The sequence below is a fragment of the Mesoplodon mirus genome (assembly GCF_964341445.2).
Source record: "Mesoplodon mirus genome assembly, chromosome: 9".
Lineage (NCBI taxonomy): Eukaryota > Metazoa > Chordata > Mammalia > Artiodactyla > Ziphiidae > Mesoplodon > Mesoplodon mirus.
The window spans coordinates 29,155,153-29,297,523 of NC_138985.1; the positions used below are offsets into that span (position 1 = coordinate 29,155,153).

A 142,371-nucleotide genomic window follows, 5' to 3' on the forward strand; every position below is an offset into this window, starting at 1 on the left:
ACCTCTCCCAAACCCCTGCTGCGCCATTGCTTCACCGTGACCTCCGGTGGCCCCGTCCAGAGTTAGCCACCTCTCAGGGTCCTCCTCTGCAATGTCTGGGCTGATAGGGTTTCAGTAAGTGAATGCTGGGGGCCTTCCCCCCTCCTTCCATCATCCACCTGCAGAGCATCAGCCAGGGCCAGGCCATCACCGGGGTGACGCTGGGAATGGGGGCAGGAGTGGGGGCCCAGCTCACGCCTCGGGGGTGACACTTCCTGTGTGACCACTGCACGGTGGGGGTTTGAACCAAAATGTCCCTAATGCCCCATCCAGCACTGGCCAAAAAGCCTAGGATCCCTCCCAGGAGGAACCAGGACAGAGGTGCTAGAAGGCCTGGCCCGAGCTCCCTGGAGAAGCCCTGACTCACTCTCGGGTCCAGGCACCTCTCTCGCGAGGGCCTCCATCTCCAGGGGACAGGCTCGGGCCTGCCCTGCAGGAGGATGGCTGCGTCAGGCCCACTGGCTCTCTGTTCACAGCTGGCGTGACTCTTGTTCCACCAGGCTGGCCCCTCTCGGCACCACCAAGTCCGAGTCAGTCGCCAGACTCTCCCAGGGTGGGCTGGAGTGCATGACCCCAGCCCCGCCCTCCCCATGCCAGCAGCAGCAGGTGCCAGAGCCTGCAGAGTGGGGCTAGGACAGCAGAGTGGCATCCAGCTCAGGGCTCCGGGTTAAGAGGGGAGGATCTAGGACCCCCAGCTGGCACCCGACGGTCCTTTCTTCCCTCTGAAGGCAAGCCGGTGACCCAACCTTCAGTTGTAAAGAATAAAACCAAGGACATAAGATAGACCAGATAAAACCATGCTCGTGTGGACTGGCTGAGGGGTGAGCTGAGTCTGAGACTACAGAATATATTAATTTTTCCTTGCCCCTGAAGTGACAGCGACCTGAAGGAGAGGCCTCGGGATTCCTAACCACGTCCACGGGGGCATCAGGGAGCTGAGAGAGAGCATGCCAACCTGGGGTCCAGGACAGGTATGCCCAGCAGCGGCCAGGCTGCAACCACCCGACTCCCAGACCAGGGGGGACCAGTCCCACGTGTGCACCGCTGTGGAGGGCAGGAGCTCTGCTCTAGAGGCTGCCCTCCGACCCAGAAGAAGAGAGTGCTTACCAAGGACTGGCGACTCTGAGTCCACACACCACTCTTTATTCACGGAAACAAGTCGTCCACCCTGGGCTGAGCCTGCTGCCAGCTGGCCGTCTGGGGAGCAGAATGGAGAGGGGGTTGGGTCTGTTCCCCAGACCGTGTTCTGGGTGGTCAGGTCTTTGTAAGGCAGCTGCCACCTCCTGGACACACTGGCACATCGACTACTCCTGACTCTTCTCCCTCCCGCACACTTTGGAGGCAAACTGTTGAGAGATGGTGCCTCTCCCTCCTGGCAGATTATTTCTGCCCTGGAAGTTTGGAGTTTGCTTGGTAATTCCACTGTTGAGCCCTTTGCACATTCTTCACTCATTCAAGAAATGCTTATCAAGAAATGCTCATCAGGTCCTGCCCACTGAGCATGGCCCCTGGAATGGGGGAACGGGCAGGGGGCCCTGGAGAGGCTGCCATGTGACTGAGGAAGGGGATGTGTCACACACCTGTTATGTCCGGAGCGGGTGCAGGCAGACTCATGAGCCCAGCGTTCCGGGACCCGTGCAGGTAAATGGGGCACTGAGGACCCTCGGGCTGAAGCCTTCTGACTCCTGTTTGGAAATGCACGCAAGCTCTAGAGATACAATCTCTTCTCCTGACCAAAAGCTTTTTAGATTTCTGAAACCTGTGTGAAGTCTCGCCAGGATGCAGGCTGGATGAGAAACACCTCTGGGAGATATTTAGGAATTTGCCATTTTGGCGTTTGCTGTGTACGCGGGCCTCAGGGCTAGAATTTGGGTAATGACCACACAATGAGAACTGTCTTGGCAACGAACGTCACACACAGACCCACAAGTGCTTAAATACAGATTTATTGCAAACCAACACCGGAGACAGGGTGATTTCGCAGGTGTGCACCCCACTTCCTTGGACCTCAGCTGACGGAGCTCAGTGGCCAAACTGCTGCTGCCGGGTCTGAAGAGAGAAAACAGGCAGAGTGCACAGGCTCCAGGGCCCAGGCCGGCGGCGAGGGGCAGAGGTCTCCCACAAGACGGCGCGGGTGACCAAGCACTCCCTCCCCTGAAGCCTGGCACTCCCAGATGCCTGCAAGCCGCTGTTACAGCGGGTGGGGTGGGGAGAAACGCAACACTGGAAATCAAATAGGGCAAAGGGAAGACAACTGACCACCGAGTCCACAGCTCCCAAAGTCTCCCAAATAGCTGAGGTGCAGGCACCACACCCCACCTGGTCACGGCAGAAGACCCCACGGGGGTGGTGGAGGGGAGGAGGAGACAGGGGCGTGTTGAGAATGGTTCTCTCACAAACACGTGCCAGTGAGACCTTTCACTATGTGGGACAGGTGTACAAATCCTGAGGGCGCTAAAGAGGGGCCTCCAGCAGCTCCATGACCAGCCTCGGTGACAAGTGCAAACAGCAGGGCCCTGTGCCCCCGTGGTGGCGCTTCCCCCAGCCACCTAGTGTCCACGCCTCCTGTGATGGCATCAGAGCAAGCAAACGCTTCCCAGGGACCCAGGGATGTGTCTACAGGGCGCTGTGAGCCAGAAACCTGCCCCCATAGACTGTGATGAAGCAGCTCCCACCTCTGCAGTTGAAGGGGGAAGTCTCCAGAAAGAACGCCCCCCGGACAGGGCTCCTTCCTCCCCCAGCCCAGAGAACAGAGCTCACGAGGGCAGGTTCCAGGGTGCAGAGACCTGCAGGGTCACCGCCCAGAAGGGCAGCCCCACAGTCCTGGCGAAGGGCACAGGCTCTGGGTCCTGGGACAGCGGTGAGAGCAGAGCCACAGCTCTGTGCGGTGCAGTGTGGCCTCAGCCAGGAAAGGACCAAGGGCTGCACCGAGCAGCTGACACACCACGGGGCCTCCTGAGGGTGCCTGGCCCAGCTCACTCTGACAAGAACCGGATCCCCCGAGAGAAAAGTGCTAGGCCGGGTGGCAGCAGAGCAGCCCGGTCAGGAGAGGGACAGATCCTGCCGTGCCTGCACCTGAGCCACGAGACACTTCCTTCCAGCGTCCAGATCCGGCGGCAGGACCCCAGTTTCTGCAGCTCCTCAACGAGGCTGAGGCAGGCGGTGAACGCGTACAAGCAGGCGGGCAAGACCACACGTGAACACACCCAGCAAGAGGGCGAGGCTGCGCTCTCCCCAAACTGGCCAGGAGCTCGGCCCTCAGGCTGCACAACCCTGCCCACGCTTCAACAGCCGCGCGAGCAGCACCCACGCCCGCCCCAAGCGTGAGAACAGCAAGCAGAGAGCACAAGAGCAGCAAGCGGAGGGAGGGAGTGGCTAACGGGCCAGGAGGGGCCGGAGCTGCGCCTGCCGGGACACCCCCTGCTCTCTAACACCCGCCCGCACAGGCCACACAGCCCCCGCCCCGCTCTAGAACAGTCTGGAGATGCAGGGCCAGCATGGAGGCCGGGTTCCCCCTTGAAAAGAAGGATGGCAAGGGTGAACCAGGCAAGCGAGTCCCCGGCAGAAGGGAGCCGTGGGCCACGGCTGAGGCCCCACCTCCCCGCCGGCGAGGGCTTCGTTTCCTTCGGTCATTAAAACTGCACAGCCCCCGGGGAGATGTTGAACATGGCCGGGTCGAATCGCTGGCCTCGGAAGGGCGAGCCTTCAGCATCCCACCCCTTCTTCAGCATCTCATGGACTTTCTACAAACAGAAAATAGAGAGGTTACTGTAGTCACCAGGCCCACACGTCCTAGAGCAGGACTCCGCTCTGCGTCCTCCGGAAGAGGACCTGCCCGGGGTGGCAGCAGACCCTCCGCAAGACTGCATCCCCACGTGCAGATTCCACCCCCATCCTGGCCCCAGCGAAGCACTGGCCGTCCTCCTGGCTCCGATGCTGTCCCTTCTCACCAGAAGTACCTGTCCGAACTCCAAATGGCCTGAGGTGCAAAGAGGGGTTCTCTGCTCCCCTTTCCCAGGGAGAAGGCTGGTGGCCTCGAGGCCTGTACCCTCAGATAGTCTGGGAGTGACCCAGGCTGTGACTCAGAGAGACCTCAGGAAGTCTGGCTGTGGACCCACCCATCACCGACCCCTGCAGCCCCTGGGGGGCAGAGGTCAAAGCTGCTGGATCACGTATCCCAGCACACAGGCAGTAGCAAGCCAAGCACTGTGGCCTGGGCCAGGGCACGGCGGGAGGCTGCACCCATGAGGGAGGTCCCTCGCCGTGCTGTAGGCCCTCCTTCCCCGCGGGTCCCCGGGTCTGCCCTCGGTGCTTCCCTGAGAATGCATCAGGCTGGGAACCCTCTCCCCTTCCTTCTGACCAGGAGAAACAAAGAAACTCACTGCCACGGGGCCAGAAAGCCCTGCCCACCTCTGGCCTCTAGGCTGACAGACTGCGCTGAGGGGAAAGCTCCCGGTATCTGGCAAGGCTGCAGGACTCTCCTCCTGACAGGGGCCTTCTTTTCCCTGTTATTAAACCTACGTGGTGCAGCAGCAAACACATCAAAGATGGGTAGTACATCTCAGGGATTAATCCATATTACTCCCAAGTCGGTACAGATGACACACGCCAGGGACCCTGGGAAGAGCACTGGAGGAGCGGGCAGTGCTGCCCGCAGGCCGCCCCCCGGGGAGAAGGGACCAGAGAGGCCGGCCCCGCCCACCAGCCTGACTCCGGGGCTTCCTGGCAGTCCTGCTGGGCCAGGCCTCCTCCTCCGTGCCATCCCTCTTCCTCTAGCTCTCGCCCACCTACCCCTCTGAAGGCCCCCCCTCCCGGTCTCTCAACTCACTCTGTGCCCCTCATCTGAGCACCTCGTCTGCCGAGTGAGCCCTGACCCACTGATGTGCCCGTGCACCGGCCTCGTCACAGGCAGTCTGACGGGCCCTCACGCTCCAGCTCCAGGGGTCCTCGGCCCGCTGCCCGCGCTGGTCCTGCCCCAGGCCCCTCATGGCCACCACCTGCTTTCTTAAGCCGCCCCTCCTCCCCGTAGCCCCCATCTGAAGCCACCAGCCAGTCCTGCTGACTCTCCAGCCCCGATTTCCTTCTTCTCCTGGGGACGCTTTCCTCCGAGGACTCCAGAGACTGTCCGTGGCTTCAGCACCGTGAAGTCCAGCTCCCTCCCCGCCAGGCCACGCCAGCTCTGCTGGCCCCTCGCGCCTCCAAAGCTCTGCTCTCCATCCAGACCCTGCTCCCCACACTGCGCTCCCCTCAAGGCCCGTGTACTGAGGACAGTCCACGTGGAAGCCTGGGAGGTTCCCGAATGTCTGCTAAGCCCAGATGAGTCCCACACGGCAGTGCTGGTGTTCCCACCTCTACTCCCATGGCCCCGAGGTGTCAGTCCTCTACTATCTCCAGCGAGGGACGGCAAGCTGGAGGCCCCTGCCTGTCCAGGAGCACGTCAGCTGGGCAAGGGGTCACCCCCGAGTCCTGCCGCCTGCACCACCAGCCATGGGCTCCTGTGTGTCTGCTGAAGGTCTCCGCAGGGCACTGCACTCAGCCGGGCACTCACGCCCCTTCACGGTCAGCACACTGCCTGGCACACGGCAAGCCCTTCCAGAATCCCTTTTGACTCAAACCATAGAGTTCTTTCCATTAGACTGCAGGGTCTCCCAGGCTCTTCTTCAGATCCTTCTTGATCGGCCGGCCCCATCCCTGAGCTCATCAACAGGGACTCGGCTTCCTACTTGGGTCTCACAACCAGGTGCCTGCCCACTTCGGGGCAGCGACACCCACATTTTCGATGGCTGCACAGGGTCCCCTCCCGTCGGGCCGGCGTTCAGTGCTCTTTCACCTGGTGGCCACAGGCACATGCAGCGTAACTGGATAAAACTGCCGCCTAAACGTGCACAGAGGTGGGTTGCACTCCACATCCTGTGCCCTGCGAGCTCAGCCATTACAGCCAGGGGCCAGTTTCCGTAGACAAGACCAGCAGATGTCTGTGATCCAATGGTCAACTGTAGCCCCGGCCTCTAGCCCCAAAAGCCCAGGTGGGTCAGGGAGCTAGACCAAGAGGTGATTCAGAGACTCAGGGAGGGGTGACAGACAAGCCTGGAACCAGCTCAGGGTTCAAACCTCAGCCCTGCTGCCAGACCAGCTGTGGGACCTCGAACACGTGCTGTGACCTCTAAACCTCGACCCCCCTCTCAGGGGTGCTGCAATGGGGGACCATGACCCAGCCAACCCGACCCAACCTGCGTGCAGTAAGCACTCACTAAGCACTCCCCTCCATGGCTCCTTGGCCCTCGAAGGAGCAAGGCGGGCCGTTTGCATGCAGGGTCCAAATGAGACGGAAAGGAAGGACCACAGGCACGCGGGCAGTGGGTGGGGGCGCTCGACGGCCCTAGGCCTAGACCACTCACAGGAGCCACAAAGTGAGGCCCCTGGGAGATAAGACAGGACGCCTGAGAATCTGAATGGCACTGGGGGTGGGGTGGAGGGCAGGCCTCGTGTCTGACACATGAGCAGCCTTGGAGATGGACCGTGGTGCCATGGCTCAAACTCCCGGTGCTGCTCACGTGGGACACTGGGAACTAAAAATAACCTGAGAAAAGCAACCCTCTCTTCTGCACAGAGCCACTCTTGGGAGTATTAAAGCAGAAGGAAGACAGTACACGTCTAACTAATCCTCCTCGCTGCCACCACAGGCTCAGGCACGAGCCTCCTCTTCGGTCACTAACTTCCTCCCATCCCTCCACAGCCGCCGGCCACGCCCACTTCTCACACCTCTGACGTTCGAAAGTGACTTGGAAGGACTTTCCTCCCATTGGCCCTTTGTGGTCAAACCCGCACCGGCCCCGAGGCAGGGCTGGGCCCGACTGTCCCTCCTGTGCTGAGGGTCTTGGAGGGGCTGAGGGGAGGGAGCCGTCTGCACGGCCCCAGCGTGTCAGCTAGCAACACGCGATACCTCCGGGACCCCGCGGACAGACAGCTTTTGGCTCTGCCGGCTGGGCGCCCGCGTCAGGAGCCCGCAGCAGCGCACGCCGCCCCCCCGCTCTGCCCCGCAGGGCCCGTACCAGCTCGTGGCTCTGCGGCTTGCCCTGCAGCTTCTGCTGGTAGTCGAAGGCGAGCCTGTCCAGGACCGCGTGCTCCTCCTCGTCCACCGTGGCCATGGAGCGCTCCTTGTTGATCTGGTCGATGTCGATTTGCTCCTCCCCCTCCAGGATGGCGCTCCACCAGTACTCGCCCACCTTGTTCAGGCTCACCTGGCACACGAGGGCAGAGGCACAGTCAGTGTCGGGCAGGTGGCACCGGGGACCCAGCGGGGCTGTCCGGACCCCGGGCACTGAGTATTCCACTCTCCACCACCATGACTGGGCGGTACCTGTGGTCCCTGTCCCCCAGGTCCTCTCAGAAGACACTGACCCCCGTAGGCATCAGCACCCGCACCGCTCAGCCACCAGAACCCCAGCCCGCTCTGACCAGAGGGGGTCGTTTCCGAGCACTCCGAGCTGCCCCATCCGCCGGTGCCTGGACCCCGTCACAGTCTCCCGAGCTGCCGAGGGAAGCCTGAGCCCAAACAGGAGCTTCTGTCAACATCCACCTGCCCGGGCCCCGCTAGCTCATCCCCCTCCCTCCTGCTGACCTTCCCCACCTCCAAGTACAGCACCCAGGCTCCTGCCTGCTGGGGGGACCTGGAACCTGGGGGACCAAGCACTCAGCCTGACAATGACTACCCACCAGCCAGACGCCCAGGCGCCTTGTCCCACTCTCCTCTCTGGCCAGGCGGCTGCAAGAGCGGCTCCCCAGCCCTGCGACCGCTACATGTGACTCACCTGCCACTCAGCCTCATGGTGCAGCCCAGTGAGGGACGGGGGGAGTCGGGGGGACACAAGAACTCAGAGGTGGGGACTGCAGAATAGCAGGGCTTTGCCTGAAGCTGATGCCAAGTACACGCATCCCGGGGACCACACAGGGAGGGCCCAGGCCACCTCCTCCCCGTGGTCCCTGGCCGGCTCATCGGGAAATTCTTTACTGACTGGCCAAGAACTGACAGGAGGGCTGCCCACGCTCCCTCACTCTGTCCATTCTCAGACGGGACGTAACCCCCACTCATGCCCAGAGGGGCAGGGAGGTGACACAGAGATGACGGAGCCAGCAGTGAGAGCAGCGCTTCCTCACAGGAGCACCATGAGGAGAGGCTTACTGGCCAGTGGGCAATCCTGACAAAGTGGACTGCGAGCTGGCCCACAGGCGACATCTGTGAAGACACTGCATGCCCACAGGTCCTAAGAAGTCGGCCCCATGGCTCACGGGCTGCGGGGAGTGGTGCTGCCAGCTCCAGCCCTGCTGCCCGAGTCCACTGAGAGCCCCTGCGGAGCCCGGGTCCAACAGGGTCACAGCAGAGCTAAGTCCCGGCCCTGAGAGCGGCTGAGGTGTGGGCAGTGATGGGGGCGGGTCACACAGTGGAGACAACCTCCAGGAAACCACAAGCACAGCATGAATGTCAGCATCTCAGCACATTACAAAAGCAAGTCGCCCCACTTCTGACCATCCTGCGTGGACGCGGGCGTGAAGATGGCAGGGGTGAGATGGCAGGGGTTCTGAGCACCCCCTGCCCACCTGATCAGATGAATGACCTCTACCCTGCCAATGCCACTGTTTACATTCAGGGTGAAGCTTCTGTTTCCAGATGCTCTGTCTAGCCAGCTTCTGGCCAACTGTACTCTCCTGTTTGCACGCGTGGACCTGACCTGGCCCTCAGAGCCCCCAGTGCCGAGCACTGAGCCCCGTCTTTACAGAGCTGCAGATCACTGCGCCAGGGCAACAGAAACCTTCCAAGGGGGAAATACATGCTCTTCTTACCATTCCAGGAGAGACTTCTGAGGAAGTCGGCCCTCTGTATCCACAGGTTCTGCATTCCACTGAAGTCAACCAACTCCAGATCAAAAATATTTGGAAAAAAAAATTTCTAGAAAGTTCCAAAATGCAAGACTTGAACTGGTCACACTTCAGCAACTGTTTACATAGTATTTACATTGATTAGGTATATGATGTGAAGTAAACAGGAGGATGTGCGCAGGTTGCATGCAAACACTACACCATTTATATAAGGGACTAGAGCATCCTTGGACGTTGGTATCCTTGGTGGGGGAGAGGTGGGGGGAGGGCTGGGTTCTGGAACCAATCCCCTGAGGATACTGAGAGACGACTGTAAATCTCCAGAGACAACAGACCCTTTAGATTCATTTTACTTGTATCTTCGTTAGTCGTCATCATGGCCAAAATCTAACATGTATCGTTAGCACTCACAACCTCTGTAAAATACCCACTATTACCTCTACCTAGAAGTCAGCGCCTCACCTGGATCACCCAGCGCTACAGGCAGGACAGAGCCATGCTCAGGCCAACAGCCCGTGACAGCACTGTGGGGTCAGCCCAATCCCCACCCCGGGGCTCTGCTGCTGCTCCTGTGCATACGAACCACACACAGGGTGTCCTAGCCAGGTCCACACACACATCTAGGCCCGACACAGCTCGGGGGCACAAGGGGACTGACCCTGAAACCAAGGAGCCTGGTGGGCCTCTGTGTCCACAGAACAAGTCCGCCCGGGCACTCTGCAGACCCAATAAACATCAACATGAGCCCAGCACCGCAGTAAAAACAATTGAAGGTGAAATTCACATTAACATAAAGTTAGCCATTTTAAGGTGAACAGTTCAATGCGTTTAGCGCATTCACAAGAGTCTGAGCTATTACCACCTCTTATCTAGTTCCAGAACACTCTCATCCCCGCAGAAGGAGAACCCGTGCCCCTGAGCAGTCGCTCCCCACTCTGCCCCTCCCCCAGCCCTGGCAACACATCATTTCTTTGCCTGTTCTGGACCTTTCCCGAAAACGGACCCCCAGGCTCTGTGTCCTGTGCCTGGCTTCTCTCACTCAGCACAGTGTCCTCACGGTCCCTTCATATGCTACTGGGTCAGAACGTCATTCCTGTTTCAGGTGGAATAACACAGAGTGCAGCATCAAGAGGACACGGGTGAGACGTTCTTAGATTCAGGTCTAAAAGTAACATCTTTGATAAAGCAGTCTGATGGCTTAACATTGGGTTTTGATTTTTTATTTTAACATTGTTACTTTTTAAAAAAATCAGGTTTGTGGAGGCGTAAGCTGGCACACAGTAAAATTCACTGTCTTGAGGGTGCATCCTATGAGTTTTGACAAATGCAGCCACGGAGCCACCACTATCAAGCCACACCCCAAAGCTCACGGTCCCCTTTCGACGGCGATCCCCTCAGCCTGACACTTGCTTTGCCATTTTGTTGGTCTGTGTCTGTTGGTCTGCTCTTCTCTTAGCGCAGTGGCCTGGTGTTCAGCCATGCTATGCGCGCATGGGGGTCACCCCCTGACACAGGCCGACACACCTGTGGGTGGACAGGTGGGTGTTTCCAGGGTTCGGCGGTCACCTACCAGACTGCCTGCAGGGCTTTGTGGTCTCCTTTCCCCTTCGTAGGTATCCAGCAGTGGGATTGCTAGGTCCTATGGTAAGTGCACATGTAACTTTATAAAAACTGTCAAACTGTTTTCCAAACCACCTGCACGGTTTGGCCTTCCCATCCGCAGTGCAGGGGAGCCCCAGGGGCTCCACACTGTCGCCAGTCCCTGTTCCTGTCGATTCTTTCCAGGAGCCAATCAAATAAGCGTGAAGTGACATGTCGCCGTGGTTTTAATTGGTATTGCCTTAATGACTAACGACATTGAGCATCTTTTCATGGGCTTATTTCCCATCTCATTTCTTAAAACATTTTATTTAGAATAATTTCAAACTTATAAGTTATTAGAATTATTCAAATACAAGAATACCGTTTCCTCAAGTCACCCACTGTTAACATGCTACGCCTTTTCTTTATCACGTGTATGTGTGTCTGCATATATGTTCTCACTCTGTGTGTAAGTTTATAATACGGGGTAAATTACACGGTATTTTTTCGGAATCATCTTGGCCCTTTACCCCTAATACTTTGGTGAGTGTCTCCTTCCTGAAGGTATGGAAGTTCTTTACTATAGTAACTTCAGCTCACCTTCCCTCCTGCACAGGATCCAGTCCAGGGTCCTGACTACATCTTAGTGGGCCTGTCCCCTTTCATCTGGAACATTCCACCGCCTTTGTCTTTTGTTGTTAAGGACCATCCTTCCTTTGGGGTTTGTTTGGTGCTTCCTCCTGATTAAGCTCAGGGACGTGCCCCCGCAGAACCTGCACAGGTGATGCTGCAGCCCTCCTGGGATGTCCCCCCTGCAGGCACAGATGTCACGTGCCGCATTCCTGGGGTTCCTCCCTGACTCCATCTGCCCCGCGATATGGCAGGGACACGACACTTCCAGCCCCAACAGGTGCTGTGCAGGGGCCAGCAGGGGCCTTCTCCTCCAATGATGGAGCCACTTACCCCTCTGTCGCCAGCACCGGCTCCTGGACACGTAGTATCTCAATGGCTCACTCGTTCCCATCCCTGATCACACAGCGCTCAGAGTGCCCCATCTCGGCTGGTCACGGGTGGTTGCTGTGACCTGATAACACACCCTCGTTCCTTGGCTTTCCTCCAGGTTCCTTTTAGCAATCGGTCCCAGACCTAGAATCAGTTTCTCAGGGGAACCCCCAGAGTGCTGGTTGAACAGTTTTCCCAAAATGTCCTCAGAGAAACTTCCAACTCCACGTGGCTCAGCTCACCTCAGCACCCCAATCTGTGTGATGATGATGACTCACCCACACTCATCTCCCTCCCCTCCTTTGTCACAGAACGCTGCTTCTATTCAGAGAGGGAGGCAGTGCGCCCCGCGAGGAGGACAGCTCCTTGCAGCTGCCCGTACGTGGGATCAAGCTTGGGCCAAGGAGATGCAGGTGAAAGCTGTGGGATGGGGCTTCAGAAGGGCGCCTTGAAACAAGGACAGAGGACAGGGAGAGGCAGCGGGGGCCTGCTCAGCTCCAGGCGCTTATGCGGGGAGGACGCGGCCCCGGCCAGACCGCTAGCCTCTCAGGGCTCTGCCAGAGGCGGCACTGCGGTGGGCAACCTCCTGGTTTTAATGTCGTCAACAAGTGTTTTAAGCTTAAACATTAAAGCACTGTAGGGCCAGACAGAACCCGGCCGTGGTGGGCTGTGGCTGCGAGGCAGGTGACCACGCAGGGCCAAGCTGCGTCTCCACTCTCCTCCCTCACGGGACGAGGGGACGTGTGCTCTGTCCACCAGGAGCGTGGTCTTCCGGTTCTGCCTGACATGTCCCTTCTATTCACGGGCAACTTCTCCAGAATGTGCAGACTCAGGCTACCTGCTTCTCAGCACCCGGTGGAGATCCAGGGGTTGGTGATGATGCCAAAAATGTGACCACCTTGAGAAACACGACGGGTCCCAGGAGACGAGCATTGAAGGCCAAGAACTCGCATTTCAGTCCCTGGACTAATTTCCAGGCTTCGGGCTCTTGCCAAAATACTAACGTAATTTAACCTGTATTTTAAGCTGAACGATGGCCCCTCAGAGCCAGGCAGGGGGCCCGTGGCCACCAGTGACAAAACAAAAGTGGTGAACCACTTCACAGAGAAACACACATCCCCACTCGAAAACAGCCCAGTGCCAGGGCACACAGGGATCTGCTGATGTCACAGAAATCCGACATCCTTCTTCGGGGAGCCCACGGCAATGGCCGAGGACTACACTCAGCCTGTAACTCTACTTTTGAGAACTGTAATCTAAATATATAATCTAAATACGGGGGACGCAGCTTATATAAAAACACTCATAGGTTCAAGCACCAGACACACTCAGTAGCGCGAGCTTTAAGGCAAGCAGACAAAGATCTGTGAACACGCGGCAGCTACTGCACCAGCTTTAAATGACTCGAGTGTGGATCATGTCAGCGTGTGGACTGGCGTCGCCTCACTAATGGCTACAAATGCAGAGACCGCGGAGTCTCGACGGCTCGAGGCCATGGCCTGCAGGTGCCCACGGCAGGGCCATCAGCCCCACCTGCAGGGAGAAACCAGGACAGTGAGCTGAGGCGGGTTCTGGGACAGAACGAGGCACAGGGGGAGGCCCTGATTTCACGTCTCAGGAACCAAGAAAGGAGCTTTGCCTCAGAATCAAGAAGCCTCATTTAACATTCTCGAGTGTGGGAGGGAGGGAGGCAAGAGCTGTCATCCGGGTTTAGCTGCCACCCCTGCCTGCTCTGAAAGCCTGCCCGGGCGTGTCTGATGTGGATCCGGCTCAGGCAAGGAGGGAGTGGTGGCTGGGAATCAAGGGGCATGTCTGCACTGGCCTGCTTGGGAGGTCAGGACTCGGACCACAGACTCTGGTAAGGTGACAGGCACCCCCGGGGTGACCCCTCCTGTCCCAAGTGGCCCCCACAGAGATCATGCCACATAAGGCCTGTGCTAGTGTCCTGGGGCAGCCGCAACAAAGCGCCACACACTGCGGGCTTCAAACAAGACACTTATTCTCTCCATCTGGAGGCTGGAAGGCCAACATCAAGGTGTCGCAGGGCTGCACTCCCTCCAGAGCTTCCAGGGGACCTTGCCTCGTCTTCACTTCACTCTGTCTGTTTCTTTTCCTCTCGTAAGGACACCTGTCCCTGGATTTAGGGCCCACCTGGATAATCCAGGATGATCTCATCATCGCAAGGTCCTTCACCTTCTCACATCTGCAAAGACCCTGTCTCCAAATAAGGACCTATTTGCAGGTTCTGGGATCTGGCGAGGACATCTGGGGGCCCTTTTCGGCCCACTCAGCCTTTAGGAGGTGGGCCCTTGACTATTTTCCTTAATCGCCCCAGTGCCCAGCACAGGGTCTGGCACTTAGTGATAAGCAACCAACAAACGTCTGGGGATCGACCAACCAAGGCTCTGAGCCTCACCTGAAGATTGAGGAACGGAGGTCCAGTGAGGCTAAAGGCGGCCAGTGAGTGGGGCTGAGGCACAAAGCAGGCCTGGCCACCTGGGCAGCCACGCTCTCCCCCTCCAGAGGCTCGAGGGAATGGCACTTGTTCTGGTCAGTAAAGGCCCCAGGGTCTTCACGCATCAAAGCCATGTGCTTACTGAGCTACAATATCATCTCAGATACGTGCTCCTCAATGTTACCAGTAAATAAATAATTACACTGAGAACACACCAATCTTTCAGCTCCATAAGCAGCAATGTCTCCATTAAGACACTGGCATCGGCTGTACCCGAGGACCGTGGTCAGGAGGAAGGTGGAGACAGGCAGGATCCCCGCATCTCGTGAGAAGGTGCACGCCAGGTGTGCAGGGGGCTGGGCTGGCAGGGAAGCTCCGGAAGAGGATGTGATGCTCTAAATTAAGTCCTCTTCTTTTTCTACAAGTGGTGGAGCAGCATTAGAAATGCGATGCCATCCACGGATGATGAAAGCCACTTGAAGGAACCTCGGGGAAGAACCAGCCCAGCACCTGCAATTCTGAGAGAGGTGTCTACATGGACCTCGCAGGGTTACACAGGAGCAGGACAGCCAGAAGCCATGCTCACGGGCAGTGACAGGTGCACCGCAGCCCATTCTGCTTCTTTATAACTCCTCGAGCAGCAGGTGCTTGGCAAAAGCAAACTGGAAAACTAAAAGGCAGCCAGGGCACAAGCCTCCCCCTGGACCAGAGGAGGGCCTGGGACGACCACAGGGCCTGGGCGCATGACCGGACGTCACGGTCGTCTCATCAAGGTCAGCAGAGAAGGCGACGCACCAGTCTCCCTGCTGGCCCGGGGCTGCTGGTCACAAGCTACGCTGCGCTGCTGCCAGCTCTCCTCCCCGCGCCTACTCGCTCCTGGGTGCCTTTCAGCTGAAAGTTAGAGAAGGAGGGAAACGGGAGGCTTCTGGGTCTGGGGTCCAGCTCCACCCTGAGCAAGCTCTTCACCCTCTCTGAGCGCCAGCATCCTGATTTGTAAAACAGGCTTGCAGAGATGAAACAGCACCACCAGGCACCTCCCAGAGCCAGGGCCAAAGTGTACCCAATAGATGGAGGCCATAATTACAAGGAGTTAATGCCCTGGCCACGAGCCATGTCCGTATTCAGACGCAAGTTGTACAAAACACGCAAAAAAGGTGACACGGCTCTGGAACAGGCATGAAGAAGTCAACATCACCTCTGGCAACGAAAATCCCAAGAGTGAGGTACCTGGTTAACAACCACATTTCCGCAGAAGCCACGTCAAGTGCAGGGAATCCTCAGTACCCTGATTACAACCCCGACAGACCAGTGGGTAAACAGTGGCTGTGGACCTTCAGGGTCCAGCAATGGGGTCAGTCTTTCCATCCTAGGCGGGGACTCGAAGACAACAGGGCTGAAGACAACAGAAGAACCCCTCAGAGGGAGCAAAGCACAACCAGCTGTCTGCCGGGACGAGCTCTACGTGCACAGCTCTGGGTGGTCCATCAACCCCACACAGGAGGAGTGAGGCCCAGCATCCGTGGACAATGGGGCACCCAGGATCACGGGTCCACGCTCCCCGTGACCACTTGAGCCATCACAGCGGCGCCGGGAGAGGGTGGGCTGCCTGCCGCGGGCTCCCGCTGGCTGCCTGCGTGACCTCGGGAGGCGGGGGGATAATGAGACCCTGGCTTCCTACTTCCCACAATCGTGGGAGGTGCCCATGAGACCATGCCCATGAAGGTATTCTGCAAATGGAACTGGTAGTTAAGAGCATGGACCGTAGTCTGGGGAGCGGCACTGGGGGTGGAGAGGCACGGGGGTGAACAGACGAGCGACTGAACCCCAGGGTGATAAGGGGGAAATCATCATGACTGTTGCACACTAGTGGCGAGAAGCAGAAACCTCGGAAGGCCAGGGGAGGTGCAACAGAGCAAGGTTTAAGCAAGACTCAGGCAGACTTGGCCGGCGCTCTGCCACCGGGTGTTCCTGTCACACAGAGGGGCCTGTGTGTGCTCGGGGGTCCCGGGCATGCCGAGACCTCCAGCCCCCCAGCAGTGATGGAATCCTCTCCACTCCAACGGGTTTGTGTGTCTGCGAGCTGCGAGCAGCCAGAACAGAGCGCCGCGGGCCTTGTCAGTCAGGACCAAGCAGGCAGGCCCATGGGCACCTATTCCCACAGAGAAGTGGATCATGACGAAATGGCACACTTTGCACATATAAAGAACATGCCTATATAAAATTCTGAGGTATTTTGTGCCCAAAGACTTAATATTTTTCTTTTCATCTTTACCCCTTTCACCACGCCCTGGTTAAGCATCCCAGCAGGAAGGAAGAGGAAAGGAACGAACCCAAATATATAGTCTCCCTTCACTGCATGAAGCCTCCCTGGGTGCTGCCCACTGACCAGGTGCAAGGCTCTGACGAGAGAGGATGGAGCCACCAAAGAATCTAGTAACTGGAACACGTACCCCTTCGTTTGGATCCTGCACCCTTGGCTAGCTTAGCCAGTTGAGACCCACTTTGTCAAATAAGGCTGTCTGTTTGAATTTATTAACTCTGCATCCTCCAGACTGGCATTCATGAAAGCGATCTGCCTTTTAATTTTTAACTTCTTTGGTTTTGCCTTAGATGTAACTGAATCCCTGGAGAGCAGAAGCCTCTGGAACTGAGGGGACATGTCCGGTGTGAGCACAGCCGCGCTCTGGGGATGATGCCCCGCCAGGACCTCCTGCATGGTCACTGCATGCGGTCTGTGCATGGGCAGGAGGACACGAAGCAGTGAGAAACACTGCATTCCAGTGCCCCTCAGTTTCTTGTTGACACGGGCCCCACCTCAAGGAAGCGAGCAGTGGGACGCCGAGAGGCCAAGGCTGTAGATGCAGCAGTGACAGTCAGCTGAGGCCCACAAAGGTGCCCTTCGAGCTGCTTGGAAAACACCGAGGAAACTCCCCAGCTGGCAGAAATCAACACCCTCACAGCATTACTGCCCACACTTACCAAAACGCACTTCCCGGGTTCAAGGCTCCAGAGGGAGCTCTCGGTGTTGATCTTGTGGGTGAACTTTCCTTCCATGAGGACGCGCTCCCCGTTTTCCTCCAGCACGGCCACCCGGATGGAGCTGCTGCTGAGGGCCACAGAGACCTGGAACAGAGCAGAGGAGAATCATCTCGCGCTGGGAAGGTGGTGACCGACGTGCTCCAAGGTGGGAGGGGACGGAGGTTTCCAAGGCGCCTGACCACACACTGCAGGAGAACAAAATGCAAAACCAGCCCGAGGGTCATCAGGCTCTCTGAATGACGAAAACCATACCAACCACTGCACACGTGAAGCAGCCTCCGCATCATCATCTCCTTCAAGGAAACGCACTAGAAGATGTCTCAATATGCACAATGGTAACGTGGGGGGCTTTGTGGGAACCGCTGGTTTCCCGCCGCAAACTCTACTCCGGTTAGGGGAGGCCAACTCCCTGGTCAGAGGGCAAGCGGGGCCGGCAGCAGGGGGTGTGCTCCCCCGACGCCCACCCTGCTGTCTGGTGTGGACAGCAGCCCTGCCCTGGAGGACACGCCCGGCGGGGCAGAGCAGCCACGAGCCCGGCTCTGCTGCCTGCCAGGAGCTGCTGTGCCATCTGTGGCCACAGCTCAGCTTTCACCCAGGAGGGTGAGGCCAGGTGCTCTGGTTTTCTATTTGTCTTTGTTCTCCCACCTCCTCATCCGCTGGAAACGCCCTCCCCCTGCTCTCTCCGTCTGTCTCCACAAAGTGCTAGAGCTGCCGCACTGGGAGATTTACTTCATGCGTGTACCCCGGCCAGCAGGACCCCAAGCACGTGGACCCCAGGACGTTCAGCAGATCAGTAAATGGAGAGGAAAGAAAGCAGAACTCCGGGTTTGTTTTCCCCCCACTTCTTCTAAATTCTAAATTTTGTGTTTTATAACGTAAAAATCTTTTATACTAGTATTTGCATAATGTCCGCATTAGGCCTTTCTCACGGGTGGGTGGTGTCAGTCAAGGCGTCAAAACAGTCTGGAGATGGCCCTCCCATGTCACTTGCAAAGTGCTTATTAAATGCACTTGAAAAGAAACCCTCGGTGTCACAGAATTTTCAAACTGGAGTCTACACCTGTCAGTGGAATCTGATACTATAACCTACCCGTATTTTAAATAACCATAAATAAGCGATGGAGGGGCTCCCCTGGTGGCTCAGTGGTTGAGAGTCCGCCTGTGGATGCAGGGGACATGGGTTTGTGCCCCGGTCCGGGAGGATCCCACATGCCGCAGAGCGGCTGTGCCCATAAGCCATGGCCACTGAGCCTGCGCGTCCGGAGCCTGTGCTCCGCAACGGGAGAGGCCACAACGGTGAGAGGCCCGCGTACCGCAAATAAATAAATAAATAAATAAATAAATAAATAAATAAATAAATAAATAAATAAATAAATAAATAAATAAGCGATGGAAAGGAGAGAGATGCCTGCACACACCGTGTCCCCATGCAGGCCCCAGGGGGGTCCTGTGAGCCCCAGCTCCAATTGCACCCAATTTCTGAGAGAATGTACCACTTAACTCGGTTCTGCTAAGGCACGGGCACAACTCAGTTCACTCCCAGCTGCCCAACAGCGGCCCAGCGCACTCCGAGACAGATGCAGACAACCGCTGGCCAAATCGGCTGTCCCTGACCACGAACTCGGATGTGCGGTGAACACCTGACAGAGCGGACCAAGGCTCCACCAGTCCTGGCCTCCCAGGAGCAAGCTCACTTTAACAAATAAAATCCTCCAGCCAACTTTATGTAACAGGATAATTTCCAAACCTGGGTGAGCTCGTTCGTCTCTTATACAAAGGGGATGTACCCAAGCACCGAGGGGAAACCAGACCAGAGATGCTTCCAGGAGCTCCAGTTCAAGACGTCACTCTGGGAACAGGCGGCCATCTCCTGAGCTCCATGACCCACACAGATGACAGGAACAAAGCACGCAGAGAAAAACCCCAGACAACACAGGAAAGAAGGGAGAGGCCAGGACAGAGAAACTTTCAACAACTCTATGGAGAGGAAGGAGAGGCGTGTGGCGACAGACAGCACAGAGCAGGGACAAGCTCAGCCAAGTGGCGCTTCCAGCTGGCAGTTAGCAGGTATGGAGCATGGAGGCAGAGCGGCTGAGTCAGTCCACGGCCAGCTGTGCCAGCGGAAGCCCCGTCAGAAGGGAGAAGAACCCACTGTGTGCCATGGAGCTACAGGGAGCCCTGCTCCAGAAAAACGGGCCGGCAGTCTAAGGGAACTGGGTGGACACCCAGCCCAACACACTGCAAGGCAAAGCCAGCCAGTCAATTCCTCAGCTGTGAGCAGCGATGGGAGCGGCAGACCTCAGACACGTAAAGGAGAAAACCATCAACATCATCCCACACTCCACAGAATGGGGAAGATTTTTTTTTTCTGTTTTGCCACATCACGCAGCATGCGGGATCCGACCAGGGATGGAACCCGTGCCCCCTGCAGTGGAAGTGTGGAATCCTAACCACTGGACCGCCAGGGAATTCCCAATATATTTTTAAAATAAAAAAACTAGCAGGGAACTAAGGATTGCATTCTATGAGAAAAAGCAGCAGCACAAAAAGACAGACTTAGGTTTAAAAAAAAAAAAGTAAAGATTACAGAGCTAATTAGGAAAAAAGGGAATTCTAAAATATTTCCAATTTATACCCTCGAAGAGATCTGAGAAGATAAGGTATCTATAGAACCAGAATAAAACATGAAAACAGAACTAGACAAAACAAACACTTAGAAAAAAACAGAGTGAAAATAAGATTTTCAACAGAAAGGCTGGAAGATAAAGTCAAAGAAATCAAGGTAGAGCCAGAAACCAATCCAGGCAATCAGTTTGGCATTACAGAAACTGTGACCGCAACAAGACAATTTTCCAGAGCTTAAGAAAAACATGGCTTCAGTTTAAAAGGACCCACCGAGGGCTGAACAGAACGAATGAAAGATGACTTACACAAACTCATGACATTTCATACCACTGAGTATTTAAAATAAGGTCTTAAAAGTTCCAAATAGGAGGGAAAAAGTTTACTCACAAAGAACCGGAATGGAAGACATTTCTAGAATAAGTAACAGCGGATGTAAGAAAACAGGAGAATAATGCCTTCAATCTTGTTAGGGGAGATTTTTTTTTTTTTTTTTGGCCCCACTACACGTCTTGCAGGATCTCAGTTCCCTGACCAGGGATCGAACCCAGGCCACAGCAGTGAAAGCCCAGGCTCCTAACCACTAGGCCAGCAGGGAACTCCCAGGAGAGTATTTTTTAAAGTTAGAATTCTATACAAACTCAAACCACAAAATAAGCGGAAGTTTAAAATAACGGCATTTTAAGACATTCAAGAACACTGCATTTATTACCACACATCATTTCGAGAAAGTTACTTGAGTCTATACCACAACAAAATGAGGATGAAAACAGAGGAAGATCCTGGATGAGGAGGGGGATCAAAATCCACTTATAAAATGAGTAAGTTCTGGGGATCTAATGTACAGCATGGTGACTGTAATTAACAATACTAAACGGTACATTTGAAAGTTGCTAAGAGAGTAGAACTTAGAAGTTTTCATCACAAGAAAAAATTTATAACTATGTGAGGTGATGAAGGTTAATTAAACTTACTGTGGTGATCATTTTGCTAAACATACACATCCCAAATAACTGTACACCTGAAATTAATACAACATTATATGTCAAATATACCTCAATAAAACTAGGGGAAAAAAAGAGGAAGATCCAACAAGGATCTAAAACACAGTGAATTTAACCTAGAAGTGCAGTGAAAAGAAGTTCCAGGATGCAAGCTATACAACCGAACTAGAAAATAATCAGTCCGGATGGGAGTCAGAGGTGAGAGGGTCTGCAGGAAGTGATTTCTAGACAATACACAGTACCAGTGAGAGTCTGAGTAATTCTGAGATTATGATGAAAGTGTACTATTTTTTGACAAGAAAAAAAGAAAGACAGCCAGAAACTCCAGAAAAACAAAAAACTATATAAGAAACTACTGATCCAAAGGGATGTAATGAAAATGGAGTAAGGACCTGCAAAACAGCTTGACGGGAGGAGCAGCAGGGACCAGAGCCCTGAGTGTAAGGGGTGGTGGGCTCAGGGCACTTGCACCCTCAGCGTCCCGACAGCCTGAGCCAGATGACACGGGAAATCCTAGGTCCCCTGAGACTTTCCTGGGCAGCCACCTTGGCTGGAGGCACGGCGGCAAACACCAGAGACCAGAGCCGCCCTAGTGGGGCTGACAGAGGGAACGGGGCGGGGGGTGGCACATCATCTGTGCTGAAGGTGGGGCCGCGAGGCTTTTTATTCATAGTTGACAACTTGACAACATATGCATAGAAAACATCTGCCCAAAGATCCCAGGAACTAGTACTGTGATTTCTGAGGTTGGGGTGGGGGCTGGTATAGGATGAAAGGGCAGAGGCAGGAAAGAAACCTCTCCTTGTACATTTTATTCTTTTGAACGGGTACATGTCCTATGCATTCAAACAAAAGCAATTTTTTAACAGATAAATGCAGCCTATTAGCCTTTTCTGCTATGGAAGTTTCCTATAAAAAAGAGTCTTCCTACATTTTTTCTAAACGCCTTCTAAGAAGGGAACGCCGTGTAATAGAGCTTTTAAGCACAAATTCCTACAGCTGAATCAAGCTCTGGAGCACAGCGTCACTGTACAAGACATGCCCAGGGGCCTTGGTGCTGTCCTGGAAGGTTCCCATGGTGAGGCGAGAGATGGCAGGCAGCATGGCCGTGAGCCCACCATCCAGCAGCAAGGACCTCATCCGCCAGTAAAGACCATGCACAATCTCCGAGAGGAAAGAGAATACCAAGAAGGAAAGTAATTCACTTGTCACTCAATGTCATGCAGTCATGACTGTGTGCAACAATATCATGACATTTTCCACGCAAAAGACAACTAACTGATCAGACAGGGTGGAGGTGGGAGCCGGGTCCTGCGCTCCGCTCCACCACCGTCTCACCGGACAGTGTGGCGCCTTAGCGGTTTATGTCTCCAGGAGAGCTCTCTCATCTTCAAAATGAGAGTCAGACTAAAACTCTCCGGAGTTCAATTTTCCTGCATTAAAATCCTATGATTCAATGAAATGCCAGGTTTATAACCAGCCCCAGCTGACATTAGCGATCACACATACATCGTCCTGATGGCAAAGTTCCTTCTCCCTACCCCATGGCTACACTGAGGAAAGAATGGGGAACTCGGCTGCTTTTCCCGTGCAGAGCGGATGGAACAAAGAACGCGATGAAGCAAAGACCTAACTACATTTCACTAATGAATGAAACCAAAGCTTCATTTTGAGAAGTTTTCCGTTAGATGCACCAGCAAAATGATAAAAACAACAAAGACTTATAAAAAACCAGTTGCATGTAAAATAAGAACGCTTGAACTTAAAGCATTCCGCACATGCATTTATCTGTCCCCCACTACCCTTGAGAGGCAAATACGTTTTCCACAGGGAAAAAATCCACAAGGAGTAAAGGAGGGGCAATGTTCTGAGGCCTCAAGCACCAAGCTTCAGCTGAAGAAGAGGGGGCCCAGGACCCCCTGCACTGACCCTCAGTGCTCCCACATCTACCCAGTACCCCCAACACCCCTGGCCCCTCACACACAGAGCTAACTACAAACCCAGAACAACTGCGACTTCATCAGCTGAGCCGCTACAATCACAGCTACCATCATGATGCTATCTGATAGGTGCCACAGACAAAAACCAAAAATAAACACTGCTGACAGGTAGCTGTGACAGGTACCGCAGGGAAGAGCTGGAAAGGAGCCAGCCCAGAAAGAAAGTGGCAACTCAGAAAAAAACCCTTAGGCCAGCAAAAGCCGAGAGATACAAAATAAACTTATCCCTAGGTTTAAAGTGAGGCATGCCTAAAACTCTTTAGATCACCAAGAACTAGAGAGACCATGCATTTTTCAAAGGTTGCAGTATAAAAGCGACCTGGATTCTGAAAGTTGCTAACAGAGTAAATCTTAGGAGTTCTCATCGCACATACGCAGTTCTGTAATATGGTGAGCATGGTAACCAGACTTACTGTGGTGGTCATTTCGCAGCACACACAGATAACAAACCATTATATTGTACACCTGAAACTAACGTGACATTGTATGCCAATTATACATCAATTTTTTAATGACATGGGGAAAAATACTATTGAAGGAGAAAAAAAATTCAACCACGTAGGAGACTAGTGTAAATTAAGTCAGCAGGTGTCACAAAGTGCCAACAATGGATAAATAAATGCCTTACGGGGAACACGACTCTTCCAATCCCGGCGTCACAAACACTCAGGCTCATCCACACCCCCCGAGTGGTGGGAGCACTGGCTCCAGAGCAAGCCAGCCTGGAGAGACCCTCACCGTCTCTGCGTTTCCCCCTGTGTGCACCGCAACGCCTCGAAGGGCTGCTGGGAAGAAGGGCCTGAGGGGTGCCCGGCTGCACAGAGCTGGTTGAGCCAACAGCCTGTTTATGCTCCGCATGGCACCTGCCACACCCTGGAACTGTACTGGCGCACCTGCTGTCATCAACTGAGCCCCACGCAGGTCAGCTCCAGAGCAGCAATCTTGTTCGAGTCTTGGGGACCATCATGTGGTCAGTAAATGTCTAATGCAGAAATGAGCAAAACCCAGGGTTATCCTTAGTGAAAGCGAAGCCGTCTCCTCCCAGAGGCCACAACAAGTGGATTTAGGAGGCACAGATATGACTGGGGCATGACGGTCTGTCCCTTAGCGCAATGAGACGAAGGACAGGCCCCTCACAACACACTGCTATGGCAGAGCAGCGTTGTGAGACTGACACCCCAATGACCAGTGTGCACATCTGAGATGCTGTTTTCAATGGGAAGGTTTCCCGGATGGCTGTGGGAACTTCAGCAAGAGATGTCAGGTAACCTGTGTCTCTTAAGTCAAAGAAAGAGAAAATAACTAGTTGTTTGTTTTTTTTTTCTCTGGCTGCACAGCACAGCTTACGGGATCTTAGTTTCCCGACCAGGGATTGAACCCTCATCGTCGGCAGTGAAAGCACAGGGTCCTAACCACTGAACCACCAGGGAAGTCCCCAAAATAACTAGTTTTAGGCTGGGCCTAACACAAGTCCTTCCAGAGAAAGCTCCAGAAGTTCATGGAGAAGTTAGAAGACAGACACTAGACCAGGAAGCTGTAACATTTTTAGCCAAGTAGTGAAGTATAGTAACCAATGCTTTCCATAATTTATTTGCCTACACACAAAGCAATCCTACCAAAAAAACAAAATGAAAATCAACACCTGACCCACTAAAACTCTAAAGGATGCTGAACAAACTATTCTAACAAGGAAGGTCAGCCTGCACCCACTATGACCCACCACAATCAGAGGGAACATGGTCATCAAAAGTAGGACTCTTGGGCTTCCCTGGTGGCACAGTGGTTGAGAGTCCGCCTGCCGATGCAGGGAACACGGGTTCGTGCCCTGGTCCGGGAGGATCCCACATGCCGCGGAGTGGCTGGGGCCCGTGAGCCATGGCCGCTGAGCCTGCGCGTCCGGAGCCTGTGCTCCGCAACGGGAGAGGCCACAACAGTGAGAGGCCCGCGTACCACAAAAAAAAAAAAAAAAAAAAGTAGGACTCTGTAGGGATGACCCCTAGTTACCTGGTCTGACCTGGATCCTAAAGTCCATTCACGGGTCACTGAGCCCTGGTGAGATCTCCTGGGATGGGGTGGGAAAGGGAGAAAGGGAGGAACGAGCAGACAATGCTGCTGCAGCCACAATCTCCATGACACCCTGACGCACACCCACGTGGAGCCGTGAAGGCTCAGGGGCTCCTGTCCTGCTCCTGTCTTCTGTGCTGCAGAATGAACTGCCTTCGTCTGACACTGGAGGAAAGTAGCAGTATTCTAGAGGCTTCCCCGGGCCCCACCCAGACTCCTGCACAGGGAAGGCCTGTTTTAGGTAGAGCCTAGGGAACCAGGGAGGAGAGCAGCAGGGGCCTCAGGATGGGGGTGGGGTGGAGGTGAGGCCTGGAGGGGCTCACTCACTGCCCAGAGCCTGGATCCACACACGTATCCAGACCAGCAGCAGCCACTTTACAGGGCATCGTTTCTCAAAAATGTATATGAAACTCAACTTCTGTTTTACATGCTCTGGGATCTTCTCTTTTAAAGAAGCCAGCAGTTATTTCGCTTTATAAAGTGAGGAGTGGGACATGGAAAACAGCATGAGCTTTAGAAGTAAACACACCTGAATCAAACCATGGCTTTACCACTGCACCCACTCAGCCATTCACTCCTTCAAAAACATTCGGACAGTGCTCACTGTCCCCGGCATAGCAAGAGTGAGGGAGACACATGGTGACTTTTCCATGTCAACCTGGATAACCAAGTAACTTCTCTCGGCCTCAATTTCTCATCTATAAAACATAAAAGCTACTACTTACTTTGCAGGTTGTAGTTTCTCATTATGACTGAAATAAGGAAACAGTTTCTGGCATATATCGGAATTTTTTATATTATGGATTATAGTAACAATGTCCCATTTCATGTGAGAGTTTTTCCTTTAAAGTGATGCCTACCTATTTCCAACAAGCTACAATCATGTTATTCTCAACGTCCCCAAGTAAACATCTCTCTCCCGCTAAAAGATTAAATTTCTACTCACTCAACGTCATTAAGATGGAGAAATCAACTCAAGTTGTAAATGTTACAACTCCAAAGAGCACAGGACTGGAAGTCCACCTGTCACTACAGAACCTGTAGTTCTTTGCTTTGCCTCTTGGGACTCCACTTTCTCCATCTGTGAAATGGGTATAACAACAATTGCCTTGCCTACTCTGTAGTGCTTTTGCAGAGACTAAAGGCAATAAACGATATGAAAATACTGTCATTAAAAAACAACAACAAAGCTCACATTCTATTCACATAGGGGGCTGAGCTGGGTCTCATACTTGACGTGGTTAAAGAGGATGTGGTGGTGGCAGGCTTGTGACTGCAGAAAAGAAGCGGTTTTGTGTTGGTGGCTAAGCGGGGAGATCAGCTCCAGTGCAGCCCACAGCCTGAAGCCTATGCCCCAAGGAAAGAAGCTGAGCAGAGAAGCTGGGAAGAACCCCCGAGGTTACCTGCTTGCCCTTCACCACGTGCTTGGGCACCGGCACCTTGAGCTCCAGGTCAGTGTAGTCCTGGGACCAAGCGTAGTTCTCACGCACAGCACCATTGTAGCTGTCGGGGTTTCTCTGGAACTGCTCCTGCCTCCTGAGAAAGAACAAGAAGTAAGATGACAGCCCAGGCCCACACACAGGGCAGGAAGGCCACAGGGGAACCCAGGTACATACTGTCTCTAGGTTGTGAGAATTTTCACCTAATCTCACTTGATTTTGCATCTAAAACTCTCCCTCTCTCTGGGCGATTTCCTTTCTGACCCCCCAGCTCGGGCTTCCTGGGAGGTCACAGGAACAAAGGGAAAAGCCAAGGAGAAGACCCTGAGTGCAGCACCCTTAAGGTTAGGAAAAGTATCTGCCACCACAGACCACGGCACAGCCTGGTGCTCCTGGTCTTCACGAAGCTTAGAAACCAGGCCAGGGGCTTCCCTGGTGGCGCAGTGGTTGAGAGTCCGCCTGCCAATGCAGGGGACACGGGTTCGTGCCCCGGTCCGGGAAGATCCCACATGCCGCGGAGCAGCTGGGCCCGTGAGCCATGGCCGCTGAGCTTGCGCGTCCGGAGCCTGTGCTCCGCAACTGGAGAGGCCACAACAGTGAGAGGTCCGCGTACCGCAAAAAAAAAAAAAAGAAAAGAAACCAGGCCAGACCACAAACCAAAGAGCCTCATTAATAAAATCCTGGGGGGACTTCCCTGGTGGCGCAGTGGTTAAGAATCTGCCTGCCAATGCAGGGGACACGTGTTCGAGCCCTGGTCCGGGAAGATCCCACATGCCACGGAGCAACTAAGCCCATGTGCCACAACTACTGAGCCCACACACCACAACTACTGAAGTCTGCACGCCCTGGAGCCTGAGTGCCGCAACTACTGAGCCCGTGTGCTGCAACTACTGAAGACCGCGTGCCTGGAGCCCATACTCCGCAACAAGAGAAGCCACCGCAGTGAGAAGCCCGCGTACCGCAACAAAGAGTAGCCCCCACTCGCCGCAACTAGAGAAAGCCCGCGTGCAGCAACGAAGACCCAACACAGCCAAAAACAAAAAAAATCCTGGGGCTTGTGGGTGCCTGGTTTCTCATAAACTACTTGGCAGGACATAGCTCTTAAAAAAAAAAAAAAAAAGGCAAAACAAGTTCAGCCTACAGCTGCTCAACTTCAATCCTAATCCAACACCAGCCTCCATTTTCTCCCGGTAAATAAATGAAAGCCAAGGCAATGTACTAAACTGCAGGCTTTCCTAAGATGCGAGCAATGTGCTTATGAGACAGCCTAGAAAAAACCCAGTCAGCCAAATCCTCCTGTACACGCATTACCAACCCAGCGCAGATGCAAACAGGCATGGCCAAGAAGCTGATGGTAAAAATAAAATACAATAAAATACTTGCCACAGAATTTAACAGTGTTAATAACAGTATGAACACCATACAAAAGTAAGTGTAGAGTCCATTATAGTGAGTTTTAGATCTAAATTAGAGACAGAAGCTTAGTCAGGGAGGAGGCAACACCTATAAGGAAGGACATCCCAAAATACAGATTAATCCGGCCACCTCCTGCCCTCGGAGAGCCCGGCAGACGCACCTGGAGGGAGAGGCCGAAGGACGAGACTCCACTCACTGTGAGCGTCTGCACGTGTGCAGATGGAAACACCCAAAAAAGGGTCAAGAACGCGTGTACCCCATCAGCCCCACACCTCTGGTCAGGAGGGGTTGGGAGCGGTGGTTAGTGAGGACGTGCTTTTTTGGGCAAAAGTTTTAAGCCAAGAACATGTTTACCTCCTGTGGGTATGCTGTACACACCTTGTATCTGAGGCTGGGCGTCCAGGCTCTCTGGGCTGGTAAACTGGTGGCTGCTACAGGCTGAACCATGTCCCCCAAAATTAATACGCTGAAGTCCTAACTCTCAGCACCTCATTTGGAGACAGGGTCTACACAGAGGTAATCCAGTTAGAATGAGGTCATCAGGGTGGGCCCTGATCCAATGGGACTGTGTCCTTAAAGGGAGAGAGATCCGGACTCGAAGACACACGCACAGAGGGACAACGTGTAGAGACTCAGGGAAAAGACAGCCAGCCACATGGTGACGGCAATGCAGCTGCAAGTCAAGGGACGCTGAGGACTGTCAGCCACCCCAGAAGCTGGAAGAGGCAAGGAAAGGTTCTACCCAGAGTCCTAAAGGGAGTGCAGCCCTGCAACACCCTGATCCTGGACTTAGGACTGCACAACTGCGGGAAGATTTATTTCTGCTGATCTAAGCCACCCAGTTTGTGGTACTTTTTGCAGCAGTTTAGGTCAGGGGCAGGGCTGGGCACTGACCAATCAGAACAGATGCCAGCCCCAAACTACCCGCTCACGCGGCCAGGGAGGGATGGAGGGCCCCTGTGGGAACCTAGAGCCACAGAGAAAGCAGGGTGGGGCAAAGGAGACAGGAACGGTCAAAGCCTGGTCACTGGGTGGTCAGAGTAAGCTTGATGTGGATGCCACCAAATGCAAGCGTCTGCAAAGGGGGTTCAGTGATGAGAGGAAAGCTTTCAATATACTATAGAACTGACAAAGGACATGCAGCTTTTGTGCATGGTACAGGTTCAGCCTTCTAAGAAAACACACACACAAAGACGTGTGTGTATGTATAAAAGGAAGTCCATTAAGCCTCTGTGGTTGTCTCTGTGTAGCAGGATCACAAGCAGTTTGATTTTCTTTTCTGTATCTTTAGGTATTGTCCTAATTCCCTACAACATGCAGACGCTTTACCACCAGGAGAAAGAGAGCTCTCTTTAAGAACACACTGACAGGAGACGGTGATCTGCCCTGTGGCCCCCACTCCTGGGAGCTCTCCAGTGGCCATGCCAGCCTGCTTGCCTGCTGAGCACCTGAAACAGGTCCGGGGGACAGGGTGGCCCAAGACCCACGTGTCCCTGACCCACAGGCTTCCTCCCAGCTCTAGCACCTACCGCAGCTGTAAAGCTCACATCTGACAAACACTTGAACGTGCACAGAATACCGCCAATGAGCACCAAGTAACAGGAGGGGTGGGAGGAGGCCTGACCCTCCCCGTATCTTCTCTGCATGGCCTTTTGAATCGTGTGTGTACGTTACCTGTGTGAAATAATCAAGGTTATGAAAACACGGAAATAAAATACCCACACACAAAATAAAAGCCCATGTGGCCTGGCACTGGCAGAGGTTAGGAAATAAACCTAAGGACCCCTCAAAGTGGGGGGACAGCTACTTCCCATGACATACGGCTAAGCCCTTATCGGCTGCCATCCACGTGGGCCCTCCGACCAGGACGGGCAGCAGACGAGCAGAGGACGGGAGATGCTACAAGGTCACACCTCCTCAAGGGGCCACCCTCCACCCCACGGGTGGCTGTGCTCAGGGAACCCCCTCTCCCAGAGCAGGAGGGGCGCTGCTCAGGCGGCATCGCAGGGGGGCGGCTCAGCAGGCGCTTGCCCCCCTCCCCCAAGACCTGTAGCCTCTTCCCAGCGGAGCCAGGAGAGTCACTCCCAGCACAGATCAGCAAGCTGCTGGGCGTTTTTAACTCTCGAAATCCACCTTCTCTTTAAATACAGTTGATTACTTCCAGCCAACAGTGTGCAACAGTAAGTCTCCTGTCATGTGCAGGTGCTCTGGGCCCCCGCCCTCACCCTGTCCCCCGACCAGCCTGCGGCCACACCCCTGCAGCTGCTGGCCAGTGCTGGGGGTGGGGAAGGGGGCGGGAGGAGGAGCGTGAGTCAGCAGCCAGGGCACCATGGCAGGTGGCGCTGTCCACAGGCCTCACTGCAGCCCCCACGCCTGAGGAGCCACAGCACCGGATTACAGGGTTGCGACCCTGTTAAAGGAAATGCCAGGCCCTGTGTCTCCAAGGGACCGGCTCTGCTGGGCAGACGCCTACAGCCAGCAGCATCACCTGCACAGGTGGGGGATGTGGAGCTCAGGCCACCCCCACTCTCCCCCTCCACGCCCCTGCGCTGAGGCGGCGTGGGAATTAGAACAGCCAGTGGCAGGTAGGAGTTGTCGCGGGTAAAAGGGGTCACAGCCCGCAGATAAAGGCTTTTGTGCAGCAGGCTGGAGCCCATAAAGGGAATGGGTTATAATTCGGGGAGCAGCCGGGGCTGCTCTCAGGCCCCTTCCCAGGCTCCCGGGGTTGGGGGTGGCTCCCCCTACGTGAAGACAGGTGCTGGGCAGTGCTCACCAGGTTCCCAGAGCCAGAAAGAGCTGCTTTCACCCTGGAACATCCTGCCTCCACACACTCACACTCGCCCCTCATGACCTAAGGCAAAGGCCACCTCTCCACTGTCCTCAGTGGTGCCCAGGTGTGACAGTTCTGGCCACACCTCCCTACCCACCTGTAGATGCCACTGCCCCTGAACCCAGTGGGAGAGGCCAGGGCTTATGCGTGCACGAGCACACGTGGCGTGCATGGGTACGTGTGCATGAGCACATCATGCGACCACGTGTGCTGTAAGCATGTGCGTGGTGTGTACGTGTGTGGTGTGCGCATGTTATAAGCATGTTTGTGGCGTGTGTGCGTGTACGGGGTATATTAGGTAGTCACCAGACAGCAGCTCATCCTCTCACCAGCTCCATCTCTCATCGACTTCCTTCTCTTGTCACTGATCCCACCATATCCCACATGTGGATGGGAGCCACAGCCACTGGAAACACAGTGATTTTTCCTCTGGATTTCTGCATTTTCCAACCGATTCAAAGTGAGCATTGTTAGAACACTTGCCCACCTCGGAGCCCCAACTCCCTGCTTCGGAAGCCCAGCACCAACCGTGCCCTCCTGGAAACAGGTCCACGGGCAGCATTCTCAGCACTGCAGTGTGACTGTCGGGGCCTGGATCCTTAGCCATTGTGACTGTCTGGGATGGCCACGCTACACCACGTCACACTCCACCTCCGCAGCTTAGAAAGGAAAGGGTCAGATGGCAGCGTCGGTCCACATGACCCGCCCAGAGGGCGCTCTGCACCAGGCGGCCCACCGTCCTCCCCAGCCTCCTGCCCAGTCTCCTCTGGGGCCCCCCACCTGCAGGATCCTTTTTAGTACCTGCCTCTTCTCAGCTCCTCAGGCAACCGGAGCCAACACCGCCGGGCCCCAGGCGCGGGGCTCAGAGCCTCTACACCAGGCCCAGCAGTCACTGAAAACCCCGTATCCACAGCACTCAAGGCCCGAGGCCGACCCCATGTCACTGGGTGCCAGCCATGAAACCTCAAGCAGGTCATGGCACTCTGGTCCCTGGTCCCCAACCATAAAACCAGAACACTGACAGCTCTGTCCCAAAGAGTGGCCAAGAAGAGTAAGCGAGACAAACGTGTAAAACAGCCAAAACGGGAAGATGTTCAGGGTCACCGCCCTCCACGTGCTGGATCACTGCCCTCTTCAGTGCCTTCCCACCCAGTTAGAAAGTCTGCCTACAGACGCAAGACTCAACAAGTGACCTTTATGAATAGAGATTTCTTGACCTTCTGGGGCATTCAGGGAGGGAAGTTATGCATTTTGCCTAATAAGCTTACAGTTTTACCCTTGAGTTTCTTTTTTAAAATCTAGCATCAATAAGTTGATCTACACTGATCTCACCAGTTTAGCATCTGCCACCAATCGGTCTCCCCAGATAGTAGGGGCCTTGCCTCACCAACAGGACCAGAGCCCCTGTGGAGAGGCGGCTAGTCTCCAGTCGGCCTAAGCTAAGTAGTTCCCTGAGAGCAAAGATGCCACTCAAGGTGAGAAGGGTCCCATGAGAGGCACACATGAGACCCTCCAGAGGGCTCCTGCTGGTCAAAGATGGGACAATTTGAGCATCAGAAAGAATAACGTGAAATAGTTAAAGATCCATGAGCTCATAAAACCCCAGTGGTCACCTCTGGTGAGCAGAGTATAGCTCAGTCTGAAAATTAATTTAAAAAAAAAAAAAAGGTTCTACAGGAACTGGAATTTCAGAAAAGCCAAGTCCCTCTATAAGGATTCCAGAAAGGCCAAGCTCTATAAGATAATAAATGAAGGTATAACAGAATGAGAAAATCACCACTGTGTAAAGTACAATGGAAACGTGAGGCTGGGCAGCATCCCTTGACAGACGCTGAGCGCTAGGTGAGCGGCGGATGGGAGTCTGCCCACGGAAGGATCAGAAAATCACCTATGTCCGCAACAGCCAGATACCAGGCACCTCCTGAGAGAGCCTCACCTTTGCTGTAGTCCTGCACCAACGCTGGGCCTTAAATCCACCCCACCTCACAGGTCTAATCACCAGACTATAGGGAGAACAAGGAACAGAGAACACGTTCATCAAAACCATGTACATAGGGGCTTCCTTGGTGGTGCAGTGGTTAAGAATCCGCCTGCCAATGCAGGGGACACGGGTTTGATCCCTGGTCCGGGAAGATCCCACATGCCGCGGAGCAACTGAGGCCGTGTGCCACAACTCCTGAGCCCACGTGCCACAACTACTGAAGCCCATGTGCCCTAGAGCCCACGTATCACAGCTACTGAGCCTGCATGCTGCAACTACTGAAGCCCGTGCGCCTAGAGCCCGTGCTCCGCAACAAAAGAAGCCACTGCAATGAGAAGCCTGCGCACCACAAGGAAGAGTAGCCGCCGCTCGCTGCAACTAGAGAAAGGCCGCGTGCAGCAACGAAGACCCAACGCAGCCAGAAAAACAAGAACACCAAAAAATTATAAAACCAGCCAAGTCCAGAATTTGGAAAATTACAATAGACAATACTCTAAGTTTCTTTACAAATAAATGGCATAAAATGAAAAAAGACAAGGGAAATGATTCTGAATTAAGAGACTTAGAAGATGTAGCAGCCAAATGTAATGTTTGGACCTGCTGGAATACTATTTTGAAAAAACCAACTGAAAAAAGACATTTTGAGACAATCAGGAAAGAGTGAACACAGACTGGACATTAGATGATTATAAGGAACCATAAATTTGTAAGTTATAATTACATTAAGCCCTTATTTTTTTACTGAAGTATACATATGGGTGAAGTCTGTGATTTCTGGGATTTGCCATATCAAAAAAAAAAGTCTGGGATTAGGGAGAGAAATGAAACACGAATCATGACATGCTGCTAACAAGGAAGGGGGGAACCTCGTGGACATTCGTTATGCTACGCTTTCCTTTTTGTGTCACAAAACCTGAAGGATTTGTCTTGGCTATGCACCCAGGAGTGGGCCTGCTGGGTCAAGGGTGTAAAAGTAAGCATCCCACCCTTAAGAGGCAGTGAGAACTCATTTCTGCCCCAATTCACATGCACCAGTGGTGTGCATGGGGTCCCGCCAACCCACGGGGTCATGTTCAACCCTGGCACACTTTCTAAAGTTTTATCAAGTGAAAATATATAAAAAATAGTATTTCCGTATGGTCTTGATTCACATTTCCCTGCGTATTAATGTTAACTGGCCATATATGCGACTCATTTCTGCGAAATTCATGCCATGGCTTTTGTTTGTGCTTTCCCTGGTTTGAAGAAGTTCTCTATAAACTTTTGATAAGAATTCTTCGTTGGTTTCATAGTTCACAAACACCTTCTCCCAGTTTATTAACTTGTCTTCCTACTTCCTTCCAGATGTTTGATTAACTCAAGCTCCATCATACCATCAAAAGATCTTCACAGCTCCTCACCTCCCCAAGGTCTGAAGGGTGTCGTCGCGCCTATTTTCTAACAGGAATACTCTAATTTTTTAATCTTTACTTTTTGCAGTTGCTCCCTTTGCATTCAACATGGTTTCCTTGTGTAGTCTTTTCTTCTCTTGACCAGTTGTACCAGGAGCTCGTCTAAATATAAAGGGAAAGTCCAGCTGAGGAACACAGAGGGCCCAGCTCAGGACAGGGCTGGCCCATGGTCACTGCGTGCACCAGTCCAGCTCCTCCGGGATGCCTTCCATTCTTTAGCACCCACTCATGGCCAAGACACTGTCAGGAAGGCTCAGTTTAATAAAAAAAAATTCTTACAAAAAGTATACTTTGAAAATGTGCTTTTAACATTGTAAAATTAATTCTGTAGCACAGTTAAAAATATGAGACGATTCTATATTTACCTAAAATAAATGAGGCAAGGTGCTTGGAGTCTCATGATACGCCCATGAATCATCTGACAGGTGTTAATGCAAATTTAGGGAACGTCTTTGACAATCTGTATCAGATGGTCAGCCAACAAAAACATAATCAATATTTACTATGAACTCTTCTAATTAACTAAAGATATAGGTTGGTTATAGTGAGACTTTTTCTTAAATCGTGTTAATTACTTCAACAAGGGAAGGAGGCATTCCAATTTTTTACAAGTATATAAGTATGAAATATACATTTTAAAACAAAAACTAGATAATCTACTCCATAAATATGCTGAATTCTTAGTCTTTAACTCAATTTTCTATTCCTAGTCATCCAAAATCAGGACAGTTATGACCAGCTTTACTATTTCAAGTCCCAACCGACTTCCCAATTGAGGAATACAAGCATACCTCAGAGATATGGTGGGTTTTGTCCCAGACCACCACACCACCACAATAAAGTGAGTCACATGAATTTTCTGGTTTCCTAATGCATGTAGAAGTTATATGTACTCTACACTAGACCATATAACTATTCTGTAGTCTGTTAAGTGTGCAACAGCATTATGTCTGAAAAGACAATGTACATACCTTAATTAAAAATATTTTATTGTTAAAAGATGCTGACCATCATCTGAGCCTTCGGTGAGTCATAATCTTTGTGCTGGTGGAGGGTCTTGCCTTGGTGTTGGTGGCTGCTGACTGATCAGGGTGGTGGATGCTGAAGGCTGGGGTGGCTGTGGCCATTTCTTAAAACAAGACAACAATGAAGTCCGCCACATCGACTGACTCTTCCTTTCACGAATGATTTCTCTAGCAGGCAATGCTGTTCGACAGCATTTTACCCACAGGAGAACTTCTTTCAAAATTGGAGTCAATCCTCTCAAACCCTGCTGCTAAGTTTATGTAATATTTAAATCCTCTGCTGTCATTTCAGCAACCTTCACAGCATCTTCACCCGTAGATTCCATCTCAAGAAATCACTTTGCTCAGCCATAAGAAGCAACTCCTCATCCGTTAAAAGTTTTATATTTATAACAAATATAATAATAATGAAAAGGTTTTAAATATTGGGAGAAGTACCAAAATGTGACACTGAGACCTGAAGTGAGCAGACGCTGCTGGGAAAATGGTGCTCCAAGGCCTGCTTGACAGAGGGCTGCTGCAGACCTCCAACTTGTAGGAAACACAGTATCTGCGAAGCACAGTAAAGCAAAGCACAATAAAGTGAGGTACAGCCTGCAATTAGACCAGAGGGAAACAACACCCAAACCTCAGAAGGGGTGAACCCAGCAACACAGCCACCTGTCAGAAACGCCTGCATCAGAAGCTGCCCGTGGAGACAGCGTAACAAGGGGCAAGAGGTCCAGTGAGGGGATGAAACGGAATCCAAAATACATGCATGCATGAGAACCGAGCACTGCCACACGCTCACCACAGATGCAGACTAGAAGCCACACCTGGCTGCAACATCAACAAGCCTCAGCACTCAGCCGCTGCCTGCACTAGCACTGACTATTCATGACAGCAACTTCCCCAAAGAGCCCTCAACTCTTCCATGAATGTAAACCCAACCTCCAGTTTACACCCAGCCTCTGAATCCACCCTCAAAACCATAGCCTTACAGTTTCCACCAATCCTGACTGTCCTCACCCAGTCCTAATCAAGACTCTCACCCCACGTTCTCACTTTGAAAGACCCACCTTATATCAAACTTCTAATTCTCAACAAGTTCTGGCCTTACCACCCCCCTCCGAGAGGCTGTCAGAGCTTTGGAGGTGGTGCCGTCGTCCCTCCCGAGGTGAGCAGTCCTCAGCTGTCTCACCAACAGATGACACGGTGGTCTCTGGGGTTGCCGTACGCAGGCATGCAACGTGCACATGCGATGTGCATGTCAGGACACAGCAGGGTGCCTCTGAACCCATAGGGTCTGCTCTTTCTGAGGATGACATCCCATAATAAGTGAAGTTCATCAAGTCCTGCTTCAGGTGGACCAAGTTGTGATGAATGAAAAGTACCACACTGGAGGAGAGAGACCGGTGTTACTTTTATTGAAAGTAAAAACCAAAAAATAGGAAAGAAGGAAACTTGCGAGGGCTGAGGAGGGCTTCCCTGGGCCCAGGTGAAGAGGCGGTGAAAGTGTCAGGGTTGAGGGGCAAGCCTCAGGCCATACAGTCAGCTGGCCACCTCTGTCTTGGTGACAAAATGAACTGGTTAATGACACCACCACTATCACTGTCAAAGAATTTACAGCCCAATCCGGGAAAGTCTGTGCCCAGCCCAAGATGAAAGGTGCAAAGTGTTACCTGCCAGTGCCAGGCTGCCCAGTACCTGCGAGCACTGAGGGACTTCGGGGGGCGGGGGGAGAGCAGGGAGAACGTGGACACCCCGAGACGGGGAGCAAGGGGAGGCGTGGCAAGGGGACACGGGAATCAGGGGAGTCCCGAGGACCTTGGCAGGTCAGGGCCTGAGGTGGCAAAAGGCAATTCTACCCACAAGTCTTGAGCCATGAAGAAATGACCTTGATACCGAGTACTGAGAAGGCTGGTTTTTTTCAAAGGTGAGCCAGCTAATGTAAGTTCTGTTTTGTTCTACCCTCAAGGTGTTTTACTGAGACGTTGTCTGAAATACTACAGGTCACAGGATGGCAAATGACAGCCCAGCACCTGTTTGGTAAATAAAGTTTTATTGGAATGCATGCTGTAGTAATCCATTTACAAAGCATCTCCAGCTGCTTCTGGCTCTAGAATGCATGGCCTGCAAAGCCTGAAATATTTACCAGATGGCCCTTCAAATTAGCTTACGTAGTTTTGGAATTTGGGGGCTGGTTTTGGTGTGTTTGTTTAGTTAGTTTTGGCTTTTTGTTTTGGTATTTTTGAAAAGCCACGTTAAGTTAAAAAAAAAAACTTTTAAAAGGCATCAATTTTAATCAATAACAAAACATCTGAAATGGAAGCGACTCCTATCACTAGGACATGTGGTCAGGTCACTTGGGATGGGGCCTCCTCCACTCCCAGGGGCTCCATCCTGGGAAGGGGCAGCGTGGAACAGCAGACGCACAAGGGATTCAGGATGATTAGCTACGACCGCTCACACCCTCTCTGGGCTGCAGGTTCTGCATCTCCTTTTCACCTCCCAGGATTCTTAGGTGAGAATCATGTGGAAGTGCATGCACACAGTGCACCTGGTAACAGACATGCTCTGTGTGATTTTTATCTAGTGTTTCCCTCCCATAAACCACCACCCGCAACTCCTCAAGGAAGAAACCAAATGCCCTTTCATCCTGGAAGCTGTCTGCTGTCCTCTTCTCTCAACATCTTCCTGACCGTCCCACCGACTGGACGACCTCACCCACAGAGCGAGGTGGGCATGCCTGCATCTCTCCAGTCCATACCATAAAGAGAGGAGGATGAGGCCCAGAAAAAAGAGAGGTAGGGGAATTAAAATAGAGACCAAAAAGGATGCCAAAAATCACCAAGATAGTACTGAAGAAGGAGAAAAACAAGGGGGGAGAACAGCCCCTGCTGATGTCAAGTGTGATCCTGGCACTCGGAGCAAATGGCCAGCAGGGAGAACACCCAGCCCTGAACCAGCCCCTCCCACGGAGACCGAGGTGGCACACGGGTAGGAAAGAATGGCTGCCTGACAAAGGGCAAAAAACTAAACCTAAATGTGAAAAACACACTTGTCTTTAAAAATTTTATAGGGAAATATTTTTATTAAATCCAAGTAGAGAAGTATTAACAAGACACCTTATAGCATAGAAAAGACCGATCATTTAAATCTAAACTAAATGTGGGCTTCCCTGGTGGCGCAGTGGTTAAGAACTCGCCTGCCAATGCAGGGGACACGGGTTCGAGCCCTGGTCCGGGAAGATCCCACATGCCGTGGAGCAACTAAGCCCGTATGCCACAACTACTGAGGCTGCACTCTAGGGCCCATGCACAACAATACTGAGCCCGCAAGCCACAACTACTGAAGCCCGTGCGCCTAGAGCCCTTGCTCCACAACAAGAGAAGTCATCGCAATGAGAAGCCCACGCACCGCAATGAAGAGTAGCCCCCGCTTGCTGCAACTAGAGAAAGCCCGCACGCAACAAGGAAGACCCAACGCAGTCAAAAATAAAATAAATTGGGCTTCCCTGGTGGCGCAGCGGTTGAGAGTCTGCCTGCCGATGCAGGGGACACGGGTTCGTGCCCCGGTCCGGGAAGATCCCACATGCCGCGGAGCGGCTGGGCCCGTGAGCCATGGCCACTGAGCCTGTGCGTCCAGAGCCTGTGCTGCGCAACGAGAGAGGCCACAACAGTGAGAGGCCTGCGTACTGCAAAATAAATAAATAAATAAATTAATTAATTAATTAAATTAATTAATTAAAAAATATAAATTAAATGTAAAACTTCTGTATGAGAAGGCCCCATGAGTACACAAAGTTAAAATATAAGCCACAGGGACTTCCCTGGTGGTGCAGCAGTTAAGAATCCGCCTGCCAATGCAGGGGACACGGGTTCGAGCCCTGGTCAGGGAAGATCCCACATGTTGCGGAGCAACTAAGCCCGTGTGCCACAACTACTGAGCCTGCGCTCTAGAGCCCGTGAGCCACAACTACTGAGCTCGCATGCCACAACTACTGAAGCCTGTGCGCCTAGAGCCCGTGTTCCACAACAAAGAGAAGCCACCGCAATGAGAAGCCCACGCACCGCAACGAAGAGTGGCCCCCACTTGCCGCAGCTAGAGAAAGCCCACATGCAGCAACGAGGACCCAATGCAGCCAAAAATAAATAAATAAATGAATTGAAAAAAAGGTAGGCCACAGAGAGGAGGAAGATCTGTGACACATAACCAACAAAGAACTGGAACATATAAACAATTTCTACAAATCAGTAACAGAAATAGGAAAGTCGGCAAGGGCTATAAAGAGGACATTCAGAGAGGAGGAACCCAAACTGCCACTGAGCATAGGGCTGCATGGTCTCCCGAGTAACTGCAATCATGACCAAAATGATGGACTCACCCATTGAACTGACAAAAAGGAAAGGAAACCACTGAGGTAATCAGAGAGCAGGGCAGGAGGAACGTAACTTTCCATACACCACTGGAGGGTGCACACCCTAGAATAGCACTTCTCAGAGCACGGGGCATAAAATCTACATGTGGAACAGAACACAAAATGGAACAGACAATGGGAAGCTGTACTGCAGAGAAAGAGCCAGCACAGCTTCATGGCGCTGCCCCCATGTTGGTACCGGGCATCTGAGGGCACAGCCAAGACAGTGTGCAAGTCGCTGCCTGAGAGAACCTATCACACACACAGGAGAGGAACTGCATCATGGTCAGGAGAGGTCAGGGAGTCGAGAGAGGGTCACAGGGCCAGGAGGGAGGAGGCTCCTGGGGTAGAAAGGGGGGTCACAGAGTGAGGAGGACACCACATCAGAGATTATCTAGTAACCAGTGGGGGTGAACAAACAAATGACAGCAGGTTCAATCGGCGGCCCGGTGTATGAGGCTGAATAACTGGAAACAGAGCTTAAAGATGAAGGGTAGCGACTGAGTGGTGCTAGCGCTGGGGGAAGGACACACCCATCATCACAAGAGAGAGAAGAATCTGGGGGCTCACAGTCAACCAATCAATCACAGAAGTAGGAACACCTCCTCCAGCACACATCCAAGCTGGGACACAGAATTCACCTATTAGAAGGATTTGCTAATTGCATCACAGGTGCAGGTGACAGGCGCCATGCTCTGGTTCTCAGAGAAAGGTACAAAGATTTTAATATATTTCCAGAAAGAGAGATATAAAAATAAGGAGACAAGCATGGACACTGACAGGGTCCAGAGGCAGGGGCGCCCAGCAGCAATGAGCTCATCCACTGCCACGTATGGTTTCTAAACACTGTCCTCAAACAAAGCAATCAGGCTCCTTGGAGAATGGGTGGAAGAGAAAATACGAGGTGAGCCTGGAGCACCTGGCAGTGCCAGGAAGTAAGGAAGTGCTCAAAAAACCACAGGATGCAGAATGTCAAAAGGACAAAGAAGCCAACTGGAGAGCTCCCAATGGGCAGAGCTGGAACTGATATGAGCGGCTAAATATATAAAACAGCACTGGATTATAATGCAGAGAATAGGGACTTCCCTGGTGGTCCAGTGGGTAAGACTCCACGCTCCCAACACAGGGGGCCCGGGTTCGATCCCTGGTCGAGGAACTAGATCCGACATGCATGCCGCAACTAAGAGTTGCTCAGAAAGGTCACAGACCCGCAACTCCGGTCAAGGGAGCCACTCGGAGGCTTGACAGGTAGGAGGAGGGTGCCTATGACCCCGGTGAGCAAGGGAGGCGCACAGCTCCAAGCCAGCTCTGCCACTGACTTGCCGTATGACCCTGAGCGGATGCCTCAAGCTTCTCACCTGTAAAATGGGGACGCATTAGTACCCACCTCAGAGATGTGAGGATTAAATGGGTCGAGATATATATAAAGCACTCAGAGCAGAGCCTGGCCCAGAGCAGGTGTCCCAATCATCAGCATCTTTACTCACCTGGATCATCAGTCCTGTAAACACTGCCACTGTTTTGTCAAAGAGAAGAAGCGGTCGTGCCAGGCAAGACCTGGGCTTTTAAAACCAGGCAGGGTTCAGAATTTAATAAAAAAGTCATGGGTAGTCACCACAGCGTTGGAACAGGGAGTGACATCATTTGATTGTTTTAAAAGGTCGCTGTAAGGTTGCCATGCGGAGGCAATCGGATGACAGGACGCCCACTGCATGGGAAAGCAGGCTGGTCAGTGCCGGTGGGAGTCAGGCTGGTGGGGTGTCAGCAGGGATGGGAAGAGCTGTGGAGGCGAGGGTGCTGGGGGCCCAGCCTGCAGGCGGCACAGGAGCCTGAAGGGTGGCAGGAGGGCGAGCACCTGGAGGGCCGGCAGAGCCCGACACTCAGAACGTGGGGGCTGAGGGTGGAGGGCCGGGTGACCCCCCCTGGAGGCCTGCCTCGCCTCACCCACCCGCTTTTCTCAGCCTGCTCATCCCATCCTTTCCCCTCACCGCCAACCTCTACCAGGCCAGGACCAGGCTTCCTCCCTGATGACAAGAGGGGTGAATCTCCCTCTTCACACTCAACACCAGGACACAGGCGACACCGCAGACACACACAGAGCAGGCACGGCGTTATCTGCTCATCCCGCACTTACAATCAGGCAGCCACATGCATAGCTGTCATGGGGTCCCATATGAGATCACAATCTTCCAGAAGAAAAACCACACCTAACATGGGGTCTAACACACTGGTATACAGTTGGGACAAATTTTGAACAATCTGAATGTAAACCACAGAACTTAACGAAATACATACATCATAATCTTATGGAAGATCTTCTCCCCCTGTTTCCTTTAAATCCATCCAAAAAGCTTCAAGTTACCAATGTCTGAGTTTTGTTTTCAATCTCACAAGAACACCCTGGAACTCTAAGTAGAGATGTAGTCCATCTCCTCAGCTGTGAAGGCCCGGAGTTATCAGGGGTGGAGAGGGGTTTCCACTGCAGCCTAAGGCCCAGCCTGAAGGTGTCCTATTGCGGGTCAGCCCTCAGGTCAGCCTTCTGCATATGCACCAGCTTCCTCTCAGTAAAGTCTAGAATGTCTTTTCTGCAGGCAAAAACGCACACCTGGAATTTAAGATCATAATCCATTAAATTCTGATAAGTAAATATCGATCACGAACTGAAGGCCCGGTGCACTGAAACAGGACCCTGGCATAAGACTGGGTGGCCAGCACGGGGGCAGCTGCAGGCCCAGGCCCTGTCCGGCCATTTCTATCCTCTCTGCTCTCAAGCTCCCTGAGATGGAACTGGCCCGGCTCCTCCATCCCCACCTCAGGTTCCCGCTGCCTGGCTCTCGCGCGCCCCCTAGACTGTAAATCCAAACAGAAAAAGTCACGGCAGGGAAGCAGCCCTCTTCTCAGCCAGGCATTCACATCACGCCCTCCACACCTCCTCCACCCTAGGCCAGGCCCACCACGCTCTCGGGAGGAGGTGCATCAACCCCTGCAAGACCTTCACTCGGGCGTGGCTGGCGTGTATCTACATTTGCAAAGAGAAAATCTCCAATGAACTAAGGAGTCTGCTATTGAATGGAATCTTAGGGTAAATGCTTTTGGTAAAGTGAAGCATTATTTTGACACAGCAAAGCTCCACTCCTCACTCAACACTATATAACACAGAACTTCGACGTCAACTAGAAATGCTGAGTCCTGGGGACCTGGGCTGTGCTCTTGCTTTTTGCTGTCAAGGTCAACGGGCCAGGCCCCCTGGCCGGCTCCTGCTCGACCCCTCCCACAGATATCCCCTGTCCCTCACAGCCACCCACTGCTCCAGCCCTCACACCTCACCCAACCTTAAAGACAAACAAACAAGGACCCGAAATCCTGCTCCCACCCTGCCTTCCCTTCGGGAAGTCATTTTCTCTCCACCTCACCTTCCAGCACGCCCCACTGTGAAACCCTGGCCAGCCCAGCGACCTCCAAGTGTCAAAGCCAAACGGGCCTTTCATAGGTTTCAGAACCTGCTTTCCCCTACAACATGTGACATCAACATCGTGCCCTAGACACCCAGTCTCCCTCTCTCTCCTCCACCATCACACCCACCACCACCTGGTCTCCTTTGGCTGACCTCTCCTCCCCACAAGCTCCAGGCGACACAGCAGTCACCCTGCCTCTTCCACACACACCCCTGGAAACACTGCAACAGTGAGGCATCCTGTCTGCGTCCCCAACCTCATCCACTGTGTCTGCTCCCTGTTAACTTTCAAACAAGCCAGAGTACGGAACTCTTGAGTTAGAAACCATTGGGTAGCCCGCTCTCCACAAGATAGACCCACTTCTTCAGCATGACACTCAGGGTACTTGACCGCGTCATCCCAGCCCCCCAGGTACACAGACAAGCCCTCTCTCCTCCGACCTCCCGCTGGACCACAAGAACTCCAGCACTGACTGTACAGGAATTCCTCCTGACAGGGTAGCTGCCCTTCTCAGCCTGCTGACCTCCCATGCCATCTCCCCCACAGCTGGGCACAGTCTCCCCACCGACTGTTCCTGGTGTTCCTGTCTGCTTTGTTTTTGGAAGGGAGGAGGGTTGCTGCTGTGAGCGTGTGTGCACACACATGTGCACAGTAGAAGGTGCATTCCAGACTCTAACACAGCACAGGCGGTCCACACGGTGTCAGGACCGGAATCAGCAGCTCTGAGCTGATGTGACATTGAGAAGCAATGAGTACCCGACCCTAGTGAGAAAGTGAAAGAGTAGGCAAAGGGGTTCACATGTCAGACCTCCTTAAGGCAAGGAAGGTCTTCAAAGGATTTCAGATAAAAAAATAAAGCAGAATAATTTAGTGCTCGAGGACACAGACTCTGGAGTCAAAGTCCCTGCTGGGCCACAGACCAGCAGCGGAAGCCTGGACAAGCTGGCCTGGCTCTCCAAGCCTTGGTGTGCTCGTCAGTGCAATGAGGGATGTAACCCCTCACTGCGGAAACGGCATGGGCTTGCGAGCTAACAGACCGGCAATGGCTGACACCCCCAGAACCCATCTACAGGTTGTGTTGATCCAATCCTTATCCCCAGTTTACACACATGAGGCTGCACAATTCAGGTCCAGACACACGCTCTAGGTCCAGCTGTGACCTCTGGGTGCCATCCACCTGCCCACCCACACGACCCTGAGCCCTGAGAGTGTGTGGTCAGACTTTCACGCTGACAAAACGCACTTCTCCATACACGTCCAGGGTCTTGTGTGGCTGTTTCCGCCTCCTGACAACAGCTCAGCTTGGAAGAGATGACGGCCCAAGAGTACAGCCAAAGCAACAACGTGCCACGGGAGCACTAACGCCTGCTGGATTTCAGTCTCTGCAAATAGTACTTTCCGTTCTCATAGTTATATGCTGCCAGGGAATTTTAGCTGTGAAGAGAGTGAAGACAGGCTGGAGAAACACTCCTACCATTTACGAAGTTCTGTGTCAGACTAGATCCTCCCTAACAGCCCCCTCCCCGCATATATATGAGCTGAGACCCTCCAGCAAGTGCCGTTCTGAGGGGGGCTGAGCGGATGGCTGGACAAGACCCAGGCCACAGGCTGGCCAGGTCCTCCCGCAGCGCCGGGCAGTGAGCTGCAGCGCGATGCCACGCGGCCTCGCTGAGCTACTTTGCTGTTGGCTTCTGCTGCCTGCCCCCACACAGCCATGAACTGTTAACTTTACTGCCTCCTAAAAAGTGCTTCAGAGGAGCCTCTTAGACTACAGTATATATTTGCAATCTCCGTAATTTTACCCTTTAAAGAAGCAGATCTAGATGCTCTATCAAACATAATTACTTCATTGGACTAACAATGCCTGAGGAATGCAGCCTGGTTTCTGGCAATGTAGACTGGAGAGTTCTATGTAGAGGCTTATAGAGAAAGGTCTTACTGTAACAAGAGTCACAAACAAAACTAGTGTCAGAAAGGCATCTCTGACAGACAGCCTTTCAAATGCAGCACATCTACTCAGGCTGCTGATGAAAAGCAACTAGTTCTGCCTTCACGGGGACTTCCCTGGTGGTGCAGTGGTTAAGAATCCACCTGCCAATGCAGGGGACACAGGTTCGAGCCCTGGTCCGGGAAGATCCCACATGCCATGGAGCAACTAAGCCCGTGCGCCACAACTACTTAAACCCACATGCCTAGAGCCCGTGCTCCGCAACAAGAGAAGCCACCACAATGAGAAGCCCACGCACCACAATGAAGGGTAGCCCCCATTCGCCGCAACTAGAGAAAGTCCAGTGCGGCAATGAAGACCCAACGCAGCCAAAAATAAATTTATTAAAAAAAAAAAAAAAAAAAGGAAATGTTGCCAAGGATACGGAGAAAAGAGAACCCTAGTACATGGTTGGTAGGAATGTAAACTGGTGCAGCCATTACAGAAAACAGTAGGGAGGTTCCTCAGAAAACTAAAAATAGTGTTACCATATGATCCAGCAGTTCCACTCCTGGGTATATATCCAAAGAAAACAAAAACACTAATTCGAGAAGATATCTGCACCCCAGTGTTCACAGCAGCATTACTTACAATAGCCAAGATATGGAAGCAACCTAAGTGTCCGTCAACAGATAAATGGATAAAGAAGACGTGATACACACACACACACACACACACACACACACACACACACACACACACACGCACGCACAACAGACTATTACTCAGCCATAAAAAAGAATGGAATTTTGCCATTTGCAACAATGGATGGACCTTGAGGGGATTATGCTTAGTGAAATAGGTCAGACAGAGAAAGACACACACTGTATGTTATCACTTATATGTGGAATCTAAAAAATAAAACGAATGAATATAACAATACAAAAAACAGATTCATAGACATAGAGAACAAACTAATCGTTACCAGAGAGAGGGTCAAGGTAGGGGTAGGGGATTAAGAGGTACAAACTCCAAGTACAAAATAAATAAAGTACAACAATATATTGTACAGCACAGGGAATATAGCCAATATTTTACAATAATTTTAAATGGAGTATAATCTATAAAAATGCTGAATCACTATATGTTGTACACCTGCAACTAATGCAATATTGTAAGTCAAATACATTGTAATATAAATCAGTCAATCAATCTTCTTCCGTGTCAAAACTGTATGCAAAGAGCACATGAGCAGAACGACCTGCTGATCTGCCAAGTCTTGCCATCCCAAATGTGGCCACATGGTTGAATGGGTGAGTTCAACTCCTCGCACTCGCTCTCAGTCCACCGAGTCCCACCCTGCCCACCCCCAGACGGCTCTGCCCGCTGTCCCAGCTCAGGTCAGCGAGTCTTTCCCAAACCGTCTTGCTCTCAGATTCCCCCTCCACCCGTCTTACCCCTCTTCAGGGATTCCTTTTCTTCCGCCAGATTCTACCGTCCCCAGAGCTTCAGAACGCTTTCCCCCAGCCTCTCACTGGCCGCTGCCCTTCTCACTCCCTTCAGAGACAAAACTTCATTTCCAGGGTTACAACCACCACTGCCAAGATGATGATTCTCATGCCTGGCTCCAACTTTTGCTTCTCTCCCTAAACTTCAGACTGACATGTCCCTGTCAGCTAATTGCTTCCACTCACATGTCCCACAGTCACCTCATACCTGAAACCAAACACACACTTCTGATACCACAGAACCCCCAAAGGCTCTTGAGCTGGGGACACAAGTTACCTTAGGAAGTAGGGAAGTGGGGCTAAATACTGAGGACAGGTTAAGGAATCTCTCTAGGAAGAAGTCAGCCCCCTCTTCTATTCCACGAAGAGGCAACTACCCGCCCCACCCTCCAAAAACCTAGAGGTTTATTCTACAGGGAACTGGAGACAGATAAACACACACACACACACACACATCTCCATCCTCGTGTGTGTGCCCATCCTCTCACAACAGTGAGATGATACCGCAGCCTTGAAACAATAACAGAATATTATGTAAAAAAACAACCCCTTTCAGAAAACGAAGAAAGAAACTGTGGAAATGAATACTGATAGCAGAATAAAAACCAACTCAATACAAGGATTGGAGGATACAGGTGAGGATATTGTGCATGAGTTTTCCAGAAAAAAAGAGAAAAAAGTCAGAGACAGAATACACAGGCTGACCACGTTTTACTGCACTTTGCAGACACTGCATTTTTTTTTTTTTTTTACAAATTGAAGGTTTATGGCAACCTTATGTTCATTGTCAGATGATGGTTAGCATTTTTTAGCAATAAGGTATTTTTAATTAAGGCATGTATATTGTTTTTTATATATAATACTATTGCACACTTAACAGACTTATAGTGTAAACCTAACTTTTTTATGCACTAGGAGTGACTCCCTTTATTTTGACATTTGCTTTATTGCAACGATCTGGAACCAAACCTGCAGTATCTGCAGGGTGTGCCCATGGAAGAAAAAAGTGGAACAACGGAAACAGCAATCCAATTTCTGAATAACAGAAGAACTAGGTGAAGAATAAAGAAAATAAAGGGGGGGAGAGAACCAGAAAGAATTTAAGAAATTTCGTAGAGATTAAGGACATGAATCTACAGTCTGACGGGCGCCCACCAGGCACAAAGCACATCAAACTGAGCTAGAGCCAAACTCAGAGAAGCAAGATACACTTTTGGAAGAGCAGAAACACTGGGAAGAGTAAGCTTCCCACCAAGAGCAAGAATCAGAATGCCCTCCAACTCCCTAAGCGTGACACTGTGAGCCAGAAGAAAACAAGGGAATGTAGGGCACACTGCCAACCTAACACTATATAGAGCCAAACTATCAATCAAGTATAAAGGCAACACAGACACATTCAGACATTTGGTAGAGTGGCCGGCTTGCCGTGGTTTCCTTGGGGCTTTCTTTGCTTCAGCACTGGATTCTCACATCCTGGGAACCTGCTCAGTCATGGGCAATGGTTTGCCCATAAAACTAAAAGTCCCTTATCCCAAGAACCCTTCAATCCCAGGAAAATTAGGAAGGTTGGTGAGGTCTCAAAAACTTTCTCTCAATGGTCACTTTCTCAGGGAGTTACTAGAAGGTGTTCTCAACCAAAACATGAGAGTAAAGAAAGACTAAGGCCCACAGTTCACATCACACTTAAGGGTGAAAGGCTGAATGCTTTTCCCCAAGTCTGGGAATGAGACAAGGATGTCCGCTCTCACAATTTCTAGTCAATTTTGTACTGGAGGTGCTAGCCAGGGCACTTAGGCAAGAAAATAAATAAATAAAAGACACCCAGACTGGAAGAAGTGAAACTATCTCTATTTGCAGATGACATGATCTAGATAGATAGATAGAAAGACAGACAGATAGGCTGACAGATAGATGCTTAAGAATTCACTAAAAATTATTAGTTAATAAAAGAGTTAAGCAAAGTTGCAGGTTACAAAATCAATATGAAAAATCAATTGGGTTTCATAACAGTAGCAGTGAACAATCTGAAAAAGAAATTAAGACAATTCCACTTACAACAGCATCAAAAAGAATAAAATGCTTAGGAATAAATTTAACAAAAAAATGATAAAACTTACACTCCAAAAAGAAAACATTGTTGAAAAGAATTAAAGAAGAGCTAAATAAAATTGAAAGGCATCTCAAGTACAAGGACTGGAAGACTTAAATACTGTTAAGATGACAATACTCCCCAAACTGATTTACAGAGTCAATGCAATACCTATCAACACCCCCACTGGCTTCTTTGCAGAAACTGGCAAGCTGATTCGAAAATCCACACAGAAATGCAAGTGATCCAGAATAACCAAAACAATCTTAAAAGAGGAGAACAAAGGTTCCAATTTCAAAGCTTACTTACTAACAAAGGTGTAGTAATCAAGACAATGCAGTACTGGCGTAAGGACAGACATGGAGGTCAACAGAACAGAACCGAGAGTCCAGAAACTCTCAAATTCATGGTCAACTGATTTTCAACGAGAGTATCAAGTCTATTCAACGGGGAAAAGAACAGTCTTTTCAACAAATGGTGCTGGAATAACTGGATATGCAAAAGAATAAAATTAAACCAATACCTCATATCATATATAAAAATGAACTCAAAATGGATCAGAGACCTAAATGCAAGAGCTAAAATTATAAAACTCTAAGAAAATATAAGAGTAAATCTTTGTGATCTTGGGTTAGGCAATAATTTCTTAAATATGACACCACAAGCATATGCAACCAAAGAAAAACTAGACAGACTTCATCAAAATTTTAACCTTTTGAGCTTCAAAGGACATTTTCAAGAAAGAGAAAAGATAACCCACAAAATGGGGTAAAACACTTGCAAATCATGTATTTGATAAGGGCCTAGTATCCAGAACATGTAAAGAACTCTTCTATCTAATGATAAAAAGACAACCAAATTAAAAACTGAATTAAAGGATCTGAATAGATATTTCTCCAAAGAAGATACACAAATGGCCAATAATCACATGCAAAAACACTCAACATTTGTAGTCACTAGGAAATTCAAATCAAAATCATTAGGATGGCTACAATCAAAAAGAGAGATAATAACAAGTGTTGGCAATGATGTGGAGAGATTGGAGCCCCATAAAGTGTTGGTGTACAATGGTGCAGCCGCTGTGGAAAACAGTCTGGCAGTTCTTCAAAAGGTTAAACATTGAGTTACCATGTGACGCAGCAATTCCACTCCTAGGAATATGCACAAGAGAAACGAAAACATGTATCCAGACAGAAACTCGTACGTGAATGTTCACAGGAGCATTATTCATAATAGACAACCCAAATATTCATCAACGGATGACTTAACAAAATATGGTCCATCCATTCAAGGAAGTTTATTCAGCCAATAAAAGGAATGAAGTCCTAACCCATACTATACCACTGATGAATCCTGAAAGCATTATGCTAAGTGAAAGAAGCTAGACACAAAAAGCCAAATATCATATGATTCCATTTAAATGAAATGTGAGAACTAGCAAATATAGACAGAAAGTAGGATGTTGGTTGCCTAGGCCTGGGAGGTTTGGGAGGAAATGAGGAATGACTGCTAATGGGTATAAAGTTCTTCTGGGGATAATAAATATATTCTGGAACAGAATTAGATAGTAGTGATGATTGCACAACCTTGCAAATTTACTAAAAACACTAAATAGCATATGATAATAGGTATTTTATGATCTGTGAATAGTATCTCAATTTTTAAAAACTGTGTGTGTGTGTGTGTGTGTTGTGAGCATGGAGGAAGGTATGCAAGAATATACTTCGTGGTATATTAACATTAGCTACAGAATTAGGAGGAAGAGTTTACTTTTAAATATACTTGTAATTCACCTATTATAGTGGCCAAGTATTTTCTAATGTTAAAATGATCTAAAAAGAGAAATAGCAAATGTAATTTTTTTAATTGGAAGGAAATTCAACAGTATAGTCATACTGATGGAACTTGAATAATTTTCTCTATTTTCCAAATTTTCTAAAGCCTGCCTTTATTACTTTTATAATTAATTAACTGCTTTCCTAACTGGCACAAGCTGTAACAAACAGAGGCAAAGAAAATGCCATTCCTAAATGCAACACAAACATTAAAAACTTGGATATTAATTGAACTCAGGATACATGAAATCTGTCTATAATCCTCCAGGGCAACTTTCTGTAACTGAATTTAATGAGAAGCAAAGGAAGCCATGAACAATGCAATGATAAACCTGCTTTTAACAGGGTATTTAATGGGAGTATAATGATAACATATACTGCAAGGTAATATGCAGTTTTACCGTAACATCAATTAAAGACCCAAAGGGGTATAACACAGAACTTGATCAAGTCACAGTAAAATTCATTTTAAAGAAATCAAACAATATTAAAGAACAATCTCAAGCCCCTTGTACACCAAGGGAATGGTACATCCAACCTACGACTTGAAAGGAGAGAGCAATTTCTAAAATCTAACAACATAAAGGAAATCACTGAAGACAAGATAGATGTGGCAAACTCCCTGCACAAAGTTCAATGAATCAACTGGAAAAAGAAAAGCAGCAAGTAAGAAGACACGTTAAGTTTTATTTGTGAAACTCTACAGAAGGGAAATACCCAGATTCCAGGTACTGGAGTAGTTAACAGAAGGAAACACCAATTTTAATAAATCACTGCACAGAAAATGTAATCTTTCTAATAATTAAATTAATACAAATTAAGGTGTAAGGTATTGTCACACATGTTTAACTGAAATTTCAAACTTGCTTGTTATCCATGACGACCAAGTAGGCCTGTCCCAGAAGAGGCAAAACACAGAGAAATAGGAATGTGCTCCATCCCGTCACCACAAGACTCTCTACAGACAGCATAGACCAGACTCTACCTCAAGCCCTTTTAAAAAAACCATCAGTATGTGTAACATTCACCACCACCAAAGCTAGACGAACCACAGGAAAACAACTTTCACCACTGATGACACCTGAGGCTTCAAATCTACCCATACACACTCTCCCCAAAGGACACTAACGAACCAACTACCTCCAAGAAATAGAGGAAAATATGACTGTGGCATGAAAATAAAGGTGAAAAGGACCTGATGCTTTAACTTTGGGGGAAAAAAGAAACGGGAGATCAAAAGTTTAAGTACTGGATGGAGGATGAAACAACTGCAATTTACACTGAGTTCACAAACACCACAAGACACTCCACAAGAAGTAATTCCACTACCCAACCTGTGACTGTTATACTTTTCACAAAATTTGCAATAAGGGATTTTAGTTTTCTTGGAAAAACTTTCAGTCTTTGTTAAAGTCTATTTGAACTGCATCATGATTCTTTTCCACGCCCACACATCCTAGGTGGCCCCACACAGCAGACCCAATGACTAGCCTGGCCGCAACCCTACCCGTCTCACAAGCTCCTTCAAGGCTGCACCCTCCTGGGGAAGGGCCCTTGAGTGCCTGCCCGCCGGCCTGCCTGCCTGCCTGCCGCCACACCGGCTGGAGGACCCCGGGAAGCCCCCGCCCCTGGTTCCCGGGGCCCCGCCCAGCACACCCTCGCCAGGAAGCATTTCGGATGTCTAAGGGAGCTGTCTGACCTCTTCCTTACACTCATCACACTGGACTACAGCTGTCTGTCCCCGTCCCCACACCGTGAGCCTGCAAGCACCCCCTGTGCCCCCAGCACCTACAGCGGGGCCTGGCACAGCACGCAAGAGACACAACACGCATGTCGGATGCGAGGGGAGAAGGGTAGGCCCGTGAACAGAGACACCTCCTCTAACATCAGAGCGGCCTGTGAAAGGAAGAGGCGTTGCAAATAACCGGGGTTTCCTGTCACTGGCCTGATTGATTCCCACCCTTGGGGGTGTGTGGGAAGGCAGAGGATGACCCACCCCCAGCGCTGAGGCTCAGGACCCGGCATCCACAGCTGTGAGTGCATACTGGGCCATGCTCTGAATGGAGTGTGGCCATGCCTTTAGCCCCAGCGGCCGGAACAGAGGAAACTGAGGAAAAGGGAAGCCTGGGAGCCAAGCCCAGACAGGTGGGACAGGGCGGCTCCTGGGGGCACTGCCACCCTCCTCGGCAGCCGGCCCCAAACCCGTGACCCCATGGAAGCTGTCCACACTTGCGATGAACAGGTGATGACAGGACAACTTCTACAGCAAACAACATCAGTGCTCAGAACAGTCAGCTGTGCAGGCAGATGTCCGTGAACAGGTGGCCTCCCTAGGAGACTTTCTGTAGCATTGTAAAAATAAAGCCACACACACACTCCCTGGGAGAGAGGGAAAGACAAAGAGAAATGTGTGTTACCTCCAGATCCTTGAGCATATTTCAAGTTACTCAGTCAAAGAGCTGGATATATTTTGCTTACAAACAACATTTCACAAATGGCCCTAAAATTTCAACAAAAACCAATTTCCAGGGTTCCAGTCACAGTTACTGAACAAATGTAACCTATAATAAATTAACACACATGCAATTCACCTGCTAAAATCCTCTAATGGTCATGTCTCCAGGAAAAGTCCTAGATAAGAAAAACTGATCAATATATAAGCTTAACTTCTAGTGGAATAAAGAAACCCTAAAGCAGATTACTCCGCTTGTTTGAATGCACATGAAAGCAGGAAAGTCCTGCTTGATGGGCAGCTCTCAAAGGAAGGGACACCGTGGAGTGCTGGCGGCCTGGAGGGAGCAGGTGACGCTGAGCCCTATGCACTGTCCTCTGACCCACACCCCTCTACTCGTCCCTCTAGACAGCAGGCAGGTGGCAGCATGTTTATAATTAATCTGAGCCTGGAAAAGAGCTCAATTTTAGATACAAACCCTAACAATCTTTTGCCTGGTCTCATCACACTGTGAATTTTCCAGGCACACAACCATGTGTGAATCTGTTTAATTCTGGGCTCTACTGAAAGTTGGTCACCTTTATGAAAACTCATGACCAGCACAGCACTACTGAAGCGACACTGGGAGACTTCACCTAGAATCGTCAAATGCAGTGGCACAAAATATTTCTTAAAAACATGGAGCATGGTCTGGCACAGTTAAGAAGTTTAGGAGGAAACCTAGTTTTCCTTTTTAAATAAATGAACGCTTAGCAACTCTTCAGAGAATCACCTCTTGATATAAACTTACGGGTCTGAAAAGCAAACACAACATAAGGAGCTGGCTGTGAGGCTCCGAGCCACACAGCTTTTCCCCACAGACAAAGCCACCCGCCAGCCCTGTGCCCCCGACGAGCAGCACACACAGGGCTCGGGCCACGCTCAGGGGATGCTGTGGCTCCATGCAGGACAAGTGCTCTGTGCAAATGCTGTGCCCCCAGCATTACAGGACAGAGGGCTGGAAGGACCGCACAGATCATCCGGCACAATCCCCTCATTTATCCAGGACAGAACTGTTGACTTGTCCACAGGCACACAGCTCTGCCACCGCCTTGTCCCTGACTCAGGCTCAGCAGTCAAGTCCGCTCAGACACGTTCAGGGAGTAGGTGCTGAAGCGGTGCCTCAGAGACACCCTAAAAGAGGGAAGTGAGGGAGCTTTTCCCCGGGAGGAGCACCGCTCAACAGGTGTCTAGTGGCCCGTGGGACACGCCTTCCGGACGATGTGCGGACCCAGGCAGTGTCACCAGTGCCTCAGGGAGGGCGAAGGCTGAGCCAAAGGCTCACATCCCCTGGGCTCAGACCTGTCAAGTCCTCTTGCAAAACGCGGTCCCTGTAGTTTATAACAGATGTCATAAGGACACCTGAACAACCATTTCGGAAATGGTAACACTGAATCCACACCTCACATGTACAAAGAGAGCAAATGGATCAGAGGCATAGATATAAAAAATGACACCACACAAGGGTTATTTTCACAGAACTATAGAAAAAAAGCACACAAGTACCACAGGAAAATGGGTGAAATCCTTCCTGAACTCAACTCAACTCAACTCAACACAGAAAGCTTTCTAACTCAAAATCAAAAAAAAAATCTGATAAAGTTTATGACACAAACATTTTAAATATTAAAAAACACTTTTTGGGCTTCCCTGGTGGCGCAGTGGTTGAGAGTCCACCTGCCGATGCAGGGGACGCGGGTTCATGCCCCGGTCCGGGAGGATCCCACATGCCGCAGAGCGGCTGGGCCCGTGAGCTATAGCCGCTGAGCCTGCGCGTCCGGAGCCTGTGCTCCGCAACGGGAGAGGCCACAGCAGTGAGAGGCCCGCGTACTGCAGAAAAAAAAAAAAAAAAAAAAAGACAGAAAAACACTTTTGCTTGCAGCAAAACCTATCATAAGCCAAGAGGAAAATATTTATAATATATTACAGATAGAGGTCTCATTTCCCCAATATAGAGAGCGAGCTCTTAAAAGTTGAAAAAAGTAACAAAACCCTAACAGAAAAATGAGCAAAAGACATAGAGTATTCTCAGAAAAAAGATATACAATCAGCCCTTAAATGCATGACACTACGTACAACTTCACACACGATAAAAGAAATAAACATTAAAACATGAGTGTATCTCATCTTTCAAAGAGTAAAAATTTAAAAGCTCGGCACACACAGTCCACTGCCCAGCTGTGGGGACAGGCTCGCAGTAGGAATGCAGACGGCACAGCCTCAATGTCATTGGCTTATCTAACAAAACCACGGACACACACATATGCAGCGACTGTAAGGGAGTGGGTGGCACACAGAAGGAGCGCGTGGGGAAACTTCCAGTTACTTCTCGTTTGGGAATATCTTGTTCTGGGTGGTGATTCACGGCAATGCTCATTTGTAAAAATACATCAGACTGCACTTGAAAACTGCACCCATAACAGATGTGTGTGCTGTGCCACCCTGGCTAAGGGGGCCCGTCTCTCCGAACCCCCTTCCCCAGGCGGTTCTGAATGAGAGTCGGCCAGAAGCTGCCCGGGGATGGAAGTGAAAGCTTCGAGGGGGCAGCAGCCTCAACTGTAAGACAGGCCCAGGGTGTCTGGTGGGCTCCAGCTCAACCTCATGACTTACAGCTAACTAGTATTACTTCGCCGGCTGGTGGTTGAACAGACCACCATCCGGCCTGCAAGAACCACTACTAAGCAGTATGTGGCTAAATCTACCAAGTATTCCAGGGGCCTTCCAGGTCTGGGCCCAGGTGAGCTGGTGACTAGGGACAGTGGGAAGATGACGGGGTCGGGAGGCCCTCAGCAGCATGCAGGGGTGGCCCCGACCCCTCAGCAGAGACGGGGGTGAGCCCTGTGCTGAGACGGTCCCTTGCTGAGCAGGCAGACGGAGGCACCGCCGGTGCCCAGAGCACTCCCCTCCCCAGAACCAGGAGAGCAGGCCAGGCTGCACGTGGAGGGGGCAGTTCAGGCAGGATAACCTTTTGGGTTTCTAACTTACAACCTGCTTCGCATAATTAGCTGCAGGGCGCACCCCTCAAGCCTATGTCGTACTTATGCACACGAATGAAGTCTGAGATGCAGAAAGTGATACATGCTGGGAAAACGCACCCGAGAGACTTCAGGGAGGCCCGGCCTGGACAGCACTGGGGCAAGCGTGCACAGGCCGGAGAGGGAGGCCAACAGAAAAGGAGCTGGCGCGCAGTGGGGAGCATCCTCCTGTGAGGGGGAAGGAAGGTCCACAGAGACATCAGGGGATGAGCCGAGGATGGAGGGGGAACAGCAGGAGACGGCCCCTGGACAGAAGTCTGAAGTGCAGAGCATGAGGCTTGCAGGAGGAGAGGGATCGGAGAGAAAGCACCCAACGAGCTTGGGTCGTGAGACGGGGCTGAGTGACTCGAAGCCTTAGGGAGGGAGGGAGGAGGCCACCAGGCTTCAGGGAAGTATTTTACATACCTGCATGAGTGTGTATGAGACTAAGTGGAATGGAGAAAGGCCACGGTCCGAGCAGGAGGCTTCAAGCCCCGGTCTGCGTGGAGGGGTCAAAGATGCAGAGATGGACCCAGCTCTGGTCTCTCCCAAATAAGGAGGGCCAGCGCGCTGACGGCAGGACAACAGGAGGGCCACGAGTCCACCTCCTGCCCCCTTCCCAACACATACAAAATCTGAACCAAGTGGCACCCAGCCCAGAGAGTGTGGGGACATGTCTGGTGACACCTGGGAAGTGGAACTCCATTCCTGCAGAACAGCAACCAGCGCAGTACACCCTAGGCCACCACCTAAAAATTTCTAGAGACCAGGTGTGGAACAGTGACAGCATTCACAGACAGGGTAACAGGAGTCTCAAGCACAAAAATGAACACAAAATCAGGAATCACCAAACCCTGAGAAAAGCCAGCTTCCCGGGGCGGAGGCCACCAAATTCTACAGGGGAAGAAGTGCTGCTGAGAGCCATGGAGGGAACCGGGCACCAGGACTCCACAACAGACACGATCACCCTTCCAAGTGACGGGAGGGACACTGCGCTCCAAAAAATCAACCAGCCATCTGAGAAACTAAAACCTGTGATCACTGAAATTAAAAAACAAACACAAAAGGTGAGCTCCAGAAAAGCAGTTGCCACTGGGAGCAAACTGCGATCGGGGTGGTCAAAGGGGGCCTGAGATTTACCTATGCTTCTGAGTGTACTCTTTAACTGTTGTGTAAATTAAAATTAATGAAAAACTTCAAAGAAATATATTTTCTGGATGAAATAAATGAGAACTTAGTACTTCTACAACCTTTCAGGCTCCTCCAAAAACAAGTCCCTCAAGGTGACGGCAGGCCAATCAGAAAGGAAGGAAAAGGCCCCGTGGTCTAACCGAGTTGGTACATGCTGGGTTAAACCGCACGTTTCTCTCTTCCAGGACCACCAGGTGACGGTGCCACAGCGCAGACCCGTGAGTCACTGATGCTCCAAGAACACCTGCCACAGAAACATTCACAACTGGAGATGCCCAAATCTGTGTGTCAGCTCTCATTCTTTTTTATTCTATGAACCAAAAGCCTTTTGGAAAAAAGGCAACACCCACTCCTGGGCTTCTGGACAGTCTGTGCCCCCTCATTCATTTTCCTCAGTGAATACACATTACTTCGGAAGGTATTTTTAGGACTGTTAGACTCTCATAGTCTGTTGAGTCACTGTTCTCCTCTAGTTCCATGAGAAACGAGGCCGATGGAGCAGGCAGTCACTGAGCACAGTTTACACAGAGGAACACGCCAGGTGGCCGCTCCAAAGAACACAGAGCACCGAAGAGGACACATTTATAAGGTTCACCGTGTGAAAAAAGCCAGGGACGAGCAGTGTACACAGCGCACTATCCTGCTAGGAAATCAACCCAAAGGCAGGATGGTGACACAGGGAGGCTGTGCGTGTGGGAGTGGGGCTGCGTGTGGACTCTGTGCTCTGCTCAATTTTGCTGGGAACCTAAAACTCCTCTAAAATACACAGCCTGTTTTTCTAAAAAGTAGGGGAGAGGAGCACATAAGCATCCTCGGATCCTCACAGACTTCCCCTGTGGTGTCCCCGTGGTGACAGGCTCACACCGGGGGGGCCTCTCTGCGGACAGAACAGGGAGGTGGGGTCATGGTGAGAGGAGGATTGATGTTCCACGGCCCCCCTTTCTGCTACTGCGATCTCTTTAAATATCTGCATGCGGCATTTTTCAAAACACCAGTGAAAAAATGGTTTTAAGGAAAAAGGAAGTTCTAGGGCTGGAGGGGTACGAGGGAGACAGATCTAAGTAAAAGCTGCAGCAGCAAAATCAAAGGCGCTCGGCCACAAAGCCACAAAGTGGGGAAGAGACTGGCACAGGGAGGCAGAGTCTGTAAAGAAATGACCACGGGACTCAGGGGCACAGTCTCTACCCGGCAGCCAACCGAGACTGCAGAGCCCAGGGCCACCCTCGCTCGCAGGGCTCTCCCTACCATCCTCCTCATCAGATTTCAGCCTAAACCTGAAAACTGCTGTTAACAGTGAGATCTACTCTGTGTCGCTAAGAGGGCACTGCCAACCTGCTGGAGGACAGGGACCACACCCCACACCCGCTGTGTGGCAACCGTCCCCCTCCTTCCTGACTGAGCTCTGCGAGGTACCTCCATGAGTTTTGCTGTTTTTGTTGTTTGGAGAGTTTGGGACTTGTTTTTCTTGGGAAGGAGAAGAGACTTCTTTCTGTTCTCTTATTCAGGACCCAACAGAGTGGACAGGGGTGGGCGGTCCCACGAAGCAAGTTAGGAAACCGGTAATCACTGCACCGCGTTGTGCAGCACAAGGGTCATGGGGTCAGCATGCAGGCACTGGGGTCATGGGGTCACCCCATAGGTACCAAGGTCACAGGGTCAGCCTGTAGGCACCAGGATCACAGAGTCAGCAGCACCGCCTTCAGAAACAAGAGGCAAGAAGAGGCCTGGAAGTTTGTTCTCTTGGGAGAACAGGAGCATCTGAAATAACATTCCTCCTACTTTATTCAGCTTTCCCCAGGGACGCCCAGAAAATGCTCAAGTGTTTTTAGGTCACAGCTAGTCCTACCTACCCACTTACTGCAACGCTCCAGCAGCAGCAGAACAGAAAGCTCTCGGGGAGCCTGTCTTCCTGCCCGGAGACACTGGCGGGGGCGGATCGGGTGCCCAAGGCACAGGGCTTCGTGGGGGGGCCAGCCCAGACCTGTCTCCCACCCCTCCTGCCGTTCCCCAGCAGAGAAGATTCTGTCTAAGTATCTGGGGGCTCGTGGCCACCACTGCAGAAAACTAAGGGGCGCTGGCTGGTTTCCTTCCGACTGCCCCCCTCACCAGCCCCCTGGCTGCACGTACTGCGAGCCACACCCCACTCCACGGAAGAACCGGCCAAGAAAGGCAGAAAGGTTACGCCAGAGGAGGAGAAGTTCCTTCCAACCTCACACAGGACAGTGCCACCCAGAGGTGGGCGATGAGCCAAGACAATGCCACCCAGAGACGGGCTAGAACCAGGACTGCTCCTTTAACTGGGGACAGCGAAGCACCCACTCCTCTCTCCCCGTATCCCTCCAGCTGTAGAGCAGCTCGGGAACAAGGAGGCGTCGGAGGCACTGCCCCTGCACCAGCTGGCCGGAGGCCCCACCGGGCTGGCACTCCCAAACCCCACATGCCCCAGGCCCTGAAACAAACCTACACACGCATTCATTCCATAAATACCTGCTGAATGAAAGCACCCGACTGAGCACTCAGCTTGTACTGACCACTCTCATTTCACTCTCTCATTTAACCCTCACAACAACCCTTTAAGCTGAGAATCATCACCCCTATTTGACATATGGAAAAACTAAGGCCTGAAGGCCAGATGGTTCAGCAAGGTCTGAGCTGGCATTTGAATGCAGGGCTTTTGACTCCGAGATTCACACTCTTAATCCATACCATGAATTTTTTTAAAGGGAGGAAAGAAAACTGTAAGTGAAAAGTTGGGCAGGATGGTTTCAGAGGGTAAAGTAACCAGGAAATGGGCATAAAACAGTCCTAGAAGCCAGGATACCAGAAGCGACAGGACACCTGGTGCCCAGATCCTTGATTTCAGACCATTCTCCAATCAAAAGCCAAGGCCGGGGACTTCCCTGGTGGAGCAGTGGTTAAGAATCCGCCTGCCAGGGGCTTCCCTGGTGGCGCAGTGGTTGGGAGTCCACCCGCCGATGCAGGGGATGCGGGTTTGTGCTCCAATCAGGGAGGATCCCACATGCCACAGAGCGGCTGGGCCCGTGGGCCATGGCCGCTGAGCCTGCGCGTCCAGAGCCTGTGCTCCGCAACAGGAAGGGCCACAGCGGTGAGGGGCCCAAGTACCACAAAAGAAAAAAAAAAAAGAATCCGCCTGCCAATGCAGGGGACACAGGTTCGAGCCCTGGTCCGGGAAGATCCCACATGCCTTGGAGCAACTAAGCCCGTGCGCCACAACTACTGAGCCTGTGCTCTAGAGCCCGCAAGCCACAACTACTGAGTCTGTGTGCCACAACTACTGAAGCCTGCACACCTAGAGCCCGTGCTCCACAACAAGAGAAGCCACCACAATGAGAAGCCTGCGCATCACAACAAAGACTAGCCCCCGCTCACTGCAACTAGAGAAAGCCCACGCGCAGCAACAAAGACCCAACGCAGCCAAAAATAAATAAATAAATTTAAATTAAAAAAAAAAGAAAAAAGCTAAGGCCACTTGGAGAAAAAGCCGACTTCACAGCAGGATGACATGGAACATCTTGTGGTGCAAGCACGCAGAGAAGTGCTCAGAAAATGATGCGAACGTGTCAAAAGGACAAGCCCATTTGAAGGGCATCCTGAGCAAGAACTCAAGACAGTGGGGCCATAACCATGGAGTCAACATCTGTAAGGACATAATGACACACACAAACAAGTGCATGAATGAGTGAGTGAGTGGAGGAGAAAGAAAAGCCATTCCTAGCAATATAATCCCAATTAATAAATGTAGAAAGAAGGATATACAGGAAATCGCAATTTGGCAGACACCACAGCAATAACTGTTTCAGGCAAGAATAATCAATGGTTGCTAAGATTAGTGGGCAAAGTATGAGAAAAAACAAGATATTCAGAGTCTCAAAGTATTTCTGCACAAGACACTTATTAATCACAAAAGGGAAAATAGTAACTCTTTAGCACAGAAGAAAAGCAGCCACTGCGGCAGCCTTAGCCGGTCACAAGGAAACATCAGACAAAACCACACTGAGAGACATTCTACCAAGGAAAAAAAGAAGTCAGTACTCCTTAAAAGGGTCAAGGTCATTAGAGATAAGACTAAGAAACTGTGCCAGACAGAGGAGACTGAGGAGACGTGCCCATAATGCAGTGACGACAACGGATGCAACGCTGGCCCGGGAGAAAGGACACTACTGGAACAATGGATGAAACTGGAACAAGATCTTCAGATGCGCTCACAGCAGCCCCTGGTTACAAGAGGCACAGACGTCTGGCATGCTGGGAGAAGGATGTACAGGGTCCTTTGCATGATTTTTGCAACTTTTTGGGGCAATCTTAATTATCTAAAAATGAAAGTTTCCCATCGGAAGAATGGATAAAGAAGATGTGGCACATATATACAATGGAATATTACTCAGCCATAAAAAGAAATGAAATTGAGCTATTTGTAATGAGGTGGATAGACCTAGAGTCTGTCATACAGAGTGAAGTAAGTCAGAAAGAGAAAGACAAATACTGTATGCTAACACATATATATGGAATTTAAGAAAAAAAAATGTCATGAAGAGCATAGGGGTAAGACAGAAATAAAGACACAGACCTACTAGAGAATGGACTTGAGGATATGGGGAGGGGGAAGGGTAAGCTGTGACAAAGTGGAAGAGCGGCATGGACATATATACACTACCAAACGTAAGGTAGATAGCTAGTGGGAAGCAGCCGCATAGCACAGGGAGATCAGCTCGGTGCTTTGTGACCGCCTGGAGGGGTGGGATAGGGAGGGCGGGAGGGAGACGCAAAAGGGAGGGGATATGGAAACATATGTATATGTATAACTGATTAAATTTGTTATAAAGCAAAAAATAAAAAATAAAAAAAATAAAAATAAAAAAATGAAAGTTTCCTTTAGAGACCACAAAATAAATAGACCTTGAGAGCTACATGCGAGAACACGTGGTGGCCCTTGCTCAGCTAAGGACTGGCCCCATTCCATCGCATCGTCGAAGCCACGGACCTGACCCTCGAGAGGTACTCAGAACCCAGGCTCCCAACCAACCAGACACGCAGGATTCAGAGCTGAGTCATCCCAGACGTCCTACTCCAGGGGTTCTCGAAGTGAGCCTGGAGATGAAGCCACCCGTGCCTCGCAGCCCTACGTCAGCCAACTGCTGAGCCCTCACCTGTTGTACGCAGAGGCCTTCCCAGGACTCCACTTACTCACAGGAGGGCAGGCTCCCTGGCTTAAGAAAAAGAGACAAACAACTCAGGCCTGCTCCCGCTCCCTTGCAGTACAGCCTACAGGGCCCAAGGCCCACTCACACCAGGTCTCCTGACTCCCAGTCCCGGGCTCTGTCCCTAGAGGGTTCTTCGCCACCAGGGAAGCTGAGTGCCTGGCCCCTCAGTACAGACACAGGGAAACGATGGAGGCCTCAGGGCTCTATGACCACACAGGACTCAATTAGGGAGTTTACAGAACACTGAGTTGCCCTAAAAGAAGACAGGGATGAACAGTACGTAGAAGATGTGAAAGCCCTAACTCTATGAAAATTCAAAAAAAACTGAATGTTACTGGATAATGGAATTCATTAGATATGTTAAAATTCAAAGGTTTATCATTTTTTAACATGACTTTTAATTTGAATCACTCACTCAGCTGGTTACTAAGTGCCAACTATGCCGTCAGGGACGTTCCAGGCACTGGACACACAGTGGACAAGATAAATAGACCAAGGTGCACACAGTAACAGAAAAGCTGCACTGTCCCTCCATCACTTTCTGCCGACTGCCCTCCTCCTGGTTTCCCCAGTGAGAGAACTAGCACCGAGGGCTAAAGACACAAAAAAGGCAGTTTTCACGGGGACACACGTGGGAGCCGCCACCCGGGGCCAGAGACAAGGGTGCAGTCTGAGCCAGAGGCCAGAGAAGCACCCGCCACAAGGCGAGCCAACCTCAGAAACAGAAACCAGGGGACAGGTCAGGAGTGTATCCCAAAGGAAAGGGGTGACGAGCGAGCTGAGGACTGTAGGGCTGGACGGCTGCAGGGAGCAAGCGAAGGGTGAAGTAGCAGCGCATGTGACGGTGCAGCGCGTGTCACCACTGGCCTGCCTCCCTCGTGACAGGACACTCCCCTGGTTGCCTTGCTCGGGCCTGCTCCCCCTGGTCACACACCCCGCTCTCCTGGCCCCCTAGGCAGATGTCCCCTCACCTCATGTATGACCCCCTGGCTCTCAATCCTTGGACCTCTTCTCCATCTACACTCACTGCCTTGGTGATCTCACCCAGTCTGTGCCTTTAAACCCACTGATATGCCAATGCTTTTCAAACTCCCACCTCCAGTCCTGCTCCCCTCGGACTCCACCTACATGGCTCACAGTTTCTCAGACCCCGAAGACCCCGCTGCGGCCAAAGCCTAACCTGTCAGCCTCAGAACCAGCCGCCCCCCACCCCTTCCCTCTGCAGCTAGTGTCAGCTCCATCCTTCCAGGTGCTCGGGGCAACACATTTTGAGAGGGAGAAAAAAAATGAAGTTACATTTAAAATTCAAAATATTAAAAATGTATTTATTACTAAATATAGTTGTCACTAAAATACTATAATAAAAACTGAAGAGTCTATATTCCTGGAAAATCCAAGAAAATCAACAGAGAAACTATTAGAAAATAGAGAATTCAGTATCAGTGTACAGGGCTTATTGAATAAAAACATTAAAATTCTACAGAAGAACATAAAACAAGACTTGAATAAATAAAATATACCCTGTTCTTAGACAGAGAGACTCAATAATGTAAAGCTGTCATTTCTCTCTAATTCAAAACGTAAATTTAATGTACTCCCAATGAAAATTTCAACAGAATTTTCACATGGAAAAATTTTCCAGAAAAGTCTGGGGGCAAGGGATTAAACACTAGTCCTACCAAGTACTAAAATGTATCATAATGAAGCTACGGTAAATAAAACAGCTTGGTACTGGCAAACAAACAGAACAAATCGTTTAGTATCTATGAATAAATGGAACAGAAAAGGAAAAAAACACACAGAAACATACACAGAGCCCATGAGAACCCAACATATGCCACAGTGAATGGCATTTCAAATAAAACCAATGAAGCAAAGGTAAGAGCAGCCAAGAAATGGGTTAGGGCTGCCGGCTGGCACCTGGGGTGGGTCGGTTACCCACCCTCAGACAGCCTGGCAGTGAGAGAACAAACTGGTACAATCTCTCTGGGGCCACTTTAGCAACATCCATCAAAATTACACACTTCAGGGCTTCCCTGGTGGCGCAGTGGTTGAGACTCCGCCTGCCGATGCAGGGGACGCGGGTTCGTGCCCCGGTCCGGGAAGATCCCACATGCCGCGGAGCGGCTGGGCCCGTGAGCCGTGGCCGCTGAGCCTGCGCATCCGGAGCCTGTGCTCCGCAACGGGAGAGGCCACAACGGTGAGAGGCCCGCGTACAGCCAAAAAAAAAAAAAAAATTACACACTTCATACCCTTTGACCCAGTAATTCCTGTTCTGGGAATTCATCCAACAGATATTCATACACATGTTCCAAGAAACACATACAGCACAGTCACCGCAGCATCATTTGTGACCACAGTAGAGTGGAAACCTGATTACACTGCCTGTGGAGACTCACTAAATTATGACACTACATCCACAGGGTAGAACTCTGAGGGAGTCGAGAGAAAGACTGTAGTCAAGTCTGACTCTTGGTTACGGGCAGAGTCACCTGGGAAGCTTCTGAAAATCCTGACACATGGTCGCACCTGGGCCAGTTAAATCTGATCTCCAGGGGCAGGCCCAGGAATCAGCATCTTAAAGCCCCATAGCTGTGAGGACAGAGACAACGCACACCGGGAAAAATGGCACCTGGCAACAGGGAGACTGTCTCCTTGTTAGCTGCTTGCCAGCTGCTCGGGGGGATGTAACTAGAAGTCCACGCACCGCATATTGTATACAACAAAGAAGATATACATAAACGAATATGAAAAACAAAAAGTTTATAAAACAGAAAACTTTTACAGAAGTACAGACAATGGCTGCCTTCAGGGAGATTCACTTTCATTACACAGGCTTATAACTTTCAAAAGTATTGACCCTAAATCCAACTGCCAATTTACTACACCACGTAACAATCAGAGAGTGGGAAACTCAACATACCAACAGCCTGATTTTTTTCTTAACAAATAAATTTTGAGAGAATAAAAGCAAGAGAAACAGAGAGTCAGCTACAAAGTGATATGTGGTTGGAGCCTTATTATAGATTTAAACTTTTTTAAAAAAATTATGACATTATGAGAAAACTGGAAGTTTAAACACTGGTTGAAAACATTTACAGATGAAATGATGAGGTAGAATTTGGCTTCTGAATAACACAGGAAGGGGAGAAGTGGCCGGGTGTACTTCACAGGGTTGGCAGTGAGTACACGCGGATTCACTGCATTCTTCTGTCTACTCACCTTTGTATTTAAATTCAACCTAATACATTTTCCACAAGGCATATACCTTTCTTTTCAATAGGAAAAAAAAAAAAGCTAGCATAAAAAGTTATTCTTCTTTAATGACATAGAAAAATATTCAATTAGAAACTTGTGTTAGTTTTGAAAAGTATCTCTTAGATAGTTCTGGTAATAGTTCCTTTTTCTTAACAATAGCAAAGCGAACATACCCATGTCTGGGCCTCTAAGCACACTGGGAACTGCTTCAATTCCCCATGACTCTGGCCCTCCCTTCTAACTATGATTTCAAGCAAAGCACTTCACCACTGTTCATCTCCATTTCCCCATCTGTTAAAAGGAAGCAGATTGGGCTCTGGCATCTGGAAGTACACATTTCCCAGGGGGAAGAGTACCCTGAGGGAGTCTCACTGGCCTCCTCCTCTGGCCCACAAACATGCTCACTCCCACAGGCTAGGACGCCAGGTCATTTTTACCATCCGGCTTCAGTATCCAACCAACTCAACATAAGTCATCGCTGTAAGATATACAGGCCAACCTCTTCTAAAAATAAAGCCTATAAGCTAGAAATGAATTGCAAAATGAAAACAAAAACACAAGGCTTCTAGAGGAAAAAACATACTTCTAACAAACAACCTATACAGGTCTTCCTCATCTGTGATTTAAATCAAATCCCTGAGGCCACTTACACCTGAGGTTCCTTAGAGAAGGGGCAGTTTCAGGGTGAACTGGGTGAAAGAACAGCTTCTATACCAGATGAGACTGAAAACAGACCCTGAGGCAGGCAGGCCCAGCAGAGCCCCAGTAGGGGAAAGCCGGCAGACATCCCTGGACTGCTGGCTTTCTGTTTACTATTCTCTTGAGTGCATGATTACAGCCAACAACCTCATCTGAGCAAAAGAACCTCTTGGGCACACAACACTCAACAGTGTACAACATGAATTCAAAATCAGCAAAAGGGATGCAGGAAATGCTCAGCATACAATGTTCAGCGAAACAGAAGCCACAGTGTAAGACAATTTTATAAGCATACTTTGTTGTGTGTGTATGTGTGTGTGTGTGTGTGTGTTCAAACACAGCCACGCACACGTTTATATGCATAGAAGAAACTGTAGAAATATCCCAGAAAGTTAATAGGGAGTGGTAGGATGTTTTCTCTTCTTTACACACTTATCTTTATTTTCCAAATAGTCTACACTGAGCATAATGAGGAAGAAAAACAGTTTGTTCTTGTTTAAGTTAAGAAAAGCAATACTGAGAACAGCTCGTACCTACTTGAGGGCTCACTATGCGCCAGGAATCCTGCTCACCAGGTCTTACACACTGACCTCAGTCAATCTTCACCATAAGCCGACAGGGTGGGTATTTGGGGTAGCATTCCGGTATGTCCACGTGACTCTATCAAAGGGCCTCCTGCAATGGGCACCTGAAAAAGCAGGGACCAACAAAGGAAGGACCCCATTTAGAGACAAATCCAGGAAGCCAGCTCTCAGGCAGCATGACTGCACACAGAAAGGATGCCCCAGCAGAGAGCAGCACCCTTCTGCTCGTGACAGCCCGCCTAAGGGACATCTAAGCCACAGACGTCACGAGACATGGGTGAGTAGAACCAAAGGAGAGGCAGTAAGGAATGAACTCAGCACGCATCGGATGCTCACCTGACACACAGCTGGGGGCTGAGAGGGGCTGAGTAAGTCTCTGTCCCAAAAATGAAAGATGTAAGAACTAGCCATAAACAGATGTGAGATGAAACCCAGGCTCAGAGGAGACGCGGGTACCTGTGGCGGGGAGCAGAGGGACAGAGGCGCTGGAAGGCCTTGCTGCGTGGACAAGGGTACTGAAGAACGCGAACAGTGCTGTGCTTGGGGCAAATGAACCCGGCGCGACGAAGACGAAGCGTCTGCTGAGGATACTATGAGAAATCTGAAACTTCTCTTTCAAACTACACCGTCTCTTTCCCAAGATGGGTCCCTGTAACAGCTGGACACAAAGGCCACGCCACCCAAAATAAAAGAAAGCACTGAGCAGCTTTCTAACACACCCTTGTTCTACCAGGATTTCACCAGATGGGGCAACACATCAAGTAGTTCCATGACACCCCCTTCTCACGAGGCCCTGCTGTTTGCTTCCCCGTGCAGGACAGAGGGGTAGCTCGGGAGGGACTCAGGGCATGTACCACCATTCAACACTGACAGCGCAGGAGCGGCTCCTCTGTATCCACAGTTCCACATCCACGATTCAACCAACCACAGATTCTGTGGTACTGTAGCGTTTACTACTGAAAAAAATCCACGTATAGGTGGATCTGTGCAGTTCAAGGTTGTGTTGTTCAAGGGCCAACTGTAATTTACTCTCAGTGCTACTTTCTTTCCTTTTTCTTCTTTTTAAAGAATGCTGTTTGTGATTTATAAGGGCAAAAGCCGGAGGTGGCACAGCCTTTTGTACATTTTTGTCAGCCTCCCAGCACAAGCAAATGCAGTTATCACTGTTTTGCCTACAGCGACACCTGCAGATCGAGAGGGAAACTGCAGGACCTATGGCCACCGAAGCGGGACCAGACACAGATGGAATCCTAGCGGCAAACCCCACCGACAGCTCTGAGAGGTGCCCGACTTAGTGATTAGGACGTTGATGCTGTTGGTTTTGCGTCCCTCTCTCCTTCCACAGCACTAGTAATGTCATCAGCATTTCTGAAAGCTTCCCAGCTCCCTAGAAGTCCTTTGAGCACATATCACTGGGTCAAGTACAATATAAACACTGGGGCTCTAAGCAGCACTTTTTACAATATCTTCACTACGGACAACTCATAAACTGTGAAGCTCCTTTGCAGAGTATGTGCACCTCTCAAAGCTATCTTGTATGGACAAGGAAATTTTTGTGTACCCAAATTCTCTCATCTCTAAGGAATAAAACTGGGCACTTTGAGCACTAGGGTGGCGGCATGTGGCTTTAGGTGTAAAAATCTGTACTTTATTTTATGTATAAATGAAAATGTACACTTCAAAAACTTTAACCCATGGTTGGCAGGGCCTAGGCTGGGGACAGGGGGTTGACTCCAAAGTGTGATTTGCCTGTAGACTGAGAGAAGTTGCCATCACCACTACCTAATACTGGGCAGAAGCACCAGCAAATGGGTAGCAAGCAGGAGTAATCAGAAGTCAGCAGTGTCAGACCCAAATTCTAGGTATGTAACTGGTTTTTGGACAGGGTGCCCCACAAAGGCAGTGCTTCTGTGTGGTCACCTAAAGAATAACTATCTTAAGTTATTTAATTAACAGAACCCCCAGATCTACAGTTTATAGGGTAAGCAATTCTGGGCACTGACTGGAGGGACTTGGGGGGCCACAAAAGCTACAACAAGGACAAGGATGGCTTTCATGTTCCATTTCAGATCTGCCACAGCACAGCCTTTCGGATGGAACCGGAGAGATGTGGACCACAATTTCTTGTTCTGTTCACAGAACACCAGTGACCACCTGAAGGCTGAGAAGGCTCAGCCCATGGGAGCGTTGTGGCTGCAGCACCTCACGAAGGCCTCCTGCAACACAGCCAAGCCTTCAGCCTATGCTCACACCACGGCAGGACCAGCAAAACCAACGCTGGTACTAACCTGGAATACAACTCATTGGTCCAAGGATAAAAAATAGGGACTCTACAAGACAACGAGGCAGCTATTCTAATCTATTACTCAGGAATTAAAAACAAATCCCCTCTTTTAATAGAGTTTTTAGAAATTATAAAAGAATGCAAAAAAATTAGTAAAGCAAAGTGTATAATTCATTGTAGAAAAATTAGAAAATACAGTGAGGGGCAACGATGGCAATGAAAAACACTCACAATCCCACCACTATTCATAATGTATTTCCTTCTGGGCTTTTTCTCTGCATGTACAGTTAACCCCCCTTGAACAACAGGGGGTTAGGGGCACCGACCCTCCATGCAGTCGAACTTGGGACTCTGCGACTCTGCAGTCTTGCCCCAACCTATTGAGACTCTGCAGTCTTGCCCCAACCTATTGAGACTCTGCAGTCTTGCACCAACCCATCTCTACAAAATTTATTTTCCCCCTACTCCGCATTTTATGCCACTCCAAGTTGTTCACTTTGCTTCATTAACTAGGAACTACATTCAAAGAGTCCCCAAAACAGGTTAGAGGGAGAGTGCAAGGAGAGGGAAGAACAGAAGGGAAGTTTAGTCAGAGAAGGGCCAGGGGGGAGAGGCAACCCAAGAGAGGGCCGGGAACAGTCCTATGAAAGAGGGAAGAGAGCAGATTTGCCTAAAAACAGAGCAGGCCAGGAGCAGCATGCTGTCTTTCAGACACTGCCGCAGCTCATACACAAGGAGGTGTCAGCTCTTCTCACCCAAACAGGGGCAGGGAAGCACCAGGAAGCAGAACTCCTGAAAAGTGAGGACAAGTACAGCACAGGACTTGATCTAAGCCCTACCACTCATGAGCTGCATGACCCTTGGCTCATTCAATATTCACAACAGCCTCTGAGGGAGGTGTTGTTATTATCACCTCCGCTGTGCAAAGGAGAAAACTGAGACACAGAAAGGTGACACAGCTTGCCCAAGGTAATACATTTACCAAGTGGCAGACTCTGAGGGGACTCTGGGTCTGCAGTCCCCCATTCCAACCTCCTTGGGTGTACGTTAGACCCAGAGGACTGTGGGCCCATGTCCCAGCAGTTGCTCCTGCAGGGAAAAAACAGAGTCAAGACACACAGACAGGCAGGACTCACGGGAAAGCAGAACTGCATGAGCCCAGTGCTCTAACTCTGGTCTAGCTCTTAACTGGCTGTTTGACTGTGGGCAGATTATTACCTTACCCTATAGAGAGAAAAAGGAAGAATACTGAAACCAGTTGACCTCCCATCCTACACACCGTAAGGCAGTTTGCAAACATGAAGAGCTAACTAAATGCTGAAATAGAGTCAGTGTGTTACCAAGTAAGACCCACTTAGGGACAAACCCAACCACCAGATGTCAAGCAAGAAAGAAGCCACCTCTGACATAAAACTAGTGATGTTTCCTTAGGTCAGTCTCCCAAGGCAAAAGAAACAAAAGCAAAATAAACAAATAGGACGTAATCAAACTTATAAGCTTTTTCAGAGCAAAGGAAACCATAAACAAAACGAAAAGACAACCTAAGGAATGGGAGAAAATATTTGCGAACAATGCAACCAACAAGGGCTTAATTCCCAAAATATAAAAATAACTCACACAACTCAATAATAAAAAAAACAAATAACCCAAATGAAAAATGGGCAGAAGACCTAAATAGACATTTCTCCAAAGAAGACATACAGATGGCCAATAGGCATGTGAAAAGATGCTCAAATCGCTAATTGTTAGAGAAATGCAAATGAAAACTACAGTGAGGTATCACTTCACACAGGTCAGGATGGCCATCATTAAAAAACTCTACAAATAACAAATGCTGGAGAAGGTGTGGAGAAAAGGGAACCCTCTTGCACTGTTGGTGGGAATGTAAATTGGTGCAGCCACTCTGGAGAACAGTATGGAGGTTCCTTAAACAACTAAAAACAGAGTTACCATATGACCCAGCAATACCACTCCTGGGCATATACCCAGAGAAAACTCTAATCTGAAAATATATATGCACCCCAGTGTTCATTGCAGCACTATTTACAATAGGCAAGACATGGAAGCAACCTAAGTGTCCATCAACAGATGAATGGATGAAGATATGATACACACACACACACACACACACACACACACAAACAAACAATGGAATACTACTCGGCCATAAAAAAGAACAAAATAATGCCATTTGCAGCAACATGGATGGACCTAGAGATTATCATACTAAGTGAAGTAAGCCAGAGAAAAACAAGTATCATATGATAACACTTACACATGGAATCTTAAAAAAAAAAAAAGAAGATACAAATGAACCTATATACAAAACAGAAACAGACCCACAGACACAGAAAACAAACTTATGGTTACCAAAGCGGAAAGGGAGGTGGGGATAAGTTAGGAGTCTGGGATTTCCAGATACACACTGCTATGTGTAAAATCGATAACCAACAAGGCCCTACTGTATAGCACAGGGAGCTATATTCAATATCTTGTCATAAACCGTGATGAAAAAAAGAAAAGAAAAGAAAGAAGCCTCCAAGTAGAACTTCTTACTTGGGAAGGGCTGGCGGCCTCCTCGGGGCTTCAGCAGCGCCAGCGTCCGTTCCCGGCGGCTCTGCCTCCCTGGAGCGGTGGGCCACCTCCTGCACGGCGCCCTGCAGGCTGGGAGGCTCCTGAGGGCCGCCCGAGGCTGTGGTGGAGTCAACCTCTACCTCCTGAACCGGGGCTGGGACCGGCTCCTGCTCGGCCGTGGCCTCCTCCCCTTCCTTCCTCCTGATTTTCTCCTCCAGCTCCTTCCTCCTCTTTTCATCATCCTGACGGGCCATGCGGTCAAAGGTTTTGAACACCTAAAATCAAACAGCAAACCTGCAATGAGTTCATCCGCCCAGTACTGTACCACACGTTCTGCAGAAATACAGCAAAATCTGGTAAATAAAGAATGAAGAAGCAGTAGACTAAAAAAAATGTTCCCATAGGCAAAATGGAAATGCACTTCAACTTCACCAAACGCCGCTAGGAAAACAATCTTTAAAGGGGAGTTCCAAAATCAATGAAAGTGAAACCTTTACAAGCCAAGGCTCAAAATATTTACACGCCTATGAGGCCAACTTTCAAGTCTAAATGATGCATAACTAAATGGTCTCACCTGTCATTACTTTTATAGCCCCAGAGAGCCTTGTTCGAAATGCAAAGAACACGCTGTCCTGGTACTGAGAGGTGTAAAGGCACCAACAACTCAGATGAAAGAAGAGAAGATGGGAATTAGTTGAATTTCAATCCACAAAATACAAGCCGGCTCACTGGACTGCTGCTATCTTCCCACACCGCACGGGCTGAGGGAAGGTGCGGGTCTTAGCCTGGGAATTCAACAAACATCCGTGATGTGCCTACAATGTGCAAGGGGCACCAAAAATCGAAATGACAGCTCCCAACCTCGAAGAACTCCATTTTCTGGTGTGTGGATCAGTCATTAATCTTTTCTGGGCCACAGTCACACCCACAAAAGTGCTGGGACTCTCCATCCAAAAAGTGTACAAGAAAATGGCATTTTGTATGCACCATTCAAGGGCGCACATAACCCTGAATTATAGCCAGGACAGACCCAGACGTGACAACTCTGGCAGGAAGAGGCTGTGACGAATACGTGTGATGCCATCAGAATGAGGGTGCAAATGAGCATTTCCGGTGAAAGAGAGCTAAGGTAGTTTCTTGGAAGAAGGCGCTCTGCATCAGACCTTGAATGAAAGGCACACCTTCCAGAAGGAATGACAGGAGGAAATGTCACAGCTCCAAGAGGCAGGGTCATCAAGAGATATATCTTATGGTATCTCCTCCCGGAGACAGGAAAGTTGGGAGATCCACCTTGAAAAGTGGGTGGGAGAAGACCCTTACATTCAACCCAGCAACCTCGCTCCGTGGCATTTACCCAAAGGAGTTGAAAATATGTCCACCCAAAAACCTGTACACGGATTGTGTATAGCAACTTAATTCATAATTGCCAAAACTTGGAAGCAACCACGATATCCTTCAGCAGGTGAATGGATAAACAAATTGTGGTACATCCAGACAATGGAATATTATTCTGTGATGAAAGAAATGAGCTATTAAGCCATGAAAAAACGTGGAAGAACCTTAAATGCATATTAGTAAAAGAAACCAATCTGAAAAGGCTACACAGTGTATGATTCCAACTATATGACATTGTGGAAAAGGCAAACTTTTAAAGACAATAGAAAGACCAGTGGTTGCCAGAGGTTGCAGGGAGGGAGGCTGGAGGCAGCCGGTGGAGCGCACGGGAGTTCTTTAGGGCAGCGAAGATACTTCGTGGGGCACCATAAGGAGGATTACATGCCATCACACAGTTGTCCAAACCCCGTAAAATGAACAGTAAGAGTGAACCCTGAAGTAAACTGTGGGTTTAGGTGACTATGATATGTCTATGTAAGTCCATCAACTGTAAGAAATGCACCACTCTGGTGGAAGCTGTTGGTAGAGGGGACGCTGGGGAGGGGACCAGGGGGGACATGAGAAATCTCTGTACCTTCCCCTCCATTTCGCTCTGAACCTAAAACTACTCTAAAAAACAGTCGTAATAAAATAAAAATGTTTTAAAGTGTGCAGACAAGTGCTAAATAACTGTTGCGTGCACTGGGCTGGAAGACAGGACCAAAGAAGTCACTAACTATGCCAATGTTTTTACAGACATTCTCTCAAAACCCTCGTGAAAATGCCATGAGGAAGACAGCACTGACGTTTCAAAGATAATGGAAAACTAAGCTCGGAGAGGGTAACCTGCCCAAGGTCCTGCCAGTCAAAGAAGAAAGTAAAAAATTATACAGGAAACACACCAAACACTAAAAGGAGATGTAGGCAGAGGAAGGTAAGTAAAACCCTAAGGCTGAAAACTGGAAACAGTATCTCTCTCTACTTCTTCAGAGAACCTGAGCCCCTGACTCACTCCTCTCGTACTCACGTCAATGACACCGGACACCAGACCCGTTACCCTCAGAGCCATTCACCCTCCTGACACCCCACATCTTCTTCTTAACTCCAGAAAAGAAGCAACAGCAAGGGCTCTCTCCAAACGCCGGGGGGCTCCCTCGGACCCTGGGCCTCACGTTCCTCACTACACTGCGGCGCCCACCGCCCCTGCTTACTCAGCACCCCGCCTGCCCCCTGGCTTCACCTCTCACGTCGCCACTGACCTCAGCACTCATTTCAGAATCCTGGACTGCGGAGCTGGAAGAGATGTCCCTGACCTCCAATCAACCTTCTCAGCTGACAGAGAGGAGAGTGATTCTCCCAAGACTTCCCAGCAAGCTCAGAACAGAGAGAGCCAGCTTTCCTGACTCTCATGCGGGACCTCTAAGCTTGCCAAACTGGACTCCAGAATAAACACAGAGGATCCACTGATACGAATGAAATGTCATTCAAAATTATTGTTTTCTTAAAACATACTAATAAATCATGGAGTGGAATACAATTTCTACATGCATCTTTCCTGCTGAGGGTCTGGCAAGCTGTACATTCAGACTGTGCAAGCCCTAAGAATTAGGAGGAAAAGTGTGAGAAGGCTTAAACCTCACCAACAGCCCATACCCCAAAATATCAAGGGAGAACTTTTGGGTTCCAGAACAGAGTACCCCAATACTCCCATCCAAACCCTCTTTGCCTGAGTTCTGAAGAGACCCCCAAGCACCCCACTGCCAAATGCCTCTGTGGATAAAAGAACAGCTCCCCAGGACTTACCCTGATCTACGCAACCAAAATACCCAGGGAATATCTGCTCTTTTAAAGTTCCTTGGGCAATACTGATGATTCAGAACCACTTTAAAAAAACACTACACCCCTCCTAACCATCTGCTGGAAACTGTCCCCCTTGGTTTCCCTGAAAATTACTGCCCTGCCCACTTCCCTCCATCCCCCTCCCACTCACACAGCCTCTTCCTTCTCCCATCCCTTCTCTGGGATCCTTCCCCAAAGGGCTATCCTCCACCTTCAGTTCCTCTCCTTCAAACCACTCAGATTCCTAAAATCCAGCCCCACAATTGAACAGCCTGTGGGAAGGGACTTCTGCCTGAAATCTCGAATTCAACTAAGCTTCTTCCCCTAATCTCAGGTGACAGTTCAGTGAATGCATTATCATTATTACAGTGCCCAGGTTTGAAACCCTGGCTCACCTCTGGCCCATCCCAACCCTCTCTCTGCCCTGCTCCCCACCTTCACTTTATTAAACTGTTCACCAAGTCTTAACCTTAAGGGTGCCTGAAACATAGTAGGTGTCTTACATGAATTACCTCTGTCAGTTCACCTGTAAAACAAGGGAAAAGACGAACCTTCCAGGTTGTGTTAGAAATAAATAACATCCTAGAATGTAAAATACATAACAACTGGTACATACTAGGTGCTCAGTAAACGTTCCTTTCTCCTTTACATCTTTTCTGCAAAAGATCACCCTAGACAAAGGTGTTCCCACCCTACAATGGACTGGCTAAATAACAGAACAGAAAGATCTGGAATCCGAAAAATGAAGTTTTGAGTTCCAGCTCTGTGATGAGTTTTGTCAAATCACCTAACCTTGCTGAACTGGCACTCTCATCTGCCACATAAAATTCAACCGTATCTATGTCACAGTCTTCCATGAAAGCATTAATTTGACATAAGGGCCTCCTAAAAACCATCTCTGGCACACAGCTCTCTGATCACTCAGATGGCACTTAACAACTACAAGGATGAGGAACAGCCTTAAGTTTTGAAACTGAATACCACCCTCACTCCTCATCTGACCATATTATCTTTGGTAGTTAAACATTTTTAACTTCTGTTTCTTCATGCAGGCACTGAGGAAAATACCTGACCAACGTGCAGCTTGTAGCAAGTCTTCAGAAGATGAACATTTGAAATCACTTCATAAACTGTAAAACGCTACAGAACCGTGGGAGGTTATCACCAGCGTTTCTACCTTCTCAGGTTCCTAGAAACAGTCTCAATGCTTGACTGAGTACCTTCTTTCAACCCCATCAAAGTCCCACCTCTTCGAGTAGCACTGACGTATATACACTACCAAATGTAAAACAGATAGCTAGTGGGAAGCAGCTGCATCGCACGGGGAGATCAGCTCGGTGCTTTGTGACCACCTAGAGGGGTGGGACAGGGAGGGTGGGAGGGAGACGCAGGAGGGAGGGGATATGGGGATATATGTATACATATAGCTGATTCACTTTGTTATACAGCAGAAACTAACACAACATCGTAAAGCAATTATACTCCAATAAAGATGTTTAAAAAAAAAAGTCCCACCTCCTCTATAAAACTTTTCTCCATTCCCAAACCATCATTTCTATTCCTTTCCTTCCAATGGGCTCTGTCACATAATTGGCCTTGCATAGTTCTCTGTTACTGTATTTTACCTCCTTAACTAGAGCATAAGTATCCCAAGGAGAGAGACCATTATTTAACCATCTGCATTACCAGTGTATCTCCAATGCTTCTGGCAGCTGAGAGTATACATTCAGTACATAAACTCTTGGTTATTACATTCCAAGTACCCCGTCAACGTCAGTGAATAAGTATTACTAGCACCTCAAACATACAGTAAACTTAATCCGGGATGTACAGATATATGTTCAAATGTAAACTTATTAAGTACTACTATGACTGTCTTTGACCTGGAAAAGGCACACTTCGAACAGGGGGACCACACCCATCAATCACACAGTCTCCCTTCCACGCCCAGTCGTCGCAGTCCTGGGGTGTGCAGGTGTCCGTGCTGCCGCCCGTTCCCCCGTCTAGCCTGCGCTATTTTCATTCTCTGACCGGCAGGCCCTGGCACCTCGAAGGGTTACACGCTGCGGGAGCTGACCCTGGCTCTGAGCTGAGCGTCGATGTACTACTTCCGATATCCAAGTGCACCCGGTCGGACCAGGCTGCTCGAGGGCCAGCCCCGCTCGCACGGAAGGAGTAAACTGATACCCCAAGAGCCTGTCTGCTGAAGCCGCGGCCCCAGGAGGCTGGTCCGGGGCAGCGCCAGAGGATGAACTGAGGCCGGCAGCGAACGGAGCGGCGGGCTCGCAGGGGTCTAGGCTCCCGGAGAGTCGGCGGCTACGGGGGCGCGCTCGCGGGGGTCGGGGTCGGGGCTCCCACGGCCTCCCCCTACCCCACCCCACCCCGAGCTTCCCGCCGGCCGCGCATTACCTGCAGCACCAGAGCCTGCGCGGCCCCCGGCGGGAAGCCCATGCGATCCGACGGGTGGCGCAGCAGGCGGTAGAAGTCCGTCTTGCGGTAGAGGAAGCCGAAGAGCACACGCAGAAAGTCCTGAACGTTGCCCACGTGCTGCAGGATGCCCAACAGGGCCTGATCGTACAGCTCCGCCGCCCCGGGCTCCATGGCGTCGCTGGCCTGAGGGAAGCTCACTCACTGCGGGCGCGGCCCGGACGCCGGCCTGGGGCCACTTCCGGTGCGCTGCGGTAACGGCTCCGGCAGCCCGCGCGCCCGTGAAACTTCCGGTCCGCGCTCGTTCGCCCCCGCGGCAGGGCCCGGCTGGGCTGAGTTTGAGCCGACTTGACGCGGGCCCCGCCCCCACGCCCCCTGGCTTCCCGAGCGGTCTGAGGAGCGGACGTGGGCCCATAAACGCAAGAAGGCCCGGAGCTGCGGGACTGAGGGCGCCTAGTGGCCATGTTGGCAACGGGCGGAAGACGTGTAGCGCGGACAAGTGTTACGTGCGCCTCGCTGTTGTCTGTGGGTTGTGTTCCCAACTGGGTGTCCCGAGCCCCAGGCGGGACAGCGGGAGCCTTTTGCTGGCGCGTTAGAAGAGGAAATGCGAGCGCTTGCGAGTGGTGTCTGTCCTGTTAATAACGGAGCCGTGGGTGAAATGCAAGGTGAAGTGCATAAATACAAAAAGACAAGAATGTAAGGTGAGTGCATGCACAAATATTAAATGGAAAGAGCTAGGTGCAGAGTAGAGAATCTGGCGTGCCATCCTGTGAAATATACATATACGTATGTATGTGTAGTATATACATTGTATGCGTAGTATACACACAGCGTGTATACGTGTCCTAAGTGTCTGTCAAAGCATAATCTTAAACTAAAAATATAACACTCATACAAATATATAATGAACACATGTGAAACATTTATACATTTTAAGTAACCAGTGATATGACAAAGCTAGTTTGGAGAAGCTTTTGGAGAAACTGGGTATTTATCAACACTTTGAGAAAACAAAGATTGCTAGGTGGGATACGAAGCTGGCTGGTGTCCTACAAAATGATGTAGATTATCTTTTCCAGTGGATAGAAATGATTTGCATCTCTACTGGCCTAAAATCTAGAGGTTAACATATATCTTCATAGTGCATGGGCGCTAATGAATTGTAAATAAAGGCAAACTCAGATAAATTGCCCTAGAGCAGTGGTTCTGAAAGTTTCTGGACTTAGGACCCATTTACTGGGAACTCCCTGGCGGTCCGGTGGTTAGGACTCTGAGCTCTCACTGCCAAGGGCCCAGGTTCAATCCCTGGTCAGGGAACTAAGATCCCACATTTCATGAGACGCGGCCAAAAGAAAAAGAAAAAAAAAGGACCCATTTTCACTCTTAAAATTTATTGAAGACTCCAAAGAGTCTTCAATATTTTATGTAGATTATGCTTATCAGTAGTTACCATATTGGAAATTAAAACAGAAAATTTTTAAATATTTCTTTATGCATTCTAATAACCATAAAAAACACATTACATATTAACATATTTTTATGAAGAAATGTTCTTCAAAGCAGTAAAAGTTTGTGAGAAACATAGCATCCTTTTAAATTTTGCAAATCTCTTTACTATCTAGCTTAATTGAAGACAGCAAGATTCTCACATCTGCTGCATTCACTGCATTGCAATATGTTGTTTTGATTGAAATATAAGAAACCCAGTCTCGGGGCTTCCCTGGTGGCACAGTGGTTGAGAGTCCACCTGCCGATGCAGCAGACACGGGTTCGTGCCCCAGTCCGGGAAGATCCCACATGCCGCAGAGCGGCTGGGCCCGTGGGCCATGGCCACTGAGCCTGTGCGTCTGGAGCCTGCGCTCTGCAACGGGAGAGGCCACAACAGTGAGAGGCCCACGTACTGCAAAAAAAAAAAAAAAAAAAAAAAAAAGCCTGACTGGTCTTCAACTGTCCAGGTCATCAAAAACAAAGAAAAAGAGAGTCTGACAAACTGTCACAGCCCAGAGGAGCCTAAGTAGACATAACATCTGAGTATTATGTGGTGTCCTGGATGGGATCCTGGCACAGAAAATGGACACTAGGTAAAAGCTATGGAAATCTAAACAAAGTATGGACTTTAGTTAGTAGTAATTATCAGTACTGGTGCATTAATTGTACACTGACAAGTGTATCATACTAATGTGTTAGCAGGGTAAACTGGGTGGGGGGCATACAGAAACTCTCTGTACTATCTTTGTAATTTTTCTGTAAAACTATTCTAAAATTTAAAAGTCTTCTTTTAAAAAGGTGTTTTTAAAAAAGGGATAATCATCCATAATCCTACCCCGCTGCCTCCCAAAAGTAAGTGGAGCGTTTTGTTGGTATTGGTGCAGGGAGAGAGGCAGCCTCATCCACTGCTGGTGTGAACAGGGCAACCTCTCCGGGAGGCGTTTGCCTGTATGCCGTTCAGCGCTACAGCGATGGTAGCTCCCCACACATAGACAGGAGACGTGTAAGCACGTGCTCGTCACACAGGTCCATGGTTCCATACCTGAAATCCTTTAGGTGAGCTGAATTTCAGAATTTAGAACATTTTTTAGAAAGGTAATTTGATGCTTACAGTACATTAGATACTAGACCCCAGGAGGATCTGGGGCAGCAACACGAAATCAAACTCATTAATGTGCTGAAATATACGACTATTCACAACAAGTTGGTTGAACAGTGTAAGTATCCTATTTATAGAGCATAAATAGATACATCTTGTCTGATTGGTTTTTGCCACCAAATGAGTTTGTCCCAAACTTACAGGAGAAAAAGAGACAAACACAGTAGGTTTTCAGAGCTTTGGGAGCTCTGAATTCCACAAAAGCAACTGTGGACTTATAGCAGAAAAATAATTGGGGACAATGGGATTGCCCACTAGCTGGAGAATGGATAAAAACACCGTGTTCGTTCACACAATGGAATGCTGTGTCGCAGTTCAAATGATTGGACTAGATCTCCACGTATCAACGTGAATAAATCAAAAAAATGTATGTTGCGTGCAAAAAAAAACCTCATTGCAAAAGGATAGGTCAAGTATAATATCAATTAAGAAAAACTTTTAAATGTGCAATAATATTATATGTTTACATACACAGAACTAAAGTTTTAAAACTTGCATGAGGAGGACACATGTCAAATTCAAGAGGTGGATCAGGACCGGATCACACCCACACCATCGCGTGCCACCTCCATTATGATCGTGTGTCCCTGTGGGTGAGACCTCATGGCCAAAGGGTGACCTGTTGTGGGCACTCCTGTGGGGACAGCCTCTCCCAGGCCCTGAGGGGGAGGATGGGTCAAGGGACCCCCACAGAGGAGCCCTCATGGCCCCTCAGGTCAGGGCCGGTGAGCTTGGACAGGGGCTCTGGCTCCATCAGAGCTTCTGCTTATTGTGAGACCGAGAGCTACCCAGGCCACCCTCTCTCTTGGCAGGATGTTCAAAGCCATAGTTGACATAGACACTGTTGGCCGTGCTCGTCGGGGCAGGGCACTTTGAGCAGGAGGCCGCCTTGGCCGCAGTCACCTCCCCCTCCTGCTTCTGCAGCTCCACCAGAGCTCGGTTGACATCAGGCCCTGCAGAGAGATAGGTACAGAGGACCACGGTCAGGGAAGCGGCATGCTGGATGCGGGGCGCAGGCGTTTGCCGTGGCCTAAAAAGGAAGTTCCCGAGAGTAAGAGCTAAGCCCGAAGCCCTCCACCTCCACCACTGCCCCTCGCCGCAGCCCTCGTCCCACCCTACGCCTAAATGCCAGTAGCCGTTTCAGCCGCCATCCGCGCCCAGCCCCTGGCCCACCTGCCTTCCAGTGCAGACCCCTGCCATCTGGGGATCTTGCAGGGGAAGCCCCCAGACGCCCATGGCCTGTGACTGCCCCCCCCTCCTCTCTTCCTGGACACCCTGTGCAAGCGCTCCTTGCCGAGAGAAGCCGTTCCTCACTCTGTTGTCAGACTCAGGTCAGGGAGGGGCCCAGGGGCCTCTGCGCCTGCCACTCGCCTCTCTGTCAAGATCCCCTGAGGGGGCAGGACCTGCGAGCTCCTTCCTCACTCCCGGCCACTCGGAATCTCCAAGGGGTGCCCCGACCTGTGGGACCTGTAGCTCCCCAACTGGGTGGCCCCTGGGGCTGTCCTCCTCGCCACCCACCATCCCCAATACACTCTCTTCTTCCAAAGGGGGCCAGGAAGTTTCTACAAGATGCTGGTGCCTTGGGTAGGGGTGCTGGAGCTGTGTGGCCTCCAGATACACTGCGTGTGACCAGCTCTGTGACTGGGGTGGGAGTCTCAGTTTCCTCATCGGTGAAATGGGGATGAAAACATCACCTACCTCCAGAGGTGATAAGACGATTAGTGCACATATATTAGAGCACAAACACACCCTTCTGTAAATGTTTTCTCTAAAATTACCATTATTATTATTCCGGGTGTCAGGGAATGGTGCAGCATTGAACTGCTCTCAGCTTGCCCACCGTAAGAGGGGGGACGCTTCGTCCTGCGGGCCCAGTTTAAATCTCTGCGGGGGTGGGGCGGTGGAATTCCCTGGCGGTCCAGCGGTCAGGACTCCGTGTTTTCACTGCCAAGAGCACGGCTTCAATCTCTGGTCGGGAACAAAGGTCCCGCAAGCCGCCCAGTGCAACCAAAAAAAAAAATCTCTTTGTGGGGACGGGGTGTGTAAATGACTGTGCTCAACAATGAGGAAACGGAAATGCACGTGTTGCTGGTAGGAGTTTAAATGGTAAAACTTGCTGGGGGGCGTTAACCATTGGCATGAATAATCAACATTCACATATTGGACTTTCTCCAGGAAATATTGGAGGATGAGGTCAAAGGTTAACTGGTTAAATGGATTGTGGCTGATCCATAGGAGAGGATATGTTTTTCGACTGCAAGTAGTCACCCATGAATGAGTCATGAAATCAGTTTCGCAGATAACACCAGCATTTTTAAAAAAATCAATGATAGACTAGAACAGAAAATATCCGAGGCTTCTCCGGCAGTGTTATTTTGTCAAATGCTTGTTCTACTCTGCCTGTCCGTGTCCGTGCCTATACACATCACCTCTCAGTGTGAAAATATATTTCTTGCTGAAGGTCATGATCAAAAGTTCAACAGCACTCAGCACAGAACCCTACGGCCACTGAAAGTGTTGGAAACACACATCTGACACACAAAAAAGATGTTTTCACATGTTAAGTGAAAAACCGCAGTTTTTCCAAACCAGGAGGAATTGTGTGCTCGCAATTTGGGCAGTGACTGTCCCGGGTAAGCAGGGCTGTGTGTGTTCGTGGCATTTTGCCTGTGGCCTGGAGTCATGAGGGAGGGGCCTGGCAGTGTCAGAGGAGCCTGGGCACTCACCCAGGTAGCTGAGGATGACCGGCAGGAAGACCAGGCCATGCAGCAGGCCCAGCGCAGTGATGAGGAGGTTGAGACGGAAGAAGAAGGTCTGGATGAGCTGCGCCTTGGCCAGGCCCAGGACGAGGATGCCAGGCAGGTTGGTCATGGCCACTCCTGCGAACACCTGGGGGTCACAGGTGGGCGTCAGGCTGGGCACGGGGCAGCCGGCCGAGGACTACGTGAGGCAGCCCATCCACTCACCGCACTGCCCATGAAGATGGTGGCCTCCTTGGCCCTCTCAAGCCGCGTGGGCTCGGTGCTGATGGCAAAGGAGCGGGTGATGTGGGACACGAACTCCACAGAGATGCCCACCGCCTGTGGGGAGAGAGGGGGCTTCAGCCACAAAAGGGCGGGGGCAGGGGTCCCCACCCAGACCAGCGGGCAGCACCTAGACTCTAGAAAGGGCTGGGGTCATCCTATGAGGCCAGCACCCCTCCTGCCCTGGAGCCCCGCCCCTTCAGCCAGCAGGCTACCGTGACCAGGTTGATGAGGGACACAGCATTGTAGCTGATATCCCACAGGGTCATGAAGCCCACAGTGTCCACCAGGATCATGATGATGGAGAACAGGTTGAGGAGGCCGGAGCAGATGTCCATGCCCAGCAGGAAGCAGCAGACAACGAAGGTGGGCAGCAGGCAGATGGTGAGCATGAAGAGCCCCTCAGGGATCACGGTCAGGTACTGCTCATAGAACACGTTGGTGATCCTGCGGGTCGCAGAGCACAGTCACCGCTCCATGGCATCCCACGCCCACTTCAGGATGAGCATGCAGCTAGGGGAGGGTCTCGGGGGGCCCGGGCCCAGGTGCAGCCCGAGCCTCCCTGCTGGAGCCCATCCCCACCCAGCAGCCGCCCTCACCAGCCCAGCACCCTCACTCGGGCCCACCTCCCTGCATCCCAGTGCCCAGGGACTCACGTGTAAGGGAAGACCTCGAAGTTTGGGTCGGTGCCCGGCACCTTCCGCAGGTCGGCGGTGATGTTGGCTGCCAGCGCCCGAGCTGCCCGCAGAGCCTCCGTGTAATCCTGAGAGTTCTTCAGTGGCTTGTGGTAGGCCATGAACCGCGAGGCTGCAAAGGTCAGAGCCTGTGCCAGGAGCCCTCAGAACCCCCAAGGGATAGCGCCCGGCTGGGTTCAGGACTCTGCCACCACCGTTTGGGAATTCTTAATACATTCTGAGCAAAGGGCCCTGCATGCTGGTTTGGCCCCAGTCCTGCAAACTCTGCAGCTGGTCCTACTGCTGTGCAAGACTCAAGTCCCAGCCCTGCCTCTGATGGATAGAGCTTACAGAGATCTCCCAGGACTTCCTGGTGGCACAGTAGTTAAGAATCCGTCTGCCAATGCAGAGGACACAGGTTAGAGCCCTGGTCCAGGAAGATCCCACATGCCACAGAGCAGCTAAGCCCGTGCGCCACAACTACTGAGCCTGCACTCTAGAGCCTGTGAGCCACAACTACTGAGTCCATGCACCACAGCTACTGAAGCCCGCGTGCCTAGAGCCTGTGCTCCACAACAAAAGAAGCCACTGCAATGAGAAGCCCAAGCACCGCAAGGAAGAGTAGCCCCCTCTCACCACAACTAGAGAAAGCCTGTGTGCAGCAACGAAGACCCAACGCAGCCAAAAATTAAATTAAATTAAGAAAAAAAAAAAGAAGAAGAGATCTCCCAGATGAACCCAAATGCTGCTCTGTATGGTTTCAAAACATGCATTGGATTCTTAAAATTCATTTAATTACTTTTCCAATGTACATATTCCTATAGGAAAGGACCATAAAGGGAGACAGAAAAATGGAAACAGCTGACTTAACAGAGCTGTGCATCAGGGCACCCACTGGGTAAGTACAATAGTCATTCATTTAACCAGCTGCCCACTGCCCACATCTGGGTGTGACTTGTGCCTGAGAGAAAAGGATGTGGGTGGCTCCCAAGTGTGGCATCAGCCACTGAAAAGTCCATGAACGTCACACTGACCTTGGATTTGGGGGTGGGGAGAAGGAAGCAGGGCAGAAATGGGGTAAAGTCTGAGGATGTGGAGCTGGGTAACGTGACCTCTGAAGATAGGGCCAGGGCAGTTAGAAGTCCCCCATAAAGGAGGAAGGAGAGAAGGTTCCCTGGGACTCGTGGGGCCCCTGGAGCAGCTGGCTCTGGTCTTCCCTCCAGTTGAGGCTGTGCTTACCTAAGATCTTGCCATCTGGGCCCAAATTCACAGAGGTGCTGTACGCTGCCAGGCCGCTTCAGGGAGAAGACCAGAGCAGGTTAGCCAAGGATCGGGCCCCCTCCTTGTTCCTGGCCTATGGCCATTCCCAGAGAACCCACACTGCCTCCTGCCCCTCTGTGCCCCCGCCTTGGGCGCGCACACAGCTGTCCTCCCTGGTGGACCCGCCACCCTGCCTACCCTTTGGGACATTTGATGTTGGGCTCATCGTTCAGGAACCAGGGAAGATACTTGTGGAACTGCTCCACTGATGGCCGGACAGACCCTGCTGTGGGTCTCATGCAGGTCTTCAAGCAGGCCAAGGAGTCTGCAAAGACAGCAGGGGCTCCAGGTGGCGGCACCCCCAAGGCCAGGCAGCACCCCCTCTGCCCGCCTTGTGGTCCTTTCCCATCATGATCCCCATGCACTGCCACTGCCGCAACAGGCATGGGTACTTCTGGAGAGATTTGCATTTGTCTCTAACTATGGGAGGAGTTCCCCTCTCAGTTATGGAAACGGCTGGTACCTATGAGCAAGTGAGGCAGAGAAGTTTGGGGCAGAGAAGCAGCCACCACGGGGCCTCCCCACTCCGCCTACAAGCACAGCTGCTCCAGGGTAGCGCCACGTGCTGTTCTCACTCAACTCCCTCGGCATGTGAGCAGCAGCCTGCCCGGTGGGTGTGGACACAACTCAGCAGGGGCGTGAGGGGGTGACTGCCTGGTGGGCCAGCTGGGCGTCCACACATACGGGTGCAGTCCCCCACACCTGTGCTCCAAGACGGGACCCTCCCGCCCCGACTGACCCTGCCGAAGAGTGGGAGGGGCTGAGAGATCCTCCACCAGTCCTCTCCTTTTTCTAGCCTCAGTTTCCCCAAGATGTAGTGGGCCCTGAGCCCCCAGAGGCCCCATACTCACTGACAGTCGAGGGGCAGAACTCATCTTTATTGGGGCCAGAGACATAAAGGCGGCAGCAGGAAGATGAAGACAGCCAGTCAATGAAGTCGTCCACCCAGGAGGAGGCAGGGATGGCCAGGTAAGACCTGAGGGTCGGGGAGAGGAGCTCAGGGGACAGGACCACACAGGCAGGCTGTGGCGGGTCCTTCCTATGGTCCAGCCTTCACTCTGGGCCTCCCCAGGCACATGGCAGCAGGTGGGCAGCAGAGCAGGGTAGGGGGACAGACGGGTGGGCTGGGGCACTCACTCATCAGGGAACTCGGCGGCGTACTGGATCTTCTGGGTTAAGGAGAAGTTGTTGCAGCCTGCGCTGGAGCAGATGGCGTTCAAACCTGCCTTACTGGAGAAGTTGTAGCCCCCAGTGGTTACAAAGTAGACTGGGACCCCCACCTCAAAGTAGCGGTTCAGAAAGAGGAAATAGTCAAGCAGGTACGAGTCCTGGAACAGAGGACAGTCAGTGAGGCCAGGGCCAGACACACCCCAGGAGCCTCGCTCCAGCAAATGCTCAAGAGGTACACACACAGAGGTGCATGCTCACAGGGGTACAGAGATACGTGCTCACAGAGTCACACGTACGGTTCCATTACAGATGTACATGGTCAGAGGTGTGCCCATAGAGGTACACACTCCAAGGTACACACATCCAGGTATATAATTACAGGTACCTGCACAGAACACACTCATGGAGGTACATGCACAGAGCATCATATGCCAGTCTGTATGAACACACTCTCTGACACACACACAAACATATACACATAATTTTACCCCTTCTTATCATCCCCAGTTTGGTACGGCCACAGTCTAACAAGCTGGCCTGTGACCACAGACTGCATGGACACGCACATGTAAACACCCTTGTGCACACCCTCAAGGCCATGTGCCAGGCATCTGCATGGCCTGTTCCCTTCTCCTATAACGTAAAACCTCAAAGTGACATCAGGGATGATGTTGGAATAGGAAGAACCAGAATTCCACCTCCCCACCAAGACTCCAACTGCACTGGCAGAATCTGTCTGATGTAACTATTTTGGAATTCTGGGGTCGACTGAGGGCTTTAAGCTTCCAGAAAAAGGCTTGGATGGTTCTTAGCATGGTACTGGCTACTCATCCTTTATCCTCCCAGCCTGAAGCAGGCAGCCATGCATGCATTCCACGAACAGTTTGCACACAGCTTGCAGGATCCAGGGTAGGCTATAAGGCCCATCTCTTAAATATCAAGGATATGTGTTCTGATCACTCATTGCTGCTTCTGATATCCATAGAGCAGACACAGAGTCAGGCACCATTAAAACCTTCACCTCAAGCTGAAGTTACTTCCAAGATATTTAAAGAGCAAGTGCTTGATTTATTGTTTTTCCCCTTCATATCTCCCTTTTTCTCCTTTTGAGAGCCAGACCTTTAAGGAACATGACACTCAAAATCAACCACAAATACAGGGGAATTTAAACAGTCACTGCACATGCCCAGGGAAAGGTGAAGGCTCAGAAAAGATCTGTAAAGACTTTAAATTTACATCTCAGGCTGATCTCCAGGACAGAGACATCAGTAACAATTAAGTTTTTAAAAATAAATAAGTAGGGCTTCCCTGATGGCGCAGTGGTGGAGAATCCGCCTGCCAATGCAGGGGATATGGGTTCGACCCCTGGCCCAGGAGGATCCCACATACCGCGGAGCAACTAAGCCCTTGTGCCACAACTACTGAGCCTGCACTCTAGAGCCCGCGAACCACAACTACTGAGCCCACGTGCCACAACTACTAAAGCCCATGCGCCTAGAGCCCGTGTTCTGCAACAAGAGAAGCCATGACAATGAGAAGCCCGCGCACCGCAATGAAGAGTAGCCCCCGCTCACTGCAACTAGAGAAAGCCCATGCACAGCAACAAAGACCCAACACAGCCAAAAATAAAAACAAATAAATAAATTTATAAAAATAAATAAATAAATAAGCAAACCCTGGGGAAGGAAGAGAATCTGATATCTAGAGTTACTGTGAACTCTCAAATGACCATTTTTCAACAACAACAACAATGAAAATCATAAAACATACAAAGACTCAGAAAGATATGGCCCATACCTGGGAACAAAAATTAATCAACAGACACCATCCCTAAGAAAGACCAGACAATGGATTTATTAGACAGAGACTTTAAAACAACTATCTTAGAGATGCTCAAAGAGCTAAAATAACATATGGACAAAGTCAAGAAAACAATGTATGACCAAAATGGAATGATCAATAAAGAGAAAACATAAAAGAGAACCAAAAAGAAATTCTGGGGCTGAAAAGTACAATAATTAAATAAACAATTCACTATAGGGATTCAAAAGCATATTTGAGCAGTCAGAAGAAGAATTACCAAACATGAAGATAGGACAATTGAAATTATCAAGTGAAGAAGAGAAAGAAAAAAGAATTAAAAAAATGAACCTGTGGGACATCATCAAGTAGACCAACATACGCATCATGGGAATCCCGGAAAGAGAAGAGAGAGAAAGAAAGAGGAAGAAAGATTATTTGAAGAAATAACAGCCAAAATTTCATAAATCTGATGAAAGATATGAATATAAACATCCAAGCAGCTTAACAAACTCCAAGTAGGATAAACTCAAAGAGACCCACACCAAGGCACATTACAATTCAACTGTTGAAAGATAAAGACAAGGGCCTCCCTGGTGGCGCAGTGGTTGAGAGTCCGCCTGCCGATGCAGGGGACGCGGGTTCGTGCCCCGGTCTGGGAGGATCCCATATGCCGCGGAGCGGCTGGGCCCGTGAGCCATGGCCGCTGGGCCTGCGCGTCCGGAGCCTGTGCTCCGCGGCGGGAGAGGCCACAACAGTGAGAGGCCCGCATACCGCAAAAAGAAAAAAAAAAAAAAAAAAAAAAAAAAAAAAAAAAAGAAAGATAAAGACAAAAAGTGAATTTTGAAAGCAACAAAAGAGAAGAAGCTTATCATATACAAAGGATCCCAAATAAGATTATATGCACAGTTCTTATTAGAAAACTTGAAAGCCAGAAGGTGGTGGGTTTGTATACTCAAAGTACTTAAGGAGAAAAAACTGTCAACCAAGAATCCTACTTCTGGCAAAACTGTGCTTCAGAAATGAGGGGAAAATTAAGGCATTACCAGATAAACAAGTGCAGAAGGAGTTTGTTGCCACAAGACCTGTGCTGCAAGAAGCGCTAAAAGGAGTCCTTCAAGTTGAAATGAAAGGATGCTAGGGTATAACTCAAAGCCATATAAAGAAATGAAGATCACTGGTAAAGGTAAATACATCGAAAATTATAAAAGCTAGTTTGATTGTAACTTTGGTTTGTAACTCCATTTTTTATTTCTACATAACTTAAGAGACTAATACATAAAAAATTACTAGTCTGAGTTTTTGGATACACAGTACATAAAGATGGAATTTTGTGATAGCAATGACTGAAAGGAAATGGAAAGGAACTGTATAGGAACAGATTTTTTCTATGTAATTCATGTTAAACTAGGATAAATTCAACAAATTTTAGGATATTTAATGTAATCTCCCTGGTAACCACAAAGAAAATAGCCATGGAATATACACAAAAGGAAATGGGAAAGAATTTAAGCATTTCACTATCAACTAAACAAAAAGAAGATAGTAATGCAGGAAATGAGAGACAAAAGAGCTATAAGGTATATAGAAAACAAATAGCTCAACGACATAAGTAAGTCTTTCCTTATCAGTAATTACTTTACATGTAAATAGACCACTCTCTCCAAAAAGAAGTCAGAGGTTAATAGAATGGATAAGAAAAATATGATGTCTATAAGAGACTCACTTGATATCTAAAGTTGCCCACAGGTTGAAAGTGAAAGTATAGAAAAAAGATATTCCATGCAAACAGTAGGCAAAAGAGAGGTGGCTATCCTACTACCAGGTGAAATAGACTTTAAATAAAAAGGTTACAAAAGACAAAGAAGAACATTATATATTAATAAAAGATTCAACAAAGCAAGAGTAAGTGTGTATAAACAGTTACACACCTAATGAATGACCGTCAAAATCTATGAAGCAAAACTTGATAGAAATGAAGGGAGAAATAGAAAGTTCTACAATAATAGTAGGAGAGTTCAATACTCCAGTGTCAATAATGGTAGGACACACAGACAAAAGATAATTAAGGAAATAGAGGACTCGAACAACACAATAAACCAACTAAATCTAACAGACATATACAGAAGCTCTGCCCAACAACAAAATACATATTCCTCTCAAATACACATGGAACATTCTCCAGGATAAACCATGTGTTTGGCCACATATTAGGTCTCAACATTTAAAAAGATAGTTATCATATTATGTATATTCTCAGACCACGACTACATGAAGTTAGAAATCAATAACAGAAGGAAAACTGAAAAATTCACAAACTTGTAGAAATTATACATCACACTCTTAAACAACCAGTGGGTCAAAGAACAAATCAGAAAGGAAATTAGAAATTTACAGATGAATGAAAATGAAAACATAACATGCCAACATTTATGGGATGCAGTGAAAGCAGTGCTAAGGAGGAAATTTACAGCTATAAATGTTCGCAATAAAAAAGAAGAAAGATCTCAAGTCATCATCCTAACTATACAACTTACAGAACCAGAAAAAAAAAAAAAAACTAACTAAACACAAAGCTGCCAAGACAAAAGAAATAATAAAGATTGGAGCAGAGATAAATAAAATAAAGAATAGGAAAACAATATAGAAAATCAATGAAACCAAGAATTGGTTCTTCAAAAAGTTTAACAAAATCAACAAAGATTTACTTATGTTGACTAAGAAAAAAAGAAAAGACTCAAATTACTAAATCTGAATTGAAAGTGGGGACACAACTACTGATTCTACAGAAATAAAAGGAATTTTAAGTAAGTACTATGACCAATTGTATGCAAACAAATTGGATAACCTAGATGAAATGGACAAATTCCGAGAAACACAGAGCCTACCAACACTATTAAAAGAAGAAATAGAAAATCTGAATAGACCCATAACTAGTAAGGAGATTGAATCCATTTTCAAAAATCAACTCAACATAGAAAAGCCCTGTACCTGATGACTTCACTGGTGAATTCTATCAAACATTTTAAGAAGAATTAACACCAATACTCCTCAAACTCTTCCAAATAATTGAAGAGGAGGAAACACTTTTAGCTCATTCTATAAGGCCAGAATTGCCCTAATACCAAAGCCAGACAAAGACACTACATGAAAAGAAAGACTACAGACAAATATCCCTTATGAATATTGATGAAAAAAATCCTCAACAAAATACTAGCAAATTGAGTTCAACAATATTTTAAAAGGGTTATACACTGTGACCAAATGGGATTTATCTCAGAATCCAAGAGTGGTTCAACACATGAAAATCAGTCAATGTAATACACCACATTAATAGAATGAAGAGAAAATCACATGATCATCTCAACTGATGCAGAAAAAACTTTTGACAAAATCCCACGTCCTAGGAATTCCCTGGCAGTCCAGTGGTTAGGACTCAGCGCTTTCACTGCTGTGGCCCAGGTTCGACCCCTGGTTGGGGAACTAAGATCCTGCAAGCTGTGCAGCGTGGCCAAAAAAAAAAAAAAAAGAATTCCACATCCTTTTATGAAAAAAAAAAAACTCAGAAAAGCAGAAATACAGCAAAGTTCCTCAACATGATAAAAGCCATAGATATGAAAATCCCACAGCTAATATCATACTCAGTGGTGAAAGACTGAAAGAATTTCCTCTAAGATTGAGAACAAGATAAGGATGCCTGCTTTCACCACTTCTATTCAACATAATACTGGAAGTTGTAGTCAGAGCAGTTAGGCAAGGAAAAGAAATTAAAGGCATCTAAACTGGAAAGCAAGTAAAATTATCTCTGTTCATAAAATACATGATCTTATATACATATATAAAACTCTAAAGATCCACCAAAAAAAACCGCTAGAACTAATAAATTCAGCAAAGTTGTAGGTTCAAAATTAACACACAAAGATCAGCTGTATTTCTATACATGAGCAATGAGTAATCCAAAAAGGAAATTAAGAAAACAATTCCATTTACTATAGCACCATAAAATACTTAGGAATTAACTTCACCGAGGAGGTGAAAGACTTATACACTGAAAACTACAAAACATTGCTGAAAGAAATTAAAGAAGACAGAAATTGAAAGACATCCAATATTCATGAGCTGGAAGATTTAATATTGTTAAGATGTCAATAGTACCCAAAGCAATCTATAGATTCAATGAAATCCCTATCAAAATCCCAATGATTTTTTGCATAAATACAAAAATCCATCCTAAAATTCATACTGGAATCTCAAGGGACCCCAAATAATTAAATAATCTTGGCAAAGAAGAACAAAGTTGAATGACTCGTATTTCCTGATTTCAAAATTTACCACAAAGATACAATAATCAAAACAGTGTGGTACTGGCACAAAGACAAACACATAGACCAATGGAATAGAACAGAAAGCCTAGAATTAAACCCTCACATATATGGTCAAATGATTCTTGACAGGGGAGCCAAGACCATTCCCACCAACAAATGGTGCTGGGGAAACTGGATATCTACATGCAAAAGAATGAAGTTGGACCTTCAAAAATATACATAAATACATATAAAAATCAACCCAAAGTGGATCTAAATTTATGAGTTAAAACTACAAAACTCTTAGAATAAAACATAGGGGGAAAACTTCAGTACATTGGATTTGGCAATGATTTATTGTTTTTTGTTGTTGTTCTTCTTCTTCTTTTTGGCCACACCACAAGGCTTGTGGGATCTCAGTTCCCCAACCAGGGACTGAACCCGGGCCCTGGCAGCAAAAGCCCAGAGTCCTAACCACTAGACCATTAGGGAACTCCTGGCAAAGATTTATTCTTGAATATGACACTAAAGGCACAGTTAACGGACAGAAAAATAGACAAATTAGACTTTATGAAAATTAAAACCTTTGGTGCATCAAAGTACACTACCAATAGAGTAAAAAAGCAACCAACAGAAATGAAGGAAATATTCACAAATCACATATCTGATAAGGGATTAATTATCCAGGATATCTAGAGAACTCGTAAAACTCAACAACAAAATCCAACCCAATTCAAAAATAGACATTTCTCCAAAGGAGCTATACAAATGGCCAGTAAGTACATGCTTAACATCACTAATTGTTAGGGAAATGCAAATCAAAACCACAATGAGATACCACCTCACACCCATTAGGATGGCTATTATCAAAAAAGAAACAAACAAACCAAAAAACCCCAGAAAACAAGTGTCGGTGAGGATGTGGAGAAATTGGAACCCTGTGCGTTGTTGGTAGGAATGTAAAATGGTACAGCTGCTGCTGTGGAAAACAGTATGGAGCTTCCTCAGAAAATTAAAAACTAGAATTGCCATATGATTTAGCAATTCCACTTCTGGGTATATACCCAAAATAATTGACAGCAGGGTCTCAAAGAGATACTTGTAAACCCATGTTCATAGCAGCATTATTTCACAATAGCTAAAACACGGAAGCAACCCATATCCATCAACAGAAAAATGGTTAAGGAAACTGTGATGTATATGCATTCGTATACGTAGGAATATTCTTCAGCCTGAAAAAGGAAGAAACTTCTAACACGTGTTACAGCATAGCTGAACCTTGAGGACATTATGCTAAGTGAACTAAGCCCATCACAAAAGGACAAATAACGTATGATTCCACTTACATGAGGTACCTAGATTAGTCAACTTCAGAGACGGAGGGTAGGATGGTGGGTGCCAGGGGCTGGGGGGAGGGGATGGGGAGTCCGTGTTTAATAGGGACAGAGGCTCAGTTTTGCAGGATGAAAGAGCCATGGAGACGGATGGTGGTGAGTGTGGCACAACGATGAGAACGTACTTAACGCCACTTAAAAATGGTTAAAATGGGGCTTCCCTGGTGGTGCAGTGGTTGAGAGTCCGCCTGCCGATGCAGGGGACACGGGTTCGTGCCCCGGTCCGGGAAGATCCCACATGCCGCGGAGCGGCTGGGCCCTGAGCCATGGCCGCTGAGCCTGCGCGTCCGGAGCCTGTGCTCCACAATGGGAGAGGCCACAACAGTGAGGCACACGTACCGCAAAAAAAAAAAGGCAAATTTCATGTTACGTATATTTTACCAGAAAAAAAATGGAAAGAAATAAGTTTTATAATATCATAAGAAACAAACAAATCTCCCCCGAAGAAAAATAAACAAAGGGCATAAACAAAACCTCAGCTGGGTCTTGCAGCCCATCACCACCTTCCTTCTCGCTCGTTGGCTCGGCCCACCAGGCCCCTGATGCCCGTCCTGGGGGCACTGGGGACCCTCTTCTCTTCAGCCCTGTGAGCAGCCCCCAGGGCCACCATGGGTGGCAGGGTCATTCTGGACCCTTGCTGGCTTTGCTGCCTCCTCTTCCTCCCTATGGTGGCTCGAAGGTGCCATCCTGGCTGTTGGCTCTCCTCCCACCTCATCTTGCTTCCAAGGCCAGCACCACCGGCAGATGGCTTCCCAGACTACCCATCCCAGGGCTCCTGCCAGCACCCGGACTCCCATCACCCTGCCCAGGGTGGCCCTGGATGTCCGAGCCCTCATGATGCTCTCTCTCCCCCGGAGCGTGGGCACGCAGACCTGCTTTCCCCCAGCCACCAGCCCACACCACCTCTGGTTGCACATCCAGACGAGCCTCTCTGATGTGTGCTTGCTGGCCCCAGCCTGGCAGTCAGCACCCTTCCCCACGCCCGAGCCTGCCTCCTGCTCTCGGGCGCTACCGCCACTCCTCCCCACACCCCATCACTCCCACACCCAGGAAACGCACCTGGATGCGCCCCAGCCTCCCATGGGTCCGTGCTGTCACCCTTGCTGCCTTCCTCTGCAAATCCCACTCATGCTCAGATGCCCCTCGATCTCTCCTCTGCCCAGGACCCTCAAGCCACAGAGGTCTTTCCTTCCACAGAGCTCCCGACCCTCACTGTCTTTCAGAGGATGGTACGGTGACATGGGCTGCTGCGGAGCCCAGGCCTGAGGATGTGGAGTGCCCAGCAGAAGGCAGGTGCTCAGCAATCCTGCCCCGACAATCATCTCGATTGGCTCCCACGTCCAGCCCCTCGGGTGCCTGGTCATCTCCCTCTCGTGGCCTGGGGCTGGCGCTGAGCTCCTGCACTTTCCACACATGACGTGGCTTCTCTTCCCAGCTCCACGTGATGAGCGGTCCTGCACTCCTACCACGGCCCTGCTGCGTGCTGCCCCACCAGCTGTGTGCTGCTGAGCCTCCCCACGTCCCTGGGGGCCGAGGGCAAGGGAGGGAGGGCGCCCACCGGTGGCCCCAGGGCCCGCTCACCTTGGGCAGGGCCAGCTCCTGGTCCAGCCCCACTTTGATGTAGCACATGAAATACAGACTTGCTCCAAACATGGCCAGGAAGAGCAGCAGCTGGGGAGGGAAGCACCGTGTGAAGGCCTCCTGCCCAGCAGTTCCCCAGGCTGGGTCTGGGCGGGGTCTCATGGGGAACATCCTGGAGTTGGGCAGACTTGAATCTCAGCCTCCCTCTTGCTTCAGCTCCTGGACCTGGGCAAGCTCGACACCCTTCCAAAGATGACGGGCGAGGCGAGGGTCCAGGTTGAGCAGAGCCCGCCGCCCCGGGCACTGCCAGGACCCCTGTCCCCGGGGTGCAAGGCCCCCCAGCTTCCCCTCCGTCCCCACTCACCACGACCACACGGGTGAAGCGGTGCAGCAGGAACGGGACGTAGAACTTGCGGAAGCATCGGAGCAGTGGCCCCTCGTCCTGGCTAGGCGGGGGCAGGTCCCGGGCTCTCTTGCAGCAGCAGACGTCCAGCCGGGAGGCCTGGAAGGAGGCAGGCGCTCAAGGTGGCCCCAAAACAGACCCCGGGGACCACCTCCCTCCCATGGGGTGGGAGAGCCACCTTCCACAGGTGGTCCGTGCCAGCACCGCCCAGTGGGGACATGCCACTGTGCGTTGCCTTTATCTCTAATTTCTACCTTGATAAAACACCTTTGAATTTTGCACCATCACGGAAACAGGAACTCCCTCCCTGTCAGTCTCTCATTTATATTTTATGTCATGACCTCGTGTACTTTAGGAGGTTGATCATATTCCCCCAAATTATCAAAACGAGGTTGCTTTGGGACACTGGGGACTACGTGGCCCAAACATTCCAGCACTCTGTTGCTGCGCTCAGCGCCACGCTCTGAGCCTTTACCTCTACAAAGTAAAGCCACCCCAGCCCGAGCCAAGATGGGGGTCCCTTGCTCTCTCCACCTCCCCTACCTCCTGCCTCCTGCTGTCAAGGGAGAGCAGGGCCACGAAGGCTGACATCTGCAGCAGGAAGTCGAGAAGCACCGCAAAGCCGGAGGTCAGGGCAAAGGTCCGCACAGCTGGCATGGGGGTCAGAGCTCCTGGTGGAGGAGCGGACCAGGGGTGAATCTCAGGGCCCGGCACCCGCTCAGACGGTACAAAGGGAAAGGAGGCTGCCAGCCTCCAAGAACTCCCAGTACCTGGTGGGGAGGGGCTGCCCCGGCTCACCTAGGAAGAAGCAGATGGCCTCGGAGAGGCTGCAGAGCAGCATGCTGGGGGCCACTCTGCCCAGGGCTCGGCCGATGTGGGCCTCCCGTCCCTCCTCAGGCCTCCGTGGCAGTCTCTGTGTGGGGACCGCAGGGACACGGTCAAGATCCGGCCAAGGGCTCTGTCCCTCACAGGCCAGCAGGGAGCTGGCACATGCCACCCGCTCCCCCAGGCACGGCCGTCGCCTGGAGACCCAGCCAGGCCTGAGGAAATGGCTCCACCCTCCCCAGTGCGAGCAGACCCTGCCAACACTGTGCTCGGCCACATCTTTCACGTCTCGGGGTCTGGCCCAGAGAAATGCTTGGCATGTCTGGGGATGCCCATGGCATCCTTGCTCTGACCCATCGTGGAACCCTAAATGTTCCCTAACAGGAGAGGCTAAATGGACCCTGACTTGTCCTTCCATGGAATGCGACCTAGTGGCACAAAGACAGAGGTGGCTGTATGTGGCACAGGAAGAACAAACCTGACCCCATATTGGATCTCTAACCTTTGTGCTCTGTTGCCTGTGCTTAGTCATGCTGGCTCTGGATCTTTTGTTGAAGAATGTTGCCTATGGCCTGAAATATACATGATGGCCCATTCTCAAGGCTTCGACCTTTAAAGGTATAACACTTTTCCATTCACATAGAGAGAAAAAAGTTGCAGAGCAGAGTCTAACATTTGTCTTGTTGGAGGTTTATAGGAACATTGTGGCCAGACCTACATGGACAGCTGCAAGAACAAAGGATTCCTAGCACCAAAAAGTTTGTAACAACAAGCCACACCCCCTCCCATTTTAGTATAAAAGAAGCCTGAATTCTAACTCGGGTAAGATGGTTCTTTGGGACACTAGTCCACCACCTTCTCAGTCTGCTGGCTTTCCTAATAAAGTCACTATTCCTTGCCTCAACACCTCGTCTCTCGATTTATTGGCTTGTCTTGCAGCGAGCAGTATGAGCTTGGGCTCAATAACATACGTGCTATGTGACACGCTTACCAGAGAGTATGTGGGGCTGACAGAGAGCAAGTTCAGGTGACACAAATGGTATGAATACATTTATGTGAAAGATAAATAAACGCAAAGCACTGTTTTCTACAGGAATTGTACACATGGACATCAGTGCTTAGGAAGAGGCCATAGGAAGCCCAGCAAACCCATACAGGGCTGCACCTGGGCATGTAGGGGCAGCTGGGGGTATGCAGAACTCCTGCCCCCTTACCTGGTACTCGAGAACGAAGATGAAGATGTTGTCGGCCCCCACGGCAAGCACCAGGAAGGGCACCACTTGCAGGATCACCAGTGAGGAGGGGACGCCCAGGTAGGAGAAGAAGCCCATGGAAGCCAGGACTGCTCCCAGCACCACAGCCACCCCGCCCAGGCCCAGCGTGGCCTTGGAGTCCACCTGCAATGGGATCAGGCTCAGCCTCCTGGCTGCAGGGCTGCCAGATGTGCCCCCAACCTGAGTTAGAGGAGGGCAGAGGGCAGGCTTGCTCCATGCTTCTGTGTTTTGGCCGCTCTGCAGAGCCGTCCTCCCGAGGGCAGGCCCTGTGAGCCTGCCACTTCTACCTCAAGCGTGCGTTGTAAGACAATGTAACTATTAGCTTTGCATTTGCACAGGTTGGGGGTGGGGTACTGTCAGGGAGCAGAATGAAAACTCGCATGGCCTTTAGAAACAGAACACTTCAAGAAGCATCACCCTTTGGGGGAGCCACTCTGCTGTTTTGAAGTGCTCTGGAAAGCAGGTTGGAAAGGTTCTAAGCACCCTGATGGGCCATCCCCACCCTCGCTGCTCCCCTCACTTCTCACCAGGACTCGGCGCCAGCTGGAGTAGCTGCCCAGGGCCAGGGAGATGTACAGGAAGATGACAAGGTAGCTGACAGCGAAGATGGGCAGGTCCTCGGCTGTTGTGCTGTTGATCTCATCCTCCAGGGAGCGCTGTGGACGCACACCCGAAGCAGCCCCACTGACCCAAGGGCTCGGCCAGCGGGCACCGTGTGCGTGAGCCAATGTGAGCCCCGGCAAGGCTGCGAGAATAGCTGTCGCATCACCCCATCCTCCTGGGCAGGCAGACGCTAGCTAAAGGTCACTCAGGAGGGGCGAGGACACGATGGGGACACAAGACCCCACCCAGAGCCACTTGAACTGTCCTCCCCAAAGCCAGGGGATCCTGCAGCGCCTACCTCTGCCATGAATGTGACCTGGAACACACCAGCCGTCCGACGCTGGAAGGCTCGCATCTCCTCCAAGAAGGCCCCCTCCCAGAGCTTAGCCTGGGCCAGCCGGGGGTCCCCAGGAGGGTAATTGTTGAGGGAGAAGGTCATGACCAGGGCCTCGGCCTCAGAATAGTCCTTCCCTGGAAGGAGAAATGCTCAGCTACCCTCCAACCGCACCTCTGCTTTCCTCCCTGACCCCCGCCTCACCCGTTTCCCCTCCCCCTCCCCCCCTCATTCAAGTCACTGTCGAATGACTACACCCCACTTCCCTCTCTCAGCCAAAGGCAAAGCCTATGGGCCCAGGCACAGAACCAGAGAATCTGAGCAGGGCTGGGAGAAGATGAAGGGGGTGGCAGAGGAAGCCCTTTGCCACTCCCATCCTTCTGCCCTTGACTCCTGCCCCGTATGTCCCCTCATTGTCCTCCCAGGGGCCACCCAGCTTACCTTTGTAGCCCCCCATGGCGAGGAAAGGGAAGATGGGTGCCCCGTAGTCAGCCATGCAGCTCAGGGCCAGGGCTGTGCCATCTTTGTAGGTGAGGGGGGCGCTGGAGGGAGAGGAACGCACCTTTCCTGATCCCACTCCCATCTCTGTGGCCCAGGTGCCCCACCCCGGACCCCCAGCACCATCGCCTGACCCTGTGGTCAGAACATTTCTGAGCCCAATCCAGAGTGAACTGGAGCTCCCTGAGCGGGGCCTCAACTCTCTCCCCTCATCCCAGCCTCACCCTCCCGGCTCCGCCATCATGTCCTCCCAGATGCGGCGGGTGGGTGAGCATCACACACGCTCCCCTGGGGTGGGGGCCGGAGTCTGGCACACAAGCCCCCCAGGGTCCTAACCACCAACAGAGCCACGCAGGCCTCACGCTGCCCTCAGCCTCCTCCTCCCGCCAGCCCAGAACCCTCCAGGCCCAGAGGTGGGAACTCCTTCTTTCCTTGGACAGCGTGCCAGCCCTGCAACCTTGGGCAGGTCTCCATGCCCTCCGCTGAGCCCTTTCTGTGAACACATCACACGTGCGTGGACGAAGCGCTCATTGTGAGCCAGTGCGTCCGTCAGTCACCAGCTGGCTGGGAGTGCTGGTTGCTGTGTGACCTTGAGCAGCTCACCATACCCCTCTGAGCCTCAGTTTCCATGTCTCTGAAATGGGGATAATCGGGCCACCCAAGAATTGTTGTGAGCATCCAAAATCAAAGTAAAGCCAACTCGAGGACTGGAAACCTGGGGTCAGAGCTTCCTCCCTGACCTGCCTGTTCTGAGCGCCAGCCCTGGGGCTGAAGCACAGACTCTGGGAAGCAGCCCAAATTGGCTCACCTGAAGGGTGGGAGCCCTGGCTCCCCCGTCCAATCCAGAGGTTCTCGGGGTGGCCTGAGGGCCTCGGGAGCCCTGGAGACCCTTTCAGGGGTCTGCAAGGTCAAAACTATTTCCATAATAACACTAAGATGCTGTTTGCCATTTTTACCCTTATTCGATCTCGAGTCTGTGGAGTACAGACAGTTCACTGACATGGCTCTAGTTTCCATATTGCAGCTAACATTTAAGAAAAGATCACTTGGGGACTTCCCTGGTGGTCCAGTGGTTAAGAATCCTCCTTCCAATGCAGGGGACGCGGGTTCGATCCCTGGTCAGAGAACTAAGATCCCACGTGCCAAGGGACAACTAAGCCCACGTGCCTCAACTAGAGAGAAGCCCACATGCCGCAACTAAGACCCAACGCAAAAAAGAAAATAAAGATCACTTGCTGAGCTTTGGTGACGCATCAGAGAAAATCCACAATTCTCTGGAAAGGCTATTACAACACTCCTCCCTCCTCTGGCTACACGAGTGTGTGGCCAAGCATTCTCGCTGAGCTTCAACCAACAGGCCAAATGCAGAACCAGATGCCGGGATCCAGCATCTTCTGCTAAGCAAGACCCTAAAGAGATTTGCAAAGATGCAAAACAATGCTACTCTTATCACTCCTGACATTTTTGGTACAGAAAATACCATTATTTTTCATAAAAATATGTTATTTGTGGCAGCATGTAATGGGCCTATTATTGTTATTTTTTAAAGAATTAAGAAATATTTTGTCATTTCTCAGTTTTACTTTCTCACGTGGTAAATGTCAGTAGATATAACCTCTATCCAAACGCAAGCTCTCTGGAGTCCTCGGTCTTTTGTCAGAGTGTGAAGGGACCCTGAGACCAGGCTTTTGAGGGCCACTGCCCATTCCAACCCCAGAGAGCCTCAGCGGCTGCCTGCCCACCTACCTGCTCCCCTCCAGGCTTGGTTGCTCTGAGACCTTCGCTCTTGGTCCCAAGGCCCAACGCCTTCACTGGCCTCCTGTTTGCACCACGGCAAAGTGGACACAGCCGGGGACAAAACCCCAAACAGCGTGAGGGGGTGTAGCTGCAGCCTGCACAAGGGTACCCGGCCCAGGCGAGCAGGACCTAAAACCAGCCCCGGCCCCTGCCCTGGCCCAGGGCACCTCACGGGCTACCCATGGCCCTGCTGGCCTGCATCCAGGCCCAGCACAAAAGCAAAAAGGAAAATAACAAAGCACACCCATGAGCAGGGCCCTCAGATTCCTCTGCGACCCTGCTGGCCTGCATCCAGGCCCAGCACAAAAGCAAAAAGGAAAATAACAAAGCACACCCATGAGCAGGGCCCTCAGATTCCTCTGCGACCCTTAGACCAAGAACATGCAAGGATGAGCCCTATGTCAGGAGCGCTGCAGAAAGACTGCGTGGAGGTTCTGATGGTCAGGTGCAAAGCAGCTACAGTGAACACGCACCCCACTTAGGGCGTGCGGGCCCGAGAGGGAGCACGGAGAGAAATGGCACGTCACCACCCCTGCGACCGAGACCCAGAGCCACACGGGGCCCCTCAGTTTGGGCTGTGTACCTGGCCTGGGCGCCAGGGGGCCCACGCCGACCCCAGAAGCCACGCTCGCGAGGACTCACTTGGCGCAGTAGAGAAAGTGGTCCTTCCAGTCCACCTGGGAGGTCTGCCCCGACAGCGTCTGGTTGGCCGTGAGCAGCAAGCGTGTGCGGTTGTTCTGGAAATACTGCAGGAGGCTGTTGACGCAGCAGTCGGAGAGACTGGCGTTGTGCGGGTTGAGGGGGGCGTAGCAGGTGTCCCGCAGGGAGACGTTTCGCTGCTCCTCTGGCGACCACACCTGCAGGCGCCGCAGCCTCTCCTGCAGGTCCAGCACCTCCAGCAGCAGGTCAGAGGACAGGATCCCACTGAAGTTCTTGGGCCCCAGCAGCAGGGAGTCATACCTGTAGCGGGGCCGGCTAGGTGCTGTCAAGAACACCTGGTTGGTTCGGAAGAAGAGGCCAAAATGCTTGTCGTGGAATGCCTTCTCACTTCGGGCTCGGCTGCTGGGGGCTGACCACAGCTCCACGGGGTCTGTGGTCAGTTCTATAAAAGCCAGGCCCCCTGCCATAAGCACCACCACAGCAGTGGACACCACCAGGACCGTCACTGGCCACGAGGCCACCCACGTGCCCCAGCACTGGAAGCACTGGCTGAGGGCGGTGTGGGTGGAGAGGCTGAGCCGGTGGGCGAGGCTGATGCTCGCCTTGGGGCCGGGCGTCTTGCGCTGGCACCGCTTGGCCAGGCGGGACCACAGGAGGAAAGCGGTGAGCAAGGCGAAGAGAGAGCAGAGGATGAGGATGAGGGCCTGGCTCCCTACCATCCGGCCCAGGTAGAAGGTGGGGTCCAGGGCCTGGGGCCGGGCGATGACGGGGCAGGAAGCAGCGCAGTCCTGACAGGAGCAGGCCGACGTGCCGTTGCCCTGGGACTGGTTGCAGGGCACGACCTCACCATTCAGAAGTTGCATCACGCCCCCCTCGGCCTGGCTAGGCTCCCACAGGTGAAAGGTGATGTCCAGGGGTGCCAGGCCGTTCCCCGTGTCCCCCTGGAAATCGAGCCAGCGCTGGGCATTGCAGAGGGCAGAGCCGTAGACACCGCACATGGTGCCCACCGCCAGCGTGGCAGCCGCAGGGATGCGCACCCGGCTGCAGGAGTTGTAGGTCCGCTCGGCGAAGCTGCGCTGGTAGTAGGCCTCATAGGCCACCACCGCCCGGGGCTGGCTGCCCCGCTGCCCGGCCACTCGGGTCACGTTGATGAAGAGGCTCTGGTTGGAGCTGCAGGTGTTGTGACAATGCAGGCTCACGAAGTTGTCAGAGCAGGCAGGGCAACGGGTGAGGAGGGCCTTGGTGACCCCCAGGCTCAGGTCCAGGGCCACCAGCTGTTTGGGGGAGCAGCAGGCGTAGGTGGTGTTGCGGCCGGTGTAGAGGCGGGGACAGATGCTCTGCAGGAGGGCCAGGTGGTCCCCCGTGACGTGGCGGGCAGGCGTGTTGTCCAGGCAGGACACGTTGGTCAGTGACGCCAGGCTTCCAGACAGCTCCGGGTTCTTCCCGCACTCGTCGTAGAAGGCGCAGTATCCGGGCTTGTGTATGGGCGTGTACAGCTCGCTCTGGACCTGTGGAACAGGGCAGCATCACCCCGAGCCCCAGCGCTGGCCAGCACCTCTAGGTAGCTGATGGGGCAGCGGGCAGCCAGGACAGGCGTGGAGAAGGAAGCAGAGCAGGGCGGGTGAGGGGTGGACGCCAGGCAGGTCCAGGATGCTAGGGATCCCAGGGGAGCGCCGGAGAAGGTGGGGTGCCAAAGCAGCACATGGGGCTCCCAGTGGTGTCTGAGGGTGGTGAGCAGATGGGAACAGCCAGGCCTCCACCCTGAGCGACAGGGTCACTGAAGAGAGAGGTGACCTGGCACATCTGTCTTTAGCAAGGTCACTCCGGAGGGTAAGGGGAGAGTAGGGAGAACGGGGTCACCCAGGAGACCCCTGGAAGCCACTGTGTGGTCCTGCTGAGAAACAATGACCCCTGGACAGGTGGAGGGCTGCTCCAAGGGGCCGTGTGGATGCAGGTCCTGTGCACCTGGGGCACCATTGCCATTGCTGGCAGCTGCCACCGTGCCCAAGCTGCAGCCAGGGCCCCTCTTGGAGATTCTGAGCAGAGCTTCCCCTGCCCTTACCTGCTGGGCGCTGAAAGCCTTCACCCACCTTCCCAGATGTGCAAATGAGCAAGAAACTTGAGAGGCAAGACCTCCTCCCAAACCTAGATGCTAAATCCTCATCAGGTGATTCCCCCCTTGAACCCATGCCATCAGCACCCCGGGACTGGCTCCTTCCCTAACCTTCCACCAACTGTCTTAGGCCAGGACACCCACAGCGGACCAGGAGTGGGAGGCACTCAGTCACAGCCAGTCCAGCTACCCCCTGCTCAACGCTTGTGTCCATCTAACCCCGCGACCTGAAGACTTGAGCAGCTCAGGACCCTCGACCTGCACCCCTCCTCTGGGGAGCCTGGGATCCCTCATCTGTTTAGAAACTGCCCCCTCCCCAGGCCCTCTCTCACTGTTGCCAAGCGGCCCCCTGCCTGGGGTGGACACAGGGCCTGGGACTCACCAACTTCAGAAGGGCCCAGAGCAGCCAGCCCTTCAGGCCGACCTCCACCATCCTGGCACTGGGAAGGGGTCAGAGGGTAAGTGAGGCCAGAACTTGGGGACAGCCAAAGGCTGGCTCCTGGCAATACACAGAGCTCACTGCGGCCGTACGTATACTAAAACTGGGGACGGCCTACGAGGCAGCTTCCCCACCCGGGACAGTGTCACCCGATTGAGTTGGGGACCAATGGGGCTGAGCCCTGCACCTCCCAGGGCTCCCAGCTGGTTAATGATCCACCTCACTTGTCCCTCTCACCTTTCGCTCCTCCCTCTCAGATGAGCCTCCCGGGGTGTCCCCTTCACCCACTTCCCAAAGTGACCAAGGCCAGAGGGCTGAGCGAGCCAGAGACCTCCCGTGAGCTCCCCAAGCGGCCTCTGCTGCAGGAGGTCCCAGGACCAGGGACAAGTGGGAGACGTGGCTGGGCCTGGGCACCGGCCCCCCGAACCTCTATTCGCGCCCCCAAGCCCCAGCCTCAGACCCCTCAGTCTCCCCAGTGCCCTCTTGGGTCCAGGCCAGCTCTGGCTGGGACACACCCTTTCACTGTCATCCTTAGCAACTGTTGTTAATTCATATTAACAACCCGATAGCAGAGCGGGCAGTTAGGGGTGGAGTGACACAGGGACGGTAGGGTGGAGGGGCAAACACCAGCTCGCTGGGGTCTGACAGTGCACAGAGACGCCAGGTGTGACGGGTACACACAGCCTCGCCCCTCCGCCCCGGGCCCCTCCCTTATGTCCCGTGCCTGGGTCTGTCCCCACCAACCATGGAGGGGCTGAGGGTCGCTGGGAGCCCCCGGCAGGCAGCCCCACCCACCCTGGGCCCAGGTTACACTTCATTCACCTTCCGCTCCTTCCAGATAGGGAGCTCTGAGGCCTCCCTTGGGCTCTCCCTATCACCAGAATGGGTCAGACCTTGGCCCCCATGCCAAGGCCGAGCAGATAAGGGCAGCCCGTGGGGACTACCTCTCATGTGGCCACCTGCCAGAGGCGGCTGCAGGAAGGAAACTTCTGTCTCCCTGGCCTTGTGTTTGCTTCATAGACCCTGGCCTGACTCAGAGGGAGCCACCCAACACAGACAGGGGAAGACAGAAGCCAAGAGGGGGGGAACCAGACGCCAAGGGGGGATGCCAGGGCAGGTGCAGGCGGACCCCGAAGCCCCCAGTCAGCCACGGTGGAGAGGAGAGCCAACGGCCCAGGGGCTGCCGTGTGCAGTGACCTCCATCCGGCACCTCCCAGGCCCCGCCCCCATACACCCTGGCAGGCAGATGCTGGGACTCCAGCTCCCACCTAGGGGCTCTGTCCTCTCTCCTAGATGTCTTTCCCCCGAAGCAGACGCTGAGGCAGGGATTCCAATGCAAAGAGTTGATTTGGAAGGTGATCCCAGAGGGCACCAGCAGACAGTGGGGATGAGCCAGGGGATGGAAGGAAGCAACCAGAGTGCATTGAAGAGTGGGCCCCTTGGACTTCCCTGGCGGTCCAGTGGTTAGGTCTCCATGCTTCCACTGCAGGGGGCACTGGTTCCGTCTCTGGTCGGGGATCTAAGATCCCGCATTGTGCATTGCGCGGTCAAAAAAAAAAAAAAAAAAAAGAGTGGGCTCCGGCTTGGGTACCCACAGCCTCACGGGGAACCTCCGGAAGATGATGGGGAGCCTGCCCCAAGGGTGTGTGCTTGTCCATCATCTTCTTTGGTCGCTGGATGAGGACATTCTCTGCAGCTTCAGCCCCGGGCCCCCCTGGCACTTGTGGAGCCCCCGGGCACACCCCATAGACCTAGTTTGTCCCTAGGGGAGACCCACAGAGACGGAGCCCAGATGTGTGGTCTCTGGGGTCTTCTCTGAAACACACACAGAGGGAGAGCAGCAGCCTCCAACTCTGAGTAAAAGAGGAAAACTCTTAGCCACGATCTCACCACCCGGCTCCCTGTGCATGTGTGGGGTCTCCGAGGCCATGCCCCGGGCACGGACTTCGGTTGTGGGCACAGTTTTTGTACACTCCTGTATCCCACTTTATCTCCTGACATTTAGCACAGATTCAACACTGCCTTCAGACTCTGACTAGCGTGTGTGTCACTGGGCTGTGTCCACAGAGTGATGGACTGTCCCCTCTCCTGGTGCCAAAGGTTGGCTGCTTCCAATAAATAAGTTTTTGGTTAATATCTTTGTGCCTGCCTGTATTTCCTCTATTTTGTATTTATCGTCCTTAATCCAGGATTCTAGAGATGAGATGGGAGTGTTGACAAGTACCACGTTTACAGCCTTAAGTACACACAGTGCATCAGCTCTCCCCTTGGGCTAATCTAATCTAGGATGTATTGAGTAATTATGAGACTCTTGCTTATTGGTGTCGGGTGAAGGGTTCAGATGGTGGACACACATGGATTCCCCAAGGGTTGCGACTCTTTCCACTGACACCAGCAATAACCAAAAGTGCCAAGTCACTAGCCTCACCTTCACTGTGTGTTCGATCTGCTGTCAGACTTTACAAATTTAATAACTGTAAAAAGATGCCTCGTTTTCAATTCTCCTTAATTACTAATGGGATTGAACCTGCCCCAGCAGTCCCAGAGAGGGAACCGGAGCTGAACGCTGTTGCTAAGCTCAGGAGGCAGCGAGGAGGGGCCAGTTGCCGGCACAGGAGCCTCCTGTGGTCAGGGATGCCTGGCCGACGCAGCATGCCTCACTGGCTTGCCTCTCTGCACCCCAGGAGCATGCTGAGGGTTTGCAGTCTGGGCTGAGAGGTCAGGGTAAGATGGGATGCTCCACCAGTCACTGGTCCAGGCCATGGCACCTGGCTAACTGTGTGTGCAATGCTCTGACCAGCAGTGATGTGAAGAGTTTATGGTCATTTCCAGCTCACAGGGGTAACCAGCCTACAGGTTGAGATTTGGAGCCTGGTCACTTAGTGGATCCTTCATCTTCTTTGCCATCAGACCCCAATTCTATTTGGTGAAGGACTGTGTCCACAGTCCAGGCGAGAGATGCTGCTCCCTGCTCTCCCAGCCTCCTTTGCAGCCAGCAGTGGTCCCGTGATCCTGTTCTGGCCAATGTGAAGGCTTCTTTTAAAATAAATAGATTTAATTTTTGAGAAGTCTTATGTTTACAGAAAAATTGAGCAAACACAACATTGTAACAACTATATTTCGATTTTAAAAAATTTGGGGGGACTTCCCTGGTGGTACAGTGGTTAAGAATCCACCTGCCAATGCAGGGGACATGGGTTCAAGCCCTGGTCTGGGAAGATCCCACATGCCGCGGAACAACTAAGCCCGTGCACCACAACTACTGAGCCAGCGCTCTAGAGGCCACGAGCCACAACTACTGAGCACATGTGCCACAACTACTGAAGCCCACGCGCCTAGAGCCCATGCTCCGCAACAAGAGAAGCCACCACAATGAGAAGCCCGAGCACCACAACAAAGAGTAGCCCCCGCTCAATGCAACTCGAGAAAGCCTGTTCGCAGCAACGAAGACCCAACGCAGCCAAAAATAAATAAATAAATAAATAAATGTCCTTCTAAAAAATTTTTTTTTCTTAACTGAACAGAAGGTACATAGTTCCCTCATGCCCTTTCATCCCCTCAACAGTTTCATCTATTACGACTCTCTTGCATTAGCGTGTGGCACATTTGTTGCAATCAATGAGCCAATATTGACATGTTATTATTCACGGAAGTCCATAGTTCACCATAGAGTTCACTCTTGGTGTGAACATTCTATGGGATTTGACAAGTGTATAACGACAAGTATCCACAATTATAGTATTATACAGAATAGTGTCTCAGCCTAAAACTCCCCTGTACTCCACCTATTCATCCTTTGCTCTCCCTAAACCCGAACCACTGCAAACCGCTGCTCTTTGTGCATACATTTTTCTGTGTTCATAAAATACACATACCATAAAATTTACCTTCTTAACCATTTTTAAGACCAGTTCAGTGGTCTTAAAGATATTCACACTGTTGTGCTACCATCACCACCATCCATCCTCCTGACTCATTTCATCCTGTAAAACTGAACTTCGGTACCATTAAATGTTGACTCCCCATCTTCCCCTCCTCCAGGCTCTGGCAACTACCATTCTTCTTTCTGTCTCTATGAATCTGACTACTCTAAGTACCACATATAAGTAGAATCATACAGTATTTGTCTTTTTGTTACTGGCTTATTTCATGTAACATAATGTCTTCAAGATTCATCCATCTTGCAAAATTTCCTTCTTTCTTAAGACTGAATAATATTCCATCGTATGTATACAACATATTTTGCTTATCCATCCATCAATGGACACTTGCTTCCATTTGGGGGCTATTGTGAATAATGCTGTTATGAACACGGGTGTACGATATCCCTTCCAGACTCTGTTTCAGTTCTTTGGAGAATATACCTAGGTATGGAATTATGGGACCGTATGGCAGTTCTATTTTTAATTTTTTGAGGAACCCCATACTATTTTCCACAGCAGCTATACCATTTTATGGTACAACCAACAGTGCACAAGTGTTCCAATTTCTCCATTTCCTTGCCAACACTTGTGCTTTTCTAGTTTTTTGATAGTAGCCATCCTAATGGGTGTGAGGTGGTATCCCATTGTAGTTTTTTTTTTTTTTTTTTTTTTTTTTTTTTGCGGTATGCGGGCCTCTCGCTGTTGTGGCCTCTCCCGTTGCGGAGCACAGGCTCCGGACGCGCAGGCTCAGCGGCCATGGCTCACGGGCCCAGCCGCTCCGCGGCATGTGGGATCTTCCCGGACCGGGGCACGAACCCGTGTCCCCTGCATCGGCAGGCGGACTCTCAACCACTGCGCCACCAGGGAAGCCCCCATTGTAGTTTTGATTTTCATTTCCCTAATGATTAGTGATGTCGACCATCTTTTCATGTGCTTATTAGTCATTCATATATCTTCTTTGGAGAGATGTCTATTCAAGTCCTTTGCCAATTTTTTAATTAGGTTTTTTTCTTGTTTTGTTTTTTGATGTTGAGTTTTAGGAGTTCTCTCTATAATCTGGATATTAATCCTTTGTCAGATATATGGTTTGTAAATATTTTCTCCCATTCTGTGGGTTGTCTTTTTACTATGTTGACAGTGACTTCTGATGCAAAAATTTTCATTTACTCAAATTTCTCTATTTTTCCTTTTGCTAAATATGCTTTTGGTGTCATATCCAAGGAATCATTGCCAAATTCAATGTCATAAAACTTTGTCCTATGTTTTATTCTAAGAGTTTTATACTTTCAGCTCTAAAGTTTAGGTCTTTGATCCATTGTGAGTTAACTCTTGTATATGGTGTTAATAAGGGTCCAACTTTTTTCTTTTGTAAGTGGATATTCAATTTTCCCAGCATCTTTTGAAAAGACTGTCCTTTCCCCATTAAATGGTCTTGGTACCCTTATCAAAAATCATTTGATGGCTTCCCTGGTGGCACAGTGGTTGAGAGTCTGCCTGCCGATGCAGGGAATGTGGGTTCATGCCCCGGTCCGGGAAGATCCCACATGCTGCAGAGCAGCTGGGCCCGTGAGCCATGGCCGCTGAGCCTGCACGTCCGGAGCCTGTGCTCCACAACGGGAGAGGCCACAACAGTGAGAGGCCCGCATACCACACACACACACAAAAAAATCATTTGACCAGAGACTTCCCTGGTGGTCCACTGGGTAAGACTCTGTACTCCCAATGCAGGGGGCCCAGGTTCAATCCCTGGTCAGAGAACTAGATGCCACATGCATGCTGCAACTAAGAGTCCACGTGCCACAACTAAAGATCCCACATGCTGCAACAAAGTTCCCACGTGCCACAACTAAGACCCAGTGCAGCCAAAAGAAATAAAATAAATATTTTTTTAAAAATCATTTGAGGGCCTCCCTGGTGGCGCAGTGGTTGAGAGTCCGCCTGCCGATGCAGGGGATACGGGTTCGTGCCCCGGTCTGGGAGGATCCCATATGCCGCGGAGCGGCTGGGCCCGTGAGCCATGGCCGCTGGGCCTGCGCATCCGGAGCCTGTGCTCCGCAACGGGAGAGGCCACAACAGTGAGAGGCCCGCATACCGCAAAAAAAAAAAAAAAAAAATCATTTGACCATACATGAATGGGTTTATTTCTGAGTTTTCTATTGTATTCCATTAGTTGACATCTCTGGCTTTATACCAATACTACATTGTTTTGATTACATAGCTTTGTGATAATTTTGAAATCAGGAAATGTGAGTGTTCTTTGTTATTTGTCAAAATTGTTTTGGCTACTGAGATTCCAATATAAATTTTAGGGTGTATTTTTCTGTTTCTGCAAAAGCTGTTATTGGGCTTTTGATAAGAATTGCATTGAATCTGTAGATCGCTCTGGATAGTATTGACATCTTAACAATATTAAGTCTTCTAACCCATGAACACTGGATGTTTTTCAATTTATTTACATCTTCAATTTCTTTCAGTGATGTTTTGTGGTTTTCAGTGTATAAGTCTTTCACCTCCTCGGTGAAGTTAATTCCTTAGTATTTCATTCTTTTTGATGCTATTGTAAATGGAATTGTTTTCATAATCTCCCTTTCAGGTTGTTTATTGTTCATGTATGGAAATTGCATGTATAGAATTGTGTCGGGTATAGAGATTGTGGGTTGACTTTGTATCCTGCAACTTTGCTGAATTCATTTATTAAGTTCTAACAAGTATTTTTGTGGAATCTTTATGGTTTTCTACATATAAGATCATCTCATCTGCAAACAGTGATCATTTTACTTTTTTTAATTTTTTATTTTTTTATTTTTGGCTGCGTTGGGTCTTTGTTGCTGTGCACAGGCTTTCTCTGGTTGTGGCGAGCGGGGGCTACTCTTTGTTGCAGTGCACGAGCTTCTCATTGCAGTGGCTTCTCTTGTTGCAGAGCTTGGGCGCTAGGCACGCAGGCTTCAGTAGTTGTGGCACACGGGCTCAGTAGTTGTGGCTCGCAGGCTCTAGAGCACAGGCTCAGTATTTGTGGCGCACGGGCTTAGCTGCTCCGCGGCATGTGGGATGTTTCCGGACCAGAGCTCGAACCCGTGTCCCCTGCATTGGCAGGCAGATTCTTAACCACTGTGCCACCAGGGAAGCCCCCCATTTTACTTCTTCCTTCCCAGTTTGGATGCCTTTTATTTCTTTTTCTTGCTTAATTTCTCTGAGTAGAACTGCCAGCACTATGTTGAATAGAAGTGGTGAAAGTGGGTATCCTTGCCATGTGTCTGATCTTAGAGGAAAAGCTTTCAGTCTTTCACCATTGAGTACAATGTTGGCTGTTGGTTTTTCACATAAGACCTTTATTGTAATGAAGTATTCCTTCTATTCCTGATTTACTGTTTTTTTTTTTATCATGAAAGCTTGTTGGATTTTGTGAAATGCTTTTTCTGAATCAACTGAGATGATAGAGTGGGTTTTTTTCCCTTTAGTTTGTTGATGTGGCATATTAAATGGATTGATTTTAGTATGCTGCACCATCCTTGCATTTGACAAATAAACCTCACTTGGTCATACTGTATAACACTTTTAATGTATTGCTGAATTCTGTTTGCTAGTATTTTGTTGAAGATTTTTGCATCAATGTACCTGAGGGATATTGTTCTGTAGTTTTATCTTGTGTCTTTGTTTGGCTTTGGTGTCAGGGCAATGCTGGTCTCAGAGAATGAGTTAGGAAGTGTTCTCTCCTCTACAGTTTTTTGGAAAAGTTTGAGGAGTATTAGTCTTAATTCTTAAAATGTCTGGTAGAATTTACCAGTGAAGCTGTCAGGTCCAGGACTTTTCTTTGTTGGGAGATTTTTGGTTCTGCTTCAATCTCCTTACTAGTTTTAGGCCTATTCAGATTACCTGTTTCTTTATGATTTAGTCTTTGTAAATTTTGTGTTTCTAGGAATTTGTCCATTTCATCTTGGTTATCCAATTTGTTGGCATACCACTGTTCATAGTACTCTCTTATAATACTTTATTTCTGTAGAATTGGTAGCAATGTTCCCACTTTCATTTTTTTATTTTAGTAATTGGAGTCTTCTCTCATCTTTTTTTAAAATAAATTTATTTGTTTGTTTTTATTTTGGCTGTGTTGGGTCTTCATTGCTGTGCATGGGCTTTCTCTAGTTGCAGCGAGCAAGGGCTACTCTTCGTTGCAGTGCAGGGGCTTCTCATTGCGGTGGCTTCTCTTGTTGTGGAGCACGGGCTCTAGGCATGCAGGCTTCCGTAGTTGTGGCACGTGGGCTCTAGAGCACAGGCTCAGTAGTTGTGGCTCACGGGCTTAGTTGCTCTGTGGCATGTGGGATCTTCCTGGGCCAGGGCTCAAACCTGTGTCCCCTGCATTGGCAGGCAGATTCTTAGCCACTGCGCCACCAGGGAAGTCCCTCTCTTCTTTTTCTTAATCCACCTAACTAAAGGTTTGTCAATTTTGTTGATGTTTTTAAAGAACCAACTTCTGGTTTCATTAATTTTCTATATTGTTTTTCTATTCTTCATTTCATTTATCTCTGCTCTAATCTTTGGATTTAGTTTATTCCTCTTTTTCTAATTCCTTATGTTATAAAATTAGGCTGTTAATTTGAGATTTTTCTTGTTTTTTAATGTTAGTGTTTATAGCTACAAGTATCTCCTTAGCACCGCTTTCACTGTATCACATGGGTTTTGGTATATTGTGTTTTCATTTCACTCATTCCCTAATTATTTTCCACTTTCTCTTGTGATTTGTTTTTTGAATGACTGGTTGTTCAAGAGTTTAAGAATTAATGTATAGTTTCCACAGTTTGCAAAATTTCCAGTTTTCCTTCTGTTATTGATTCCCAACTTCATCCAGTTGTGATCAGAGAATATACATCATATGATATCTATCTTTTCAAATGTTGAGACTTAATTTGTGGCCTAATTCCATTTATATTTGAAAAGAATGTGTATTCTGTTGTTGTTGGGTAGAGTGTTCTGTATTTGTCTGTTATGTCTAATTAGTTTAACGTGTTGTTCAAGTCCTCTATTTCCTTACTATTGAGAGTGAGATATTGAGCTCTCCTACTATTATTGTAGAGTTTCTATTTCTCACTTCAATTCTGTCAAATATTGCTTCATAGATTTTGATGGTCTGCCATTAGTTGCATAAATGTTTATACACACTGATTTTTCTTGTATTGTATATTTTCTTGTATATTATTAATACACAATGTCCTTCTTTGTCTCTTGTAAACTTTTTGATTTAAAGCCTATTTTGTCTGATATTAGTATAGCCATCTCTCTTCACTTTTGATGTTTACATAGAATATCTTTTCCCATCTTTTCACTTTCAACCTGTGGGTGTCTTTGGATCTCAAGTGAGTCTCTTGTAGACAGCATATAGTTGGATAGTGTTTCGTATCCATTCTACCAATCTGTGTCTTTTGATTGGGAAGTTTAATCTATTTACATTTAAAGTAATTACTGATAACGGGGCTCTTCTGTCATTATGTTAGTTGTTTTCTATATGCTTTATAGATTTTTTATATCTCATTTCCTGCATTACTATCTTCTTTTGTGTGTAGTTGATAGTGAAATATTTAAATTCCTCTCTCACTTCCTTTTGTGTATACTCTATAGCTATTTTCTTTGTGGCTGCCATGGGGATTACATTTAACATCCTAAAGTTAGAACACTCTAGTTTTTATTTACACCAGCTTAACTTCAACAACATATAAAACCCTGCTCCTTTACAGCTCTGTCTCCACCTCTTTCAGCTGTGGTCACAGAATTACATCTTTATATATTCTGCATCCAAAAACATAAACTAATAATTATTTCAAATGCATTTGGCTCTTAAATTACATAGAAAGTAAGATTTGGGGTTACACACCAAGGTACAGTAATACTAGTTTTCACAGTTTTTTTTTTTTTTTTTTTTTTGCAGTATGCGGGCCTCTCACTGTTGTGGCCTCTCCCGTTGCGGAGCACAGGCTCCGGACGCGCAGGCTCAGCAGCCATGGCTCACGGGCTCAGCCGCTCCGCGGCATGTGGGATCTTCCCGGACCGGGGCACGAACCCATGTCCCCTGCATCGGCAGGCGGACTCTCAACCACTGCGCCACCAGGGAAGCCCCCAGAATCTATTTTTTTAATTCCACAAATTCAATAAAAATAACCCACCCAGGGAATTCCCTGGTGGTCCAGTGGTTAGGGCTCTGTGCTTCCACTGCAGGGGACACGGGTTCGATCCCTGGTGGGGTAACTAAGATCCCGCATGCCATGCAGTGAGGCCCAAAACAAACAAAGCACCCAATTCAAAAACAGGCAAAAACTTGAACAGACCTTTTTGCCAAAGAAGATAGACAAATGACCAATAAGTAAGCACATGAAAAGATGCTCAACGTCATTAGTCTTTAGGAAATGCAAATCAAACCACAATGAGATACCAGTTCACACCCATTAGGTTGGCCTTTATTAAAAAAATGGAAAATACCAAGTGTTGTTAGTGATGTGGAAGAGTTAGAAAGCTCACACATTGTTGGTGGGAATATAGACTGGTGCAGCCACTATGAAAAACAGTTTGGCAGTTCCTCAAAAAGTTAAACATGGAATTGCCATGTGATCCATCAATTCTACTCTACTCCAAGGTATATACCCAAAAGAACCGAAAGCAGGAATAGGTGTACACCAGTGTTCACTGATGTGCTACTCACAATAGCCCAAATGTGGAAACAACCCAAGTGTCCATCAACAGATGAAGGGATAAAAACGTGGCATATACATGCTTGGAATACTATTCAACCACAAAAAGATATGAAATTCTGATACATGCTACTACCCGGATGAACTTAAAGACATTATGCTAAGGGAAATAAGTCAGACACAAAAGGACAAATACTGTGATTCCACTTACATGAGGACCCTAGAGTGGTAAAATCCATGGAGACAGAAAGTAGAATAGTGGTTGTCAGGGGCTCGTGGTGTGGGTCGGAAGTTATTGTTTAACGTGTATTGAGTTTCAGGTTGGGAAGGTGAAAATGTTCTGGAGATGGATGGTGGTGAATTCACAAGTGTGAATGTACTTTATATACTTCACACTTCAGCAATGTGGATTGTACACTTAGAATGATTAAGATGGTCAATTTTATGTTATGTATATTTTGCCACAATTTACAAAAAAGATGGCAGGGCAGGAAGATGGAAGAACTCGGATCCCTGCAGCCATCCAGCTCGTTATTCCGACCCCTCTTCCTTTACATCCGTCATGGGGTTTCTCTTACCACAGCTATACGCACTCCTAAGTGATGTGCCTGGAATTCCCTGCTCTCTCTCACCTGGTTCTCAGCATACCCTACTGGTGCTTTGCAGGGCCCAGTTGATATTTTCAGCCGGATACCTCTTCTTTGTGGGGACCGCCCTGGGCATTGTCGGATTTAACAGCATTCCTCCTTCTACCCACTAGATGCCAGTAGCATCCACCCCCAGATGTGATGATCTAAACTGTCTCCACTCCTTGCCAGAGGCCGCGTTGGGGCTAATCACCCCAGTTGAGAACCACTGCCCCACGAAGCCTTTGCTAAGCCAGCTAACCTGCTGTTCTCCACGTGTCCTGTGGGTCCCTTGCCCCCAGCTCAGCTGTGACACCACAAAGGCCCCTCCATGTCCTCCCAATTCCTGCCTGTCCTTCACAAGTCGCGTCAAATTCTTCAGCGTGGTGGGGACTTTGCCCACCACCCCAGGCCCAGGCGGGATCTCCATGCTCTAGCCATACAGCATTTGGCCTCTCTGTTGCCTTATGTGTTTTGCTCCTGGAAGCTGAGTTCCTGGTTCCTGGGGGCAGGGATATTGCACATATAAGGGTCCAATCTATGCATTTCAGTGAACATATGAGATTGTCTTTCCCTGGAGCTCAGTCGCAGTCAGGAAGCACTGGTGTGGAAGCCAGAAAGCTCAGGGCTGTCTGGTCCTTTGCCCCATCCCCGGTGGGGCAGCCACCAGCATCTCGGGAGTCTGCTCACCCAGCCTGCTTGCACAGCATCTCAGGAGCCTGAGGTGGGGAAGGCCTGCACGTCCATGGAGAGGATGGCCCAGGACTATGGCCTGGCCTGGACTCTGCCCTGAGTCACAGAGGTGACTTGGAGGGAGCGTCCAGCCCGTTGCATCAGGGGCAGAGTCCAGCCTGCTTAGCACATCCTTCCTTCCACTTTTAACTGGAAATGGTGCTCAAGAGCCTCAGGCAGGAGAGGGGCTTGTGACAATGAATTACCCTCAAGGTACCAGGGACACTCTCAGGGGAAAAGCTTTTAATGAACATGGGCGAGGCCTGATTGGGCCCAGGTACCCACTAACAACTTGGCATGGTGTGTGCTTTCAAGAGCTCCCAGGCCAGAGTAAAGACCAGGCCCCAGAGATAAGCCTAATGAGGTCAAGGGCAGTATTAGATACACACCAAGAAAAAGGTGCCCAGCCCAGGCCAGGGATCAGGAAGTCTTCCTGGAGGAAGCCATGCCCAGGCAAGAAAGGTTCCACACTCTAGGGTTGCCAAATTTAGTAAATACAGAGGAAGACGCCCAGCCAGTTTTAAATTTCAGATAAACAACTAATAATTTTTTAGTATGTCACAAATATTGGATGGGACATATCGATACTTACGCTAGAAAGTTACACCCTTTATCACTGCCCCTCACAGATGAAGATGAGACTCAGAGAAAGGACAGGACAAGGCTGGACTTTGGGTTCTAGAGGGGGGCCCACTGATCTGAGCATCCTCCTACTCTGCCACTTAGCTGGCTGGCAGTAGGCTGGCTACTTACTCTGAGCTTCAGTTTTCCAACCTGTACAATGGGATGGGTGTGTGGACAGTAAAGCTCGCCTCTCAAGGGCTGTTGGGGGGTCCAGCAGCATCGAGCTCCCACAGGAAGGAGGTTATTAGAAATGCAGAATCTCTGGCCCTGCCCCTGACCTGTGGGATTAAACCTGCATTCCGAGAAGCCTCTGCGATCCAGGTGTGCATTCAAGTTTGAGGGCGCTGTGTGCAGAGCCGTCCCACAGGACCCAGGGGCTAGCACAGAGCCAGGCACGGGGCAGGGGGCGCTGGGGCACAGGGGCTCCCAAGCCTCATTGGCTCATCCCACACACAGGGACACTCGGAGAGGGCACTATACACCCACTTACAGCTGAGACCCCAGAGGAGGCCAAGAAAAGCGAGGCGCTTCCCTGGAGGCCAGGCTGGCACACCTCGGGTGCCACAAAGGCAGTCCTTGGAGCTGGTCTGAAGACCTCAGATATGCCCATGCTTTCCAGCTCAGCCATGCCACGTCGATCTCACTGCTTCTCAGCGGCCTTGAGGATGGATTCGTGGGCAAACAGACACTCGGGCTCTAAAGAGGCTCTGAGCTGAGTAAGGTTGAGTCTGCCCAGCGAGTTGCCTGGCGCACCGTGGGAGGCTGGGCAGAGGTGACTTTTCCTGCCCAGAAGGATCACGTCTTCTTTTTCCACATAAACATGGCTGTGGTGAACACACGAGAAGTGGCTCTTGGCCCCGCTGAGAAGCAGGACACCCTAAGGCTTTTTTCTGGGTAAAAGAGGATGGCATTTGGCAGGGGTGCCTCCCTGCACGAATTCAGCTCGATCGACATTGCCTCCCTCCAAGAGAAACTGCCGCTAAAGACCAAAGTCCCGAGAACAAGTAATTCCCCGAAGGCTGAGTCACCAATCCTCAGCAGAAGGGGAGAGAATTAGCTGGAATGGGAAATGCACTTGAACTGGTTCGTGCTCTGGGTCCAGAGGTTTCTAGGGACTCTCTGTTCTCCCATGCGTTATCGCCGTGGCTAAATCTGGTCAGGGTGCTCCCCTGCTTCAAATCCACTGGCACCTTTTGGTATCTTTTGACTTTTTCACATGTGACTATTATCTTTTTAAAATAAATCAGGTTAGTTTTTCAGTCTTTGCCTGTTTTGGTGACGACCACTTTGGTTTTCTTTTCATCCTCAGATGTGCCGGGTTCCCTCCCACCCGGAGCACTTACACACACTGTTCCCTCTCAGAACTGCTGTTCCCCCCACCCTTCCAGTCTCACCTGACTCCTCCAATTGGGTGAGGCCCCAGGTAACCCTCCTGGCACCATGGACGTCCCAGAAGGGTGCCAGTCTAGCCACCAGTGAGCTGGCTGGAGGGCCCGGCCCGCTCCCTCCTGCCCCCAGCAGAGCACCTGCACCTGGCAGCTCCAACAAGTGTTGGCAGAGCAGAAAGGTGCTTCAGGAGTCTGTAGCTTGGGGGAGGTTGGGATGCACTGAAAGCTTGGTTCTTGAGTCTTCTAAAGCTCCTCCCATGCAGGGGCTGTGCTCTGTCCATCTCCCCTAGACCCGAGCCCACAGCCAGGAACACAGTGGCACCCATTCAAGCCTACGCGTGGGTGGGATTAGGCCAGCCAGGGGTGGAGAAAGTCCCTGCAATCTGCTGCCCCCTTTGCCGTGAGCTCTGTGCGTAGCCAGCCTGGAAACGGCTGGAAACAGGCCGAGCTTATCTGTTGCTCAATGAAGCTGAGCTTAAGGCAGGCTAATCCCACCTCTTTCCTTCCAAGCCCAGATCACCCATCACGTGCACGCCTGTGTCCCGGGGCCTGTCCAGTTCTGTTCTGGACGTGCTTATCAAGGGCCCAGGTTTCGGTATCAGATACACAAGTTCAACCTCTGAGAGCCTGTTTCCCCACGTGTAAATGGACAGCAGTGCCTCCACCCAAGGCTGCGTGAGTGAATGAGACATCCGTACACCCTCCCTCTGCAGACCCAGGGCACGGGGACACACCACTCTCTTCAACCCGCCCAATTCAGATCCCACCACGTGCCAGGGCGCATTCCAGCTGAGCGAGGGTTATGTAAACACAGCCCAGGGTTACGTAATGAAGTGCCTAGGCTGGCACCTGCCCCGTGCCGGTGAGAGCACCAGCAGCGTTGCCTACTCCCCCACGGGCGTGGGCAGCCGGGCCAGCCCGAGACACCAGAGAAGGCCTGTGCTGACCACCAAATCCTGCCGTCACCTGCCTCGTGGCCTTGACACCAGGTAAGTTCTGAGCCTCAGCCTCCTACCTAGGAATCGGGAGTAGCCTTATGTTGGTAGAATGTTCAGTATGGCTCTCGGCACACAGCCTGCATCTAGCACGCAGCCACCAGGCCCCAGCTCTGTCCCCAGGTGGGAACACAGCCCAGAGCAGAGGCCCCTTTGAGAAGGAACATCACTGGGGAAACCCGAGGTGCCCGCCCACTCTCCTGCATCCGGGCTGATTCTGGATGTAAGCTCATTGGCCGGGACGCCTGGAGGTGGCAGGGTCGGAGGAACAAGGAAGGTGACAGTGCAAGGTTGGCACACCATTGCAGAGCAGACAGCCTCCTCGATGTCCCGGGCTCTCGTGTCCCCAGGGCCAGGCCTCAGCTCCTCACCTGCCTTGGGCAGCAGGTGGGGAGGTCTTGGCAGGGACTGAAGGCAGCAGCCAGGTGGTGGCCAGAAAGCTCTCCAAGGCCGGCTCGTCCCACGCGCAGTGACACCCACAATGCTCTTGGTACAGTTCTGGGACCCAGCAGACAATCATACGCAGCCATCTTTGTTCAGCTCCGTTAAGGCGTCCGAGCCAGGGCAGACCGCAGGAATGCTGGCCGCATCGCACTGGCCGCTGTTGCACTCACTGATAATCCCACCCGAGCAGCAACCCCTACCACGCACACCCTGGCTCCCTGGAAATCCTCAGGAGCAGGAAATGTGAAGACCCCGAACCTGAGGTCCCAGCAACCCCAAGTCCCAGCACACCGTAACAGCAGCCAGAGACCCAGGCTCCTCCCGCCACGCAGACCAGCTGGCGCTGACGCCTGCTTTTCTTTCTGAAAGAAATACCCAAGTGCTTTTGACTTTCTTCCCCCAGCACAATCAAGGGCACTGAGTCATCAGCGTCCCGCCTCCTCCAGACAGCAGCTGGGAGGCCCGGATGTGGGTTGGGACCCTCTACTGTTAGAGCCTTGCAGCGGAGCTGAGAGCAAAGGAACAGGGTGTGTGGGCGTCCCACTGCCACTCGTGCATTTAAAACCCAGGTGGAGTCCGGCCCCCACGAGCTCCTGAGTGGTCCTGAGCTCACACCTAGCTGATGGCGCCGCCATCGCCATCATGCTAGGCGCCACTGACCACCGGCGCTTGGTAGCAGCAGCCGCAGTCGCCTGCACCAGCCCGCAAGTCCTCTCACGCCCCACTCCAGTCCCCGGCCCCGCTGGCGCTAGCCAGTCAATTCGCTGCTAGTCCCATGGGTCACATGAGACAGATGAGGAGTGTGATGCTCGCTGGGTGACATACTTCAGTAAGCCAGATACTGATGCTTCGGAATTGCATAAAGGGATGAACATGCTAGTTGGCTATGATCTGGTTCCAGAACGCAAAATCACTGCAGGCATGCGGACGCTTAAATGATCTTGCTAGTGCAGTTCGCATCTTAGAGGTTAAGGTCAAAGCAGGACCTCATAAGGAAATCTACCCTTACGTCATCCAGGAACTTAGACGAACTTTAAATGAACTGGGAATCTCCACTCCAGAGGAACTGTGCCTTGACAAAGTGTAAACCCCATGGATGGACTTCCCAAGGATTTACTGATAATGCTACTTGACTGTAAACAATCACCTGGAAACACTGATGATAACATACTACCTTACCTGAACAAGTTTTCCTTTTTGAGTACCGAACCATGTAACTTATCGATAACTTGGACTTGAATAAAAGGAAAATGAGTTTGAACTGAGAAAAAAAAAAAAAAACGCCCCCAGGCGTGCTGAACGGAGCAGAAAGCAGTTTGGGGAGGAGAGACAGCTGTCCCTGGCTGCCTGAGAGACTGGAAGGCTGCATTTACAACATGTCCGTACCTGAAGAAACAGGTGTCATCAGGAAGGACCATCTTCCCTGCAGGCGAGAAGTCGTTTCCAAGCTTCGGGGAAGGGAGGCTGTCAGCCTGATCCTAGACAGGAAGGCCGGAGCTGCGGGCAGTTAGGCCAGAGACCCAGAGGAGGGCAGGTGTCTCCTGGGCCCGAAGGCACCAGGTTGCAGCACTGCATGGCTGACCTCTTCTGGCCAAGGAGTCACTGTACACAGCAGGCAGAGAGCCAGGCACTGCTTACTGGAAGTGGTTTCTGATTCCCAAGGTTTCCAGGGATGGCCCCTTCCTACAGGCAGGAGGCACAAACCAGGGCAGCTAAGATTTTTATTCTGTTGTTAAAGGCAAAGCACCACCCTGGCCATAAATCTAGAGGGCCGCAGTGCTGCCTGCCCCGAATCCAGTCCATCCAGTGCGGGAATCAAGTTCCCTCCAGGCTGGGAAGCCTGCTCCACACTCTGTGCTCAGCCCCGGGAGAGGCCCTGGACAAGCTTAGGAGGGCGCTGCTGTGGCTCCGCGCTTCTCTTCTCTGTGCCTGAAGCTGCGCAGTGGGTTCTGCGTTTTCGCCTTCTGTGGGGGCAAAACTGTAGATTAGCTGTGGCGAGCGGACGTCCGTGTGTGCAAAAGGAGACAGACTCAGAGAAGGGGGTGCCGTTGCCACTTGGCAAGCCGTACAGGCCGTGAGCCAAGGACAGGAGCTGCTGTGGACACCGCAGGGGCCCACCTTCTTCCTCCTGTAGCTTGAAGGATGAGGAGGGCAGTGGGGACAGAACAGCAGGTCCCCCTTTGCTCCTGAAGCTGCCCCGTGGGTGGCCAAGGGAGAGCCCCAGCACCCACAACTTTGATCAGTGGCCTGGAGTTTGGCGCCAGTCCTCGGGACTTCTCTCCTCCCTCCTGAGGGCAAGGGACGGCACATCCTGGCGACAATGGAACCAGGTGGGAGGGGAGCCCTGCAGCTATCACCGAGGCCCCAGGGGACATACCTTGGCCTTCTTAGAGGAAGGGGGCTTCTTCCGCTTCTTGTGAGGGCGGACGAGGCCACGAAGAGCAGGAGGAACTGGAAGAGATAGCTGGTTCAGCGGCCACTGCCCACCCCGTGCGCCAGCTCCAGCCCCTCTCCTCAGCCAGCGTCAGAGAGCCCGCCAGCTCCACCCTCCAGCTGGCTCCCAGGGTGCTCTCTCCCACTCTGAGCCAGTGCCTGGCACTCCAGTCCACACTTTAAATGCCTAAGAACACATGACTATCTATTATCACACATGAACAGGGCCAGAATAACAGCTATCCCCAGGTGTGGGATTCTGGGGACTTTCACTGTCTAAAACACTTCTTTACAGTATTTAGATTTGTCACAGTAAGTATGTAACAGAAAAAAGAAAATGCTGGGACTTCCCTGGTGGTTCAGTGGTTAAGACTCTGCTCTCCCAATGCAGGAGGGGCCCAGGTTAGATCCCTGGTCAGGGACCTAGTTCCCGTATGCCGCAACTAAAAGCCCGCATGCCACAACTAAAGATCCCACACGCTGCAACTAAAGATCACGCATGCCACAACGAAGATCCTGCGTGCCACAACTAAGACCCGGTGCAGCCAAATAAGTAAGTATTAAAAAAGTAAAAAAAGAAAGGGGGGCTTCCCTGGTGGCGCAGTGGTTGAGAGTCCGCCTGCCGATGCAGGGGACACGGGTTCGTGCCCCGGTCCGGGAAGATCCCACATGCCGCAGAGCAGCTGGGCCCGTGAGCCATGGCCGCTGAGCCTGCACGTCCGGAGCCTGTGCTCCGCAACAGGAGAGGCCACAGCAGTGAGAGGCCCGCGTACCGCAGGGAAAAAAAAAAAAAAAAAAAAAAAGGAAAGAAAATGCTGCTGAAACAAAAAAACCCTACATGTGATTTCTTCCTATGTGGCCCCTCCTCCCATATCCTTCCTCACCTGTCAGGCGCCACCATCACTGCTCGTGACCTGCTACATGATCCCTGGGCTCTGCTGTCACTCCCAACTGCCATGGCACAGCACAGGGTCCCATCCGGCCAGGCCACACAGGTCCTGACAGGCCTCTGGGCATCACACCGCCACACCCTCCCACGTCACCTTGACCCCTTTAGGTCACACACTTTTGGCAATGACTTTGCTCCTTTGTGACAAAGAGGATGGAGTTCCCTCCTGAGGCAGGAGATAGATGGGCCCCAGGTTAGACATTTACAACTAGTCTCCAGTTTACACTTTGAAAATAAAGATAATAATAGGAACAGAATAAGCAACTGGACTTTGTCTCCGGAATGGCAGGAACAGAGACGGGTTAAGCGCTGCTTAGGTAAAAGATAAGGAGACCAGGGCTTCCCTGGTGGCGCAGTGGTTGAGAGTCCGCCTGCCGATGCAGGGGACACGGGTTCGTGCCCCAGTCCGGGAAGATCCCACATGCCGCGGAGCGGCTGGGCTTGTGAGCCATGGCTGCTGGGCCTGCGTGTCCAGAGCCTGTGCTCCGCAACGGGAGAGGCCACAGCAGTGAGAGGTCCGCGTACCGCAAAAAAAAAAAAAAAAAAAAAAAGATAAGGAAACCACATATTTCTCATCCTTGGGGTCAAGGAGACCCCCCCAGACTATGCATGAGCAAAACAGTTCCTCACGGGAGGGGGTGATAGACCATAATATGGTCTGCTAACCTCCCAAACACCCTCGTGCTGGAATCCATCTTGGCTAAAAGATGCACGCGCACATCCGGCAGGGCCCTGAGTCAGACCAGATATGGACCTGGAGCCAGATAAAGCAAGATGACTGGCCAGATGAAAACTGGAAAACTGCCTCCATGTAAGTGACTTAAAGCACCCCGAAAGCTCGCGGCTGGCTCGCGGTCTCTCCCCCTCTGAGCCCACCCACGCTTCTCTGCACCTATCCTCCCTCCTAATAAAACTTTACTTACCTCACTACTTTTTGCTGAGTTTTAAAGAATTGCTGAATTCTTTCTTCAAAGCAGACAAACGCCAGGGCCCTGCTCCTAGGCACTACTATCTCTGGCGGTCTGGGGCTAGGATACGCTGCTCTCACCACCACAGTCCGAGTGCGACTCCCGCTCAGGGAACTGAGGTCCCACCTCAAGCAGCCACACCCGAGAGCGCTCCCACCGCCTCTGCCCCCTCCCTTCTCACTCCGCAGACCAGGACCCCGGCTGGTGTCCCCTCCAGCTCACTGGGCTGGGGGAACCTGGTATCTTCCCGTATCTCCTGGATCCTTCCCTTCCACTCGCTGGGGCCTCTCCTGCCACACCTGCCAGTTTATGCCAATCCAGGGGGGTGCTGGGGAAGGGGGCCTGCACTCACCACTCCTCTTCCCTAACCCACTTTAAGCATCTTCAGCATAAAAGTCACACATACCCGTTACCTAAGACACAAGGGACATCGTTACCCAGGTGTAAATGGAGCCAGGCTCCTGAACACCTCAGCTGGGCTTTGGCCTCCTCTACATCATAGAAACCATCTCAGGGTCCATTCTTGTCCTCACAGCTGCAACCCAGACATCCCTTGTCCCCACAAGGTCTGTTCTCTGTCCCCTCTGCCAACTGTTCTAGGGACTCCAGCCACCGCCCACCCCCCGGCATGGCCCAGTCACTAATCCCGAGTCTTCTCCAGCTCAAGCAGCACTGCCTCTTACCTGTGACCCACCCCCCTGCACCTGGTCACTCCCTTCCACGCCTAGGCGGCTGCTTGGCCAGGTACTGGCTCGCTCTTTCACTGGGCCAGGCTCTGGGGCGAAAACCCCTGGCCTTGAATGCCCGGTTTCCTGTCTCCCCAACAGAGAGAGCAATGCCTACCCAGGAGGCTGTGTGGATGAGTTCAAGCGAGTGAACAGAGGTGCGTTTGTGTCTGTGTACATGCTTGCTGCCCAGTCCCCGTGGTCCTGTGTCAGCCCAGTGCACGGCAGCTGAGGGACAAACGCCCACCCCGTCCCCCAGCCCTGCTTACCCAGGTAGTCAGGGACATGGCCCAGGTGAGGCTTCACCACAGCGGGGTGCAAGGGTAGGTCATGCCGCAGCAGCTGGAGATCCCTGGGGTTGTCTTCAAAGTACGTCTGGCGGGGGAGAGAAGCGGGCACTGCAGGGTCAGTCCTCCTTTTGCAATTTCACAGGGGTTTCTGTACAGGTAATCGGTCTTTCAGAATTTCAAGGACTAAGGTTTCACACCGCCTTCATCTGTGGTCACCTGGTCCCCCTCCAGAGCCGCTCCTGATCTGGTTTCTCACCGCCCCTCACGTGCTCTGCACATGTGGGAAGGCATGTCTCCCCATTCCCACTCCCCTTGCTGTGGGGAGGTCAGGAGGCTGCCGCACCCTCCTCACTGATCATCACCCCACGGGCCGTCCTGCACTGACACACAAACAGCCACCTCTTCCTTTTCTGTGTAACACGCACCGCGTGGATGCACCCGACTTGGCTTCCCGCGTCTCTGTGGAGGACTCCCGGGTGTTTCCACCTGGGAAGTCATGACGAACGTGGGCACACGTGCGACTGTGCACCTCAAGAGAATAAACTCCAGGAGCTGTGATTCTGATGGACACGGCCACTGTCCACCACAGAGGCCAGGCTGATTCACCTCCCAACAGGACAGCTGGCGTCCTTCACCCGCTCTTGACCTGTTTCCTCCCCATTGACCTGCTGAAGGCGCAGCTAGCTGTCCAGTTCACTGTCCCTCACGCTCATAGCTGTGCCAGCCTCCTGGAAGGGTGATGCCCTGAAGCCTCCCTCCCCACGGCCCCTCACCTTGAGCTTCTCGGAGTGCAGAAGCTCCTCCTTGATCTCCTTCAGCCTCGCCTCGCGGATGGCTTGTTTAGTCACTGAGCGCATGGCGTCCTGGGGGCAGACACCGAAGGTCAAGACGGAGGGGCTGTGAGCCAGCCCTCGTGCCGTTCCGGGGTGCTCAGCAGCAAGGGCCTGACGCTGGGTCCTAGAGAAGCTCTGAGCACTCCCGTCCCCAGGGGGCCCCGCTCACCCTGCAGCGGTAGCGGAAGCCCTCGATCTCCTCCATGCGGAACTGGTAGGGAAGCAGGACGGGGGCTCCACTCCCTGTGGAGGAGACGGCAGTGAGGCTCCCCCGGGCTGAATGCTCAGGCTGGGGTCTAGTGGGGGCCTACTGCTTAGAGGTAGGGGTGAGGCACCCCTCACCCTGGGGCGAGGCAGCCGGGGAGCCAGCCCACTCCTTCCCTGCAGCGCACACGTGCGCAAAAACACCTGGGTCTCACGGACGCTTCGCAACTGGCGATCCACTCTGCTGTGGCCAGGGCGACTTGTTGTCCCCACGTCCTGGGTTCCTGTCACATCTCTCAGCCTCAGGACCTGCCCACCCGCCCACTCTCCTCCTTCCAGGCTACTCCAGCCACCAGGTACCCGTGATGGCAGCCATGGAGCACTGAGGAGCACCAGCCCTCTCCGTCAGACACCCGTCTGTCATAGTAGCGCCCTGGGTCACTCGATGTTTACGACAAAAGAAAACGGGGCGGGGGTGGGGGTTGGCGGTGCAGCAGGGGCTTCACCCATTTCAGGTAAGGAAACCAGGGCACAAAGAAGCAAGGCCCAGAGTCGTCCCTCAGAAGCAAGGCCCAGAGTCATCCCTCGATCCCCCGTCAAGCGGTGCCCCAGGCCACCTTCTACACAAGCCCAGGGCTCAATGCCAGGTGGTGAACATGTCCTTTCTTGGCCCATGTGGCGAGCAGCAGTGAGGCCCCACAAGAAGCCCAGGCTGGACCCTCCACCCATAACCTGCTGGAGGGTGGAGCAGCCCTGCCCAGCCCCGGCTAGCATGCTCTTCCTGCAGCCTGGAATGCCGCCCGGCTGCCCCGCTACAGCATGACCTCCCGAAGGCGCCAGCGCAGAAACCCCCCAGCAGCCCCCTCTCCCAAGGTCTCGTCTGAGATGCCACCAGTCCCACCCTGTCTCCCAAACCTCTTCCCTTGGCCCTTCTGCCCCATGAGGCAGAGAATAAACATGACTTTGGCCAATCACATGACGGCTCTGGACCTCAGCTGGCTTGACAGTGAAGGGGGACAGTGCCTGCCACCCAGGGAAGGGCAAGGACAGGTGGAGGGACGTGACGCACAGTGTGGCCAAGTGTGCAGGTTGGCTGCTGCTCGTGCCGGTGTCCCTGCTGCCATCACCACCACCAGGTCTACGGTGTCATGGCAGAAGCCTGGCCCTGGCGCAGGCCAGTGCGAGCTGGGCTCTTACCTCCGCTGAGAAGCTCCTCGATCTTGCCCAGATGGGACTGCTCCGTGGGCAGCACGAAGGTCAAGACGATGCCTGGGTTGTTGGCACGCGCCGTCCTGCAAGGAGAGACGGCCCAGCCCGTGTCTCTGGCTATGTGTCCTGCAGTGTGCCCTCCGTCCAGGTGCCCAGCCCGCCACGCCCCAGTTCTCCTACCTGCCGGCCCGATGTATGTAGGCCTCGGGGGTTGGGGGGAGATCAAAGTTGAGCACAGCACACACGTGGTGGAAGTCTATGCCGCGGGCCACACCAGCCTCCGGATCAGCAGCCCTGCAGGAAAACGCCCCGACCTCAGACAGACCCCTCCTCTCCTCCAACGCCACGTTCTCAAGCTTATTTAATCAGCAAAATCTCTACACAAAGCCTTGTATGGAACTACAGGACCCTGACACGTGTAAGACTCTTAAGCATCAGAATGGGAACACGAACTAGGGTAGTGGGGGCAGCCAAACCGGGCTCTGACCTCAGCTCTGGGACAACACTGCCCACAGGCAATCGGAGAACAATTCCCAGCCAGCCAGCCCTTTAGGCAGACAGAGACTGGGGACTTCTCTTTCCCCCTAAGAAAGATCCTTCCCAAAAGTCACAGCCACTGAACGCTGGGCCACCTCCCCTCACAGGATGATGGCGCGCCAACAAACCAGGCCGTCTGGCCCTTCATGCTGCCCACGGAGTACGTGTGTTGGCCCTTCACTCCCTGCCCCCATACTCAGTCTTCTGAAAGGCTGAAAAGCGGGTCTCCCTGGGGAGGGCTGGGAGGAGAGAAGCGTGGACTCACCTGTTCCGCTTGGGTCCTTTGCCCCGCTGCTTGCCCTTGACCGGAGGCCCCAGAACTTCAGCATCTGTTGCTATGACGCAGTCATAGAAGCCTTGGTTGAACTGTGAGATGATGTGGCACCTGTGGCCCGAGAGCAGACGGAAGTGAGCCCCAAGAGCAGGCTGGAGGTCCCTCTCCCGCCCCCTGCCTGGTCATAACGGTCACCCTTTCCGACTCTTCCCTCTTCTTCAACTCTTCCCCGACTTAATCTTTGTGCCTCAACCTCCTCAAATGAAGATGGAATTAGAGTAGGTACCGCAGAATTGAGACAGATTAAGTCAGCGAGGATCAGGCAAGCCCAGAGCCTGGGCACCATCTTCAACGAAAACATGGGAGATGGCACACCTGGAGCGCAGTGGGAGCTCTCCATTGAGCACACAGGCGGGGATGCTGAACTGCTCCAGGAACAGGCGCAGCCGGTAACTCCGCTCCATCGTGTTGACAAAGAGCAGAGACTTTCCCCGAATCAGTGACAGCTTGAGCAGGGCGTACAGCAACAGAAATTTGTCTTCCTCAGTCTCACAGACCACCTGAAACTGCTGTAACTGGTCTGGCCCTGGCAGCTGGGACTCCTGTAACTTGAGGGTAACCTAGGGGAGGACAGGCCTGTGGTCAGGAAAGAAAAGAGGACAGAAATGCTACTGCAAGCCACTGGCTCACCAACCACAGCACAAACGGGTTAGTGCAGGGCACCGTGGGTCCCCTCCAACTGTGTAATGTAAGAATTCAAAGCACGCTAACCGTTGTAGTGTACAGAGAACATAAAACTACACACAAACGTTTGGGGCACAGAACAAAGAGAAACACTATAAATGACTGTAGTGAGGAGAAAACCCCTATAGCAGCAATCTTTCTGAAGAGTAAAGTTCACATAAGGTAAGAACTTTAGCCCTGCTGCTCAAAGTAGCCTTTGAGCAAACCCCCCACCTTGGGGGTCCCTTCTCAGGCTTTAGGCAAAGCATGGTTTGAAGCCCCCAGCGGACATCTGGAACTACATAGTGATTTTAGGTTGGGGGATAGAGGGATGGTTTACAACTACCGGCTTCTAGCACATCAGAACCAGGAATGCTAAACCAATAATTTCCCACCCCAAGTAACAAAGGGTTCCTTTGAGAAGGGAAAAGCAAGTCCTTTTGAGTATCATGTCAACGCCTCCAGATGCTTCCACAGGGCCCTTACCGGGTTATGCAGTACCAGCTCCTTGAGTGTTTGTACATCCTCATTAAAAGTAGCTGACATCAGAAAAGCCTGGTAAATCCGGGGCAAGTGACTAAAATGAAACAGAGCCCCATCAGACGCCAGCTCCAAAGCCTACAACTGTGGCAGATGAACTGGCCCCCTCGCTCTAGGTCCTAGTGTCTATTCACAACCCCTCTTCCTTACCAGAGAAGACTCTTGAGTTCCTCCTCAAAGCCAAAGGAGAAAAGAAGATCAGCCTCATCGACCACCAGCAGCTCCAGGGAGTCTTGCAGTTTCAAGTTGTCTTGTTGCAAGTGGTTTAATATGCGGGATGGGGTCCCCACCACTACATCGGGCTTCTCCATCAGCACGGCTCTGCAGGTGGGCAACACCTCAGTATTGGGGAGAGGGTAGCAGCTGGGACCTCACCCTGGATTAGCCCTCTTTCTTGCTGCACACAAACCCAAACCCACATCCCAGTGCAAACTCATTCCCCTACAGCCCTGTTGCTTTCACCCACCTCTGAGAGGCTGAGTCTTCAGCGGCTGAGACATTGGCCACCCGGATGTCTCGAGCACAGTAGGCAGCCAGCTGCTGAATCATGGACTGGGCCTGCCGTGCCAGTTCCTTGGTCGGCACAAGGACAAGGGCTCTCACAGCTTGCTCTAACGCGGGGCCTGTCTGCAAGAGACGAATTAAAGATTTCAACCAGGGCTTCCCTGGTGGCGCAGTGGTTGAGAGTCCGCCTGCCGATGCAGGGGACGCGGGTTCGTGCCCCAGTCCGGGAGGATCCCACACGCCGCGGAGAGGCTGGGCCCGTGAGCCATGGCCGCTGAGCCTGCACGTCTGGAGCAAGACTTCAGCCAGTCGGTTCATGTCATCACGGCCACCGCATGCTTTTCTCTACCTCTTCCAGACAATCTGACCCACCGCTGTGACTTCCTCACAACAATCCAGCTGTGGTCTGGTCAACCCTTCACTTACTTTACCCACCTCAGAATGTAGATAGAAGACTCGATTTTCCCAAGCACTGACCCCAAAAAGGATAACTTACTTTATGGTTACAAAGTTACTTAAAATGTACCAGTTACGACATTGGGTTTTCACAATAATCCTACAGATGAGAGGAGAAAATGTGCCTACTTTTTATAGCGTAAACAAGAGAAAGCGATTTACTCAAGATTACACAAAGAATGGTGGTCGCAGGGCCCGGACTTAGAACCCAAGTAACCTGAATCCCAGGCCAGAGCGTTTTACCACAAAACCACCAGGTTCTCTCAGACCACGCTTCACGGATAAGGGGTCAAAAGAAAACCCGGTTCTTGGGAAAGACTTGGGTGCGTGCGGGGGGCGGGCACAGCTTTCCAAGAGGGCACAACGCAACTCAGACGCCTGCTGCTCCCTTTCTCGGCCCCTCCCCCGACTCACCGCCTTCTTGTGGAGCAGCAGCTGCAGCATCGGAATGGCATAAGCGGCGGTCTTCCCTGAACCCGTGCGGGCCCGGGCCAGGAGGTCCTTCCCCTCCAGGGCCAGTGGGATGGCCTTTTCCTGGATCAGCGTGGGTCGCGACCAGCCCAGGTCGGTGACGGCCTAGAGGAGACAAGGGACGGCTCAGGCGGCGCGCTGCCCTGCCGCCGCCCCTCTCCACGTCGGCCCGGCTCCTCAGCGCCCCCCGGTACCTGTAGGAGCCGGTGGTCCAGGCCCATGTGTTCGAAGCCCAGCGTTTCGGGATCCTCCATGCTGCTGCTCTGTAGTGACAGCGCGCACGCGCGACAGGAAGAGCGCGCGACGACGCGTGGGCTGGTCAGAGCAGCAACCAATCAGCTTCAAAGGAGTCAGCACGTCCCGGAAGCCATGGCTTCTGGTGTTACCCGGGGTGCTGCGGCTGCGGCGGCTCGTGCGGCGCGGGGTCTCGGGGAGAGGCGGCGAGGGGCGGCGAGGGGCGGGGACCCGGACAGCCGCCCCCTCTTCGGGTCCTCGCCAGTTCCCTGACACGACCTCCAAATGGCGTGCTAGGTTAAGGTTACCAGCGGCAGGGGCAGCCTCGCCCTAGCAGTAATGCCAGCATTAGTTATATTGACAAATACATCAATGTTTAGAGTGCTCGTCTGTGTACTACCTAAGAACAGGCATGCTGCTGGTGGTAGCTTACCACGTTTGGGAAACACTGGTGAGTCCTGCGCCCTTTCCTACCATCATGCCTCTGGGGGATCTCTGTCAGGCTTATGTGCAAGCACTAATCGCTCTGCCACCTACTGTACTCAGGAAAAGTGCACCAGCATATGTGTTCCAGGGCTGTTTGTTTGCCTGTAGCAGTGGTGGGACCCGTGGGAATCTGTAACAGGGCAATGGCTTTGAGAGTAGAAAGCGATGCTGGGTGTACCAGCATATAACAGAGGTCACCGAGGCTGGGCTAAGGTTCAGGGCCACAGGCAATCCAAAGGACAGGCTATAGCAATTGGATCGTACAAGGATGAAGGTTGGAAGAATGAGTGGCATGAGAAACAAAAAGGTAGGTTGCTCTGGGGTTCCCAAACCTAGCAGCCCATGTCGCCTGCACAGCTTGGTTAAAAATAAGAATTCTTGGGAGTTCCCTGGTGGCCTAGTGGTTAGGATTCCGGGTTTTCACCTGGTGGCCCAGGTTCAATTCCTGTTTGGGGGAACTGAGATCCCACAAGTGGTGCAGCACAGCCAAAAAAAAAAAAAAACAAGGATTCTTAGTCCCCACCTGTATTAGTTTCCTATTGCTGCTGTAACAAATTACCATAGACTTAGTGGCTTAACACAAACTTATTATCTTATGGTTCTGTAGGTCAGAAGTCTGATGAGGCCTCACTAGGCTGAAATTACAATGTTGGCAGAGCTGCATTCCCTTCTGGAGGCTCTAGAGGAATAATCCCTTTTTTACCTCTCCCACCTTGGCTTGTGGCCCCCTTCCTCTGTCTTCAAAGCTGTTAATGGAGGGTTGGATCCTCACCTCGCATCGCTGTAACTTTCTTTTGCCTCCCTCTTCCATTTTTAAAGAACCTTTGTTATGATATTGGGCCCACCCCAATAATCCAGGATAATCGCCCTATTTTAGAGGCAGATGATAGCAACCTTAATTCCTCTTTACCGTGTTTGGTAACATAGTAACAGATTTCAGGAATTAGTACATCTAATTGGACATCTTTGGGAGGCTATTATTCTGCCTACCACACCACCCCAAACATAAACCTACTTAATCAGCTGGACCTGAGTGTTGCCCAGGAATCTATATTGACGAGTTTCTCACATGACCCTATGAATCTACTCTGACATGGGCCCAGCACGAGAGCCAGAGGTTAGGCTCTGGCTGTTGTTAGGGTGAGAACTGAGAGCAATTCATGCACCACAGGTAAAGTGGGGCTGGGACCAAAAGATGGAGGTGGGGACTGCCAGTCCTAGTGAGAGCTGGGGACTGGGCCAGGGATGATGGGATGAGTAGAAAGGCTCCTACGCCCCACCCCCTTTTTGTGGTAAGGAGGTAGAAGACTGTTTGATAAGGGTGTTATATAACCTAAGAAAGCAAGACTTTCAGAATGGAATCAAGGTAGTATTGGGGGGAGAAAAATCACCAGAATTCCTTGGACGTAGCCGAACTTTCAAAAACATTTTCCTAGGCCATAATGTGTCTGAATACCACAAACCAGTATGGAAATCCTTCTTTTCCCCATAGCCACCACCTATTAGCCTGTCCTCTGGCAATCGAGATTCCAGGTGCCCATCAGTGTAAAGGTGTGCTATACTCCACCTTTGTCCTCACTCCACTCCCCTTCCTATGAAAAAATTCACAGGAGAAACTGAGGACACACTGATGTATCAGCATAATTAAGATGCACAGCTGGACAGACTGTTGAAGGCCACCCCAGCACTTCTGTGTAGTTTCCTGTATTCCCACAGTCCACGCTCCAGTGTCTGATTTGCTGGCTAGACTCCTGGTAACAGCCACAGAGCAGAAATGTGTTCCCTTCCTGACAAATCCCATGCTGCCCAAGAGGCTCAGGCCAGAGGTCCACACGCTGACTAGTTCCAAGGCTACCTGATTTTCCCTGTGTTAATTCTATGAAGACAAGAACTATTTTAAATATCCAAAGAATTTTGGAAGAGTCATTTATGGCATTTCACCTCACTGGACCGTTAACGTGGCCATCCAGAATTTGAATTTTTAAAATATCTACAAAAATATTAAATGACAAAGCCTATAAAACTAAATTGCATATACTTTTATAAGTACAAATAGGTACACACATGGAATAGTATAGAACGTAAAGAGAAAAACAAGGGCAGAATTTAGTTTTGTACGTCAGATAAATAATGTATTTTAAATAAATAAAACCACGAAATAAAACGTCAAGAATGGGCAACTAAGGGCATTAAGCTTTATACAGCAGAAGGGCATGAGGGAAGTACACTAAGATGTGTTCAAGTTTATGATTCCAGGGAGCTAAGAAACCGGTACGTAATCTCCTCACAGTATTCCTTGCTGACAGGTCTACTTGGTTGACCTCTGTGAATGGCTGAGCCACCACCCTGTCCATTCCCACAACCCCGGAGTCTCCAGTCAGGCCAGGCTCTAGCTCCACAAGCCCACATGCTGAAATCCACTCCGGGTCAGCCACAGAGGCACCCAGACCAAGAGCCTTTCCTCCATTTCCCTTTGTTCCTCCCCTCTGCCCACAGCCTCTTATTTCATTTCAAACACAGCTACTACAACACGCTTTATTTCACTGGAAAAATCTGTATAAAGAACCAAATCTGGTTCCCATGAAGAAAACATTTACCACAGCTTAAATAAAGGTCAAGGGAAATGGAAGGGTAAGAGTGCCCTGCCTTGTGCTAGCTCTGTCACTGCCTCAGTCTGAACTCGGGCCCTGTGTGATGGAAATCACAGGTGTCCCAGAGAAGTCTCTGCCTGGCCCTCTGATTAGGCCTTGAGAGCAGCTGTCATGTCTGCTTTCTGGCCCTGAGAACTGAAATCCTGAGAGCTGCCATGGTAGTTAGTTATCAAGAATGCATGGATAAACAATGCAGAAGGGACTGCATTGGTGTTTTTAGCTAGTCACACAAAGGCAGTAACACTTCAACTAGGAAGGAAAATATATAATTTTATCAAAAAATAGTTCTAATATATAGAAAAACATTTCAGTCCTCTGGGGCCTTTGCCCCTTATTTACATTCACAAAGCCACTGAGTGAACCCAGGACTGACAGGGGAGCAGTGAGGTGGGGCCTCCTCGGTGGGGCATTTTGGTCACCTACTTTCTAAGCAGACGAAGAGAGAGCTTAAAGCAGGAGAGACATTTGCTCATTTTGTGACAGGATGGAGAAGAATCACTAGTGGCGAAAGAAGCAAGACAGTCCTGGGTCAGTTCTGACTCCCCACAAACCCCAAGACAGATCTTTGAAAGCTTGGACCAATGTCCTGTGTCCTTGAGAACCAGTGTTAACAAGTGGCTGATCTGAATGCTTTGTTGCCATGGAACCAATGTGGCTTATATTCTTTTTTTCACTGTTTCTTCCCTCAAAATCCAGATGGATAAGGTATTGGGTGGGGAAAGTACCAAACAACTGAGGTGACAGGAAAGGGTCATATGGAGAGGGCACTACACCAGCTTCTTGGCCTCAAAGAAGCTCTTGAGGTGACGCATCTGCCAGATGCCAGTGAGGATGAGGATGACGGTCTGAGCGATGGACCACCATAGGACTCTCTGGTTGGTGCTCTCACTAATCAGACGGAAGCGCTCTTCACGATACTGCGTAGGACAATGGACGCAGGATTAAATGTGCAGGAGAGACAGTCCCAGCATTTGTGAGGCCCCTCCCTCCTGTGCAACGACTCAATTGTGGGACCAGACGCCTTTTGAAATACTGCCTCTGGTTCCCCTGGAAGTGCCCCAAGGAAGTGACATGCTGCCCCTCCACAAGCATCTCTGCTAGGACAGAAATCATGCTCTTACCATTTCAGCAAGATCCCAGTGTAAAGAGGCCTAAGGCAATGGCTATTGCTAGAGTGTGAACTGTCCTCTCTACCCTTTATTCTACGGAGCTGAAAAATGGCTGATAGCCCTCCGTTCCAGTCTTTGAACAGCTGACCTCCCAAGCAGGGAAGGCCCCAGGCAGAAACTCCCAGTAAGAGTAGTGGGTATAAAGGTCACCTGCCATGTCCAAGTACAGTGACATGCCCTTACCCTTTGGTAATCCTGCTCCTTCTGGATCTGTTCCACCTGATCCAGCAACTGGCGGGCTCGGAGCTGCAGCTCCGTCAGTTTATCCTTGGCAGCAATCTCGGGGTAGTTGTTGGCATGCTCCCCAACCTGGATGTCTAGGTGCACACGCTAGAAGGAAACAGGGTTGGACCCCAAAGTCGTAAGGTCAGAGACACTCTGAGGTTATGGTGTCTAAGTGCTGGGACCTCCGATGGTCTGTTCCAGGCTATGGAACCCACTCTTGTCCCTGGCTGTGGGACAGAAGGGCAACGTCTATTTCTTGCTTGTGACTGTGCCGCAAAGTGTTACAAATGGTAAGGATAATAAATCAAAATTTTGTCACCAAGTGAGAGATTCTGAGCTATGGCCAAAGAGAAAGTTCTCTTACCAGTCTGCCGCCAGCAAAGAGAGCCATCCTGGTAGAGTTGGAGTGCAGGCAGATCTGATGGTCACCAGGAGTGTGGGAAGTGAAGGTGAAGCGGCCCTCCGAGCCGTACTGCCGGGACAGCACCACCTGCGGCACGGCGGTCAGTGAAAGCCCCGCCTCCTCTCCGACCTCTCCACGGGCAAGCTCATGTCTTCTGAGCTCTGTCCACCCCAAAAGCTCTAGTGAAGGTGGCCTTACCTTGCCTTCAGGGTCCTTCACCTCCACATGCATGCCCAGGCCGGGGGTCGAGGGGAGGAAGATCTCCTTCTGCTTATCCCACATTTGGGTGCGGTAGTTCCCTGCGGAGCAGACAGAGCCGTCACAACCTACCTGGTCCGTCTGGCTCCCACACTCCGCGGGGCGCCGCGGTTCCCAGGACGCCGGGCAGGGGGCACTGCTCCCCCGGCCACGGTCCGGCGTCCACAGGGCGCCGCTAGGAGCGGGGAGCCGGACCGCGTCGGAAGGACACGCAGGGCCCTGTCCACCCTCGCCCCGCCTGACCGATAACCATGGTCTCGTCGGGGATTTCCTCGATGAAGCAGCGCTTTTCGGTCTCGCCGATGTGGAAATAGAGCCCTCGGGCGCCCGGCGCGCACAGCGCGATGAGCAGCAGCGCCAACAACCCCATTGCCCGCCGACGCCCAGCCCAGACACCTGCCAACGCGCGCCCTCCGCCCAGTGCGCATGCGCGCACCTGCGCCCAGCTCTCAAAAGACGCAGCAAGACCCGGCGCAGAATACGCGTGCGCGGTGCCTCCCTCCCTGCGTCCGCTCTGCCCCGCCCCGCGCGCGTCCTCCAGGCCAGGATGCACAGCCGAGGGGAGAGTGCGCACGCGCAGGACGCTCGGGGGTTCCCTCCCGCTCTCTGGCTGCGCAGTCGGTTTGGTCACCTGCCAACGAGCGGTTTACACTCAGTGCGCATGCGCGCGCCTACACCCCGCTCCAAGTAAACGCAGCACGGCAGAGTGGAGAGGAATCGTGGACTGACACCTTCTTTGCAGATCCTGCTTAGAGTTCTGCTGGCCTGCGCTGGGGCTTGGGTCCCAGATCTGGACGGTTGGAGGGCGGGCCCCAGATCTGGAAGATTGGGTTCCCCGGGGCGTCCGGACTCGGGGTCCGCGCAAAGCGGGAAGGTCGGAGCCCAGGGGCCGACGGGCACTTCACGAGACCCAGGCTGGGCGGGTGTCGGTGTGAGAGCCCTTCTGGGGTGCAGGGGCCTTTAGGCGCGTTCGGTGCCACCTAGAGGAGCGGCCCGCCCGGCCTTTGGAGGCCCTGACCCGGGAGAGGAGGCCTTGCCTGGATGGGGCTGCAGTCCAGCCGACAGGAAACGACTTTCCGAGCCAGTGGGGCTCCAAAAGGCTTTTAGGTGTTCCTGATTTTAGGAGTTCGTCGGGTTTTTTTGCATGCGATGTCGGTGTTGCGGTGGTTATTTTCTGACACTCCTCTGCTAGGGGTACACACTGAAGTATCGACAGATAGTCACCCGGGTGTGCTGACCTGGGAGAGGAGGTGGAGATTGGGCTCCAGGTGAGAGATGTGTGGGAGGAGGGACGATGCGAGACGGTCCAGTTGTCGCTAGACTGCTCCCGAAGGGCGGGGCGAGGCTTGGCGGCGTCTCCCTCTGTTCTCCAGCCCGTATTGCTCTCTCAACTTGTCCGACTGCCCACTGTCCCCTAGGTGAAGAAGATCTGGGACATGCAGTCCCTTGGACTGCGGGTCTTCTCCACTGGCCCGCAGTGGTCTGGGGCTCAGAGTGGAGAGAAATGTGGAGCAGAACAAAACCTGGCCTCGTGGCTCCGATGGGCCCGTGACAAGTGCAAGTGGGGGCCCATTGCTTACTCTGCTGCCTGCCTTCCTTGCTAAACACAAAGAAACCCTGTAATAGCGTGCTTAGTTTTGCATATGCTCCTATTTATCGCGTAAGAAGTGGGATTGAACCAAAGCAAACATCCTTGTGGAATTAAAGAAGTTTTACAAGGCAAACCTCCCTGAGCAGCAGCAGTTCTGCGGTGTGGATGGAAAATAAGATCTTTTTAAGAAGATGGAAATTTGGGTTTCAGTATGAAATCTGATTGTTAAATATTAGCCTGTGACTCAAGTCTTCTCTAATGGAATGAACAACAAGGCACAATCTGGCCACATTCAGCAGTCAGTCATGTGAACAACATGTGATCTCATACAAATCCAGTGGGGGACAGTCTTCTGGTTTAAGTGACTTAACCTGTTTGCCGCCTCCTCCCTTCAAGGTTCTCTGCGTCTTTCTCCCTCCTTCCTTTGAACAAACTGGTACAACTTGAGACTGAAGATCTGGGCTAAGAAAATTGAGGAAAAGTATGAGGAAAACTCAGAATGAGTAGGTCCATGAGGCCTGTTTACATCTCCTAGTTACAGCACCCCTCCTGTGGGATGGAGGAAGGTGAAAATCAAACCAGAAAGTTTCTTACTGGGCATGGAATTAGAACAAAGAAAGGTTGAAAATTTGTTTTAAATTTTCTAATAAGAGAATTTCGAAACATAAAAGTAGAATAACTACAATGAACTTTCATATACTCATAAACCAGTTTCAACAACAATCAAGATTTTGCCTTTCTGATTTCATTTATCCCTTTCTGCATTTTTGTTTCCTCAAGTGTGTTAAAGATTCCCTGGACATCATATAGTTTCACCTATAAATATTTCAGTGTGTCTCTAGCAGAAAAGGACCGTTAAAAATACCATTATCATACCCAACACAATTAAAAGTCATTCTTTAATAATTCTAATACTTAGTATATGTTCAATTCCTCCCCCCTCCCCGTCTCAAAAAACTTTGGATTATTTAATCAGGTCTAAACAAGGTCTGCTTACTGCATTCATTGATATATCTCTTAAACCTCTTTTGATACACAGTAGTCCCCCCTTATCCAAGGGGGATACATTCCAAGACCCCCAGTGGATGCTTGAAATGTCAGATAGTACCAAACTCTATATATACCATGTTCTTTTTCTATACATACCTCAGATAAAGTTTAATATATAAATTAGGCACAGTGAGAGATTAACAATAACAAAATAGAACAATTATACTTTAATAAGAGTTATGTGAATATGGGCCCTCAAAATATTCTGTTGTACAAATTTAATGCCTTTTCCATCTTAATTTCTCATCATGCACTGTGGTTATAACTTTTGCAGTTTGAGATTCAACAGCAAAACCAGCATGAATTTCTTTTTTCCTTCTTTAAAATTCCAGAGGTTTCGTCCTTAACATAGATCTTAGCAACTTCAGCATATGATTTTTTGTCAAGAACTTTCACCTTTTCAACTTAAAGAAATTTACAGCTTCTTTTTGGCATATCTGAATTGCCAGCATCACTACTTTTGCACTTTGGGGCCATTATTAATTAAAATAAGGTTTACTTAAACACAAGCACTGTGATACTGGGCTAGCCAATCTGATAACTAAGAGGGCTACTAAATGGGCAGGATACGCTGGACAAAGAGATGATTCATTTCCCAGGCAGGACAGAGCAAGATTTCATCACACTACTCAGAACAGGGAGCAATTTGAAGTTTATGAATTATTTCTGGAATTTTCCATTTAATATTTTCAGACTGCAGTTGACCACAGGAAGCCAAATCCATGGATAAGGGGTACTACTGTATTAACAATTCCCCTTCCCTTTTTGTTGTTGATGGTGATGATGATGCCATTTACTTATTGAAGCAACTGGATCATTTGACTAATAGAATTTTCCACATTCTGGATTTGGTTGATTGTTTCTTCATGTGTCATTTAACAGGTTTCTCTGTCCTTGGTACATCCTTCGAACAGTTAAATCTAGAGCCAAGGAGGAGTTACAGTAAGACAAAATGTGTTTAAATCCATTAAACCCATTACCCTTTTTTATTTTTATTTTTTATTTATTTATTTTTTTTGCGGTATGCGGGCCTCTCACTGTTGTGGCCTCCCCCGTTGCGGAGCACAGGCTCCGGATGCGCAGGCCCAGCGGCCATGGCTCACGGGCCCAGCCGCTCCGCGGCATATGGGATCCTCCCAGACCGGGGCACGAACCCGTATCCCCTGCATCGGCAGGCGGACTCTCAACCACTGTGCCACCAGGGAGGCCCCATTACCCTTTTTTAAAACTCAAATCCTCTCATAAAACACTTTTGCTATGCTTTTTTTTGACACAATTCCAGTAGCCTTTAGGGGCTTCCTTACATTCCATTTTATACATTTCCTGCCCTAGACACAAAATCAGCCATTTATCCAAGGAATCCTAATTCACTTTTAGCAAGAAATGGTATCTGTATTTCTAATTTTTTTTTAGGACCCTGAAATTTGTCCTAATTGATGGGTAATTGTAAGAGGATTGCATTCCCCACAGGAAGAAACCTGCCTTAAGTAATCTAATTCCCGAGGTCCCAAACCTTTTCCCCTCAAAGGTGGGAGGCGGGAATTTCTGCCAACATTTACCTAGACTAGCTATCCCTTCATTCATTCACCCCATATCTGCTGAGTAGCCATTTGTGCCACTGTTCCAAACCCTGGGAACACACTGGTTAACAAAACACAAAAATCCTTGTCCTCAGGGATTTATTTTGGTTATTGTCTGTCAATAAACAAGATAAATGAGTAAATATATAGCATGTCAGATGTAGATAACTATCAAGGAGGAAAATAAAGGGAGTGTACTGAGTTAAATGGTGGCCTGGAAAAAGACATGTCAATGTATGAGTCCCAGGAACCTGTGAATGTCACCTTAATTGGAGAAAGGATCTTGCAAATGTAATTAAGGATCTTGATGAGATAATCCTAGATTATCTATGCAGGCCCTAAATCCAATGACAAGTGTCTATGAGAGACACAGAAGATACCTCACACTCACTAGGATGGCTACTATTAAAAAAAAAGAAAGAAAAACAGAAAATAGCAAGTGTTGATGAGGATGTGGAGAAACTGGAACCTTTGTGAACTGTTGTTGGAAATGTAAAATGGTGCAACTACTATGGAGAATTGTATTGAGTTTCCTCAAAAAATTAAACATAGAATTACCGTATGTCCCAGCAATCCCACTTCTGGGTAGATCTCTAAAAGAATTGAGAGCAGGATCATGAAAAGATATTTGCACATCCATATTCATAGCACTATTTACAATACCCAAGAGGTAGAAGCAACCCAATGTCCATCAATGGGTGAATAGATAAGGGATAAACAAAATGTGACACATATATACTATGGAGTATTATTCAGGCTTAAAAAGGAAATTCTGCAATATGCTACAACATGGATGACCCTTGAGGACATTATGCTTAGTGAAATAAGTAGTCAAATTCAGAGAAACGGAAAGTACAATGGTGGTTACAAGGGGACTGGGGGGAAGGGGACAATGGGAAGTTGCCTAATGGGTACAGAGTTTCCGATTTGTAAGATGAAAAAGTTCTGGAGATCTGTTTCACAACACTGTAAATGTACTTAATGCCATTCAACTGTACACTTAAAAAAGAGAGAGAGAGACAGAGAAAAGGAGGTGGCCGTGTGGTCAGAGAGGCAGGCATGGGAGTGAGGCAGCCACAAACCAAGGAATGCCTGGAGCCACCAGAAACTGGAAGAGACAAGCAATGAAATCTCTCCTAGACCCTCTGGAGGGAGCACAGCCCAGCTGACAACTTGATTTCGGACTTTTGCCCTCTCTAATTGTGATAGAATGAGTTTCTGTTGTTTCTAATCCAGTATGTTTGTGGTAATTTGTTATGGTAGCCACAGGAAACTAATATAGCGAGTGTCTGGTCAGGTGTGGGATGGGATACAGAAGAGTGGCCAAGGAAGGTTCCCTGAGAAGATGCTGTGAGAGAGAGGCCCTTAAGGGGCAGGTTACATGGATACCTGAGGAAACAGTGAAAGCCCCAAGGCTGTTGTGTGTCTGGTGAATTGAGGAAGGTCAAGGAGGCCAGTGTGGCAGGAGGAAAGAGTGAGGGGGAAAGTAGGAGGAAACAAGGCCATAGATGGGCGTGGGAGGACTAGGTAGGGTTTTCAGACCATTTAAGGACCTTGGAAAATAAATGAGAACCTCTTAGGGGAGTTTTGAGTATGGAATGACTTGATCTGTCTTAGATTTTTTTTTAAAAATAAATTTATTTATTTAATTGTTTGTTTATTTTGGGCTGCGTTGTGTCTTCATTGCTGCGCGCAGGCTTTCTTTACTTGCGACGAGCGGGGGCTACTCTTTGTTGTGATGCACAGGCTTCTCATTGCGGTGGCTTCTCTTGTTGTGGAGCATGGGCTCTAGGCACACGGGCTTCAGTAGTTGTGGCTCGTGGGCTCTAGAGCACAGGCTCAGTAGTTGTGGCGCATGGGCTTAGTTGCTCCGCGGCATGTGGGATCTTCCCGGACCAGGGCTCAAACCCATGTCCCCTGCATTGGCAGGTGGATTCTTAACCACTGCACCATCAGGGAAGTCCTGTCTTAGATTTTTAAATGATCCTGTTCAGGCAAAAGATAATCACTGTAAAACGTAATCAATGAATACAAAATATTTTTGTAAGTTATGTTTAATTTCAATTAGGCCTTTGTCCATCTTGCAGTTTACAGGAAATTCAAAAGTTAGAAGACATCATGAGGAAATAATAAGGTAAATCCAGAATATGGAACAACTGACTCCAACCTTTCAAAAACTAAAGCCAAAAAAGGGGTGGGGGGAGGTGGGAGAAATATAAATACTAATTTAAGAAACTAAAGATGGATAATACTAATTAAGACATGTGAACCTTGATTGGACCTTGGTGTGGTAGAATGTCTGTGAAGACCTTCTCCAGCAATCCCTCCTATCCCCATGTCCACATGCT

At 50.6% G+C, this 142,371-nt stretch overlaps 4 protein-coding genes across 5 annotated transcripts; all 4 read right to left on the minus strand.

Moving 5' to 3' along the window:
- Positions 1-1,969: 1,969 nt before the first annotated feature.
- NUDCD3 (NudC domain containing 3) lies at positions 1,970-77,243 on the minus strand. Of its 2 annotated transcripts, XM_082632647.1 has the most exons (7): positions 76,978-77,243; positions 71,338-71,630; positions 26,087-26,219; positions 16,934-17,077; positions 7,092-7,280; positions 3,637-3,782; positions 1,970-2,088 (listed from the first exon to the last, which is right to left on the minus strand). In XM_082632647.1, the coding sequence occupies exons 1-6, from the start codon at positions 77,167-77,169 to the stop codon at positions 3,672-3,674; spliced, it is 1,062 nt and encodes a 353-aa protein (XP_082488773.1). In that variant the 5' UTR covers positions 77,170-77,243; the 3' UTR covers positions 1,970-2,088; positions 3,637-3,671. The 2 variants fall into 2 exon arrangements, with proteins under 2 accessions (XP_082488773.1, XP_082488772.1); XM_082632646.1 differs by having other exon boundaries at positions 1,970-3,782.
- A 1,678-nt stretch (positions 77,244-78,921) lies between these two features.
- Positions 78,922-104,057, minus strand: NPC1L1 (NPC1 like intracellular cholesterol transporter 1). Its single transcript, XM_082632148.1, has 19 exons — positions 103,798-104,057; positions 101,285-102,810; positions 98,789-98,889; positions 98,312-98,484; positions 97,938-98,066; positions 97,351-97,533; positions 96,110-96,224; positions 95,855-95,982; positions 95,273-95,410; positions 94,909-94,998; positions 85,797-85,987; positions 85,511-85,635; positions 84,798-84,924; positions 84,579-84,634; positions 83,322-83,472; positions 82,881-83,112; positions 82,609-82,722; positions 82,369-82,531; positions 78,922-80,595 (listed from the first exon to the last, which is right to left on the minus strand). The coding sequence occupies exons 1-19, from the start codon at positions 103,846-103,848 to the stop codon at positions 80,396-80,398; spliced, it is 3,993 nt and encodes a 1,330-aa protein (XP_082488274.1). The 5' UTR covers positions 103,849-104,057; the 3' UTR covers positions 78,922-80,395.
- Positions 104,058-120,963: 16,906 nt separating this feature from the next.
- On the minus strand, positions 120,964-130,648 carry DDX56 (DEAD-box helicase 56). The gene is made up of 14 exons (XM_082632149.1): positions 130,571-130,648; positions 130,320-130,481; positions 129,412-129,572; positions 129,096-129,266; positions 128,892-128,982; positions 128,058-128,302; positions 127,674-127,793; positions 127,052-127,165; positions 126,860-126,954; positions 125,628-125,701; positions 125,399-125,488; positions 124,605-124,710; positions 121,638-121,711; positions 120,964-121,224 (listed from the first exon to the last, which is right to left on the minus strand). The coding sequence occupies exons 1-14, from the start codon at positions 130,628-130,630 to the stop codon at positions 121,147-121,149; spliced, it is 1,641 nt and encodes a 546-aa protein (XP_082488275.1). The 5' UTR covers positions 130,631-130,648; the 3' UTR covers positions 120,964-121,146.
- A 2,969-nt stretch (positions 130,649-133,617) lies between these two features.
- TMED4 (transmembrane p24 trafficking protein 4) lies at positions 133,618-136,236 on the minus strand. The gene is made up of 5 exons (XM_082632521.1): positions 136,046-136,236; positions 135,743-135,843; positions 135,506-135,631; positions 135,100-135,246; positions 133,618-134,664 (listed from the first exon to the last, which is right to left on the minus strand). The coding sequence occupies exons 1-5, from the start codon at positions 136,170-136,172 to the stop codon at positions 134,515-134,517; spliced, it is 651 nt and encodes a 216-aa protein (XP_082488647.1). The 5' UTR covers positions 136,173-136,236; the 3' UTR covers positions 133,618-134,514.
- Between the last annotated feature and the right edge of the window lie 6,135 nt (positions 136,237-142,371).

Coding starts and splice junctions, on each gene's coding strand:
- TMED4 (XM_082632521.1), bottom strand. CDS start 136,172: ATGGGGTTGTTGGCGCTGCTGCTCATCGCGCTGTGCGCGCCGGGCGCC. Junction 135,844..136,045: donor CGACGAGACCATGGTTATCG/GTCAGGCGGGGC, acceptor TCTGCTCCGCAG/GGAACTACCGCACCCAAATG. Junction 134,665..135,099: donor AGGAGCAGGATTACCAAAGG/GTAAGGGCATGT, acceptor TGTCCTACGCAG/TATCGTGAAGAGCGCTTCCG.
- DDX56 (XM_082632149.1), bottom strand. CDS start 130,630: ATGGAGGATCCCGAAACGCTGGGCTTCGAACACATGGGCCTGGACCAC. Junction 128,983..129,095: donor GAACTCAAGAGTCTTCTCTG/GTAAGGAAGAGG, acceptor GTTTCATTTTAG/TCACTTGCCCCGGATTTACC. Junction 125,702..126,859: donor CGAGGAGCTTCTCAGCGGAG/GTAAGAGCCCAG, acceptor TCTCCTCCACAG/GGAGTGGAGCCCCCGTCCTG.
- NPC1L1 (XM_082632148.1), bottom strand. CDS start 103,848: ATGGTGGAGGTCGGCCTGAAGGGCTGGCTGCTCTGGGCCCTTCTGAAG. Junction 97,534..97,937: donor CCAGCTGGCGCCGAGTCCTG/GTGAGAAGTGAG, acceptor ATCCCATTGCAG/GTGGACTCCAAGGCCACGCT. Junction 95,411..95,854: donor TTGACAGCAGGAGGCAGGAG/GTAGGGGAGGTG, acceptor GCCTCCTTCCAG/GCCTCCCGGCTGGACGTCTG.
- NUDCD3 (XM_082632647.1), bottom strand. CDS start 77,169: ATGGAGCCCGGGGCGGCGGAGCTGTACGATCAGGCCCTGTTGGGCATC. Junction 26,220..71,337: donor AGGCCGCCAGCCCTTCCCAA/GTAAGAAGTTCT, acceptor GTTCTTTCTCAG/GAGGCAGGAGCAGTTCCAGA. Junction 7,281..16,933: donor AACCCGGGAAGTGCGTTTTG/GTAAGTGTGGGC, acceptor CTCGTGTGCCAG/GTGAGCCTGAACAAGGTGGG.